Below are 144,179 nucleotides of genomic sequence, written 5' to 3' on the forward strand. Positions count from 1 at the left end.
ATTAACTTTGGTTACCTTTGTAATTCAGGTGCTTTCCTGTTACAACAGAGCTCTGCATTTTCTAAAATGATTATAGCAGCAAAAACTAGGGTCGCGGTGCACTGCACTTTGCAATTAAGCTGTAATTCACAGGCATAATTATATGATAAAACACAGGCCCAGCATAGTTGCTAAAGTTTCAATTTTTTTATTTGAACAGGGTAAACTAAAAATATATTTATTTCAAGTGCATTTGAATCAGTTATAAAATAAATATGGTAAAGGAACATGAACAATCAAATAAGTTACACATGGTTTTATCGATGTATGAAATAAGTTAATAAGGGTTCTAGCTATTACTGCCACAGTTCATGCTTTCTCTTAATTTAATGTCTTTGTGCATTTTGTTATTCATTGCTGTAGTATTATTATTTTTGCGCTCTGTTTTTTTCCCTGTGCCCTCATGAGCATGCATTACATTATAACATATCAGGATGTGAATATCCGTCACACTGTATTATGGTAATGCTTGCAGTTCTGGGCAGAAAAACTGGTTTATATGATAACCCTGAGGAATGTATCTTTGTATATATTACAGTTATGTTAAGTGCAATTGAGTATATGCAAAGCTTAATAATAGATAAGGTCATTCTTGGTAACATAAAAAATGAAATATAAAATGCTGACATTCCTGTATGAAAGTACTTGCTAGAAAACAATATATATATATATTTTTATTTGCAATTGTTTTATGCTAGACGCCGTGATCAAGCTTGCTTGCTTACCGGCTTGCTATAATTGAATGTTAACCCTTGTGCTTCTTTAGAGGTATAGTTTCATGATTCACCAGCAGCTAAAGGGTTAACTTGTGCATAAGCTGAACCTTTTTTTTTTCTAGAACCTTCCACTGTAAAATGATGATCTTCAAATAAAACAAAACAAAAAAGTATCACTTTGGAAATCTACATGCTGGGAAGCTCACTTCCATGCTCAAAAACTGCCTGTACAAACTGCTTGAAAATTCGATCCATGTAGGTCTGCTGCCTTGGCCAGATGCCCTCCAGAAAACCTATATGGCCTCCATAGGCTGTAAGCACAAGTGCAACATTTGGGTTTTGTTTGGCACTTTCCACTGGGATTGCTGAAAAAAAAGAGAAACTCAATCATAAATTCAAAAGAAATCTGGATTTTAGCTTATTGTTAAAAGTCATGTTGCCATGTGACTTAGGAAAGCAATATTAATATAATTTATCAATGTGAAGGGTTATTCCTAAAATCATCCTTAGAGTGGGGGATAACTTAGTCATTGCCGGGGTTCTGATTGCTGGGACCCCCTGTGATCCCGAGAATGGGCCTCTAGATCCCAGGAATGGGGCTCTGCAGCTTCCCATCTTAAATCTTGCAGGTGCTCATGTTTAAACCTCCACTCCATTCACTCTCTATGGGTCTGCCGGAAATAGCTGAGCTCTGTACTCAACTTTTTGTGGCAATCCCATAAACAATGAATGGAGCAGAGGTTCAGCATTGGCACCTTTCAAGATAAGAATCTCTAGATACTGGTTTTCAGGATACCTGGGGTCTGAACGTTGGGAAACAGGATGATTTACAATTTAGGGAATAACCCTTTAATAAAAATATGAATGGTTAAATTCAGCTATAACATCTCATTTCAATAGTAAATGCAAAATCCACAAAGAGCTAGTAGTAAGATCACATGGGTTGCCATTATAATACTATACCATTCGGCTTACCCCAATAGTTTATGGGAATATACAGTCTGACACCCTCCACGCAGGCATTGCTGCTGCCTAATCCTACACATTGAATGGTGTGAGAAGGTAGATGCACATCAGGTCATACACATACAGTGGGTACGGAAAGTATTCAGACCCCTTTAAATTTTTCACTCTTTGTTTTATTGCAGCCATTTGGCAAATTTTAAAATGTTCATTTTTTTCTCATTATAGTACACTCTGCACCCCATCTTGACTGAAAAAAAACAGAAATGTAGAAATTTTTGCAAATTTATTAAAAATGAAAAACTGAAATATCACATGGTCATAAGTATTCAGACCCTTTGCTCAGACACTCATATTTAAGTCACACGCTGTCCATTTCCTTGTGATCCTCCTTGAGATGGTTCTACTCCTTCATTGAAGTCCAGCTGTGTTTAATTAAACTGATAGGACTTGATTTGGAAAGGCACACACCTGTCTTTATAAGACCTCACAGCTCACAGTGCATGTCTGACCAAATGAGAATCATGAGCTCAAAGGAACTGCCCAGGGAGCTCAGAGACAGAATTGTGGCAAGGAACAGATCTGGCCAAGTTTACAAAAGAATTTCTGCATTACTCAAGGTTCCTAAGAGCACAGGGGCCTCCATAATCCTTAAATGGAAGAAGTTTGGGACCACCAGAAGTCTTCCTAGACCTGGCCGTCCAGCCAAACTGAGCAATCATGGGAGAAGAGCCTTGGTGAAAGAAAGGTAAAGAAGAACCCCAAGATCACTGTGGCTGAGCTCCAGAGATGCAGTAGGGAGATGGGAGAAAGTTCCACAAAGTCAACTATCTCTGCAGCCCTCCACCAGTCGGGCCTTTATGGCAGAGTGGCACGACGGAAGCCTCTCCTCAGTGCAAGAAATATGAAATCCCACATAGAGTTTGCTCAAAAACACATCACATGAAGGACTCCCAGACTATGAGAAATAAGATTCTCTGGTCTGATGAGATGAAGGTAGAACTTTTTGGTGATAATTCTAAGCGGTATGTGTGGAGGAAACCAGGCACTGCTCATCACCTGCCCAATACAATCCCAACATTGAAACATGTAGGTGGCAGCATCATGCTGAGGGGGTGTCTTCAGCTGCAGGGACCGGACGACTGGTTGCAATTGAAGGAAACATAAATGCGGCCAAGTACAGAGATATCCTGGATGTAAAACCTCTTTCAGAGTGCTCTGGACCTCAGACTTGGCCAAAGGTTCACCTTCCAACAAGACAATGACCCTAAGCACACAGCTAAAATAACAAAGGAGTGGCTTCAGAACAACTCTGTGACCATTCTTGACTGGCCCAGCCAGAGCCCTGACCTAAACCCTATTGGGCATCTCTAGAGAGACCTGAAAATGGCTGTCCACCAACGTTCATCATCCAACCTGACGGAAATGGAGAGGATCTACAAGGAAGAATGGCAGAGGATCCCCAAATCCAGGTGTGAAAAACTTGTTGCATCATTCCCAAGAAGACTCATGGCTGTACTAGCTCAAAAGGGTGCTTCTACTCCATACTGAGCAAAGGGCCTGAATACTTATGACCATGTGATATTTCAGTTTTTCTTTTTTAATAAATTTGCAAACATTTCTACATTTCTGATTTTTTTTCAGTCAAGATGGGGTGCAGAGTGTACTTTAATGAGAAAAAAAATGAACTTTTTAGAATTTACCAAATGGCTACAATGAAACAAAGAGTGAAAAATGTAAAGGGGTCTGAATACTTTCCGTATCCACTATACATCTGCTTGTTCACTTTGCTCCACTACTGTGCTTTTTGTATTGTCATGTGTGCATGGCAAAGTACAACATAGCAGATCTAAAGTCATGAAGACTGGACGTCTGCTCTATTGTAGAGTCAGCATACAGTTTTCTGAAGAACTTGATACAGTTCTAAACCATGTTCCAATATTTTCAGTCCAGGTAGGTGACCTGAATATTCCATTTATTACCTTCTATGACAAAATGTTCACATTTAAAAGGTTCAAACTTTAGACAGCGGTCACATTCCATTATGCTGCCCGTTCATGTATTTGATGGGGGTTTGCATTTGAATTCCTAAAAAAATGGGATTCATATGTGACCCTGACAAATCCATTGCAAAAATGTGAAACTTTGGACTTATTTTTACTTTCTAATGCCTTGTCTTTAGTTTAGATTTCTTTTTTACAATGCAGTTAAAGTAAACTACTGACTACTGAAATATTTTGACGCATGAAGCACTGTACATAAAGAATGTCAGCTACAAAAACGATATTTAACTGCAGATATAGTAGTAGACGTTTAAGTCATGTTAGGTCAGCTTGCTGGAAGCCCTTCAGGGAGAAAAATGTTTTATTCTCCCAGCAGCTGCTTTCTTCCAGTCATTGGCGCAGTGCAGGGAGAAGTTACAGACACTTATACAATGAGCACACTGTGATCACCCCCCGGACACTGACTGACAGCGAATATGTGCAGCATGTGTGCAGGACTAGCTGTCGATAAGTGATTATAGTGCACTCTCTGTACAATGTGCGGTGACTCTTACAGCCCCTGCACCGCCTGATGACTGAAAGCGAGTGGTTGAAGGGAGGATAGAGCTTCATTAACATGATTTAGTGGCCATTTACCTATAGGCTACCTCTATACTTGCAGGTAAATAGTATTTTTATAGTTGACAAGTTCCCTGCAATATTACTGCTACAAGTTAATAAGATATATTCAAGTTCCAACGTATTGAGGAAATACAGATATGAAATGTCTGATGACCAGATGTATTTCTGGAGCATGAAATGCTAACACACAGATGAGCTGCATGGAGCACTTCACCTTTTGATAATTTACCATTAATGTGAGCGAATGTGTATGGATATAAACTCACCGTGTCCAGGGGAGAAGACATCATCTACAGCATTCAGACATAACACAGGTATCTCAATAGACTTCACCCTGTGACACGGGCTAGCATCTTTATAGTAGTGATCATTTGTTGGATAACCAAACATGACTGAGGTAAATCTTGTATCAAACTCTCTTATAGACTTAGCCTACAATGTAAAGATCAAAGAAGAGAGAGATCAGATATAGCCAAGTCCAAGAAGAATAAATGTAAGGTAAAAATGAGGAATTCTCTGCTGATATTGTGTCTAACATCTAGCAGAGAGATACTGTTATCAGTGTGAATCCGGAAGCTAAATTTAATATGTGGCTGTGCATGGAAATGAATGAATATATGGAAACCTCTACTCTTAATGTACATTAACACTGCACGATTATCGCGACCAAGCGATATTAGGAAGTTTTATTTCACGATAATCGTGCAGTCTAAAAAAGCTGCCAATGACTCGACAAATGAGCAAAACAATCATTTGTCAGGTGAAATGATTTTTTGGTATGGCCAAAATATAATCATTCTCGTCACTACATCATCCAGTGTAAACAGAAACTGTGCTGCCGAGGACAATGGTAGCCTATGAGCACTGACTGCTCTATAAAATGTTGCTGGTTGTTTCATGCTGTGCGTTGTGTGGTGTAAAATCTTCCTTAGGCCACGGCCCCGCTATCAGTATTTGATCAGTATTCGGACTGTATTTTTTCTCAGGAGTGGGAGCCAAAACCAGGTGAGGAACAATCAGAAAAAGGTAGAAACAAGTCACCAATTCTGCATTTATCACCCACTCATGGTTTTGGCTCCCACTCCTGAGAAAAAATACTGACCGAATACTGACCAAATACTGAAAGTGGGGCTGTGGCCTTTGTGTTGGACTAGTGCACCAGAGTACTGGTGGATTCATGCTCTTTCATGATAACAAGGCCGAAAGTTCAGAATAGAAGTCTATTTTAAGCTGACATTAGAGACAATCACTTAGCGCTAGTCTGATCATAGATACTTTCTCTGTCTATTTACATTTTGGCAGATAAAATCTATATTTTGCAGATAACTTATTTTGCAAGTGGGGTAGAACAACCAACTAAGTCACTATTAACATAATGTGAAGATACAAATACCCTACAGATCGAGGTTTTCATGCCTACAGCACTTAATAAATATTTCACAGTTATACAGTACAGACCAAAAGTTTGGACACACCTTCTCATTTAAATATTTTTCTGTATTTTTATGACTTTGAAAATTGTACATTCTCACTGAAGGCATCAAAACTATGAATTAGCACATGTGGAATTATATACTTAACAAAAAAGTGTGAAACAACTGAAAATATGTCTTATATTCTAGGTTCTTCAAAGTAGCCACCTTTTGCTTTGATGACTGCTTTGCACACTCTTGGCATTCTCTTGATGAGCTTCAAGAGGTAGTCACGGGAAATGGTTTTCACTTCACAGGTGTGCCCTGTCAGGTTTAATAAATGGGATTTCTTGCATAAATGGGGTTGGGACCATCATTTGTGTTGTGCAGAAGTCAGGTGGATACACAGCTGATAGTCCTACTGAATAGACTGTTAGAATTTGTATTATGGCAAGAAAAAAGCTGCTAAGTAAAGAAAAACGAGTGGCCATCATTACTTTAAGAAATGAAGGTCAGTCAGTCCAAAAAATTGGGCAAAGTTTGAAAGTGTCCCCAAGTGCAGTTGCAAAAACCATCAAGCGCTACAAAGAAACTGGCTCACATGAGGACCGCCCCAGGAAAGGAAGACCAAGAGTCACCTCTGCTTCTGAGGGTAAGTTTATCCGAGTCACCAGCCTCAGAAATCGCAGGTTAACAGCAGCTCAGATTAGAGACCAGGTCAATGTCACACAGAGTTCTAGCAGCAGACACATCTCTACAACAACTGTTAAGAGGAGACTTTGTGCAGCAGGCCTTCATGGTAAAATAGCTGCTAGGAAACCACTGCTAAGGACAGGCAACAAGCAGAAGAGACTTGTTTGGGCTAAAGAACACAAGGAATGGACATTAGACCAGTGGAAATCTGTGCTTTGGTCTGATGAGTCCAAATTTGAGATCTTTGGTTCCAACCACCGTGTCTTTGTGCGATGCAGAAAAGGTGAATGGATGGACTCTTCATGCCTGGTTCCCACCATGAAGCATGGATAAGGAGGTGTGATGGTGTGGGGGTGCTTTGCTGGTGACACTGTTGGGGATTTATTCAAAATTGAAGGCATACTGAACCAGCATGGCTACCACAGCATCTTGCAGCGGCATGCTATTCCATACGGTTTGCGTTTAGTTGGACCATCATTTATTTTTCAACAGGACAATGACCCCAAACACACCTCCAGGCTGTGTAAGGGCTATTTGACCAAGACGGAGAGTGATGGGGTGCTACGCCAGATGACCTGACCTCCACAGTCACTAGACCTGAACCCAATCGAGATGGTTTGGGGTGAGCTGGACCGCAGAGTGAAGGCAAAAGGGCCAACAAGTGCTAAGAATCTCTGGGAACTCCTTCAAGATTGTTGGAAGACCATTTCCGGTGACTACCTCTTGAAGCTTATCAAGAGAATGCCAAGAGTGTGCAAAGCAGTCATCAAAGCAAAAGGTGGCTACTTTGAAGAACCTAGAATATAAGACATATTTTCAGTTGTTTCACACTTTTATGTTAAGTATATAATTCCACATGTGTTAATTCATAGTTTTGATGCCTTCAGTGTGAATGTACAAATTTCATAGTCATGAAAATACAGAAAAATCTTAAAAATGAGGAGGTGTGTCCAAACTTTTGGTCTGTACTGTATGTCTAGGTATCCCCAATAAATAATTGACTAAATTCACTGTCTGATCCAATTGGATCAGACAGTGAATTTAGCACTTAATAAATGACAAGAATGGTACTGATGTGTAACCATATAGTCAGGTGTCTAGTGACGCTTGGTGCAAATGCCATTAAAAATTGATGTAATATGTAACCTTTTTTATGATAGTTTATTTTTTTGCGGAAGAGTTAGTAGGTTAATTTTATACAATTTTCGGATTCATTGACTCATTGATTAACTTTATTTCTTTTTTTCTTTGCAATTATTTTTATGTTTCTTTTCACGGAGTTCACTGTGCAGGATATTGCATTAATTTCATAGTACACGTTATTACTGTTGATGCAATAAGATAGTGTAGTTTTAAAAAATGTACAATTTTTTTCCGGGAAGAAAAAGTATTTTTTCCCCCTCACAAAATGTAAAAAAAAATTGGGACATCAAAAATGGCAATAAAATGCTTTATTTCTGTTTCTGGGCATTAAAAACGGCTGACACCCCTACATTGTCATACTCAACGTGCCATACATTTACGGTGGATGTGCCTGCTGTGTACATCCATCATAATTTTTCTTGTACATTGAAGTTGATATCCTCTAACATGTCTTGGTGTGGTCACATATGTTTATACACTATTTTCATTATTTCTTGCCACACGCTACAATTTTTTTTGAAGTTGTGAAATTCTATCTCCTTTTTTAGCGATAAAAATCCATGTCTAATGAGATAGCTGAAGGATGGCTTACATATAGAAATTATTTTTTAACCCTTTCGCAACCCTGGGATTTTCCGTTTTTGCATTTTCGTTTTTTGCTCCCCTTGTTCCCAGAGCCATAGCGTTTTTATTTTTTGGTCAATATGGCCATGTGAGGCCTTTTTTTTTGCGGGACGAGTTGTACTTTTCAACGCCATTACTAGTTTTACCATATCGTGTACGGGAAAAAAATTCCAAGTGCGGTGAAATTGCAAAAAAAAGTGCAATACCACAGATGTTTTTTTTTTTATTTTTTTTACCACGTTCACTGAATGCTAAAACTGATCTTCCATTATTATTCTCCAGGTCATTATGAGTTCGTAGACACCAAACATGTATAGGTTCTTTTTTATTTAAGTGGTGAAAAAATGTTCCAAAGTTTGCTTTAAAAAAAAAATAAAAAATGGTGCCATTTTCCAAGACCCGTAGCGTCTCCATTTTTCGGGATCTGGGGCTGGGTGAGGGCTTATTTTTTGCGCGCCGAGCTGAAGTTTTTAATGATACCATTTTGGGGTAGATCCAAAGTTTTGATCGCCCGTTATTGCATTTTATTGCAATGTTGCGGCGACCAAAAAACTTAATTCTGGCGTTTAGAATTTTTTTCTCGTTACGCCGTTTACCGATCGGATTAATTCTTTTTTATATTGATAGATCAGGCGATTCTGAACACGGCGATACCAAATATGTGTATGTGTTTTTTTTTTATTATTATTTTATTTTGAATGGGGCGAAAGGGGGGTGATTTAAACTTTTTATATTTTTTTTATATTTTTTTAATATTTTTTTTTCACTTTTTGCTTGCTTCTATAGTCTCCATAGGAGACTAGAAGCAGCACTTGTCTGATCGCCTCTGCTACATAGAGGTGATCATCAGATCACCTCTATGCAGCAGAAATGGTCCTGTGCTACGAGCGCCGACCACTAGGTGGCGCTCATAGTGACCAGCTCATGACAACCACTGGAGTCTGCTGCAGACCCAGGGTCGTCATGCCAACCCATCGGTGACCCGCGATCATGTGACGGGGTCGCCGATGGGCGGGGTAAGTGACGCGCATCCGGTTTGCGCAAGTTAAATGCCGCTGTCAGAGATTGACAGCGGCATTTAACATGTTAACAGCCGCGGGTGGATCGCTATTCCACCCGCGGCTGTTGCGGGCACATGTCAGCTGTAATATTCAGCTGACAGGTGCCCGGTTCAGTGCGGGCTCAGCGCCGGAGCCCTCACTGAACCGGGGGTTACAGCCTTGTGCGTACAAATACAGCACAGGCTGTAAAGTGGTTAAAGGTTACACGGATCTCATAAGCATACGGTTTTTTTCTATGTTCACATGAAAAAAAATGGATTAGAGGGGTTTTCCCATCTCCAAGATCCTATCCCAATATGTAGTAGATGTAGTAATAATAATATTAGCAAATACCTCCAATTAGAAATGTTGTATAGTTTTTCTGATTCGCTATGTCTCTTTCCTCGTGTGCAGGGTAATATTGCAGGACCTTTAGGTATCCATGATTATGACCACTAACAACCAGCTAATTAACTGTCACTATATCAGTGGTCGTAACCATGGATACCTAAAGTCCTGCAATGCCTGCACATGAGGAAAGAGACATAGCGAATCAGAAAAACTATACTACATTTATAATTGGAGATATTTGCTAATATTATTACACCTATTACATATTGGGACATGATCTTGGAGATGGGAAAACCCCTTTAACCTTCTTCATACTTACGACATTCACGGTCCAAGTGTGGGCTGCTGGGTCCAGACCGGCCAATGGTCCCCTGACCTAAACTTAGCAGCCTCATATATGCCTATAAGGATGTTGAGTCGGAGATAGAAAACCATTGGCCGGTACAGACATTGTGATTTGTGTGTGGGCCTTGAATGTGGCAGCTGTCTATGCAACCAGTGTAAGATTTTGTTTAGACGCATTGATTTTCCGGTGCTGCAGTTTAGTACGATGGCTAGATTCACAAGTCGTAGTGCTGTAATATAGTGAATGTTTGAGGAGTTAGTTTGATAGGGTTGTTACTTGCTTGTCTGCTCAGACATGATAAAGTCACAACTATTATAAATGAGATCGGATTGTATGACAGTACCGAGTTCACAAATAAGAAACATACCTACCTTCATGACATAATCAATGTCAAATTGTTTTTCCAGTACACTGCGGTGCCTATAAAATAACAAATAAATGGATTTCAATAAAACAATATCTATTAAACTACCTGCCGAATTATTAAAAGAATAGCTAAACTTTTTTTTTTGTATTGAAAAGTTATAACATTTTGGAATATACTTCATTACCTTGTTTTGCCTCCCAAACCCTATGATGCAATGGTGTTTTTATCGCAGATTCATTCTCCTTTGGAAACTTCTTTGCTCAGCAAAGATTCTGCACTATATTCAGAGTACAGGAATTCCCCTGTCTGAGTACATGGGTGGGGAGCAGACAGGCTTAGACAGGGAAAGTCCTGTACACAGACTGAAGATGGTGAATGGATTAGTGCCTCGAAGAAGAGATGAAATCAGCTTTTAAAGGGACCTGTCATGTGAAAAAACGCTATTAACCCGCAGATATGGGGTTAATCTGCAGGTTGATAGTGTTCTAAAGCCATGTGGCATGGCTGCTAGGAGGAATTTAACTTTAATCCACACAGCAGCCTCATGCTTTCAGTCACAGAAGTGTGGCCAACTCTGCTTCAATCACCGCTCAGTACATAGTGAGTGGCGGCTGTAACCACACTCCAGCACTGACTGAACTGACAGTCGGTTCTCACTGCTGAGCCGGCTGTCAGTCAATGCCAGGGTGTGGTTACAGCTGTCGCTCACTATGTACTGAGAGGTGACTGATGCCGTGTTGGCCACATCTCTATGACTGAAAGCTGGAGGCTGCAGGGAGGATTAACGTTCATTTTCTCCTGGCAGCGGAGCTCTCAGTGCAGCGGCCACATGGCTTCAGAATGCTAATAACCTGCAGATTAACCCCACATCTGCAGGTTAATAGCATTTTTTCACGAAACAGGTCCCTTTTAAAGAAGCTTTAACTGGGTATTGAAACAGAACTGTAACATAGTGTTTGGGAGAGAAGGAGGAAAAAATAAATAATGAAGCATATTACAAAAAAATCATACCTTTGAATTACCTGGAGGATAATTAAAAAAAAAAAAGTTTAGTTACTCTTTTAAGTGGTTAATAAACAGGGATCAGCATATGCCTCATGTGTTGTGCACCCTGTACTGTACAGACCATCTACAATATTAGCTCTGTGCAAACAAATGCTGCATATATTACAATTTCATTCACATGTTAACACCTGTTAGCTATCAGCACAAATGATGTGTATGTACAATGTTCCACCATGTGTTAAATTATACAGGTTTATATTCTTATTCTACCAATAAGCATCAAAACATAACATGGAAGTTAATTAACAACATGCATTTAAGATTCATTGCAGGGATAGGAAGAAGTATGTGATATTACATGATATATAAACACCTTAAAGGGGTCGTCTAGCAGAGAAAATCTTTTGTTTCAAAGAGCTTGCAAAAAAAAAAAACAATACTCAACCTCACCTAGGCTATACTAGTCCCATTATAGCCTCAGGGATCCACTGCAGTACGTAACTGACTAGGCATACTGGCATTATCTGTGTCAAGGTGGTACTGGGAAGTAGAGACCAGCAGGGGCCCCGTAAGCATCGTAATCGGTGAGGGTAAGTAACTTTTCTTTTTAATTCCAAGCTCTTTGCCCAAAAAAAGTTTCCTCGCTGGATAGCTCAATTTGGATGTTGAGTTGAATTAGAAAAAAAACAATATGGCATTTTTTGTCCATGAACTGTATCTAGTATTGCACACAGACTGTTCAAACTAAACACAGTAAATTGTAGGGGACAAATCCTAATTATAATAGTACCATTATTGTCCAGATTTGTTGCTGTGTTTGACAGATGTACTTAATTATTCAAATATGCTAATGAGGTGCTGTGTGTATCCGTAGTATGGCCATGCAGTTCAGTTCACCTGTTCATCTACTTGTTTTCCATCTATATTCGCTCTACTATTTCTTAAAGGGAATCTGTCACCAGGTTTTTGCTACCCCATCGGAAAGCAGCATGATGTAGGGGCAGAGACCCAGATTCCAGTCATGTTTGCTTGACACAAACTGTAAGGACAGACATAAACTGTACATGGGCCTCCAATATCCAATCATAAGGCACCTAATTATTTCTCTCTAATAATCCACCAGTAATTGTGAGCTATGACACTTATTGCTTCAAGTCCCTACATGCAATTTACATAACACGTTTTCCAAGTGAAATACATTAACGAAATGTATTAGTGGCGCACCCTACACACTGTGTGCCAGTCACTACCTTAGGGCAACGTGTATATCATCAACATGGCGCACACCGCTCAACAATCTGTCATCTTACTAAATCCGTGCAGATTACTCTGCAGAAAATAAAACACTTCCCATCATCCAAATACCAAGTGAAGTGTCTGTACAGACATTAACCATAGTGACATTTCTGATGTTGAAACCTAAAGAGTTGTGAATTCAGCCCTGGACCATAATAGCAGCAGATACTAAACAGATAACTAATATAACAAATGTAATGTATTTACTGAGTTACACAGTGTAGATTATATGTATCCACAAGCAGTAAAATGGTGTTAGGAAGTGAGATAAGGAAAAGTCCAACTAGGAAAGTGAAAGTCAATTCTAATCGAAGCAGTGGAGGCTGACCTCGTAATTGATGATTGAAGGCAAGTGGTTAAATAGTAATTAAAGAGAATCCAATTGAGAGTTTTCTCTAGGACCGTTGCAGATTCAAATACTTCCCAACCAGCAGAGAACACGGCCGCTCCCAGCAGCGGGGTCTGACGCCCAGTTTTTCCCAAGTAGTTCAGCAGCAACATTCTAGAAATAAATTCAAACAGGGCCAATTATTTACAGTATAATGAGGATCGAGAGACAATAATAAAATGATTTAGTCATTGTTATTACTCATCCACCGCAATTACATCGTTTGAGAAAGAACACGAGCAACATTTCCTCCTAAACCTGGAGATCATCATCATCATCTTTACCCCCAGCCTCTCCAGAGCTGCCTCTTAGCTGCTCCCTGCCGGTCGTGGCTGATATGGCTGCAGAGATGAAGTGACATCGGTAGCTTGTGACCGTCTAGCGAATCCCTGTGCCGAAATAGATGGCGCTAGACTGCTAAGCCAAGTGACTGGCAACAGAATTCACGTGCGCGATGTCACCGCTGTCGCCATGTCGGCAAAGACCGTCACGGAGCAGTGGAGAGAGTAGTAGACGTGTAATTATTTTTGTGTTGATTCTCCCATCTTTTTGCATCTACTGTTGGACAGATAACTGATGTGTGTATACACCATACAGTAGCCACACACGCTGCGTGCACTTAGATTTACTTGTATTTTGATCACTCTAATTGTAGAAGTAATTTCCAGTACTTATCCACAGCAAAAAATCGTATTGGTCCGGGATCAATATTCACCATCAGACAAGAGGTAACGGATTGGAACAAAAAATGAATAGATAGATGAGCTTATGTATCTCCAGTCTGTTCCCAATAATACCCCAGTATTGCTAACTCCGCTGAGGGGGGGGATGTGGTGGGAGCATGGTTACAAAGATATTGGGTCAAGCCCAAACATCTCGGAGAACCCTAGCAACATGATGATTCTTTGCTGCCAAATCAAATTTTTAATTATAAGGAATTAAAAATATATTTTATTCCAATTACTGCAAAAATAGAGACATTGTAATTTTCTTCTGCATTGCAATTCTTCATTCTGCTACAAAGGCCGTCCTCCTGTGGCATCTGTCAATTACATGACATCATAGTGAGATAACAGGACAGCAAAGCTAGACTGTATATAATGCGGTTTCACAGCGCTTTATAAAGAGATAAGCCTCTGTTCAGACTTTTATTTTACAATTTCACATCTCCGGTACCATTCTAGGAACAGATAAACTGAGTTAATGCAGGGAATGGGCTTGAAAAAATGTAAAAATACCTAACATTGCTCACCCTTTTATTCTTTGGTCACATCAGTCCGCTGCTCTGGGAGATCTTTGTGCACTTCCCTACAACTGATCATGAGAGGTGTACCAGCGAGACAACTGCAACCAAGCAGTTTACAAAAAAGGTGCAGACCCTGGGGAACGCTTTTAAATATCAAAAATAATGGTTTCACAATTACCGAGCTAAGTACTTAAAGAACAGGAGGCGATGGCATCATGATAAGGTGCCCGAACATGCTTTTACGATGCAGTTTTTGAGCCCAGGCGGTAAATGCAGGGGAAGCACATAAAAAGCCAGTGCTGCATGTGTACTCACCACACGTCCCAAACTGCATTGCGAAACCTCATTGTGTGCAGGTATCCTATTATGATGCCACTTATGCACAAACTGCTAAGTATGCAGGCACCCTCAGGGCTGTGCACATGGTATTTTATAGACGCCGGCGTACCCGCACAGTGTTTAAAGCAGAAGACGCTTCTGGAAAATGGTGGCGGCATTTTAACTGAAGCGTTGTCACCTTTTTTGTCATAGTTGCGGAGACTTTGCCCCCATCGTCTTTTCTTTTACATATAGAACATATGCACAGCAAATTGTTTTGACATTGCTGTGCATACGTTCATTCTTTTTTACGTTTATTACACATTTTTTTCAGGTGTTTTCCAAGCGGAATCTACATAAAAAAGAAGCGGTGTGCACATACCCTTAAGGCTACGTTCCCATGATCAGTGTTTGTTGTATTTTTGACACTGCAGAATTTCTGCACCTTCGTTTACTTGCATTTTTTCATTGCGTTTGTGTGCGTTTTTTGACGCTGCGTTTTTTGTCTCTGTTTGGTGTGTCATGCTTTAAATAAAGCTACTTTGTTTTTGAAACTTCCTGGGATTTGACATTCTCAGATACGGATTACATGCATTTTTGATGTGTTCATGCTGTGTAAATGCTCTAAAAACACATGTGCGTTATTTACCTGCAGATTTCAACATCTAATGCAATAATGCAAGTCTATGGGGAAATCCGCACAGAAAACTCAGTGCACCCCTAAAAGAAATTGACATGTTGTGGATTGGAAAACGCACCCGAGGCAAGTTTTTCACAGTGTAAAAAAAAGCACAGTGGGTATGAGATTTCTATAAATCCCATCCACTTTGCTGGTACTGTACTGTACATCAAAAATACGATAAAAGCTTATTATGGGCACGAAGCCTTAGTGGTTTTTCACATCAAAATCTGGGTATGTGCTGAGCAAGTATTCATGCAAGGTATAACACCTGGCAGAGCATAGGCTCTCATGGCCAAACAAGATTAACTATGAATAGGTTTGACCAGCTTTACGCCAGGTTTATTTCTTTTCTGAAGTATAGAAATCAAAGCATGGTAGCTGCTCTTTTCTATAGTTCTAAAAAAAACAGAATAAAGATGGTCAAACATAAGCATAGTTGAACTACATGTGACCATTAGTCTGTGGCTCCGCTGAGCGTTACCTTTGAATACCTTTTTGTGGATTTCCAATGCAGGCGCTCAGCAGATGCTGAGATTGTGATGTGAACAGCCCCTTGGTTTTGTTCATTCATTAATTTTCTTACAATTTTGGAGATACTGATGCAGAGTTAACCACCGCTGTGATCAGACCATAACTTTCACAGTATGATAGAGATAAAATAAAGTGTTATTAATTAACTACATTCATAAATTGCTTTTTAAATCAATAGCTTTTTTTTCCATTTTTGGAAGTATTATTTTATATTTTAAACTTTTGCAATAATTTCTGTTATTAATTCTTCCATGACATGTTTCACCCTCTGCACACGATGACCTTCTCAAAGCTTTGGACAGAAAAGACTGTAATATCTGTGCCATGCTGCCCAGAATAATCAGTGGGGGTGGAGGGGGGATTTAAAGCGGTTTGTGCTCCAAAATCAGCTTTATAGGACAAGAAGAAACATGTCCCATTGCTGATGCTATAGGATAGTAGGAGGATAGCTGACTGCATACACAAGTGACTGTCCATAGAGGTGGGCTGACATTTACTTAATGTGTTGTAGACCCCAAACAGGAGGAGACTTTTAATCAAAGTACATGCTCTATAGCTAGAATTATTCTTATTGTTTCCCTAATAAGAATACCAGTGTGCCAGAGCAATAATTAATACTTGTTGGATTTCTCTGCTGAACTGCTGATCGTATCCATGCATGGTGACAACAAACATATGACATCGCATATTTTACAGCAAGCCGATTTAGAAGAGATTGTAATGGATCTTACCCGCCCATGGAAACCCCAGCTGCCATAAGTGGAGCTTCTGGGCACAGTGCATGCACATGCTGGATGACTGTCTCTAAATCTTCTGTGTTAGCAGCACAATATGTCCTTGGTGTCTAAGAACAGATAGAAGACACTTCAATAAGTCCCGCTGTGATAAAGTTCACATAACGGACACACAGCCAACAGTAATGACATTTTCAGCCATAAGATAAAATACATATAAAACATTTCCATTGCACAGTTTAGAATAGATGTACCCATGTTACATGGACAAAAGTCAGAGTCCGATAGTCACAGAAGTCATTTACCTTATAGACGACTCTACCTTAAAGAAGCACTCTCCTTACATTTTTTTATGGGCTCAACCTGTGTGAATGTAGTATGTAGTGTGAGTGTAGTGTCGGTGTATTAATGTACTCACAGATCACGTCGTCTCCAGTTTCCAGCGCTGCTCCAGTCCTCTTCTGAGTTACTAGACGGAAGTTCCAACTCTCTGGCTCACACTGGGGTTTATGTATGAGCCGGTAGTGGCTTTTACAATGAAAGTCTATGGAGCGTCAGAACAAACCTCCATATACTCACATTGTAAAAGCTACTTCTCGTTCACACATAAAACCAAATCGGAATAGTCGTCACATGATAAGGAAGAGGACTGGAGCGGCGCTGGAAACCAGGGAAGATTTTAATTTATTTTACTCATTTATATAGTGCCATTAATTCCACAGCGCTTCACAGACAATATTGAAACTTTCCTCATTGGGGCTCACAATCTACATTCCCTATCAGTATGTCTGTGGAGTGTGGGAGGAAAAAGGAGAACCCAGAGGAAACCCACGCAAACACGGGGAGAATATAGAAACTCCTTGCAGATGTTGTCCTTGGTGGGATTTGAACCCAGGACCCCAGGGCTGCAATGCTAACCACTGAGCCACCGTGCTGCCCAGATGGTGATCAGTAAGTATATTAACCCTACATATACATTCACACAGGTTTAAGCCATACAAATTTTAATGGAAATGCTTCTTTAAGGACCCCAGTAAGTAAATAACTATACTTCACATTCCTGCTCGGCACCAGAGACCAGTGAGAGATCCAAATGGGACATCATTTATGTGATGGGAAAATCAGCCATGTCAGATATAGGGGTACAACCACTTCAGCTTTCATACAGCATCATAATTTAAGTTGGTTCAGTGTTTTTTACATGTGCATTCAAGTAATGAGCATCCCTAGGATTTCAGAAATACAGTGTTGAAGTCATATGCAAAACGAGCTGCAACTGCAAGTGCTTCGGGGTGGGACATTGCTCTTGCAGCTTTACTGCCATCCTTCCCTATTCCCTGAACACCTCCTGTGTATGACTGACAGGTCACTCTTGTCTCATTGACCGGCCTTCCCTGACTTGTCACTCAAATAAAGGATGCAGGCGGTGGGAGGAGATTAGGGAATGAGGGCGAGAGAGCAGCAAGTGCAGTGTCCCACCCCAAAGCACTTGCAGCCAATTTGTATATGATTTCAACCCAGGTTTTCTCAGCAACTGATTTCTACAACCTAGGTATAAATTTATAAAAGCATAAAAGCCCCTGTACATACATGCCAATAGTTTGAGGTAAAAAATCCTCATGGTTGGTTCCCTTTAAAGGGGTTTTCTTGTGTGACGCTATGTGACTGCAGACTTGTGAATCCTCACACTGGGCACAATGCATGCTGTAAGGATTTTCTGGTGTCGGCACCAAGAAACGTGGTCATGCGACCGCAAGTATGTAAAATGCATATTCCCAGTCACAATCTGACTAGACTGTTTCCAGCCACACTTAGTACACTTGCATTTTACAAGGTTATCTAGTCTGAATGTGGCCAGGAGTATTTATCTAGTCTGAATGTGGCCAGGAGTATGCATATTGCATACATGGCGGTCACATGACCGCCGTTCCCGGCACTGACACCAGGAAATACAGTGCACAATGCGCATGATGTGAGGATTCACAAGTCTTCAGTCACATAGAGTGACTGCAGACTTGTGTTTTAAGGCCAGACAACCCCTTTAAGGTAGCAAGAAAATTCATTTCTAAATGTAGCTAAATATCATGTGTGACAGCGGTATAAGAACGCCATATTATTACCCCATGTGAAGTATGTTTTAATTTTTTTTTAAGTAAATATACAGACAATAACAGGTTAAACATAGCCTAGTTTTCCTGTCATATCTAGGTGTTGTAATATTTATTACACTGAGGATGCTGGACACTGGACTTGCCGCATGCAGATCTCTAGAGACCTCCTTGTACTGTCAGGAAGCATTCGATTAGGAAAAAAAAAGAAGCGTTCTCCAAACAGAATCTGTACGACGCATGAAATATTTCCTTGTGATCCAACATATATTTCACCTTTATATATATTTTATCACTGTAATTCACAGCTCCAGTAACTTCAGAGAGAACATCTAAATTTATTAGGGGATTAACACCTTGGGTAACAGAACCTTAAACACAGAGCAGGCGCTTAACATACCAAGATATTTAAAGCTGATTACCATATCTGCCCACACTGTGCGGATATTCAGTGAATGGACTTGAGCTGTAATAAGGCTTTCTTACATCTTGTCACAAATGCGCATTGTTGTCCCTTCTAATGCGGACAATTTCTTTTATAAGTAGAACAAAGCTTTATGTTGCTTTGTCAGGGAAAACTTGATGCTTTAATTTATGGACTAGATGACTCAGACCTCCTGATCTGTAAACTAGGTATGAGCATTCGTTGTATAGATGCATTTACCACGGATTCCTACGTAGTAAGTATAGTGATGTTTCCGAATATATAAAAAATTCTGCAGAGTGAAGCTTTTAAAAGGGTATTCTCATATTATTATATTGCTTTAGTAAGCTAGACAGCATAAAAATAAGCAAGTTTGCAATTGCTTTTTTTTATCTGCTGTCTTTCTGAGGCAATGAGAGTCTTTTTCTTACACAGTGTACAGCTGGTTTCAAAGGAGCTCAACCACCAAAGCCTGGCTGAGTGTGCATAGTAGTTACATTTAGAAGAGTTAACTCCTTACATTCCTTAAGACTTAACTCCTTAAGAGTTAAGAGTTCAGTAGAAGAGTTAACTGCCAGTTCTCTCCAGCCCATTGAATGCTATATAGCAGTTAACTGTTAGTAGGTCCTATAAAATCACAGCCTCCACTAGAAAGTGTTTAGAAGGTGACGCCATATTCTATTATACTGAACACAATAATCAAATAGTAATCAGTAGGCTCATATGGCCCAACAGAAAGAATTTTATCATTTACCTTTAAGTTTATGTATCAGAAAAACATGAAAAGGCACACTTTAAAATCGGCACATAGGACCCGCACAACGTTTCATATAACTTTTGGAGAGAAAAAAAATGATGGAGGTGCCCACTCCTATTGTACCAGACCTAGGATTTAATTGATATAGGGTGGTAGACAGTCTATTACGTTAGTATTTTTAGAAGCTACTTTAAAAGATTATTCAGTTCTCATTTCTGAGTTGAATGCACTTTTTCTGCCACTCTAAAAGATGGTACTAAAGTATTAATTAAAAGAAGATCGTATTTTCAAGCAATGAACACATATCTGATCTTGAAAAATTATGAACCAAAGAGCAGTATTTCCACAACCTCAACATACAAGCAAATCAGAGATCCCTGCTCATTTCCTTCAGTCTGCGTTTAGTGAAAAGACTGAAGCAAATGCCTGGTACTGTCTGCATACTAAGCTGCTCTGAATACACTACAGGGAAAAGACAAAAGAGAGAAGAAGGGGTCTGCAGAACAATAAGAGCGGGAGTATCTTGATCATTATATTTTGTCTCAAACTCTACAGTGGTGAGGACATTGTCTATTTATTCCCTTATTCTAAAAAAACAAAAATACAAGAACTTATATAGCTCCTTTTGATGGAAAAATAAAAAGGTAAAGGCTGTCAGAATAAGGCAACACAAAAACAAATAATTTTTTTCAAGAGGACCTGTCACAGGGTCAAAAGTGGCCATTTTTTTCTCTTATTTTATCCCCGCTGCTCCTCTGTGTATTCGTTTTTCTTTTTCCTTTTGGGATCCGCTGTACATTTCTGGAGATATGAGCCTATTTAGTACACATTTTTTTGGTCTTTACCAAGGGGATGTGGCTCATAGGTTAATTATGCAGAGCAGTCTAAAGACACACCTCTTGAGAATCCTGTGCGCAATGCCCATTTGGTAATGACCATAAAAATGAGCACTAAATAAAATGGACGATTTCTTTGGAACCATATGACGAAGCACCGTGTCTGCAAATTGAGATTCTGATTTGGCCAAATCAGACCTCATACTTTGCACTGACGAGGGCCAACAGCCCGAAACACCGTGTCTGCAAATTGAGATTCTGATTTGGCTTTTATCCTAAGTCATATTGCACGACTCGTTAAAGGATTGATTGTGACTTGTAAGATTGCTACTTCCAATAGGTGGCGCTATAGAGCACAAGTCCTCTTTTTCTCTGAAGAGGCAATTTGCATAAAAAAAATTGAATACTTTGGTGCACTGAGAATAAAAGAAGAGCAAAAAGTGCTCACTTTTGCCCTAGTTACAAGTCTAAGTATTTTTGTTGTGCAGAAATTATGGCTCTCAAGAGGACCTTATGAAATTATCTAACTTCCTTTTCTTGGCTCTGAGACAAGGGTTATAGTCATTCTGACACAACATTTTATGCACTATGCTCAATTGTTCATAAATAAGCCATAATGGGTTTTGAACTCTTTTGGAATTTTGTGGTAGTTTGCAATAACTTCAGAAAAGATATACAATTGAAACCAGAAGTTTAAATACACTATATAAAAATATTAAAAATTATGGTAATCCTAATTGACCTAAAACGGGAAAGGTTTATCTTGATTTCATGTCAGATATTGAGAAAAACATGCACATGTGTCTTGTCTTTTTATATAGTGTATGTAAACTTCTGGTTTCAACTGTAACATATCTTATTTATTTTTTTTAAAAAAAGCTAAAAATGTTTTATATAATTATATCTGTACTAGCAACTTTTCTTTTTGTTTGCAGAACTATATATTGTTTTCTTTTTCAAAACTGTACAAAGCTAATGGTTTGGCCATCTTTCAATCTATGGAAGAGTCAGAGGTAAATCAGTGTTGATTCAGGCATGTAAGAACAAAACTCCTATCTTGGTACCAGGTAATAATTAGTTTCTAAATTGTCTTAAATCATGTTAATACTGTGAGTGTTGGTGCGGCCCAAAGCAGCGCCACAACAACTGCCGCATGAAAGCCACATAAAAATGTTGTAAACCATTAATTAGTACATGCAGTATTGCCAAGATTGTGGTTTCTGCTAAACAGTTGTATTTTTTTTTAGAACTACATACTGTATTGATTGCCTCTGTTCACAATTAGTTTTTGCCTTCTCTAGAATGTGCACTCCTAGATTATAATGTGCAACACGAAAACAATAATAACTATACAGTAAAATACACAAAAATCTGAGGAAAAGGCACAGGCCTATGAACATATTCACACAGACACGCAGGAAAGATGGAAGAAAATAAGAAGAACCACACAACAAACAGAAAAAAGTTAAAAAAAGGGTATTGGGGACGAAGACGCACAAACAACCTGTAGGAAAAGGAACAGTAATTAACCAGGTAAAATAATAACTAGCTGAGGTGCTGGATCTCCAAATACCATCTGTCTTGGAATATAGACAGCAAAGACTGCATGTGTCAGGAGAGTATAAATAGCCCCTCCCAAGATGTGATAGGACAAACCAAACCAGGAACTGAAAACACCTGCACAGAAGCAAAACAGCAAAGCAAAGACAAGATTATCAGCAGTTGGACAGAGACAACACAGGCTGTGGTCCAGCAAAGAGGGAAACCGACCACATAGCCAGAGGTGAAGTCACCGGATCGAGCCCCAGAGTCAAGTCATGCCATAGATATGTACAGTGTATAGGTTAGATTACTTAGCAAACATATTAAATGTAAAGCTATATAAACAGACCCAAAAAAAAAAGACATGATAAGAAAATACTTACCAAAAGATCTTCCCCCGCAACACCTCGATTATTGAAAACAACACACCTAAAAACAACAGAATGTTAATATACACTGGAAGTGGTAGGTAAAGTACAATTGTATGATCACTATCATAAAATAGTACCTGACGGATCTTACAGCACCTTATACCTGCAGTACAGTGGCACCTGCAGTCTTTGAAACCTCAATTTACTTCCCTTTTGGTTACGTGCAAAAAGATACCATATGTACAGTCATGGCCAAAAGCTTTGAGACTGACATTTTGTTTTTCACAAACTTTACTGCTTCAGTTTTTATAGTGGCAATTTGCATTAACTCTAGATCGTTGTGAAGAGTGATCAGATGAATTACAACAAAATTGCATTCATTCCTTGCCATGAAAATAAACTTAATCCCAAAAATCAAATTTCCACTGATTTTCAGCCCTGTCACAAAGTGACCTGCTTACATGATTTCAGTGGTCTTCCCGTTATCTCAGGAGAAAGTGTTGACAAGGACAATGCCGCTGATATCACTCTGTTATGCTGACTAAATTGTAAGAGCAGACTGGTTGCTTTAAAAGGGGACTGGTGCTTGAAATCATTGCCTTATTCTGTCAACTATGGTTACCTCCAAGGAAACACATACAGTTATCATTGCATTGCATGAAAAGGGCTTTACAGGCAAGGACATTGCTACTTTTAAAATTTAAACTAAATTAACCATTTATGGGATTGTAAAGAACTTCAAAGAGAGATGATCAATTGCTCTATGGGCAGAAACAGACTGCCGCATAACTTGTGCGATGATCGCAGCGCACTGAACGGACTGACCTGCACCTCTCCTGACCTGAACATGACAGTGTGATGTATTTCTATGCAGCTGTCAAGCTGAGGTCAGGAGAGCACACAGCCAGTATGAGGTTTATGATGCGATCCTCGCACAAAGAATACGGCAGTCTGTCTCTGCCCTAAAGAAGGCTTCAGGGCAGCGAAGAAAGTCTAACAAGTGCCTGGACCGCCTCCTAAAGAAGATTTAGTTATGGGATTTGTTCAACACCAGTGCAGAGCTTGCTTAGGAATGGCAGCAGGCAGAAGTCAGTGCATCTACACTCACAGTGAAGCAAAGGCTCCTGGTGGCTAGGCTGGTGTCAAAAAGAAATGCAACAAAGAAGCCAATTTTCTCAAAAAGAAACCGATTAAGGACAGACTACCATTCTACAAGAAGTACTGGAATTGGAATGCGGAGGAGTAGAGTAAAGCTATTTTCTTTGATGAAGCCCCCTTCAGACTGTATAAAATATCTGAAAGTATGATTGTTTTGAGAACAACAGTAAAGCATCCTAAGAAAATTTTTGTGCGGGGTTGCTTTTCATCCAAGGCAGTCGGCTCCCTCACAATTTTGCCCAAGAACACTGCCATGAATAAAGATTGGTATCTAAACATCCTCCAAAAGCAACTTCTCCCAATGATCTGGGAGCAATTTGATGAGGAACAATGCTTTTTCCAGCATGATGGAGCACCATGCCACAAGGCAAAAGTGATAATTAAGTGACTCGGTTAACAAAACATTGACATTTTTGGTTCCATGGCCAGAAAACTCCCCAGATCTCAATCTTATTGAGAACCTGTGGTCAATATTCAAAAAGTGGGTGGACAAACAAAAACACAGAAACTACTAAACACCAAGTAATGATTAGACAAGAATGGGTCATCAGTCAGGATTTGGCCCAGAAGCTGATCTCCAGATGCCAGGACAAATCGCAGAAGTCTTTAAAAAAAAGGATCACACAGTAAATATTGAGTCTTTACATAAACTTGATGTATTTGTCAATAAAAAACATATGAAATACCTCTAATTGTACTTCAGTAACCATAGAAACATCTAACTTAGGCCACGACCCCACTATCAGTATTTGGTCAGTAGTTTTTCTCAGGAGTGGGAGCCAAAACCAGGAGTGGGTGATAAATGCAGAATTGGTGACTTGCTTCTATTATACCTTTTCTCTGATTGTTCCTCACCTGGTTTTGGCTTCCACTCCTGAGAAAAAATACTGACTGAATACTGATAGTGGGGCCGTGGCCTTATAGATCTAAAAACACTGAAGCAGCAAACATTTTGAAAACCAAAATTTGTGTCACTCTCAAAACTTTTGGCCGTAACTGCACAATACAATCAAGCTTCTTTAACATTGTAAACTTACTTATTTTTCATGTATGTAATTCCTATAATTACCCTTTCCAGTTGTATGTACTATGCTACTAAGGCTTGTTACATTTAATCTCGTTCTGACACTCGGCTAATTAATATTTATAAATAATGATCATCCTTGGAGCTTAGACGTATTTGAGGAGTCAATTTGAAATTGGACCTAAAAACAAACAAAAATGGTGCTGAGAGGTGGGCATCCATTTACATCAGACAAACTCATACATCTGAGTGGAAGAGGAACCTGAAATACCGAGTAATGAAGCTAAAGGAATACTAAACCTAGAACTGAGTGACAAAAGTACATAGTAGATAATCTTGTTCCCACACTTGTCAGTCTGTGGGACTCGCTACATGTACCTGAAACTGTCTTAAATAAATCCTGCAGAGAACACAGTGGCAGATCTACTGCTGATCTGTTCCATTTTCCTCTGAAGAATAGCTGAGTTGACTGTGCTTAGTCAAGAGAGTGCTAATAATATTTTTGGCAGGGCATGTGGGGGAGGCTCCTGCTGCAGCAAGTTCTCCTACAGACAGTCTTAGGACAGTGACTAACTGGAGAAAGGACATAAGGGATCTCCTAAGAGCGTAGATAAAATGCTCTGTTTACTTGTCCGTATTAATTGCAATTTGAGACAAAAGAGGATCAAAAGAAAAGGAGGAAGAGCTGGAATATTTTTTGTTAATTTTCTATGTTTTATTATCCTTTAAAGGGAACCAGACATGTAAAAAAACACTTAAGCTGCAGATATGGGGTTAATATACAGGTTAATAGTGTTGTAAAGCTATGCAGCAGCCGTACTGAAAGCCAGGCTACTGGGAGGAAATTAACTTTATTCCTCCTGGCAGCCTCCGGCTTTCAGTCATAGAAGCGCGGCTCCAGTCACCGCTCAGTATACAGTGAGCGGAGGCTGTTAACGTCGGCTCAGTACTGATGCATTGCTGAGCCGGCTGTCTGTCAGTGCCGTGAAGCGGTTACATCGGACGCTCACTATGTACTGAGCGGTGACTGAAGCTGCACCTCTATGACTAATAACCAGCAGGCTGCCTTGAGGAATAAAGTTAATTTCTACCCAGTAGCCGAGCTGTCAGCACGGTGGCCGCACAGCTTTAAAACGCTATTAACCTGCAGGTTAACCCCATAACTGAAGGTTAATAGCATTTTTTGACATGAGAGGTTCCCTTTAAATACTCTATCTGATATTCAATATAACGCACTAATTTTAGTGAATATATTTTGACATTTAATTGAATTACACTTTATAGTTTTAATCCTTAACGATAGAGCTCTGACAGCAGAAGATAAACTCAGGCTTTATTCAAATGCATTTTTCTGATCACTTAACAGAAGCATCCAAATGTTCTAGACGTTTTTTATAAACTCTGTTACTCGTATTTAAAGAAATCGCAGAATATATCATCAAATAACAGAATAACCGTGTATTGTGAAAAACTTTCTGCTGAGTGGATTTTAGAAGCATATCTTCCACTTAGAAAGTAACTGGGATGACTGGACATTATTTTACTGCCATGATTCAGTGCTTGATCTTGTGATGGTGGCCAGGAGAAATGCAAAGTTGAAAGCATCACTGCACCATCTGCTGTGTGCGTGAAATGTTCATTACGCCAAATTGTATTCCCTGTTTTACTTAATTAAGGAACCTCTTTTAATATACTCCATACACATTAAATGTGACCAGAAACAAAACTTTGGTGAGCTTCGGTCATGGGAACAAATTCAGACATAAACAGAAATAGAAAGGTTTATTTTTGTAATAATGTTGAACTAAACAAAGCAGAAAATGCTGAAGACACAATATTATAATATGAATGCTTACACTATGTGGACAAAACAGTGATGAAAAGCGATATGGTCCATTCTGGTGAAGAGACCGGCAGCCGGTCTGGACTTGTACCATGAATGTCAGTCTCATAAAACTAAGCCTAAGGCTGGGTCTAGATGCCATGTGTCATCAGTACAGCACCAATTTTTTTAATATCAACAATTAAAAAATTATAAGGCCAAATATTGTATCCTATCTTAATAATTACAGTAACTGGGTGCTTTATAGATGATGTCCATATGGCATCCATTTTCTGTATGTACCCAATGAGTTTAATTGCCGTTTCTGATCCGAAAAAACAGATCGGAGTGGTGAGCACTGCGATTTCTGGTCCATGTGTAAAAACATTCATATACACCTGTCTCATTAGCCCTAAGTCTCTAGATTTATGATTTTAAGGCTAATGAGCATGTTTTTGTAGATAACCACTTGAAACAAATTGATGCGCATTGTCCAGACACAGTTTCAGCGTTCACGCAGCCTCCATAGTGCCAAAATAAGATGCTGACACAAGATGGTTTGTGCAATTTCTTTATTGATGCACCAGTTAAAAGGTGTAGAGAAGCAGTGCCTGGTTTCAAAACTCTTTAGGATAGTTATTTAGCTAGGAATTGAGGTGGATTAATATAGTTCATTGAGATCTTCTATATGTCAACCTCTCCTCTGTTCTTTCTCAGGTTAGTTAGACCTCTGAATGTTGAAGGATTTAGGAAGAGATAGTGGAGAATATTTTAATTGGCTTCTTGGAAAGTAGCAAACATAATGGCTGCCATGTGTAAGGTAAGAGCCCCAGCCTCATCATATCGACAATGGCCATCTAGTTCATCTACCAGGTTATTAGGTTGCAAGTAAGAATAGCTCCTAAAACAGTCTGCATTTACATTCTGCATTATTGAGCATTACCTGTATCCAAGCGATTCGCTGTGCTTAATCATATGAAGAATATAGGATTCCCGACTTGTTCCTGTGAGACCCGGCAATAAAAGGATTGTAGGTCTTGTGCCGGCATCAGGGTAAAGTGTATTATCATCATTACTAAACCAGTCCAGTGAAATCTGCCCTCCATCTGCTGTTCTAATAAGCTCGCTGTAAGGCACAATAGAAAATGTACACTTATAATTAGATTTCTGCTAAGAAGCTGTAATGATAACAACATAGATTTTAGCCCACAAAAGGCTGTTTATGAGTAATCTCAGAAGGAAACGACAGCGCATGTCCAATAGGGCAGACAAATAAGAAAAGTGACCAGAGAAACTGAACAGATTTGTTTCGACCTTGTGACATAAGTATAAAAAATGTCTCCCAATGGGGGAAATTTATCAATACAATTCTGCAAGTTTTCTCCAGTTGCATTGAAACAGGTAATGTTTTGTCTAAGAAAATACCTTTAATAAATATCATCTGTATCATACAAGTATCTTGTGAAACAAATTAATGCTGTATATTAACAGCATCCAATTAAAGGGAATCTGTCAGCAGGTTTTTTCTAATTAATCTGAGAACTGCATGAACTAGGGGCTGAGACCCTGATTTCAGCGATGTGTCACTTATTAGGCTGTGTGCTGTTTCAATACAATAAATGTTTTATCAGCAGGAGTGTAACACTATAAGGCCACGGCCTACTATCAGTATTTGATCAGTATTTGGTCAGTATTTTTTCTCAGGAGTGGGAGCCAAAATCAGGAGTGGGTGATAAATGCAGAATTGGTGACTTGTTTCTATTATAACTTTTCTCTGATTGTTCCTCACCTGGTTTTGGCTCCCACTCCTGAGAAAAATACTGACTGAATACTGATAGTGGGGCTGTGGCCTTAGTGCAAAAATCACTGTTCATTTCTTCCTGGGCAATTTACAGATTTCCTGTTTATAGTCTCTTTGCTCCATTTTTGATGGTAAGTCACAACAACACGACTCCCTTTCTCTATGTATTATTACAAGGCAGCACTTATACTGGCATGATCTGTACTAGTTTATACAGAAAACCAACTAGTGGCTACTCCATGCTTCCTGCAGATAGTTACCACCCAAATCACATCAGTAATAACCTCCCTAAAGGTGAATTTATAAGGGGGACGTTGTACTTCTGATGAGTCCTTCTCTGTAGGATGTTCTAAACTTACCCAAAAAAAAGAATTCACCTAACATTCAAAGAGAAAAATCTATATAGAGTCCAAATGAAAGTATTAGCAAAACCACACGATTACTATCCTTCAAGAAAAAGGAAATGTGTTTCCGGCACCGATAGTTTTCTCTGCACCCCATAGCACAGATTACTCCTGCATTGTTCATATCTTTTATATATTTCTTATATTTATTCCTATGCTTCATCAGGAGAAAGTTTTGGTCAATATGTTATCGAATGGGGTTAAATGTGTAGCCAAAAAATCTACTACCATCGACAGCTTCATTCACCCTATTGAATATTTTGAAAACATCACGTTGTCTAAGACCTAAGAGGGTCTTATAGATGTAGTGGCTCTAAATGTTACCTTTGCCACTGTATGGTTAAAGTCTATAACATTTTCTACCAAACCTGATGTTACTTATTCTATCAGAAATTACATTAAGGCTATTTTCACACACAGCTTTTTTTGATGCGTTTTTTTTCTGCAGCAAAACTTGCTCTCTTGGCAATAAAGAAGCTGCGTCAAAAAAGCAGGTTTTCCTGAGTTTTTGGTGTGTTTTTTACAGTGTTTTTGTCCGTGTACATTTGTCTCTTGTGCACGCTGATAAAATTTAGTGCAAAAAAAAAAAAAAAACCTGATTCAACTTTCTCAGCTTTTGGCACCAAAAACGCAGCAAAACCTGATACCTGCGTTTTTGCTGCATTTTTTTGTTCAATCCATTGCTTTCTATGGGTGAAAAAACGCTGAAACAAGTGACATGCTGCATTTTGCAAAAACCAAGGTATTTGACAAAATACTGAGGACATAAAAAACAAGCTGTGTGCATGAGATTTCTGAAAGCTCATAGACTTTGCTAGTATTGTAAAATGCAGGTAAAAATTTGCATAAAAAAAACACAAAAATACACTGAAAAAAACGCAACGTGTCAACAAAGCTTGTGACGCACATTGTCTATATAGCTATGTGTAAACACTGTTATGACATTATAAAGGTTGTAAAAGCCGCCCCTTAAAAAAGAATTGTGGAACATATATCTGATTCTGTTACTTATATTACACATCTTAAACGTTTAATATCAGACCCTCCCAAAGATTTTTTTAGAAAAACATAAAGGTAAAGTCTCCTCTTTAAAGAAGCATTCCCATCAAAGTTTTTATCCTCTCAATATACTGCAGTCATCATATTATATGGCACGGTGTACTTACAATTGCTCATTTTGCCCTTCTACCCAGATAATTCTTCTCTTTTCTCTGCTCTATGTAGAAACAGGAAGTCTTTTTTCCCTGCATGACTCATCCTCCTTTTCATCGCCTGACCTGAGCTGCTCCCTCCTCCCCCCAATCAGGGGAAGAGAGATAAAATTGTAGTCCTAATATTGACTCATACAGGGAAAATTGACCTCCTATTTCTACATAGAGTTTAGAAGGATTCAGCTAGTCAGTTTTTAATCACGTGATCTCATAGACCTAAAGGGAAAGAGAAGAATTATCTAGATAGAAAGGCAAAATGAGGAATTGTAAGTACACAGTGCTATATAATACGTTGATTGCAATATATTAAGAGGATAAAAAATATGATGAGAGGAGAAGTGCTTCTTTAAAAGTGATTGGTATGACGAATACTAAAAAACGCATTAGTGGGGGTGATTGGAAAAAGCAGTTCTGTAACATACCTGGCGGCGTCCTTGCATAGTGGTCCATCTCCCACTGTGCAAGAGCGCGCACTTGATCTCCAGTCCAGTCTGCTAGCCTGGCTTCCCTCCATGCTGTCTGCTTGCCTCTGTGTCTGCTGCTTAAGGGCGGCGCCCGATCACTTCCTGCTTTTTGTACCTGCTGCAGACACACCCCTTGTGCGTCCTCAGCCTATTGCTGTCTGTCACCTGGTATTTAACCCAGCTGCTCCAATGAATCCCTGCCTGAGCATTGTGTTTCATTCAGTGTGGTCTTTCACTCTGAATGTGCCAGGTCCCCTTCTGTGTTCTCTTGTCTGCCTATCCTGGAGGCTGTATTTCCAGGCCTGTCTGAACACGCTCCTTGCCTGTTCGTCTCGCCTTCTAGGGGCCGCATACCTAGACCCGCTCCTGTATCTTGTCTGTCCTGTCTGAACACGCTCCTAGCCTGTTCCTCCCGCCTTCTAGGGCCTGCATTCCTAGACCCGCTCCTGTATCTAGTCTGTCCTGTCTGAACACGCTCCTGGCCTGTTCCTCCCGCCTTCTAGGGGCTGCATTCCTAGACCCGCTCCTGTATCTTGCTACTGTGTCTGTTCTTGTCTGCATACTCTTCTAGACTGTTTTCCCGTGATTCTCTATGTCCGTACCTTTCCTTTTTCTGCAGAGTCTGAACTCGTACCTTACTCCTGCTCATTGTCACTGTACTCCCGTTTGTGAGTTTGTGGTCCACTCGCTACTTCACTGCAAGTACCCTGTGGGTATCTGGTTCTGCCTTTCCCTTCCTGTCTGTTCCGTGTGAACAGAGCCCTGTCCCCCCTGCTCTGCCTTGCTCACCGCTCCGGCGGTTCTAGCCTGCTCTGCCTTTGCTCACCGCTCCGGCGGTTCTAGCCTGCTCTGCCTTTGCTCACCGCTCCAGGCAGCCTCGTCCTGCTCTACTCTTGCTCACCGCTCCAGGCGGCCTCGTCCTGCTCTACTCTTGCTCACCGCTCCAGGCGGCCTCCTCCTGCTCTACTCTTGCTCACCACTCCAGGCGGCCTCGTCCTGCTCTACTCTCGCTCACCGCTCCAGGCGGCCTCGTCCTGCTCTACTCTCGCTCACCGCTCCAGGCGGCCTCGTCCTGCTCTACTCTCACTCACCGCTCTAGGCGGTCTCGTCCTGCCCTGCTCTCGCTCACCTCTCTGGGCGGCCTCACTCTACTGTGTTTGTCCGCCACATCTGTGGTTCTGTTCCTGAGTCCCAGTGTGTACTGGGTCCTATCCCGCCTGTGTTCCTACCTGCTAGCGCCTCCCTGTCTGCACTCTAGCCGTGCTTGCCTGTACCCACCTTCCTGCATACCCGCCTGCCTGCATACCAGTCGTGCCTGCCTATACCCACCAGTCTGTGTGCCAGCCTAACCAGTCTGTTCCTGTATTCCCCTGTGTGGGTCAACAGCCATGTCCAGGGTCTGTCCTGGAGTAGCACCTGGTCCCTCTGCTCGGTTCCTCCTTGGTGCACTGGCGTCGTATGCCGTCGTGCGACCCTGGTCGGATCGGGTGAATACCTAGTTACGCCCCTCCAGGCATTCGCTCTCCGGCACGGTCCAGTGGAATCACACGCACACGCTGCTCAGCCCGGGCGTGTGCATTACAAGTTCTATATTGGATCCTTATACTGAACACACATATCCCTACAGGGCTAAATTACAAAGACCTTATGTGTTTTCATTAGTTATATAATATCCTTTTTTCTTTTTATACTTCTCGGCATTTTTTCTATCTACTTAACAGCATTTACTTGCATTTGTGACATTATTCCTTTCTGTGCGGGGCCTACATATACACAATTACATTGCTGTTATTAAGAACCCATAATGGGTCTGAAACGCGTAGGAAAATGCGCTTCACTTTTATTGTTCTGTGTATCTTTTTTAAGACAAAGAAATTAGCTGTGATTTTTACTCTTATATCAGTGCTGAATTACAACACTTTCAGCTTCATCTCCAAATTTATTGTATTCACCTGGGATCCGGCCCTGCAATCTGTGTGCCGTCGGGAACACAGTCCACAGTCATAAATCTTTCATTAAGTGCTGAGATGACCATTCTCTTCTATTTGGTGATATCCAGTAAAATGAATGCAACTGCCTATGCACTGTGCAATTATTGCTGCTATCGACCCCCCAAAATGTCATGATACCATCTATGTGCAGTACAATTATTGGTGCCACTCATTCTCGGAGCAATTAATGGCATCGCTCACCCCAGCTATAATTCTTTCTGAACACGGTACCACCAATACATTTCATGCCACTCATCCCTGGTACAATTAATGGCAATTAGCACACTCAGTAAAGTTTACGCAGACACACACAATACAGTTAATCAACAAAAGTTGTCATAAACACTTGATCAGTGAAAGTCTAACACTGGGGTGCCTGGTATAGCATTGCAATCTCCACGTATCACCTGCGTATATGGGAATGCACAGAAATGCTGCTGTCTCATAAAAAATAAGTGTTAAAGCCTATTCACGCACTCTAAGTTTTTCATGATTTTTATTCTGTTTTTTTCAAAAACTGTGACAGAGAAGAAGAGATGTTAATCTTAATAATGTGTGAATAAGTCCTAATAATGATTTTTATTAGGTAGAACTGAGACGACACATATATACACACCCATACAAACATGCAAATACATGTAGTCATATGGACATAGTTAAAAAGCAGCTACTTCCGCAGTTCTTCCTTTACGTACCAGAGAGTCATTCTCTTTACCTGACTGTCTAGTCACATTTTGGGAGGAAATGATGGAGCTTTGCAGTATAATCCGGTTGTGGCACCCTCACTATCCTATCGCGATAAAGCTTCTTACACTGGAGACTGCCCTGTAACCAATGAACTGTTGCTCATAACTCCTATGTTACATGTACTGTGGAATGAAAATCGCTGCACCACACTGGTGCCGATCCACCACAGCATGTATCAAGCATTGGTGTCAGCTAGTTATATTTAACTCTGAAACACTGTGGCATTTCAGAGAAAAATATACTTTAAAAACTGAGCCACACAGTAGGCTGGTTGGACAGACGGGTCCCCTGCGGCTTTTCCCATCTCGCTGTCCTGGACTGACAGTTCTCTCCCTATACAGGCACACATAGAGGGAACTGTCACTCAAGGGTAGCAGGCAGGGAGAAGCAGGCTGGGAACCCGCCTGTCCCACTGAATTGTCAAATCAATAGGTTGTAAAGAACCTAAAAAAAAAAAAAAAAACCTTATCCAAAAGTCTGCAAAACCATTTTTGAGAAAAACTCCTCTGATTGATAATTCTCCCAAAAAGGAATGTTTCTTGAAACTGTTTCCCCTTGAAAAAGTGAGTTTTTGCACCCCACAAAAATTCTGTGTGCACATGGCCTTATTTATACTATAGCCTATATATCCTTTAATACTATACTTAGATCATTGCTTAGTAATAATAACAGTAGTAATATATAAAGGGAATCTGTCACTAGGTTTCTGATTTTTAATCTGAGAGCAGCATGATGAGGGGTAGAGAGCCTGATCCCAGTGATGTATCTATTAGTGGACAGCTTGATGTAGTTTTGCCAAAATCCTTTTTTTCTCTGCTGTAGATGTAGCAGTGCTATGAATGCGGAGCTGTGTATAACTTCTGACTGGCAGCTTTCTGTGCAAACTGTGCATTGTCAGCAAGCTGCCAATCACTGATGTGGGCAGGGATACTTAGATTAGCTGGACTGCCTGGCATGAGACACCTAGTCCTGCAGTGATAATCTCCTGCTGATAAAACACTGATTGAATTGAAAACACCAGAACGCTGCTGAGCAAGTGACACATCCCTGAAATCAGGGTCTCTGCCTCATAATCATGCTGCGCTCAGATTACACAGCAAAAAAACCTGCTGCCAGATTCCCTTTAAACTATGGCATCTCATTTAGCATTTCCTGACAATTATATGCATTTGGAATACCCAGAACTCTTATATAAAAGTTTCCCGAGATCATATTAAACTAGGGCACATCAGCATGCATAAGTAAGAGTGTGCCCATGTAACTCCAAAAACATGAAAAAAAAACAGAGAAACTAGGAGTTTCTTGTACAAAAATATAACAAAATCTTTATTAAATACACATGTATACATATTAGCAAGAAGACAATATGGATAAAAGCAGTGTGCATAAAGAGCAGTGTCAGGAACCCCCCCCCCCCAGAACAAACAAACTGGTCATAGGTTATCTGTGATTGTATACTAGGTATGGGCCGGGAAAAGCAGAATATTTAAGGCTAATCATAACAGGTTAATCTAGGTAGTGTGTATAAAGCAAGTAATAGGAATATAAGCACACAGTGTGCCTGCTAAAATCCAAACTCCCAGGGCCACCATCAACACATATATAAGTGCCAGAGTATTGTACCACAAAGCCTAAGGCTGGGTGCCCACGTAGCGTTTTTCAAGCGTTTATGCTGCGGAATTTCCGCAGCGGAAACGCTTGTAAAACGCTAGGTAATCCGCACCCCATGGTCCCCAAGGGGATTCCGCATGTTCTATGCACATGCTGCGGATTTTTCCGCAGCGTTTATGCTGCGTACAAAAATCCGCAGCATGTCATTTAATTTTGCGGAAGCGCAGCGGAACTCCCGCCATTGACTTGCATTGAAACGCATAGAAAAAGCGACTGTACATTTGTACAAGCGGCTTCTATGCGTCTCTATGTGCGGATGGTACCCAGTTCTGGAGGAGAGGAGACTCTCATCCAGACCTGGGTACCATTGTACCTGTAAAAAAAGAATAAAATAACAAATAAAGTTTATACTCACCTGTCCGAAGGCTTTTCTCTGAATGCCGGCATCGCTTGAGGACCTGCGGTGATGTCACAGTCATGTGACCGCAGGCCCTTCACCGCTCTGTCTCGCGATATGCCGGCAGCCGGGAACCAGACAGGAACGAGCGCTGCAGCCACGCCGGGCCTCGGGGGTGAGTATAGCTTTATTTGTTTTAATTTTTACGGTTCACACTGTATAAATCCATGCCGTTTGCATGGATTTATACAGTGTGACCTAGTTGTCAAGCACTTTCCAAGTGATGCTATCGCCTGGAAAGCGCTTGTCAATCTGCATGCGGAAACACATGTGGATACGCATGTGAATCTGCATGTATTCTGCAGGAAAAACGCATGCACAATCTGCATGCGTTTTTTCTGCCAAGGAGATGCAGAAATGCTGCAGAAATTTTCTGCTTCATTTCTGCATCGTGGGCACATAGCCTAAGACCGCTTACCCTAATTGTAGTGTCCCAAAGACCCTCAGACCGGTAGCTGGGGTGGATCGTCGTCTTCCCAACGCACGTTTCACGTTGCCTGTGCTTTGCTTTCTCAAGGGAGAAAGGGTTTTCCTGACACTGCTCTTTATGCACACTGCTTTTATCCATATTGTCTTCTTGCTAATATGTATACATGTGTATTTAATAAAGATTTTGTTATAGTTTTGTACAAGAAACTCCTAGTTTCTCTGTTTTTTTTTCATACCCAGAACTCTGTTGCATGCTGCACTAATAATGGGGGCACTTTTTGTAATTACGTAAGAAACTGCATTTATATATATTAGAAGCTGATATTATTCCCTATACAGTAGTACATGTCATCTTCTGCTGCATCACACAACTAATAAATGATTCATGTGAACATTTCCCAAGCTTAGTCCTCAGCATGAGGTATCCATGGAGAGCACGTCCCCGTGAAAACCCTCATTCCTAGCTATTATTTATTCATTATCAGTTATGGATATGCAGCTGCCATCTTCTGCATCATTTTACAGAAAATGTGTTTGGTCATAACTCCCCAACCCCTAAGTGGAATATACAAATTAAACTGCGTAAAGGGGTCTTCCCATAATCAAATAGTGATGCTATGAATCCGATTGGTTGGCCCCCCTATCATAAGAAGAGAGGTCCCATGTCCCCCATTTGTATGAAGCGGCGGATGCACGCTGCAGCATCATTCAGAGTCTGTAGGACTGATTTAGATAGTACAGGACTTGGCTACACAAAGAATTTATCACCAATCAATGAGCGCTTCAAATATCACTGCACCATGTATGCAAAGAAATGGTACTAGTGTCATCAATGTTTTGGATCTGATTTTCATCAGTGCTTGATCCGTGTGTCAATTTTTACCATCAGTGATTTTCACGTATGGATAAATAAATGACAAAGCTTCTCCTATACATTCCAATGTTAATCATGGACAGCACACGGGTGGCACACAGATGTCATCTGTGTGTTGTATGTGATTTTCATGGACCTATAGATTTGTATGGGTGATAAAAAAAAATCGGACTTGTCTCTGATTTTTTTGTGGTCACATGGTCCGCAAAAATACCAGACCTGTGAACAGCCCCATAGGCTTTAATGGGTACTTGTTCTATTTCTTAAAACTACGGCTAGAGCGCGTATGTGAAAAATGGACATCTGAAAAAGATCTTATACAGTCATGGCCGAAAGTGTTGGCACCCTTGAAATTGTTTCAGAAAATGAAGTATTTCTCCCAGAAAATTATTGCAATTACACATGTTTAGTTATACCCATGTTTATTTTCTTTGTGTGTTTTGGAACAAAACAAGAATAAAAAACTGAGAAATAAAGGCAAATTTGACACAATTTCACACAAAACCTCAAAAATGGGCAGGACAAAATTGTTGGCATGTTTCCAAAAAATATGGGCAAACAACTTTGTTTCAAGCATGTGATGCTCGTTCAAACTCATCTGTGGCAAGTAACAGGTGTGGGCAATATGAAAATCACACCTGAAACCAGATAAAAAGGGGAGAATTTGAGTACATTTTTGCATTGTGTGTCTGTGTGTGCTACATTGAGCTTGGGTAACAGAAAGAGGAGAAGGGATCACTTTTGTCCATGACTATGTATGACCACCTTTAGTTGATGAACTTACAGAAAGTCTAGAATATCTAGAATTTCTGATGGTTTTGTTTAACAAAAAAGCAAACAAAAAAACAACCAACCAAACATAATGCCTATGGAACGCTAGATCTAAAAATTGCACAAGTTTTATATTGTAAATGCCATTTCTGTAATCACATCCTGTGCTTAGTTATGGAATATTCTCTATGGAGGTTTCAGACATTATTTAGGGATTTTAGTCGCTAAATATAATCATAAAGCTGTAGAAAAATAAAAAATGCATAGCTAAAATAACACCTCGGACATGATAAATATTGGAGACAGGAAAAACAGATTGTGGATTAAACAGGGAGAGGGTAAAACCAAGGTCAGCAAGTGATTAAATCTTCATTTAACAGGGTAAAAAAAGGAGACAGTTAGCCTGGATGTGGTCACAGAAGTCACAACCTATAGGGCAATGTCTGTAGGTTATTTGTAGAGGACCTGTCTTCAGGCCAAAAGTGGCCGTTTTTGCTCTTATTTTATTCCCACTGCTCCCCAGACTACTCAATTTGTTGTTTTATTTTATATCCTCCACATGGCTCCAGAGATATGGGCCTTTTTATTGAGTGATAATTTTTATGAACTTTATAAACGGGCGGTGCTCACAGGATTCTCTGCGGGCGTGTTTTTAGGCTGCTCTGCATTATTACCTTCTGGACAAGGCCTTCTTGGTAAAGACCATAAAAATTAGCACTAAATAAAATCTAAGGAACTCTAATTGTACCTGCAATCTCATCAGAGGCTTTAGCAGGACATTAGTATTAGGATCGTAATATAATCAGACGATAAATCGTGTGTCCAGTTATTCATACAAACGTTCTGATGTCACGGGTTTACCGCTACAGAGAGGAGCCAGAAGACTGTGCCGTCTGATTTCTCCTACTCCTGCACTTCTCCTTCATATTAAATGGTGCAGGTTTCTTCTAGCAGTGCAGGGGTTAATCTGCTCAGTTGTGAGCTCCTGGAAGCTTACCTGCATTAAGGTTCTCAGCTGTTCACTGTTGGCCACTTCCTTCTCCTATATATACTGGACTATGGCAAGCAGGCATTGCCAGAGTTAGCTCCATTGCAGTACGGTTCAGGAGTTGGTGGAGTGTTGTTGTTTGAGGAGGTGTTTGGTGTATTTATCTAAGACTGTTGCTTGGTTTTGGTTTTGTGCAAATCTTCACCTTCTCAGGTTTTCCCCCATTCTACACTCCCTGGTGTTTTCCTCTGTTGTTTGTGTGTGCATATTTGTATGATTGGTATTCTCCTATATCCCTTTTCGTATTACCTTGTTAGTCTGGTTGGTGTATTGCCATACACTACTACTCCCCTCATCCCTGGTTGGGTGGAGGGAACAGACTGAGAGCGGATTCAGGAACTCAGCAAGGTACGTGGCCCCGGCAGCTTCACCATTAGAAGTAATCCGGGGAACAGAGCGTCAAAAGGAGACGCGCCGCGGCTACAGTGTGCGCGCTATTAGGGAGAATGAATGATCACTGCTCCCCACGCACGACTATTCTGGCACAACAGATCACTGTTATTCCAGCACAGCCGATCACTGTGTGAGGGCGCATGGCAGTAACGCCATGCTCGGCTCACACAGGGTGAACCATGTCGCAGCAGAGGGACACAGCGCTGGAGGAGAGAGGAGGTGAGTATGATTGTTTATTTTTTTTTGTGTGCAGAGTGACGGGGATCCAAGCATACCAAGATGAAGAGGGCCATACATACAGGGATGAAGGGTGCCAAGCATACCAGGATGAGGGGGGGGCCATACATACATGGATGATGGGTGCCATACATACCAGGAATAGGTATGAGGGGGGCCATACATACAGAGATAAAGGGTGCCATACTTACCAGGAGCCGCGCTGCAGGCACAGTGTGCCGGCTATTAATGAAAATTAATATTCACTGGTCCCCGGGGACCAGTGAATATTCATTTTCTTTAGTAGCGGGCACAGTATAGGCTTCAGAAGGCGGCTGCTGCCTCCTGTGCCCTGCTACTCCGCTTCTGTCTCTCCCCCCTCTTACTCCACCACCCACAGCCACAGTATTTATGTATATCGGACTATAAGACGCACCCCCCCTTTCCTCCAAAATTTTGGAGGAATAAAGTGTGTCTTATAGTCCGAAAAATACAGTATACATACAGTACAGACCAAAAGTTTGGACACACCTTCTCATTTAAAGATTTTTCTGTATTTTCATGACTATGAAAATTGTACATTCACACTGAAGGCATCAAAACTATGAATTAACACATGTGGAATTATATACTTAACAAAAAAGTGTGAAACAACTGAAAATATGTCTTCTATTCTAGGTTCTTCAAAGTAGCCACCTTTTGCTTCGATGACTGCTTTGCACACTCTTGGCATTCTCTTGATGAGCTTCAAGAGGTAGTCACCGGAAATGGTTTTCACTTCACAGGTGTGCCCTGTCAGGTTTAATAAGTGGGATTTCTTGCCTTATAAATAGGGTTGGGACCATCAGTTGTGTTGAGCAGAAGTCTGGTGGATACACAGCTGATAGTCCTACTGAATAGACTGTTAGAATTTGTATTATGGCATTATGTTTTATGGTATTATGTTCCCCATTGAAGAAACAAGTGTTATTGTAATGTGAACTGTGATGTACAATGTGAATTGTAACTTGTGTTAATGACATTAGTATTGTGAATTGCTGACAGTAGGGATAGCAAGAGTTAATGGTTGAGACTATCCCAGAGTGGGAGAGGCTAAGCCAAAGGGATGAGAGACAGTTCCGGGCCAGGGAGGCAGAAAGGGTCCAGAGTGCATAGAGAAAGGACGTAAGGTTCAACGTTAACAGTGCCGCATTCTTGGGTGTTCCTAAAGTGAGAGGAGACCAAGAGAAAGATGATCCGGAGCACTAAAGAGGAAAGGTGATTGAGAGACAGTGATTTTCTGGAGACGGGTCCTGGGAGAAGCAGTAAGGCCTAGAGTTTATAACTCCTGAAAGTAACGGGCCTAGACAGGACAAAGTACGCAAGACGAAAAGAGTGTCCCGGGCAGAAGTTCCAGATCGTCAGCATTAGACAAACTAAGTATCGGCCATACTGGCACCATAGCTCCCCTAAGGGGAAAGAAGACGCGGAACCGTGGGTTGAGTAAAGGACCCTTGCTAAGCTGAACTGTAGTGTCAAGCTGGGTTGTGGTGAAGTAGTGGGAAACAGTGAATGCTGAAGACAGGTAAAGAGGGTATAGAAGAAAGAATAAAAACTGTGTGGAAAATGCTCCATGTTGTGAAGAAAACGTTTGTAATGTTGTGTGCCTGATCTCCTGTACATATTCCCTACCAAGTTCCCATTCAGTAAAAATTTTATTCTTGAATGGTGATCTCCCTCATTAAACTGTGAAACATCTGGTCCTGGCAAACCAGCATCAATGGTTACATGTGGCCTGCACGGGCATAGTGCCCTAACAGCACAAGTCCACACACCCAGCCAGCACCCCCAACTTCATGTGGCGTGCCGGTGCGTAACAGATGAGTACCTTGCCCGCGGCTATCGCTCCAAGCCACGTTACAATCATATGTACAAAAGTGCTGGTCAGTGTATTCGGAAAGCTGCACTAAGGCTGTGTGCCCGCGATGCGTTTTTTAAGCGTTTCCGCAGTGGCAAAAACGCTGCAGAAACGCTTAAAAAACGCATGGTAGAAGGCCTGCCATGTTCCCCAATGATAATCCGCATGTGCTGTGCGCATGCTGCGGAAATTTCCGCTGCGGATTATCATTGCGGAAAAAAACGCAGCACTACCAATTATTTTGCGGAAGTGCTGCGTTTTCTCCGCCATTGACTTGCATTGGAACGCATGGATTCCGCATCACTATATATATAGATGCGCATTCCATGCGTTCCAATGTGCGGATGGTACCCAGGTCTAGAGGAGAGGAGACTCTCCTCCGGACCCGGGTACAATAGAAACTGTGAAAAAAATAAAAAATAAATATTATACTTACCTTCTGGCGGCCTCCGGTGTGCTTGTCTTCGCTTGCCGGCAGCTCGCGATGGACTGGAGGACCTGCGCTGACGTCATAGTCATGTGACGGGTCACGCGATGCTGACGTCGGCAGGTCCTTCAGTGTACCGCGATCTGCCGACAAGGGAGAACGGAGGGAAGCAAGACTCTGGGGGCCATCGGAAGGTAAGTATAGATTTTTTATTTTTAAACATTCTTTACGGTCACACTATATATATCCATGCCGGTTGCATGGATTTATATAGTGTGACCAAGTTGACAAGCACTTTCCAAGTGATGCTAAAATTGCTTGGAAAGCGATTATCAACCCGCATGCGGAAATGCATGTGAAGAACGCTTCACATCCGCATGTCCCTGGCAGGAAAATCGCATGTACAATCCGCATGTACAATCCGCATGTACAATCCGCATGCGTTTTTTCTGCCAGGGGAGATGCAGAAATGCTCAGGAAAAATCCGGAGCATTTCTGCATCGTGGGCACATAGCCTAACAGGAGAAAGTGGACGACCTCTTTAAGTATCAGTTCTGCTCTTCCTACTATAAATGCATGTTAACGCTGATTTGTAAACCACCAGATATTGGGCCAAGCTTTGAAGAATAAAATCTGCATTATATCCTCTAACTTGCATTTTTTCCTGCAGGATGGTCACAGATTTCACATGTAAAATCTAACCTAGGTAGCTAAACTTCTGTAAAGGTGGCCATATGTAATGAATAATACATAATGAGTGAATGATCATTTCACAGATGCAATTAAACACTTTTAGTCCATATTGGCTGTTTCAATTAGCTGCTATCAGCTCCAGCGAAACAATGCACGAGGTGGAACACAGCAGCCCTGTACATCGTTTAGTGGCCGCTGCTGGACACTGCGTCTTTTATCCCATTCACTAGAATGAGATAAGCTGCAGTACCTGGTAGCAGCCGAGCAATCAGCGCTGGCGTCACTGTCCCCGCCTCCTGTCGAATTGAACATGAAGAGGAAGTCCGGGCTGCAGCTGATCTCTGACTTCCTCTTCATATTCAATTTTTATGAAGGAGGGGACAGTGACGTCAGCGCTGATTCTACGCCGGGGTCACATGTCACAACAACCGCCCGAGAGCCCCAGTGCTTGTCTTAAAAGTGGACAACCGCTTTAAAATCTGGCTTTTTTATGGCTGTCTGAAACTGGCCTCCACACTACAGCTGTTGGGTAAACAAATGAAAAAAAAAACTGTGATCCATTGTCTTTTTTCACAGAAAACCTTTTTTTTCTTAATATATAAATGATCTGTTCAGGGCTACGGGCCGGAAACTGATCTTCGTGGGAATTAGCCCCGAAGCTTATTTTACATGAGCAGGGGAGTTACCAGTGTGAGACATGTAAATCAGGAGAGTAGACTGTCAGTCATTACGTGTCTCACACTGGTTACATTCCCTGTCATTTATAATAAGCTCTGGAGGCAGATTCTCAGGGAGATCTGTGTCCGGCCCATAGATCTTAACAGCTCATTTACATATTAAGAAAAACACGGATTTCTTGGGAAAAAGACATTGTATCATACGGTAGGTCTCAAGGTATCATTATATTCAGCTTCCTATGACCTACATGCCCATATAGACGGCTTAGGAGGGATGATCCTACTGATAGATTCCCTTTAATAGACATGGCTCATGCAACTGAAACTCTTAGAGCAGCTGCAATGTAATGGGATGTGCAGCCTAATTACATAACATTCATATAGAATGCAAAAAGTCATTAACCAATAGTAATAATTGCAAAACAAAGTTTGTCTTTTTCCTACAATGAGACATCAATCTTTACGTACCTCAACTACACCAACAGCAGTGATCATAAAATACACTTTTTATTAGCTCAGATTACATTACACATGCTCCATAGAAAGGAATTTTCAGCTGTATTATAGGGACGAGTCATTTTAATAAAACTACCAAGTATGATCAGTTGTATTATAGGGAAACAAACAAGTCATTTTAATTGCGTAAAATAAAACTACCACGTATGACAGCCTCATTGGTCACTGCATGAATAGAGACATTAGTAAAGCAATGTTTCATGAGAGGTTCATATGTCACTAAACAGTGTGTTCACACAGTAATTAATGCCACTGTTCACACAGCTATAAAGGCAGTAGCTGGGTAATTGCTTACATGATATAGAAATGGAGATAACTGAAATAACCTTCATGGGAAATAACACATACGATGCCTCTAAAGGTGATCTTATTGCTGTAAAATGTGATGTTCTTTAAACACAGAGAACAGGTTAACATAATAATAATGTTTATTTTTATATATATTATTACATATTCTGCAGCACTTTACAATTCTAGGGGACTTGTACAAACAAGATAAGACATCACAGAATAACACATACTTCAATGCATACCAAGAGGAGTGAGAGCCCTGCTCCTAAGATTACAATCTATGAGGAAATAGGGGAGACACAAAAGGTAAAAAGTGCTTGTATTGTAAGGTCTGGCCATCAGTATAATAAATAGGGGCATTCAAATAATGCTGCAAGAGCCAGTCACCAGCCACTATCAGTACAAATAAAGATATAAAGGGCTACTGAGTGCGTGGAAGATAGGACAGGTGATAGTTAGATTAGTGAGGGGAGGTAATAGGCTAGTCTAAAGAAATGTGTTTTTAGGACATGCTTGAAACTGGATACTGGGAATTAACCAGATTGCCTGAGGTAGTCTATTCCATAAAACTAGTGCAGCACGAGAGAAATCCTGGAGACGGGTAGTGGTAGGGTTGGATTATAGAGGATGTTAGTCTTAGGTCATTAGCGGAATGGAGAAAACAGGTAGGATGGTAGACAGATTAGGGAGATGTAGGGTGGTGCAGAGCTGTGGAGAGCTTTGTGGGTGAGAGTGATAAGTTTAAATTAGATTCTGTAGCGGATGGGTAACCAGTGCAATGGCTAGCACATGGTGGTGGCATCAGTGTAGCGGCTGGAGAGGAATATGATTCTGGCTGCTGCATTAATGATAGATTGGAGAAGGGAGAATTTAGTAAGAGACCATTGACATGGAATGTTATTAGGATTTCAACATAACGGAAACACATTGCATCCAAGATGGTTGTTAATATTTGCATTGTCTTTTGCTTATGTATATTTCATGCTATTTTGAATTTTATACTTAAAAAAAAAAAAGAGGGAGACCGATTAGTAGAAAGTTGAACTAGTCCAGACAACAACGAATAGGAGCAACAATAAGAGTTTTTGCAGACACAAAGGTAAGGAAAGGTCAAATACCAATAATCCGTCACCAGGAGGTTTGTCAGACCACTATATTGTGTCAAAATCCAACCTAATGGGTAATTTATAATTCTGCAATTCTCAGTGCACATAACCATAGTAAATCTAATATCCACAGGTGGAGGATTAAAGAATCTAGGACTGATTCAAGAATTCAATGTCTAAAAGTTTCAGACCTTGATGAAGCGCCCACTGGTACATGAAACATGAACTTCTACTTTCCGGTCTGCGGCTGATGTACATGACTGCTGAAGCTTCTTGTTATCAAACATGTGAATCAGCTCTGTACATAAGTGTATGATTACAAAAGGACTAGTTCAAATGAGCGCATTAAATGTCTGTCTGCTGTCAGTATGCAAAACGGACAGCACTGGACAGCACACTGACCAGCACAAGTCAGTGTCATAGTTCACACGAGCAATTTAACTCGCGAGCTGATACAATTATTAACATAGACAATTGTATTTGGCCTTTTATTATCAAATTATTGATGTAAAAACTGGATGTCATATGCATGTCATGCAGATATAACATTTTTGGAGCGTAAATTTGTCTGGAATAGTAATTGCCTTGACGCATTTGGAGACATGAATAAATAGCAGAAACCCACCACAAGTGACTCCATTTTGGAAACTAGACCCCTCAAGGAATTCATCTAGGGGTGTACTGAGCATTTATAACCTACAGGTAATTCTCAAAATTTACATTAGATGTGAAAACGAAAAAATATATATTTTTCACTAAAATACTGTTTTAGCACCAAATTTATAATTTCCTCAAGGAGTAACAGTAGAAAAAGGACCCCATAATTTGTTATGCAATTTTAACTGAATGTGGCAGTACCCCATATGTGGTTTTACACTACTATTTGAGCACACGGCAGGGATCGGATGGGAAGGAGCGCTACTTGGCTTTTAAAACACAGATTAATAATAATCTTTATTTTTATATAGCGCTAACATATTCTGCAGTGCTTTACATACATTATCATTGCTGTCCCCATCGGGGCTCACAATCTAGATTCCCTATCAGTATGTCTTTTGAGTGTGGGAGGAAACCAGAGAACCTGGAGGAAACCCACGCAAACACAGGGAGAACATACAAACTCCTTGCAGATGTTGTCCTTGGTGGGATTTGAACCCAGGACCCCAGCACTGCAAGGCTGCAGTGCTAACCACTGCGCCACCGTGCCACCTGTTTTAATAGGTTGTGGGCTCTGTTAACCAAGCTCCTGAGGTGCCAGAGCAGCAGAAACCCCAAGTGACCCCGTATTGGAAACTTCACTGCCTAAGGAATTCATATAGGGGTTTAGTGAGTATTTTGAACCCACAGATGCATCACAGATTTTTATAACATTGGAATGTAGAAATATAACATTTTAGTGGTTAAAATGTAGTTTTTGTATTTGCTGCAAATTTGTCAGGTACACAAGAGTAAATAGGTGAAACTGGACCCCATAATTTCTTGCACAATTTCTACCAAACGCGGTGATGCCCCATATGTTGTCAGAAACTATTGTTAGGCCACACGTCAGTGGTGAGGAGGAAAGAGCACTATTTGGCTTTTGGATACAGATTTTGCTAGAATAGTTTGTGGGTGTCATTTGTGGAGCCCTTTAGGTGCCAGAACAGCAGAAAACCCCCAAAAGTGATCCCATTGTAGAAATTGCACCTCTCAATGAATTAATCTATAGCTGCAGTGACTATTTTATAACATCCATGCCATGCTTTATTTTGGAGAATTGAAAATATACCAGTTTAGTGCCCATACATTGTGCCCCCATTTATTGTAGCACCCCCATATATTGTAGCGCCCCCATACATTGCGCCCAGCCTGTGTTTCTGGCGACACGCACCCTGTAAATTGTCAAGTGTGCTCTCCCTGCTACAGTAATGCCAAACATGTGACCGCTTACTGCGGTTTAGGTACAGTAGGGCTCAGGAGGGTGGGATTTGGGAGCGCAGATTTCACTGGATTTTATTTGAGGGGATAAGAGCCGTGTCTCTTTTCCAGAGTCTTTGTTCTACCAGTAGTGTGGGGACTCCCTATATTTCCAGTGACAGATGACAGACCTGAGTGGGGGCTGATTTTGTGCGGGATAAGTTAGGGTTTTTATTGGTAACATTTTGGGGTACATAACATTTTTTGATCGCTTCCAGTATAAAGCTGGGATCACATTTTTGTGTTCTACGCTGAGTGCTTACATCGGGGGTTTCCGAGTAAATTTCACAAAAATGCAATTCAGACGAAACTCCCAACCATAATGAGGCAGATGGAAACACTTTGGATTCCATTTGGCATCTGTTCCGGTGGTATCCATCTTCTTAGGTGTGACAACACAGCATTTAATGCCAGACGTATAGGTCAAGAGACATAGACTATTGTTCATATGAGCCTGAATGTGGACTCTTGAATTCATGAATGTCTGCTGTTTACCTCTTATATCAGCATCTACAGTTTGTTGTACTGCTATTCTTGGACGACAGGGGTGCAGGGTCATTAAACAATCGATGTTTGCTAATATGTTGATTACCCATTGTATAAGTCCATGTAGCTTGTTGACTTGCAAACAGTGGACAAACTATGCAGATTGATTAAAACTTGAACAATGAGAGGTGACCTTCTCCCACCTTCCCTCTGACCTGTGGATGATGGCCTGAACCACAGATGTGGGCATAAAAGCGATCCCTATCCTTCTGCAAGAGGAGACTCTACAGAACAGCAGCCAGGACACCATGGTTCCATCAAGAGGGACACCTAGTTTACATTCTACAGGATGCCAGCCTAAGGGACCATGGCTAGAGCTGGAAGAATACAGATCTGCTCCATTGACCATCACTGAACCCATGGAAACGTTCAGGGAAGCCAGATGTCACGGGTGTGTCAGACAGTCGTTCTGGATCCAACTGTAGAAGGTTGTTCTGCTTGGCTCTGCAGGCACCTTCTTGATCTTTTCATCTCTGTAGTGTAGTGATATCCTTCTACCTCTAGGACCTAGCAGTGACCTCCACCTTCAGCTGCTAATTGATACACCCTAGCTGGATGTTTAAATATCTTCAGTTTCTCCAGAGAGTCACCGGTGATAGCTCTATTTTCCTCTGTCCAGGCTTGAAGTACTAGTAGTTGGCTAGTGTCTTCTTGGAGTTCCCTTGGAGGATAGTTGGCGTGATCTCTCTGGTGTCTTCTCAAGCTAAGTGTTTCCCTTGTCTGTTTACCTGTTTGACCTTAGTTGCAGTGGGGGCTGACTAGTGCTCACCCTGCCCCCTCCCTAACTAGGGCCTATCGCTAGGGGGAGTCAGTGATTAGGTTTCCTGCTCAGCGATAGGTGCGGATACTATTTAGGGATGTTAGGGGAGCCAGGGAGTTGTCAGATCTGCCTACGGGTCTCCACTCCCCCTTTCCCTAGTGTTTGGGCTTTCTCCCCCTCTTCTCGTTGTTGTGCACTTAGTCTTTCCCTCACCTTGCGTGACACCAGGTTGGGACCCTCCGGTCACCTGGCTCCATGCAGAAGTTTGGGGAAGCCAGATTGGGACCCTCCGGTCACCTGGCCCCATGGAGATGTTCAGAGAAGCCAGGGTGAGACCCTTGGGTCACCTGACTCCATGGAGATGTTCAGAGAAGCAAGGTTGGGACCCTCTGGTCACGTACCTCAATGGACTGTCAGCTTAACCCTAGAACGCATGACCATAAAAATCTACACTTTCACATACCTGGGGCCTTTTAGGCCCGTGTGCAAATAATAAATAAATGACCAACTGGAAATGACAAACAACTATATACTGTACCTGAGGAATACCTAGAGTTTCAAAATTCTAACTAAAGAAATCTTGCAGAAAATAGAAAACAATTAACAGGGCGGGCCTGCGAGGCCCCAGGTATGCGTTCTAGGGTTAATAAGCTTGTTGTAACCTCCTCTCTGTGGGTGCTCGCCAAAAGCGGTGTACCATTGGTGGGGGTAGTTGGCCCTGGGAGCCCTGAAGTCGCAGCTGCTCTAATCCCGGCGAGTCAGCGGAAGGGTGAGACTCCGTAATTTGCACTATCTTGGGTATTTGCTGGGACTATTCTATATGTTATTGTCTGTTGGTGGTTAAATAAAGTATTGCCACACTGTTTTACCCTCACCCTGTGTTGTCTGAGTAGTATTATGCCCATAGTAGAGAGTGGGCGTTCAGTGGGATGAGCCATGGTACATGTAGTCTCGGGTCAGCAGATGAGAGCACCAACTGACCCCCGTGTCTCCACATTAGGCTCTCACAGTGTGTCAACCACACAATAAAAAGATGCCTAAAATGATGGGACACCGCCGGAACAGAGACCTGTTGGGAGTCAAAAATGACTCCATCTGCCTCATTATAGTGAGTGGTTCCTTCGGGGTTTTGTCTGAATCGTGGTTTTGGGGATTTAGACAGAACCCCCAATGAAAGTGCTCAACGGAGAGCACAGGATAAATGGACCCGAGACTTGTTTTATTTTTTGTGTGGTGGAACACATAGCCAGCAAAGCAAGAATATTTCTTATTTTTATTTTTACACCATTCCTCATGCCATATAAGTGATTAGACGGCCTTATTCTTCGGGTCGGTGCAATTCCAGCTTACCAGATTTATATACAGTGGTATGAAAAAGTGTTTGCCCCTTCCTGATTTCTTATTCTTTTGCATGTTTGTCAAACTTAAATGTGTCAGATCACAAAACAAATTTAAATATTTTAGACAAAGATAACACAAGTAAATACATAAATGCAGTTTTTAACTGAAGGTCTTTATTAATAAGGGACAAAGAAATCCAAACCTTCAGGGCCCTGTGTGAAAAGGTGATTGCCCTCCCTTAAAACATAAATTAACTGGTTTATCACATCTTTGGGAAGCTGAGTTCAATCTCCCTAGCCACACACAGGTCTGATTACTGGCACACCTGTTCACCTGCCACACTTAAATAGGACCTGCCTGACAAAGTGAAGTAGACCAAAAGAATCTCAAAAGATAGACATCATGCTGTGATCCTTAGAAATTCAGGAACAAATGAGAAACAAAGTAATTGAGATCTATCAGTCTGGAAAAGGTTATAAAGTAATTTCTAAAGCTTTGGGACTCCAGCGAACCACAGTGAGAGCCATTATCCACAAATGGTGAAAACATGGAACAGTGGTGAACCTTCCCAGGAGTGGCCGGCTGACCAAAATTACCCCAAGAGTGAAGCGACGATTCATCCAAGAGGTCACAAAAGACCCCACAACAACATCCAAAGAACTGCAGGCCTCACTTGCCTCAGTTAAGGTCAGGGTTCATGACTCCACCATAAAAAAGAGACTGGGCAAAAATGGCATGCAGGGGAGAGTTCCAAGACGAAAACCACTGATGAGCAAAAAGAACATAAAGGCTATGTGCCCACGATGCAGAAATGCTCCGGATTTTTTCCTGAGCGTTTCTGCATCTCCCTGGCAGAAAAAAACACATGGGGATTGTACATGCGTTTTTCCTGCCAGGGACAAGCGGAAGTGAAGCGTTCTTCACATGTATTTCCGCATGCGGGTTGTCAAGCGCTTTCTAAGCGATTTTAGCATCACTTGGAAAGTGCTTGACAACTTGGTCACACTATATAAATCCATGCAAACGGCATGGATTTATATAGTGTGACAGAAAGAATGGTAAAAAAGAAAAAATAAATATTATACTTACCTTCTGAAGGCCCCAGTGTCCTTGCCTTGGCTTGCTGGCAGCTCGCGGTAGACTAAAGGACCGGCCGACGTCAGCGGTCGTGTGACCCGTCACATGACTAAATGACGTCACTGCAGGTCCTTTAGTCTACCGCGAGCTGCCGGCAAGCCGAGACAAGCACACCGGGGGCCATCAGAAAGTAAATATAATATTTATTTTTATTTTATTCTTTTTTTTTACAGGTACTATGGTACCCGGGTCCGGAGGAGAGTCTCCTCTTCTCCAAACCCGGGTACCATCCGCACATTGAAATGCATGGAATCCGCATGTACAGATACAGTGATGCGGATTCCATGAGTTCCAATGCAAGTCAATGGAGGCGAAAACGCCGCGCTCCCGCAAAATAATTGGTAGTGCTGCGGATTTTTGATAATCCATAGCGGAAATTTCCGCAGCATGTGCACAGCACATGTGGATTATCATTGGGGAACATGGCAGGCCTTCTACCAGGCGTTTTTAAGCATTTCTGCAGCGACATTGCCGCTGCGGAAACGCTTAAAAAACGCATAGTGGGCACACAGCCAAAGGCTCCTCTCAGTTTTGCCAGAAAACATCTTGATGATGGCCAAGACTTTTGGGAGAATACTCCAGTTCTCACAAACGTGTGATTGCTGTTGTTGCTGCTAAGGGTGGCTCAACCAGTTATTAGGTTTTGGGGGCAATCACTTTTTCACACAGGGCCCTGTAGGTTTGGATTTCTTTTTTCCTTAATTTAAAGACCTTCATTTAAAAACTACATTTTGTGTTTACTTGTGTTATTTTGATCTTATATTTAAACTTGTTTTGTGATCTGAAACATTTAAGTGTGACAAACATGCAAAAGAATAAGAAATCAGGAAGGGTGAAAACACTTTTTCACACCACTGTAGGTTTTTTTTTTTGCTGCTATCACACAGTAAAAATGCTTTTTTATAAAAAAAAAAATAGTTATTTTGTCGTTCGTCGCCATATTCTGAGAGCTGTAACTTTTTTATTCTTTGGCGAACAGAGCAGTATGAGGGCTTATTTTTTGTGTGACGAGTTGGACATTTTGTGGTACTGTTTCTGTTTATACCATTTTTCTTTACATATGACTTTTTGATCTCTTTTTATTCAATTTTTTGTGTATCAGTATGATGAAAAAGTGACATCTTTGGCGTGTTTTTTATTATTTTTTTATGGTATTCGCTGTTCGGAATAAATAACATGCCAGTTTTATACAGTGGCATGTAAAAGTTTGGGCACCCCTGGTCAAAATCACTGTTATTGTGAACAGTTAAGCAAGTTGAAGATGAAATGATCTCTAAAAGGCATATTGTTAAAGATGACATATTTCAGTTGTATTTTAGGCAAATAAATATATATATTGTCTTTTTTTTTTCATTTTAAAAAAATACAATAAGGGAAATGGGCCTATGCAAAAGTTTGGGCACCCTTGGAGATTTGTGTGCTTTGATAATTTTGACCAAGGTTTCTGACCTTAATTAGCCTGTTAGGGTTATGGCTTGTTCACTACCATCGTTAGGAAATGCCAGGTGATGAAAATTTCCCAGCTTTATAAAAACTAAGCCTCCTCTAACTTTATGCCAAAAAAACAGCAGCCATGGGTTATTCTAAGCAGCTGCCTAGCACTCTGAAAATGAAAATGGTGGAGGCCCATAAAGCAGCAGAAGGCTAAAAGAAGATAGCAAAGTGTTTTCAAGTTGCCCTTTCCTCAGTTTGAAATGTAATTAAGAAATGGCAGTTAACAGGAACAGTGAAGGTCAAGATAAGGTCTGGAAGACCAAGCAAAATTTCAGTGAGAGCTGTTCGTACGATTGCTAGAGAGGCAAATCAGAACCCCCGCTTAACCTCAAAAGACCTACAGAAAGATTTAGCAGACTGTAGCTTTGTGGTTCATTGTTCTACTGTTCAGAGACACCTGCACAAATATGACCTTCATGGAAGAGTCATCAGAAGAAAACCTCTCCTGCAGCCTCACCATAAAATTCAGCATCAGAAGTATGCAAAAGAACATCTAAACAAGCCTGATACATTTTGGAAACAAGTTCTGTCGACCGAAAAGGTTAAAATAGAAGTCCTTGGCCACAATGATCAAAGGTATGTGTGGAGAAAAAAGGCCACCAAATTTCAGGAAAATAACATCTCGCCAACTATTAAGCATGGGGGTGGATCAATAATGCTTTGGGGTTGTGTTGCAGCCGATGGTACAGGGGACATTTCACGGGTAGAGGGAACAATGGATTCAATGAAATTTCAACAAATTCTTGATGCAAACATAACACCATCTGTAAAAAAGCTGAAGTTGAAAAGAGGATGGCTTCTACAAATGGTTAATGATCCTAAACAAACATCAAAATCCACAATAGGCTACCTCAAAAGGTGCAAGCTGAAGGTTTTACAATGGCCCTCACAGTCCCCTCTTCTGAACATCAATGAAAATCTGTGGCTAGACCTCAAAATAGCAGTGCATGCAAGATGACCAAGGAATCTCACAGAACTGGAAGGATTTTCCAAGGAAGAATGGATGAAAATCCCTCAAACAAGAATTGAAAGACTCTTGTCTTGCTACAAAAAGCTTTTACAAGCTGTGATACTTTCAAAAGGGGGTGCTACTAGGTACTAACCATGCAGGATGCCCAAACTTTTGCATTGGTCCATTTTCCTTTTTCATCATTTTTAAAATGTAAAAGATTAAAAAAAAATTTTTTTTGCCTAAAATACAAAGGAAATCTGTTATCTTTAACTTCAGGCCTTTTAGAGATCATTTCATCTTCAACTTGCTTAACTGTTCACAATAACTCTAACTTTAACCAGGGGTGCCCAAACTTTTACATGCCACTGTAGATCAGGTCATCAAAAATGATCAGAAATGAATACTACTTCAAAAAAAAAAAGTGGATTTTTGATTTCTTTTGGAAACCATGGCAGATTTGTCCACCTCAGAAAAAAACTCTATTTAAACACACCCTAAGGCTACATTCACACATCTGTGTGACGCGTCCGGATACGGACAGCACAAGGACCCATAGTTTCATTGATCCTTACACATCCGTTTTAAAAGCAGATCGATGTGACCTAAAACATGTCCTATTGTCATCTGTTTTGTGGCTCAAACTCGGCCATTAAAGTCTATGAGGATCCCTATTAAAGAGATGACTTCTAGATGACATACTTTGTTCTTCCATGTTAAATCTGTGTTTCATCCATTTTTCACTGATCCGTCGTTAAGAGTCAATGGATAAATAAAAGTTCTTACAGTGCATTTACTTCAGTTTTTAAAAATAGATGAGAAAAAAAGATGAAATATGGATGCAAAAGGAAGGCAAAACGGATAAATAGAAAAATCATAGAAATTTCTGCAACAAATCTTTCGCCTGTGTATCTACCGTTCAGTATTTTTCCAAGATGTGAATGAATATTACTCAACTAAGACCTTGTAATGTGCAAAGATGCTCAATGTTTTCTCACAACAGCTCTATTCGCACATGTAGTGCTCTCTTTTTCTTTCACAAGTGGCTCCTTTCCTAAGTATGGTGCAGGCTCAGCTCCGGAGCTCACACCACACATGGGAACCCGAAGAAGAAAGTATTATTACATTCTACCTCGAGTCCTCCAAGTGTGGAGCGGTTGACCGGAGCTTGCTCTGATTGCTGCTATTTAACCAGTTAAGTACTACTATCAATCACTCTTGGTGGCATTAACATGACGCAACTGCTGGTGCGCACACGCATAAGCTCCTATCGGCACCTTCATGACGAGATTGCAAGGTGCCAATGGGTTGTCATGGGGGGGCCATGGCTACCACGTTCATTCTCCTGTCATAAGCTGGGTTTCTCAGGGAACCGTCTTTTTTACTGTATTGTAGTATATAGTATAAGAAATCAAACTATCGCAGTTTCAAGTCCCTTGAGGGGACTAAAAAAAAAAAAATAAATAAAAAGTATAAAAATAAAGTAAGACTACATTCCCACGGTGAGTTTTTGGTCAGTTTTTTAACGCTACGTATTTTCCAAAAAATGCAAGTAACCTATTTTACTTAATGGGTGCAGAAAATCTGCAACATCAAAAACTCACCAAAACGCTCATCGTGGGAATGTGGCCATTTACCCAATTTGAAAAAAAAGAACTAAAATAATAAAAGAAAAAAAATACTAAATATTGCCACATCAGCAAAAGTACCATATGTAATAATATAAAACTTATTAACACATACGGTAAAAGTCATAAAGAGAAAATAAAGAAAAATGCCAGAATTGCAGTTTTTGGTCACTACATCTCTCTAATAAAGTGCAATAAAAAGCAATAAAATGTTATATGTTCCCTACAATGGTATCAATAAAAACTTCAGCTAGCCATGCAAAAAAAAGAGCCCACAGCTCCATTGTAAAAATAAAAATGTAATTCGAAAATGGCAACACAAACCTATTTTTTTTTTTACAAATTTCTAATTCTTTTTCACCATTCACTTAAAACTAAAATCATACAAGTTTGGTATCGGCATGACTATACTGACCTGCAGAATCATGTTGCCAGGTCATTTTGTTGAGGAGAGCCATAGGATCAAATACTTAATTAACCTCAGACATAGGAGATTGAGAGAAAAGACCCATAAAGTGTATTATTTCACCTTACATAAGCTTGTTTAGATCAAAAGATGACTGCCATTTCCTGTTTCATCACACCATGCACTATTATGCAAGATGGCAGCTGGATCTATGACTACATCCTGTTGTACATGTGGCAAAGGTGGAGACTTTATTTATGACTACATCCTGTCATACAAGGAAGTTCTGGGAGGAAGCTGAATTCTATAGAAGGACTAACCAATCACAGAGCGACACCGCTTGGAGACACTCACCCTGATGACCTCATGGATCACGCCCCCTGATGACCTCATGGACCAACCCACCCTGATGACCTCATGGATCACGCCCCCTGATGACCTCCTGGATCACGCCCCCTGATGACCTCATGGATCACACCCCCTGATGACCTCATGGACCAACCCACCCTGATGACTGTAACATCCCTGGCGGCGTGCTGGCATGGCTTACCAACTCCCACCATGCAAGACCGCCATCTTACCTATCTATCCAGGCTGCACACTTTGCTCCAGTACCTGCTGTGTCTCTTGTCTGATTGCTTAGGGCGGCGGCGCGGCTGCTGCCTGATTCTTATAGTTACTGTGCGCGCACTCCTAATGCCTCCCCAGCCTATTGCTGTGAGTCACTGGATACTTAAACCCCCTCCACCCAGTAAGGGGTGCCTGAGCAACACTTTTCTTCAGTGTGTTCCTGCAACCCTGGGGGCTGTATATCCAGGTCTGTTACCTGTATCTGTGACTTCTAGTCTGTCTCCGCCACCCTGGGGGCTGAGTTTCCAGGCTCGTTCCTGTATCTTGTTCCTGGTTCAGTTCCTGTCTGAACTGTGTCCAAGTCCGTTACCTGTTTGTCTCTATGTCCGAACCTTCCCTTTTCCTGCAGTGTCTGAACCTGCACCTAACTCCAACTCGTTGTCTCTGAACTTCTGTTTGTGAGTTTTGTGTACACTCGCTACTTCATTGTAAGTACCTTGTGTGTATCTGGTTCTGCTTTTTCACCGCACCTGCGGTTTCGCTCTGCTCTGCTTGTTCACCGCACCTGCGGTTTTGCTCTGCTCTGCTTGTTCACCGCATCTGCGGGTTTCGCTCTGCTCTGCTTGTTCACCGCACCTGCGGTTTTGCTCTGCTTGTTCACCGCATCTGCGGGTTTTTCTCTGCTCTGCTTGTTCACCGCACCTGCGGTTTTGCTCTGCTCGTTCACCGCACCTGCGGTTTCGCTCTGCTCTGCTTGTTCACTGCACCTGCGGGTTTTTCTCTGCTCTGCTTGTTCACCGCACGTGCGGGTTTTGCTCTGCTCTGCTTGTTCACCGCACCTGCTGGTTTTGCTCTGCTCTGCTTGTCTACCGCACCTGCGGGTTTTGCTCTGCTCTGCTTGTTTACCGCACCTGCGGGTTTTGCTCTGCTCTGCTTGTCTACCGCATCTGCGGGTTTTGCTCTGCTCTGCTTGTCTACCGCATCTGCAGGTTTGCTCTGCCCTGCTCATTTACCGAATCTGCGGGTTTCACTCTGCTCTGCTTGTCTACCGCACCTGCAGGTTTTGCTCTGCTCTGCTTGTCTACCGCACCTGTGGGTTTTGCTCTGCTCGTCTACCGCACCTGCGGGTTTTGCTCTGCTCTGCTTGTTTACCGCACCTGCGGCTCCGTTCTTGTATCCCAGTCTGTACTGGTCCCTATCCTGCCTGCGTTCCTACCTGCCAGTACCCGCCTGTCTGCATGTCAGCTGTGCCTGCCAGTGCCCACCTGTCTGCATGCCAGCCGTGCCTGCCAGTGCCCACCTGTCTGCATACCAGCCGTGGCTGACAATACCCACCTGTCTGCATACCAACCGTGCCTGCCAGTACCCACCTGTCTATATGCCATTCTAACCTGCCTGTTCCTGCATTCCCCGGTGTGGGTCAACAGCTGTGACCGGGGTCTGACCTGGAGTAGCACCTGGTCCCTCTGCTCCGTTCGTCCCTGGTTCACGGAGTCAACTGAGCGGCCGTGCGACCTTGGTCGGACCGGGTTGACACTTAGTTACGCCCCTCCAGGCACTCCTCGGTTCATGGTCCAGTGGGATCACTAATCATGCTCACGCCAGTCTGTCCGGGCGTGTGAGTAACAGTTTGCTCAGGCCATGGTCCCAGTTGAGCCCCACGGCCCTTCACTCTCGGAGACATTTGAACTTTTGTCTTGCGAATACGTGCACCAAGGAAAAAAATTTTCTCAAGCTGAGGTCCAGGCAATTTACGCACCAGCCCAAATGGAGCTATCAGCACTCGTTCCTGCGGATCCACCACGGTACTATGGGGATCCAAAACAAAGCCCTGCGTTTGTGGAGCAATGTATGCTGCATTTCAAATTCTATGCTATTTTCCCACTGATCGGGTTAAAATAGCATTCATGATATCCTACTTAGCGGGTGATGCCTAGAATTGGATCACCCCCCTATGGGAAGCATGGGATTCTATCGTCTCTGACCTGCAGGCCTTCCTAGTGGCCTTTCTAATGGTCTTAGATGACCCTAACCCTGAGGCTTCTGCTGAAGCTTCCCTTCCCAATATCCTGGAGCAGTCCCGATGGGTGATGCGTGTAGGTAGCCCACCAGCTCTCCAGCCTGAAGAGATTGCTGCCAACACAGAATTTACACAGGATGACAATGCTCCACAGAATACTTCTCTTCCCAACCTCAAGAGGCAATACAGACGTGCAAGGCGTAGAGGTAAACCGTCATGCCAGGTTCTGTCCTCCCAAAGACCTCCTGTTCCCCAGCCTGTTGAGGCAGCTACCCACACAGAATCCATGAAGGATGACCATGTTCGTCAGGCAAAGCAGAGGAATGAACTCCGTCACAAAATCGGATTGCGGTCCCGCTGCGGTTGTTTGGGACACCCTGACAGTCTCTGTCCAGCGAGGGTTGGAGAATCCCAAGACATTAGGCCTGTAGGAGAGGCTGCCCTTGGCGTTAGTGTTTCCTCTCCACAGATGACCGTGACTGTCTCCGTGGTAAGTGAAGGCCTCGGATTAACCGGAAGTTTCGGGCGTAAAGCCTTGAAGAGTCGGTGTCCGATTCCCGTCCGATAACTCCAGAATCCGGTTTGGGCATTGTCAGCGGAAGGACGACCCCTACTTAGAAACAGTCAAAATATGTCTGTACAAATTAAGCTCCAGATTGGAGCATTACACATGAAGAAGTTCACATTCCAGGTGCTGTCTGGTTTACCCACAGGTCGTCCAGAGCCGAGAGATCTAGTGCTCGCTCAGGTCTGGAGATCCTGCATGGTGTTTCCCGGGGGACTGCTGAGGTACAAGGGTTGTCCAGTCCCCATATCTTCAGGACAGTCAGCAGTGCCTTCTTCTTCTTCACCAGATCTGCTAGTCGCTGACTCGCTGTGCGCTGAAGTCTCCGAAGGAAGGGAAGCAGAAGCATTGTCCCCACACAGTCTCGACGATTGTACCAATGATCTGGCTTTAGGCACCGCCCCACCTCTCAGACGTGTCATCTCAGAAACCAGACTGAAGTTGGTTCCTAAGCAAAGATCCTACATCCCTAACAAATCTGGCAATAAGTCCATCAAGGCGGTGGCTACCTCCAAGTCTCTGCACTCCTCCAACCAGGCGGAGGACCTCCAGTTGCCTCCTGAATCCTCCGGGGTGCTACCTGATAACAAATGGAAAGAGACTTTTCTGCACCCTGAACCTGGTACTTCGCCCACTTCATCCAGTAAGCTTGGCAAAGTGTATATCAAGGCGGTGGTTGCCCCCGAGTCTCTGCACCCCTCCAACCCAGTGGAGGATCTCCAGTTGTCCCGTGAATCCTTTTGGGGTGCTACCCGATATTAACAAATGGAGAGAGACTTTCCTGTGTCTTGTTCCTGGTACTTCACTCACTTCATCTGTTGCTGAGGATGGCTCGATGGGAGGAAGCATCCTAGTCACCAAGATGGTGAGACCAGTTTCGTTCCCTCTAGTGGACAGAAGAGGTAACCTTCTTGAAGAGAACGATTGGCCTCCAAATTCTCTGCAGAAAATCCTTGCAGGCTTGAAGAAGAGGGGGCGTAAAGGGGGGGGGGTACTGTAACATCCCTGGCGGCGTGATGGCATGGCTTACCACCTCCCACCATGCAAGACCGCCATCTTACCTATCTATCCAGGCTGCACACTTTGCTCCAGTACCTGCTGTGTCTCTTGTCTAATTCCTTAGGGCGGCCCCCCAGGCACTCCTCGGTTCGTGGTCCAGTGGGATCACTAATCATGCTCATGCCAGTCTGTCCGGGCGTGTGCATAACAATGACCTCATGGATCTGCCCATGGACTAACCAATCAATACATCTGGTTACTCACAATCTGGGGCTAACCAAGCCCATATACAGAGTTTATATAAATCTATGTTGGAGTTGAATAAAGGACACTTGGAGCTGTGCCATAGCTGATCAAGGAGAGCTTACATCCGACTGTGTGTGTGTGTGATGTTATTCTTTCTTGCATGCACTTGATCATATCCATTAGGCAAGGAGCAGGCAACTAGTGAACATATCAAAATATTCGCCCTAACATTTTTGGCTGCCCAACGTGGGGCCAGCAGAGGGAGAAGCCCTACACCTTTAGGACCGGCGAGTGGAACGGCAGGACGCACTGAATACCCCGAGCCAGGAGACTGATCACCTCCTTAACCAAACACGGTAAGTCTGCTGATTTTTATAATCTGTAGTCTTTTCCTGTGTTCCTCGGGGTATCCCGTGCAGATTGCCTGACTGTGTCCGGTTTTCGAGGTATCTGTAAGACGGCAGAAGGGTCTCTCCGCTGCTGGTCATTTAATTGCGGAAGAACCGTCACGTGCTCAGTTGCCTGCTGCCTGTTATGTGTCGTGTTGAGGGGAGATTGACTGGTATTAAAGGGAGCAAGTGGGTTTTTGAGCGGTGTCTGGAGAAGTAAAGGATATTGTCTGTGGTACAATTCACGTTTGTCGCCTGTGATACGATTTTCAGTTCTGGTGGAGAAAGTAGGGGTACTTAGCCTAGAGTGAGTGACTCGGAGTGGCCTAGAGTGAGTGACTCGGCCTGCTAACGGCACGGAGCCTGGAGTGAGTGACTCGGCCCGGAGCCTAGTAAATTGAGTTTCGGCACGTAACCTAGAGTGAGTGACTCGGTACGGGGCCTGGCAGTTGGATTAGTAAATTGAGTTTCGGCACGTAGCCTAGAGTGAGTGACTCGGTACGGGGACTGGTAATTGGATTAATTTCAGGTGTTTTACTTATGTTTTATATATACAGTACAGACCAAATGTTTGGACACACCTTCTCATTTAAAGATTTTTCTATATTTTCTTAACTATGAAAATTGTACATTCACACTAAAGGCATCAAAACTATGAATTAACACATGTGGAATTATATACTTAACAAAAAAGTGTGAAACAACTGAAAATATGTCTTATATTCTAGGTTCTTCAAATTAGCCACCTTTTGCTTTGATGACTGCTTTGCACACTCTTGGCATTTTCTTGATGAGCTTCAAGAGGTAGTCACCGGAAATGGTCTTCGAACAATCTTGAAGGAGTTCCCAGAGATGCTTAGCACTTGTTGGACCTTTTGCCTTCACTCTGCGGTCCAGCTCACCCCAAACCATCTCGATTGGGTTCAGGTCTGGTGACGGTGGAGCACCCCATCACTCTCTTTCTTGGTCAAATAGCCCTTACACAGCCGGGAGGTGTGTTTGGGGTAATTGTCCTGTTGAAAAATAAATGATGGTCCAACTAAACGCAAACCGGATGGAATAGCATGCCACTGCAAGATGCTGTGGTAGCCATGCTGGTTCAGTATGCCTTCAATTTTGAATAAATCCACAACAGTGTCACCAGTAAAGCACCCCACACCATCACACCTCCTCCTCCATGCTTCACGGTGGGAACCAGGCATGTAGAGTCCATCCGTTCGCCTTTTCTGCGTCGCACAAAGACACGGTGGTTGGAACCAAAGATCTCAAATTTGGACTCATCAGACCAAAGCACAGATTTCCACTGGTCTAATGTCCATTCCTTGTGTTCTTTAGCCCAAACAAGTCTCTTCTGCTTGTTGCTTGTCCTTAGCAGTGGTTTCCTAGCAGCTATTTTACCGTGAAGGCCGGCTGCACAAAGTCTCCTCTTAACAGTTGTTGTAGAGATGTGTCTGCTGCTAGAACTCTGTGTGGCATTGACCTGGTCTCTAATCTGAGCTGCTGTTAACCTGCGATTTCTGAGGCTGGTGACTCGGATAAACTTATCCTCAGAAGCAGAGGTGACTCTTGGTCTTCCTTTCCTGGGGCGGTCCTCATGTGAGCCAGTTTCTTTGTAGCGCTTGATGGTTTTTGCAACTGCACTTGGGGACACTTTCAAAGTTTTCCCAATTTTTCACACTGACTGACCTTCATTTCTTAAAGTAATGATGGCCACTCGTTTTTCTTTACTTAGCTGCTTTTTTCTTGCCATAATATAAATTCTAACAGTCTGTTCAGTAGGACTATCAGCTGTGTATCCACCAGACTTCTGCACATCACAACTGATGGTCCCAACTCCATTTATAAGGCAAGAAATCCCACTTATTAAACCTGACAGGGCACACCTGTGAAGTGAAAACCATTTCCGGTGACTACCTCTTGAAGCTCATCAAGAGAATGCCAAGAGTGTGCAAAGCAGTCATCAAAGCAAAAGGTGGCTACTTTGAAGAACCTAGAATAGAAGACATATTTTCAGTTGTTTCACACTTTTTTGTTAAGTATATAATTCCACATGTGTTAATTCATAGTTTTGATGCCTTCAGTGTGAATGTACAATTTTCATAGTCATGAAAATACAGAAAAATCTTTAAATGAGAATGTGTGTCCAAACTTTTGGTCTGTACTGTACGTGTCTCAAGACACTGAAGAAGGGCATCAAAGCTCTCTTATGAAGTTTTATCCATTTACAACAAGACAAGACACCGGATGATGAAAAGAAGTCGTGGCAAGAAGCAGGAGCTAAAAAGGATGAAGATGGAGTCTGGAGGAAGAACAAAAAGATCTGTCTACCTCGTAATCTGTACCCCTCGGTGACAGAATGGGCACACGGTATCACCCATAGAGGCAAGAATCAGATGAATGACTTGATTTGGAAGACTTATATGGCACATGGGATTTCTACTGTCACCCAAAAATATTGCAAGTCCGGCTTTGTGTGTGCAACATGCAATCCAGCACCGCCTCAGAAAGTTACTCAGAAACATTTGGCTAAACCACTCTATCCCTTTCAAAGAATTCAAATCGATCATATTCAAATGCCAAAGTAGGGAAGTACGAGTATGTACTGGTAGTGACTGACATGTTCTTGGGATGTCCAGAAGCCTATCCAGTAACCAACATGACTGCCAGAGTGACTGTTAAGAGACTGATGACTGAGGTAGTGTGCCAATGGAATCCCAGAGGTAATTGAGAGTGACCAAGGACCCGCATTCATTGCAGCACTGACTAAGGAACTATGGACATTGGTAGGGGCCGATTTGGGTTTACATACTCCGTATCACCCCCAGAGCAGTGGTAAAGTAGAAAGGCTAAATGGCACCTTGAAAAACAAAATACTGAAAGCCAGTCAGGAGGTCAACCTTCCTTGGACAGACATTTTGCCCATTGCCTTATATTCAGTCAGAAACACTCCGAGGGGTCCCGCTAAACTCACAACATATGAGATTCTTTTTGGGGGGTCTCCAAGGTTGGGTCAATATTTTCCACAATAGCTAGCCTTAGGAAGTGATACTCTTGTAAATTATGTCATTGCTCTTACTAAAGAATTGTCAGTAACACATGCATGAGTTTTGTCATCCATAACAGATCCAGATTTCAGAGAAGGTACTCACACTTTCCAACCTGGTGACTATGTGCTGGTAAAGAAGTTCACCAGAAATACATCCCTAGAGTTGAGATTTGAGGGTCCATACCAAATGCTCCTGACCACTCCTACTTCAGTCAAACTTGAAGGAAGACCGACGTGGATACACGCCTCCCACTGCAAGAAGTTTATGCCTCCATCAGAACCTTCTACATAATGTTACATATCCTCTACTTTGTGTGTTGTGCCATTCTATACTCATTTGTAGGAGCACAACAGGTCGCAATCACCCAAGCAAGAGGGGTAATCAAGCACTGATGGGTGAGGGAACCACAGTAGGGACAATAGGTTAATAAAGTATTTAGGGGGGACTGTTGAGGAGAGCCATAGGATCAAATATTTAATTAACCTAAAGACATAGGAGATTGAGAGAAAAGACCCATAAAGTGTATTATTTCACCTTACATAAGCTTGTTTAGATCAAAAGATGGCTGCTATTTCCTGTTTCATCACACCTGCTCTGTTATGCAAGATCGCAACTGGACCTATGACTACAACCTGTTGTACATGTGGCAAAGGTGGAGACTTTATTTATGACTACATCCTGTCGTACAAGGAAGTTCTGGGAGGAAGCTGAATTCTATAGAAGGACTAACCAATCACAGAGCGACACATCGCTTGGAGACACCCACCCTGATGACCTCATGGATCACACCCCTTGATGACATCATGGACCAACCCACCCTGATGACCTCATGGACCAACCCACCCTGATGACCTCATGGATCACGCCCCCTGATGACCTCATGGATCACGCCCCCTGATGACCTCATGGATCACGCCCCCTGATGACCCCATGGACCAACCCACCCTGATGACCTCATGGATCTGCACACGGACTAACCAATCAATACATCTGGTTACTCACATTCTGGGGCTAACCGAGCCCATACACAGAGTTTATATAAATCTATGTTGGAGTTGAATAAAGGACACTTGGAGCTGTGCCATAGCTGATCAAGGAGAGCTTACATCCGACTGTGTGTGTCTGTTGTTATTCTTTCTTGCATGCACTTGATCATATCCATTAGGCCAGGAGCAGGCAACTAGTGAACATATCAAAATGTTCGCCCTAACAATTTTTTCTAATCCGCTGCATTTGGAATTTTTTTCCCATTTTTCAGTACATTATATGGCAAAGTGAATGGTATGATTGAAATCTACAACTTGTCCCACAAAAAACAAGTTCTATACAGTAGTTCTGAGTTTAATTTACTGCAAAACACTTCAAGGGCGTGTTCATACTTGGTTTTTTTATGAGTTTTTAGAGCAGAAACTCCCAATAAAAACTTGTGGTTTTTGACCTCCTTGTGAGTTTTGGAGAGCTTCAGCTCCGAAAACTCAGCAAAAAAACTCAGTGCGAATATATCCAGATACTCACTTAAGGCCACGGCCCCACTATCAGTATTCGATCAGTATTTTTTCTTAGGAGTGGATGATAAATACAGAATTGGTGACTTGTTTCTATTATACCTTTTCTCTGATTGTTCCTCACCTGGTTTTGGCTCCCACTCCTGAGATAAAATACTGACTGAATACTAACCAAATACTGAAAGTGGGGCCGTGGCCTAATAAGGCGTATTCTCAAGTTTGGAAGCTACCCTCTATCCATGGGATAGGGGATAACTTCCCGATAAATGGAGGTCCAACCACTTGAGTCCCCTCCAATCCCGAGAACCCGGCTCTTGTGTGAATGGAGCAGTGGTCAATTATGCGCCCTACTGCGCCATTCATTCTAATGGGAGTGCTGAAGACCAGCAGAGCGCTGCACTTTGTGATCTCTGGCGGCCCCCTGTAAGAAGGAATAGAGTGGTAGTGCACATAATTGACCACTGCTCCATTCACAAGATGCTTTAGAGTCCCAGATTCTGGGATTGATTGAGGCCCAGGAAGCTGGACTCCTTCTGATTGTGGGGTCATGGCCTTTGGTCAGTATTCGGTCAGTATTTTTTCTCAGGAGTGGGAGCCAAAACCAGGTGAGGAACAATCAGAGAAAAGGTATAATAGAAATAAGTCACCAATTCTGCCTTTATCACCCACTCCTGGTTTTGGCTCCCACTCCTGAGAAAAAATACTGACCGAATACTGATAGTGGGGCCGTGGCCTAACAGTGGGATCTCTCATCTAAACAGAGCAAGAGTCAAGAAGTTGTTGCAGGATTCAAGGTCAGAGTCTGGCCTCCGTTGCCACACAAAAACAAATGAAGAGAAAAAAATATTACCAGCAATGAAAATAAGAATAAAATTCAAAAATTACTGATTAGGCTCATCAGGCGACCAGGCATTGGCCGCACGGGGGCCTTTTAGTGTCACCCATAGACTAATAAGGGATCTGTTTAATGTGAGCTTTTTCATGGCGCATCAGTTAAAGGTACCATTATGGCCTATAGGTGATGGAGGCCACTGACAGGCGTCAGTCACAGGTCACCCATACACTATGATGGCATCTGTATACTGAATAAATCAGCACTATGACGAATGTCATACAGCAGGGGCGGACACAGACAGCGGAGGCCCGGTGCAAGAACAGTGTATGGGCCCTCGCAGTCCAATAGCTCATCGTAATGCACAGTTCCTCCTGTATTAAAGGTGGTAATGGGCCCCTTACCTGCGGGGCCCCTGAGCGGCTGCACGGTTGCACCAGTGATATGTCCGCCCCTGACACACAGGCTAATTTGGTTTTCATTCATTTTCATCCATGATTTTTACACATTACATATGGATATAGCGAAGTCACCGGGCAAGGAATGTGCTGCCATTCCTGTGCTGAGGCTGTGCAGGTGGCTGATGACATCACTCAGGTACTGATGACGTCATGTAGTGTCAGAGCATGTATAGGATAATGGGGGTGTAGACCCCAGCTTGTGGGTGCAGCACTCTACACCCTGGGCAGTGCTGGCAGGACGCTGTGCCCGGCTGGCGGGAAGCGCTGGCAGGACGCTGTGCCCGGCTGGCGGGCAGTGCTGGCAGGACGCTGTGCCCGGCTGGTGGATAGTGCTGGTAGGACGCTGTTCTCGGCTGGCGGGCAGTGCTGGTAGGATGCTGTGCCCGGCTGGTGGGCATTGCTGGCAGGACGCTGTGCCCGGCTGGCGGGCAGTGCTGGCAGGACGCTGTGCCCGGCTGGCGGATAGTGCTGGCAGGACGCTGTTCCCGGCTGGCGGGCAGTGCTGGTAGGACGCTGTGCCCGGCTGGCGGGCAGTGCTGGTAGGACGCTGTGCCCGGCTGGTGGGCAGTGCTGGCAGGACGCTGTGCCCGGCTGGCGGGCAGTGCTGGCAGGACGCTGTGCCCGGCTGGCGGATAGTGCTGGCAGGACGCTGTTCCCGGCTGGCGGGCAGTGCTGGTAGGACGCTGTGCCCGGCTGGCGGGCAGTGCTGGCAGGACGCTGTGCCCGGCTGGCGGGCAGTGCTGGCAGGATGCTGTGCCCGGCTGGCGGGCAGTGCTGGCAGGACGCTGTGCCCGGCTGGCGGATAGTGCTGGCAGGACGCTGTGCCCGGCTGGCGGATAGTGCTGGCAGGACGCTGTTCCCGGCTGGTGGGCAGTGCTGGTAGGACGATGTGCCCGGCTGGCGGGCAGTGTTGGTAGGACGCTGTGCCCGGCTGGCGGGCAGTGCTGGCAGGACGCTGTGCCCGGCTGGCGGGCAGTGCTGGCAGGACGCTATGTCCGGCTGGCGGGCAGTGCTGGCGGGACGCTGTGCCCGGCTGGCGGGCAGTGATGGCGGGACGCTGAGCCCGGCTGGCGGACAGTGCTGGCGGGACGCTGAGCCCTGCTGGCGGACAGTGCTGGCGGGACGCTGTGCCCGGCTGGCGGGCAGTGCTGGCGGGATGCTGTGCCCGGCTGGCGGACAGTGCTGGCGGGACGCTGAGCCCGGCTGGCGGACAGTGCTGGCGGGACGCTGTGCCCGGCTGGCGGGCAGTGCTGGCGGGATGCTGTGCCCGGCTGGCGGACAGTGCTGGCGGGACGCTGTGCCCGGCTGGCGGGCAGTGCTGGCGGGACGCTGTGCCCGGCTGGCGGACAGTGCTGGCGGGACGCTGTGCCCGGCTGGCGGGCAGTGCTGGCGGGACGCTGAGCCCGGCCGGCGGGCAGTGCTGGTGGGACGCTGTGCCCGGCTGGCGGGCAGTGCTGGAAGGACGCTGTGCCCGGCTGGCGGGCAGTGCTGGTAGGACGCTGTGCCCGGCTGGCGGGCAGTGCTGGCAGGACGCTGTGCCCGGCTGGCGGGCAGTGCTGGCAGGACGCTGTACCCGGCTGGCGGGCAGTGCTGGTAGGACGCTGTGCCCGGCTCGCGGGCAGTGCCACTCACTTGTTGTAATGCACTCGCGGCTTGACAGTGATGAATGGTCGCAGCAATGTCTGGGCTCTGCCCTCCCAGCACCACAGCGTCGGGTAGTAAGTTTCGGTCACCGCCGGGCAGCGCTTCTTCAGGAAGCGACAGAAGGCTTCTCCCCCGATCACCAGCTGCGGCTTCTGCAGACAAGGAGCGACAATGACACGATGCTGCAGCCGGGCAGCACAGGTGGCGGCAGGACAGCCAGAGAGATGGGCGACATTCTCTTACCTTGGCGATGACACTAAGGTAGTAACAGGCATAGGCTGCGCCGAAGCCCAGCACCAAGGACAAGCCCACCCCGGAGCCGAACAGACCCACCCGCACTTGGCTCTCCAGGTAGAGTGACAGCTCCCGGGTCAGTCCCTGCAGGCTGATGCTGCCCAGCATTGTTCGTCCTCCCGCTGTCACCCTTCAGCCACATGCAAAGGACACCGGCGCGGATCAGCACAAGCCGGCGCTGCACTGGCATGGGGAGATTGTGCGGGGTTCCACCCCCAGCCAATCAGCTGCTGGGAAGCCTGAAATCTCCGCCCACTCTCCCGCCGCCTCCAATCAGCTTGGAGTAACGCTCCCAGTGTGGGCACTCAGTACCCGGCCGGAGCGGAGGAGCCTCGGACAAAGCAGCATCACCTCGTCCTGTCACATCCTGCTGACGGCAGCTCCCTCACAAGTGTCTGCTCGCCTGGTGCCAGGCCTATTAAGGTAGCAGCCTGGTCACACGCAGCGTCTTCCTGCCAGCAGTTTTACCTCAGTCTCTTCTGTATTCAGCCGTCATTAGCGTCTTCTCAGCATTGTTATTACTGAGGCAGTGGGCACGGGGCAGCGCTTCTGCCTCAGCTACAGTCAGTTACCTGGCAGCGTCCTCTGTTGGTCAGGGCCGCCAGTCCTGTGTGTAAGTGATGGTCACTGCTGCCAACATGCGGCTCTATAGGGCTATGTGCACACCACGTCTGGATCACACGGACTCCGCCTGGGACCTGCCTGACAAAGCGCAGCAAATAATCACACAGTGCACAGAAATGCTACAGAGACCTCAGCCAGGTGTGAATGACGCTGAAACGCTGCGGCATTTCAGAGAAAAGCTTACATTACTAAGGAGAGAGCTGCACAGGGACTAGTCAGACAGGCGGCACTGGGAATTGTCCCTGCGCTCTCCCTGCATGTGTGTATAGGGAGAGCTGTCACTCCAGGGCAGGGGGAGGGGACGCTGTCTGGGACCTCCCTGTCTGACCAGTCTCCGGGAGGCTCCTCCCCGGTGGATTTTACACTATGTTTTTTCCTGGAACGTTGCAGTATTTCAGGGTTAAACATACCTGGCTGCGATCATACAGCCGGTGCCTGATACATGATACCTGTGGATTGGGCAGCCTGTGTCAGCTGTCAGGTTTCCTGACATTACCGTGTACATGTTTAGTCTTTTGTCACTTTTAAGGCTTTAGGTTTCGGACACTGTGAAGTGGTTATAAGAAGTAACATGATCAGTCTTTGGGTGGCTTTCAACAAGGTGCTGTTCGCTAGTTGTAGTATAAATTATAGAGAAAAAGATGGCACCAACAAAACCACCAGCAAAGCCACATCAGGAAAAGGAGCACTCGCTTTTTCTTGAAACGGCTTTGTAGAAAAGTCCCGGCGGATCTGTGGCACCCCAGGGGTCTGGTTTTCCACAGTAATGTAATGTTATGTCTGAGAGCAGGTGGGAGGTCCTTTGGTCAGGGATCCTGTGCATGCCACACCTCCTGCCCAGTCTTGGGAGGGGAAGAACTTCCCCTGTATAAACCCGGGGCTGAGGCAGGGAGAGTGAGACAAGGAGAGTGGAGACAAGAAGCAGCATAGGAAACAGCAGAGTTCCAAGGAGTCAGGGGCTGGCAGCTGCAGCGCTCGCCCTGACTAAGAAGATTCTTTACCGGACCCGGAGTCCGAGGCTGTGGGGACTAACTTCTACCCAGCAGCAGAATCCGTCAGGCAGGGGATTTCAGGTCCTCTGGCCCAGAAGCCCGAAGGCACGGTCACACGCGTGGGACCAGCACCGCCATCGTGGAGCGGAAGCCATTAGAAGGCCCCGAGTCACCGGCCATACGGGTGAGCACCACACGGTACACTCAGGGACGTGGGCTACTTACATCAGCTTCTAGCAAGGTAGCCAGAAGAGTACAGTCAGTTTGTGAGGCCTACAACTACGCCTGGCCAGGGGAGATCCCATCTGCTCAAAGACTGACCAGGCCCCGTTTGCTAGCAAGTACTCCGGGAGGGTCTATCGTTGTTACCAGTAAAGACCCTGAACTACACCGTACCGTCTCTGAGTGGTTCCTGCTACCCCCATCATCCACGTTGGCTGCCCTGAGGCCATACCCCTCCCGTTGGGGGTTATACTATCACGCTGCACAATCCTACCACCGGCCTCAGCGGTCTGCCCTGCAGCAGCAGCTCCCTGGCTGCACTCAACGGGTGGCGTAGTCATCAACTATTTACTACTAATAGACTGCCGTCTAGTTTGACTCCCTGGGCACGGACCGGGTCACCGCCACGAGACTACAACCCTCTACTGATCCGGCTCCGGGTAGGCTCCCGCATGCGCAACGCAGCGCGACACAGGCCCAGGGGCGCGTCAACTTTGGCGTAGTCGGCAGGATCTCGTGCCCGCAACCACCGGGTACTGCGTGCCTGAAAAGCAAAGACTGTTCAAACTTACCAGTGGTGAAGATTCCCGCTATCCGTGGAGGTTTCCCGCCATCCGGCGCCATCTTCTACCTTCTTCCCGCCATCGGTGAAGTTTCCCGCCATCCGGCGCCATCTTCGGCCTTCTTCCCGCCATCCGTGGAGTTTTCCCGCCGTTGGACGCCATCTTGGGGACGCCGCGCGGGAAGAAGAGGGGCGTGGACTCTGAAAGCGCGCGAGAACTGAAGCCCCGCCTCACGTCCGGGCGTTGCGTAAGGTCCTGGAAGGAGCCCAGCAGACGCCGACGTCACAGGAGCGCGACGGAAGGTCCTCAACCCTGACGATCCACTGCGGAGCCGCGGCCTACGGAAGAGGATCATCGCAAGGTAGGCCACGGTCCACTAGGGGGGAGGAAGATGTCGGATACGGAGGAGAGCTTCACTGCCCCAACCCCCGCCAGCGCTACCGCTGCTGCAGTTATGCCCTTCACCATGCCCTATATCCCGGGAGCAGCCTGGCTACCCCAGTACTCAGGGGAGTCACATACCCTGCATGACTTTAGAGAAAAGCTGGATAGCCTCTTCCAGGTGTACCCCCTCACAGAAGAGCAAAAAGTGAGCATCCTGGTGGCCCAACTAACCGGGGCAGCCAAAAGGGAAGTAAAATCCTGGCCACCTGGGAGGAAGACTGTCGCAGGGATACTAACCCGGCTGAAGGACACCTTTGATACCCGCACCTCAGCCGAGATTAAGCTTAGATTCTACGGGTGCAAGCAGCGAGCGCATGAGAGTATAAGGGACTATGCACTAAACCTACAAGAGGCCCTGAGGGCCATAAAGCAGACCGACCCTGATGGGGTGGGAAACGAGGACAGGCTGTTGACTGAACAATTTATAGAGGGTTTATATTGCAATGCCCACCGAACCCAGTTGTGGGCAATGGCCTTACAGGATCCCCATCTGGACTTTGCACAGTTCAAGGACAGAGCCATCCGGGTGCTCCGAGAACCGGCACCAGGTGGCGTTGTGACCCACAGACGCCCCACTACCACTTACTACCAGGAGGCGGCGCCCTTGTCAGCAGGGCCTGTGGGAGCTGATGCGCAGGCTTTGGACAATGACCCGGCTCCAGACCTACACCATCAGGTCCAAGAGCTAGCTAAGAGCGTTGCTGCGCTAACCCGAACTGTGCAGTCTTTACAGGTTTCCACCCCAGGGAAGATCCAGCTGGCATCCGGACCGGAGGACATCCCGTGGCGTCGACCAAGGAGGACCCCACCGGCCAGAGGAAGACCCAGTGACCGATACAGCGAGGACGGACGACCCATCTGCCGCCGCTGCAATCAACCCGGACATATGGAAAGGTACTGTTCTTTAAACGGGCACAACCTGGGGTAGAGGGCCAACCCCCAGGAAAAAGATCACCAGGCCCATCGAACTGGCGCGACAGATATGTGGGAGGACGTCCAGTCTTGCCTGTGGTACTGGATGGCATTCCCATGAGTGCCCTACTGGATACCGGGTCACAGGTCACCACCATCCCGTACGTGCTCTTCAAGCAGTACTGGAATGACTCGGATATTACCCACTACCCTGACGACGACTTGAGTATCATCGCCAGCAATGGCCAGCCCGTGCCACAGATCGGATTTAAGGAGGTGGCCCTCAAAATCGGTAGAGTCGAACTGGCCGCACAGGGACTGATCATTGTAGATATTGATAAACATGAGAGTCACCCAAAAATAACTCTAGGAACTAACGTAATTGAAAATTGTCTTGCAGAGGTGATTTTCCTTTTACAGCAGGTTGCCAAGAACGCCAGCTCCGGCGAGCAGCGGGTGCTCCAGAAAGAGATCCGGGCACTGATGCAACGGCAACAAGTGGAACTCTCCGGCGGTGAGATTGGTAGCGTAAGAATGTGTGACCCTTTTCCTATTGCCATGCCCCCAAAAAGTGAAATGATGATTTGGTGCCGGGCAGCTATTGGTCTGAGAGGAAGAGATTACCAGGCAATGGTAGAACCAGTTTACTCAGACAGTAGGCCCACCATTTTGACAGCACGGGGGGTGGTCAATGTACGCCATGGGAGGGTGCCCATTCGCATAATAAATATCGGGGAGAGGGAAGTGTACCTGCCCCGGTATGCCACGCTAGCCAAATTATATACCACTAATCAAAATTCTATACAATCGGTGGAACCCTTGCCTCCATCTCACCCGGAGGAAGGTAACGGCTCTAAGAAAGACATGGAGGACTGGTGTCAGCAACTACATTTGGGTACTGATTCCACTCCCTCACATCAGAAACAAGGAGTCTATCGGGTGGTTCAAGAGTATGAGAGAGTGTTTAGTAAACACCCGTTAGACTTCGGGCGAGTCAAGGGGGTAGAACACCGCATCCCCACGGGAGATCATCCTCCCATAAAAGAGAGGTATCGACCCGTACCCCCTGCACATTACCAACACGCCAAGGGGATGCTTAGAGACATGAAGGAGGCTGGGGTAATCCGGGATAGCTGTAGCCCCTGGGCAGCCCCACTAGTTTTAGTCAAAAAGAAAGACAACACCATGAGGATGTGTGTAGATTACCGGAAAATCAACCGTATCACACACAAGGATGCGTACCCCTTACCAAGGATAGAGGAGTCATTGGCTGCTTTAAGATCTGCTAACTTCTTCTCTACCTTGGATCTCACTAGCGGGTACTGGCAGGTTCCTGTAGCAGAGGCGGACCGGGAGAAGACCGCATTCACCACCCCGATGGGACTTAGCGAGTTCACCTGCATGCCGTTCGGACTCTGCAACGCCCCAGGAACCTTCCAACGATTAATGGAGTGCTGTCTGGGCCACAGAAACTTCGAGACGGTCCTGTTGTACCTGGACGATGTCATCGTATACTCCAAAACTTATGAGGACCACCTGAAACACCTGGCGGAGGTGTTCGAAGCTCTGGCGAGTTACGGCCTAAAGGTGAAACCCTCCAAGTGTCACCTCCTGAAACCAAAGGTGCAATACCTGGGACACGTGGTGAGCGCTGACGGAGTGGCTCCCGACCCCGATAAGATCACCGCAATTAAGGGATGGCCAAGCCCCTCCAGCGTAAAAGAAGTGCGGCAGTTCCTAGGGTTGGTAGGCTACTACCGAAGGTTTATTCCCGGTTTCACCAAAAAGGCAGCGCCTATGCAGGACCTCCTGATAGGCCAGTCCCGGAAGGCCAAGAACCAGAAGCCGCCCTTCAAATGGGAAGAGCTAGAAGAAGAGTCCTTCCGCCAGCTGAAGATGGCCCTCACGGGGGATGAAATCTTGGCGTACCCAGACTATAGCCAGCCCTTCATCCTCTACACCGACGCCAGTAACATCGGGCTAGGAGCCGCACTATCCCAGATTCAGCAGGGGAGAGAACGAGTGATCTCCTATGCCAGCCGAAAACTGCGACCCACCGAAAGGAACCCCGAGAATTACAGCTCATTTAAGCTAGAGTTCCTGGCCGTGGTATGGGCAGTCACCGAGCGCTTTAGGCATTACCTCGCTTCTTCCCGGTTCACCGTATACACGGATAACAACCCGTTGATACACCTGGACACGGCAAGACTCGGTGCCCTGGAGCAGAGGTGGATGGCCCGTCTGTCCAACTACGAGTTCACAATCAAATACCGGGCAGGACGCTCCAATACTAACGCGGATGCCCTGTCCAGGATGCCCAACCTGCCGGACGAAGGAGAAGATCCGGAGGGACTGGAAGAAGTTGAACTCCCTGCGTTCCACCGTCATGGGACTATCCAGTATTCCCACCGGGTAAGGGGTAAACAGGCTGCTACGTTGAACCCCTTACCCCACTACAACTGGGCGGAAACGCAAGACAGCGACCCTGCCGTCCGACTGGTGAAGGAGATGCTGACTCGGCCGGAGGCTCGACTTGAACCAGACGCTCCGGAGGAAGCCAAACAACTATGGGCGGAGAAGAGTCGACTATTCCTTTACAAGGGGAAGTTGTGCCGCAGAATGGTCAACTCCCGGACGCATGAACTACTCTGGCAAGTAGTGGTGCCACGAAGAGACGCAGCCATGGTGATGGAGGCATACCACGACGGAGCTGGACACTTCGGGTGGAAAAAGCTGGAGTTCCTGCTGCGCGAGCGGTTCCACTGGGTAGGCATGAGGGGAACCATCGAGAAGTGGTGCAGAGACTGTGGCCCGTGCAATCTGAGAAGGAAGGACCGGACCAGCCAGAAGACTCCCCTGCAGTCCATCGTCACCCGGCAACCGTTGGAACTGGTAGCCTTGGATCATGTAAAACTGACCCCAAGCAGAAGTGGCTACGTCTACGCGTTAACCATCGTGGATCATTACTCCCGGTTCTTGGTTGTCGTCCCCGTCAAGGACTTAACGGCTCAAACAGCAGCTAGAGCCTTCCAGCAGCACTTCTGCCGTCCACACGGGTACCCGGACCAAGTGCTGACGGACCAGGGACCTGCCTTTGAAGCGGAGGTCTTCCAGGAATTCTGCAATCTGTATGGCTGCCGGAAGATAAGGACGACACCATACCATCCGCAAACTAATGGACTTTGTGAAAAAATGAACCAGGTGGTAATGGATCTGCTAAAAACATTGCCCCTGGAAGAACGCAGTCTGTGGCCTGAGAAGTTGCCCGATCTGGTGGACCTATACAACCACATCCCGGTAGGTTCCACCAACTGTACCCCGGCTTACCTAATGAGGGCGAGACCTGGTAAGTTACCTGTTGACCTGGAAATGGGAGTCCTGACACCTGAGGACACTTCACCAGAAACAGACTGGGACACAGAGAGGCAGCAGCAGTACCGGAGAGTACAAGAGAGCGTGGAGCGAAGTCTCTGTCAGGCTAGGGAAAGACAAGAGAAGACTTACAACCAGTATGCTCCCGCTGTTCCCCTGGTACCCGGAGAGCAGGTCTTGAAGAGGAAAAGACGGCTCCACAAGTTGGATGACCAGTGGGAGGAGGACCCGTACACCGTACTGCCCTCAAGCCACGAGAACCCGAAGGTCTGTACCATCAGTAAAGACGGAGGGGAAACCACAGCCATTGTATCCCGGGACCACCTGAAGAAGTGTCCCGAACAACTGAGGAACCCTGAAGAGGAACAAGAAGACCATCGACCCGTGGAAGAAAGGGAAGATATGGTTAGTACCGTGCTCGGGGACTTCCCTCAGTCTTGGACTCAAGTCAATGGTGCAGTTGTGGTACCCGTACTCACCTTCCTCCAACCATCATCCCAAGAACCTACGGAGCAACGGGTAGAGCTGGAAGAACAGCCGGTCCAGGAGGCAGAAGACTCCACACAAGCAGAACAGGAGAATCAACCCTCTGCTTATAGTGAGCCTGCCGTACCCCTAGTGAGACAAAGAGCCGGTAGACAGCTGCCCAGTTTACCCTTGACAGCTCCTACACCCTGTAGTTCAGGGCCAGACAGTCAGCTCCGTAGGTCCACTCGGGCCACTAGAGGCCAGTTACCCGCACGCTGGAGAATTTAAAGTGTATAAATTGTTTTATTTATGTTTTTCTGTGTATTGTTGCTTGTGAATAATTTTGTGTTTCCAGTTGTTTTTAGGAAACCTTGGTGGATTTACCGGGAATCCTTGTATATAGTTGGAGCGTAACCCAGGATGGACTAGAGACTGTTAAGGACTCGGGGTAGGACAGACCCCTACCTGGTTAAGTCTCCCTGTGTTGGTGAAATGGACACCTTGCTTCTTTCAGAGACTGCACCCGGTTGCGGACACGCCGTAACCATCTTTATATGTTTTCTTATTGTATTATTAATGTTTTTTTTTTTGCCTTGTTATGTTTTTCTAAATGTGTTTAGTCCCGGAGTACTAAATTTCACTAGGGGGGAATGTGGCACCCCAGGGGTCTGGTTTTCCACAGTAATGTAATGTTATGTCTGAGAGCAGGTGGGAGGTCCTTTGGTCAGGGATCCTGTGCATGCCACACCTCCTGCCCAGTCTTGGGAGGGGAAGAACTTCCCCTGTATAAACCCGGGGCTGAGGCAGGGAGAGTGAGACAAGGAGAGTGGAGACAAGAAGCAGCATAGGAAACAGCAGAGTTCCAAGGAGTCAGGGGCTGGCAGCTGCAGCGCTCGCCCTGACTAAGAAGATTCTTTACCGGACTCGGAGTCCGAGGCTGTGGGGACTAACTTCTACCCAGCAGCAGAATCCGTCAGGCAGGGGATTTCAGGTCCTCTGGCCCAGAAGCCCGAAGGCACGGTCACACGCGTGGGACCAGCACCGCCATCATGGAGCGGAAGCCATTAGAAGGCCCCGAGTCACCGGCCATACGGGTGAGCACCACACGGTACACTCAGGGACGTGGGCTACTTACATCAGCTTCTAGCAAGGTAGCCAGAAGAGTACAGTCAGTTTGTGAGGCCTACAACTACGCCTGGCCAGGGGAGATCCCATCTGCTCAAAGACTGACCAGGCCCCGTTTGCTAGCAAGTACTCCGGGAGGGTCTATCGTTGTTACCAGTAAAGACCCTGAACTACACCGTACCGTCTCTGAGTGGTTCCTGCTACCCCCATCATCCACGTCGGCTGCCCTGAGGCCATACCCCTCCCGTTGGGGGTTATACTATCACGCTGCACAATCCTACCACCGGCCTCAGCGGTCTGCCCTGCAGCAGCAGCTCCCTGGCTGCACTCAACGGGTGGCGTAGTCATCAACTATTTACTACTAATAGACTGCCGTCTAGTTTGACTCCCTGGGCACGGACCGGGTCACCGCCACGAGACTACAACCCTCTACTGATCCGGCTCCGGGTAGGCTCCCGCATGCGCAACGCAGCGCGACACAGGCCCAGGGGCGCGTCAGATCCACCAGTGTCGTATAGATGTCATGTGCACATACCTTAAGGGCCTAAGGTATTCGTTGCATTGGAACGGTTTGTATCAGCCCCTTATTCTGGGGTCTGCTATAAATTGGAGCTATAGCTCAGCTATCCAGAAAATTCAGTTTTTATGTGGACTGACCACATACAAGTGAAGTCAAAACGTGCAACTTTTGCTTTACTGACTTTTAATTCAAACAGGTCAGCCAAGGTAACACCTTCCACCAAACTGGACAGATTCAGTCAGTTATGAGTGCACCAGTTGCTGCTAATTATGATGGAGCCAGGGGAGGGCTGGGCATGGGGGCAGGGCCGCCTGTGTCTTCAATGGCTGCGTCCCAGTTAGCAGACACGGCCGCTGCTGCAACCGTGTCTGCTAAAAGTGATATCACGCAGTGTGCTATGCACCGCCACTTTCCACTGGAGAGGAGCTTCAATGAAGCATGCGGGCAGGACAGGGGACAAGCCAGTGGAGGGTGAGTGCTGTGTAAAAATACTTCTAATAAATGTGTATATTTATAAGTTTGTTTATACATATTTTTGTATGTATGTCTTTAAATATGCCTGTATTTGTATATATCTGTGTTTATGTATGTTTGTATGTGTATGTCTACATGTGTGCGTTTCTGCGTGTGCATTTTTGTGTGTGTGCATGTCTACGTGTGTCTGTATGTGCATGTCTGTTTGTGTGTGCATGTCTGTCTGTGTGTGCACATCTGCGTGTGTCTATGTCTGCATGTGTGTGCATGTCTGCGTGTGTCTACGTGTGGATGTCTGCATCTGTACGTGTCTGCGTATGTGTGTGTGCCTGCGTGTGTATGTGTGTGTGTCTGCATGTGTGCGTGTATATGTCTGTCTGCGTGTGTGTCTTTGGGCATATCTGCACGCTTCTGTGTGTCTATGTATATGTGTCTGCGTGTGTGTGTTTGTCCATATCTGCGTGCTTGCATATCTCCCTGCTCATCCAAGGATTTACTATAATTGGGGAGAGATGGGGGGAGAAATTTGAGGAGACAGTATGGAAAGAAACAGTATGGTGAGCGAGGGGAGGGGTGGAATGGGAGCAGGAACTGAATGGGGAGGGGTGGGTTCATGAGGAGACAGTATGTAGAACGAGGGGGGTGATGTTTCAGGAGACAGTATGGAGAGTGATGGGGATGTGAGGAGCCTGGTGAGGAGTGGAGGATTCGGTGTTTAATAGAGGCGTTTAAGAAGAGTTGTTCTGTGACTGTTGTTTGGTGTTTTGGCTGTGTGCATAGTCCCTTTCTCTTCTATTTTTGTTTACCTTCCTAATCATTTCAGTGTTCCCCTCTGTTATCTGTGAGTGCCTATTTTGTGTGTTTGGTATTTTATTTTATCTCTGTAGGTCGTTCCTTGTTTGTCTGGTTGGTGTGTTTACATACATAATTCCTCCCCACTTCCCTGGGTGGGGGAGGGGACAGATAAGAGCTGATTCAAGAGAACAGCAAGGTACGTGGCCCCAGCATCTTCGCCATCTGAAGTAACCTGGGGATCGGGGATAGATAGGGCGCCCTAGTGTTAGGGACAGGGTAGTAGCACCTGGTCCCGGGTTGTCAGATAACAGCATCGTGATAATTGGATTACCAGTGAGGTAATTTCACTATATTTGTGTATTCCTTACGACTTGGCTCTTAGCCTTGTCATTTCATTTTCATTGAAATAAACTTTGTTCATGGGACAACCTCTTTAAAGCCTGTTACATCTGCTGCCTTAATGAAGCGGCCAGAGATAAGGAGGCTAAAGATGGGCTGCCGCAACTCGAGGGCCACTGCTTTGTGATTGCCCCCCAGGCCAAAATTTGCCGGCCAGGGTGGAGCACCTTCATCTGCCTATCTCTGATGGCTCTAGAGACTTTTCCACTTTCCACTTCATTTGTGCGATCTGTGATTTGGGACAGTTCTAAGGCTATGTGCCCACGATGCAGAAATGCTCCGGATTTTTTCCTGAGCGTTTCTGCAGCTTCCTGGCAGAAAAAACGCATGCGGATTGTACATGCTTTTTTCTGCCAGGGACATGCGGATGTGAAGCTTTCTTCACATGCATTTCCGCATGCGGGTTGACAAGCGCTTTCCAAGCGATTTTAGCATCACTTGGAAAGTGCTTGTCAACTTGGTCACACTATATAAATCCATGCAAAAGGAGGAAACACAGCGTCTGGTGATGTCCATGAGTTCAAGACTTCAGGCAGTCATTGCCAACAAAGGGTTTTCAACCAAGTACTAAAACATTTTATTTACAATTATTTAATGTGTCCAATTACTTTTGGTCCCTTTAAAAACTGGGTGGCACATGTTAAGGAGCTGAAACTCCTAAACCCTTCATCCAATTTTAATGTGGATACCCTCAAATGAAAGCTGAAAGTCTGAACTTCAACTGCATTTGAATAGTTTTGTTTAAAATTTATTGTGGTAATGTCTAGAACCAAAATTAGAAAAATGTTGTCTCTGTCCAAATATATATGGACCTAACTGTACATTGGGGGGGGTAATCTAAAGTAGTGGACAACCCCTTTAATCTGTTTCCCCGGGAATTGGCTGCCAGCTTGATTTTAGCTTTTTTTTCTAAAAATCATAGACAACTAACATTTTTTTTCAGACACATTGGATAACCATGCAGATTATAAGTGGTACAGTTGTAGATAACATTACTGGCACTCTTGATTGTTAATTATAAAACAACAAACAATAACTTCAGAAAAAAAGTGGCTATAAATTCAGTTAACAAAAACAATGACTGTCAACATACAAGCAATCATATCAAACATGCAATAAAAGAAAACATGGTAAATGATATAAACAGGACCAGAGGCGTAGCTAGGGGTGCAGCACGGGGGGGTGAAACATCTGAGTGGGCCCCTAACCAGGTAACCATGTGTACAACTACAGTGGTGCAGGTATAGGGGATCCTCAGCAGATGACTATGCTGTTACTGAAAATCTATATACAAAATTTAACACTGATATTACCGTCATATAGTGACCATGTAGTGGTAGATACCAGGGCTGCAGAACAAATAAGATATTACAGTGCAGTTATTTATGGTGACTTACAGGTGACGTTCTTTCTGATAGTCGTTCACTTTTCCTGTCTTTTCCATCTGATCCAGGCCGATATCACAACTTCTCCAGAATTTATGTTTAAAGGAGTTTTTCCATGAACAAAGTTCACTTTAATCAACAGATCTTGGAATAAAAATAAATTCCACAATTGGATGTGTTTACATAAATGTTCCTGTGCTGAGATAATTTTATAAATGTGCCCCTGATGGTGAGTCATGGCCCCACTGTGCTACCGGCATCCCCCCCCCTCCCTTCCCAGTAGCTACGCCGCTACTGGACAGGATTAAAAGGTACCCTTACATAATCATTGAAAAAAGGCAGACAGCACCAGCAAGTTACCACTGTAAATTTCAGGAGAATAGTAAAACCTTTTTTCAGCAAATGAAAAAAAAGTTTGAGTTTTATTGGTGTATTTTATCAGAATTCCAATAAAACGCTTACTTTTTTGAAGGTTCTGGAAAACTTTTCTCTATCTTCCCTAATAGTTGGTTGCAGAACGTTTGGTAACAATGACAGCCTGCCAATTTTTTTGCAGCAAAGCAGCCACTTTTAATTATTCAAGTAAAGGGTATACTAGCCTCAGAGTAGATGAAGTCAAAAGATATACTCCATATGAATTATGTATCAACTTGGGTGTATCTGTCTGACGAAAAGCGGATCCAATTGTATCTTTTCCCTATTATATACAGTACAGACCAAAAGTTTGGACACACCTTCTCATTTAAAGATTTTTCTGTATTTTCATAACTTTGAAAATTGTACATTCACACTGAAGGCATCAAAACTATGAATTAACACATGTGGAATTATATACTTAACAAAAAAGTGTGAAACAACTGAAAATGTGTCTTATATTCTAGGTTCTTCAAAGTAGCCACCTTTTGCTTTCATGACTGCTTTGCACACTCTTGGCATTCTCTTGATGAGCTTCAAGAGGTAGTCACCGGAAATGGTTTTCACTTCACAGGTGTGCCCTGTCAGGTTTAATAAGTGGGATTTCTTGCCTTATAAATGGAGTTGGGACCATCAGTTGTGTTGTGCAGAAGTCAGGTGGATACACAGCTGATAGTCCTACTGAATAGACTGTTAGAATTTGTATTATGGCAAGAAAAAAACAGCTAAGTAAAGAAAAACGAGTGGCCATCATTACTTTAAGAAATGAAGGTCAGTCAGTCCGAAAAATTGGGCATACTTTGAAAGTGTCCCCAAGTGCAGTTGCAAAAACCATCAAGCGCTACAAAGAAACTGGCTCACATGAGGACCGCCCCAGGAAAGGAAGACCAAGAGTCACCTCTGCTTCTGAGGATAAGTTTATTCGAGTCACCAGCCTCAGAAATCGCAGGTTAACAGCAGCTCAGATTAGAGACCAGGTCAATGCCACACAGAGTTCTAGCAGCAGACACATCTCTACAACAACTGTTAAGAGGAGACTTTGTGCAGCAGGCCTTCATGGTAAAATAGCAGCTAGGAAACCACTGCTAAGGACAGGCAACAAGCAGAAGAGACTTGTTTGGGCTAAAGAACACAAGGAATGGACATTAGACCAGTGGAAATCTGTGCTTTGGTCTGATGAGTCCAAATTTCAGATCTTTGGTTCCAACCACCGTGTCCTTGTGCGACTCAGAAAAGGTGAACGGATGTACTCTACATGCCTGGTTCCCACCGTGAAGCATGGAGGAGGAGGTGTGATGGTGTGGGGGTGCTTTGCTGGTGACACTGTTGGGGATTTATTCAAAATTGAAGGCATACTGAACCAGCATGGCTACTGTTACGCTCACGCCCGGACTGACTGGCGTGAGCGTGGTTAATGGTCCCACTGGGCCACGAACCGAGGAGTGCCTGGAGGGGCGTGAGTAGGGGCCTCGCCACATCCGACCACGAACACACGGCAGCTCAATCGACTCCGTGGTCTGTGGAGGGACGTGGGAGGTGGCCCAGGTGCTACTCCAGGTCAGACCCCGGTCACAACTGATGACCCACACCGGGGAATGCAGGAACGGTATGCAGACAGGCGGGTACTGGCAGGCACGGCTGGTATGCAGACTGGCAGATACTGGCAGGTAGGAACGCAGGCTCGATATGGACCAGTACAGACTGGGATACAGAAACAGAACCGCAGGCGCGGAGGACAAGCAGAGAAAAGCAGAGCGAAACCGCAGGTGCGGTGGACAAGCAGAGCAGAGCGAAACCGCAGGTGCGGTGGATTAGCAGAGCGAAACTGCAGGTGCGGCGGACAAGCAGAGCAGAGCGAAACCGCAGGTGCGGTGAACAAGAGCAGAGCGAAACCGCAGGTGCGGTGGACAAGCAGAGCAGAACGAAACCACAGGTGCGGTGGACAAGCAGAGCGAAACCGCAGGTGCGGTGGACGAGCAGAGCGAAACCGCAGGTGTTGTGGGACGAGCAGAGCGAAACCGCAGGTGCGGTGGACAAGCAGAGCAGAGCGAAACCGCAGGTGCGGTGGACAAGCAGAGCAGAGCGAAACCGCAGGTGCGGTGGACAAGCAGAGCAGAGCGAAACCGCAGGTGCGGTGGACAAGCGAGGCAGAACAGAGCAGAAGGTGCAGTCAGACAGGACAGGGCTCTGTTCACATGGAAAAGACTGGGAAACACAGGAAGATAGTTAGAACACAGGAGGTAGATACGGAGGCAGGGAAACGGGACAAGCAGAACCAGATACACACAAGGTACTTACAATGAAGTAGCGAGTGGACACAAAACTCACAAACAGAAGTACAGAGACAACGAGTTGGAGTTAGGTGCAGGTTCAGACACTGCAGGAAAAGGGCAGGTACGGACATAGAGACAAACAGGTAACGGGCTAGGACACAGTTCAGATAGGAACTGAACCCGGAACAAGATACAGGAACAAGCCTGGGAACTCAGCCCCCAGGGTGGCGGAAACAGACTAGAAGTCACCGATACAGGAAATGGGCCTGGGTATACAGCCCCAGGGTGTCGGAACAGACTGGAAGTCACAGATACAGGTAACAGGCCTGGGTACTCAGCCCCCAGGGTGGCGGAAACAGACAAGATACAGGACAGGACCTGGCAACTCAGTTGCACAGAACACACTGAAAGAAAGTGTTGCTCGGGCACCTCCTACTGGATGGAGGGGGTTTAAGTATCCAGTGACTCACAGCAATAGGCTGGGGAGGCATTAGGACTGCGCACACTGTAAGTTTAACAATCAGGCAGTAACAGCGCCGCTGCCCTAAGCAATCAGACAAGAGACATGCACACAGCACATACTGGAGCAAAGAGTGCAGCCTGGACTGATAGGTAAGTTGGCGGTCTTGCATGCTGGGAGATGGTAAGCCATGCCAGCATGCCGCCAGGGATGTTACAGCTACCACAGCATCTCTCTGCGGCATGCTATTCCATCCGGTTTGCGTTTAGTTGGACCATCATTTATTTTTCAACAGGACAATGACCCCAAACACAAAAGCAAAAACCACTCACATTACATAAATATGGCATCAACAGAACCATTATCAGTAAAATAATGCATCACCAGAACCACCATCAGTAAATGAATATATAAGCAGAACCATGATCAGTACAGTAATACATTACCAGAACCACAACCAGTACAGGAAAACAGCATCAGAATCACAATCAATTTATGAATACCTCACCAGAGCCACCACCCCCCCCATACAGGAATACATCACCAGAACCATCATTAATTAAGGAATAGATCACGAGAACCATCATTAGTACATGAATATATCACCAGAAACATCATTAATACATGAATGCATAACCAGAACCACCAATAGAACAGAAATACAACATCACCAGGACCATCAGTACAGGAATGCATCACTAGATCCACTATCAGTGTATGAATACATCATCATGACCATCATCAGTACAGGAATACATCACAAGATCCACCATCAGTACATGAATGCATCATCATGATCATCATCTGTACAGTAATACTTCACCAGAACCATCATCAGTACAGGAATGCATCTTCAAAACCATCAACAGTACATGAATGCATCACCAGAACCCCCATCGGTACATGAATACATCACCAGAACCATCATCAGTACAGGAATGCAGGGCTGTGGACTCGGTAAGGCAAACCTTCGACTCTGACTCCTCAATTTCCATGACACCGACTCCAACTCCGACTTCCTCATACATGGCTCATGTTTAAGTGATAAATTTATGGTAGGACACATTTTTCTCAGCTAAAAGTCTAGACCCTTAGATCAGGAATAGGACTGACATTTATAGGACATTTCATAACTTTCCCAAATTCTTATGAAAAAATATTCACCACAAACTGCATAGAACTACTGTACCCAATTATTTTAGGAGTCGGAGTCGGTCCATTTTATTCCAACTCCGACTCCACCAAAATGGGCACCGACTCCAACTCCACAGCCCTGCAGGAATGAATCACCAGAACCATCAACAGTGCATGAATACATCACCAGAACCACCAACAGTACAGAAATACAGCATCACCAGAACCAACATCAGTAAAATAATGCATCATCAGAACCACCATCAGTAAATGAATACATAAGCAGAACCATGATCAGTACAGGAATACATCACCAGAATCACAATTAGTACAGGAATACTGCATCAGAATCACAATCGGTATATGATTAGCTCACCAGAGTTACCCCGAGTACATGAATACCTCACCATAACCATCATCAGTGAAGGAATAAATCACCAAAAACCATCATTAGTTCATGAATATATCACCATAACCTCCAATAGAACAAAAATACAGCATCACCAGAACCATTAGTGAAGGAATACATCACTAGATCCAGCATCATTACATGAATGCATCATCTTGACCATAGTCAATACAGGAATACATCATTAAATCTAAATCCACCATCAGTACATGAATGCATCATCATGACCATCATCAGCACAGGATTACATCACCAGAACCATCAACAGTGCATGAATACATCATCAGAACCACCAACTGTACAGAAATACATCACCAGAACCAACATCAGTACATGAATATATCACCAAAACCACCATCAGTATATGAATACAGCACCAGAGCCACCCTCAGTACATGAATATCTCACCAGAACCACCATAAGTACATGAATACAGCTCCAGAACCACCATCAGTACATTAATACATGCCAGAGCCACCATCAATACAGGAATGCATTGCCAGAACCATCACCAGTACAGGAATACATCACCAGAACCAGCATCTGCACATGAATACATCAGAATCTCCATCAGTACATGAATACCTCACCAGAGCTATAATCAGTACAGGAATACATCACTTTAACCACCATCAGTTCATGAAGACCTCACCAGAACCATCATCAGTACTTTAATACAGCACTAGAACCACCATTAGAACATGAATACATCACCAGAACCACCATCAGTACATGAATGCCTCACCAGAGCCACCATCAGTATAGGAATACATCACCAGAACCACCATTAGTAAATGAATACATAACCAAAACCACCTTCAGTATATTAATACATCACCAGAACCACCATCAGTATATGAATACAGAACCAGCATCAGTACATGAATACATACCAGAACCACCATCAGTACATTAATACATCACCAGAACCACCATTAGTACATTAATATTGCACCAGAACCTCCATTTGTAGATGAATACGTACCAGAACCACCATCCGTACAGGAATACATCACCAGAACCAACATCTCTACATGAATACATCTCCAGAACCGCCATCAGTACATGAATACCTGACCAGAACCACCATCAGTAGAGGAATTCATCACCAGTGCCACCATCAGTGCATGAATACCTGACCAGAACCACTATCAGTACAGGAATACATAATCGGAACCATCATCAGTACATGAATACATCACCAGAACCACCATCTGTACATGTCATTAAAATGGCACGGATATACTCGGAGTTCTCTTGTTACCAGCCATCATCAGACTGTGAACTATACAGGAACCACAGTAGTAATGAGATGTAGTCCGTATGACAAATGAATGTTTATATCCAGGTACCTTATAGGTGACATCTTCTCTGATTGGAGTCAATCTCTTTCTTTTGTTGTCCATCTTTCTAGATGCCATGATGACTTTTCACAGCTTATGTCTTCAGACTTCCATCTTCTCTGTTCTTCTGCCGCGCATCCTGACACAGTGCCCTTAAAAATATCAGTGTGATAATAATGCTCATGAATAAAAATATCTGCCCTACACTGTGTACATTAATAATTGTCCCTCACTGTGATACTTGTAAAAAAAATATGGCTCCGCTCGATCCTAATTATGGTACATGGCCTCCACACTGTCCTCTCCTTTATAGACTGAGCCTCGTCCTAAAACTCCCCCCCTCTTTGCATAATGTCTCCTTCATACTGTCCCCTCACACTGCCCTCTGCATGCTGTCCCCTCTTAATACTGCCCCTCCACACTACCCAGCCTTTATACTGTCCCCTCACACTTTTCTCCCCTCTTACTGTCCTCTCACACATCCCCCTCACACATTTTCTCCCACATACTATCCCCTCAAATTCCCTCTTCCTGACACCTCACACATCCCCAACTCCTCATATTGTCTCCTCACATATTTCCCCCCACTCCCCATGCTGTCTCCTCACATACTCTCCCCTCCACATACTGTCTCTTCAGACATTTCCCCCTCCTCTCCATACTGTCTCTTCACACATCCTCCCCACTCATACTGTCTCCTCACACATTCCATCCTTTATTAATATTGTCTGCTCACTCATTCCCCCATATTGTCTACTCATACATCCCCTCTTTCCCATACTGACTCCTCACACACTTACCCCTCCCCCCTATACTGTTGAATGCCTTGGCATCCAAAATAAGGTTTTTTATTTGTAACTGTTAGGTGATGAGGACTATGCCGCTGACCATTTGCATGTAATTTTCAGAAGCTGTTCTATTCTATTAGTAATGCACATGGACATTGAGAATATTATTGCCTGCAGTACTAATCACCGGCCACAGGAGGCCACTGTTTCCCATGTAACTGCTCAATGACTCTAGCTTAAACTGGTTTGTGCAGGCTGTTTAGTCAGAGACAGTTACCCAATTCTGTGAGGAGACATAGAAACAGCTATTCTGATAACAGAAACTTTTGCTATGTTAAATGGACTCTGTTCTACTAGTTTGAACTGCAATTTGGACAGAATATGACGGAGCCCCAAGCCAGGGGACAGTGCCAGCAATTGGGAGGAAGTGCTTGACAGGAAGGGGTTGGTTCAGTGGCCAACTTGAGGGAGCGAGGTGAGAGCTGAAAGGAGGAGGATGTGTGACATCTCTGTTGAGCACCATTCGCGGAGTCGGGTGTTGCAGGGGGTCAAAGACCGCATCGGGTAGCAGAGGATACCGTTCTGTTCCATTTCACCGGCAGGGTAGAAGTTTGGAGTGACGACGTCCATAGGAAGTCATGGAGCCGAAATCCCCAGTATCCAACATCCATGACCCACCCTGAGGGCCCTTTAGACAATGTACTAAAATTGCTGAGGCACTTTCCAACAGGTAAAGGTGTCTTAAGTACTAAGTGCCTCCCAGCTATTGGCTGGTGACACATTAGATGTCCGCGCGCTCTAAGCGTGCTGCCGGGAAACTTGCATGGCATGTGTAGGTCCTGGGATGGGGGCCCAGAGCAGAGGGCATGCCTAAGCAGCCGGGGAAGTGAGCATAATGGCGTCCCTGGAGGGACATTATGCAGGGATGCCGGCATTACAATAATCTCGGTTCTGGCACCATATTTATGCAGCTGGCATGGTTCTGTTTTATCTGTGCTGTAGTTTTTTTCTGTTCCTGTGTCTATGTAGTAAGCTCCATTCTGTTCACATATCTATGTACCAGCCACCATTAAGGTTAAAGCCTGCTACATCTGCTGCTTGCTACAGCAGACTGAGATAAGCAGGCTAAAAATGAGCCGCCGCAACTCGAGGACCAATGCTTTGTACTTGCCGTCCAGGTCAAAATTTGCCAGCCCCTTTAAGCCCCTGTAACACAGTGTTTTCCAAACTCCAGTCCCCACGGCCCCCAACCCATCATATTTTCAGGATTTCCTTGGTATTCCACAGGTGATGGAATTATTATTAAGGCATCAGAAATTGGCACTAGTGTTGAGCCACCCCCGTAGTGTTCGAGTTCGGTTCGGTTCGTCGAACACCCGTGTGTTCGCCGAACTGTTCGTCGAACTGTTCGTCGAACACCTTCGAACACCGTTAAAACCAATGGCAGGCAAACAAAAACACATAGAAACACATAGAAAACACCTTCAAAGGTGTCCAAAAGCTGACAAACTGCTCAGAAGACACAACTAACACATGGAAAAGTGACAAGTACATATAGTCATGCGAAAAGAAAAGAGGTGGAGGAGTAAAAGGAGGGGGAGACACAGATATAGGCATGTCATGCCCTTCTAAAATCCAAAAAGTGAGAAGCCGAGACGGCCAGTCCGCTCCTGCCCGTGCCACCTCCGTGTCGCCGGGTTTGTGCCAGAGCCGCGGTGAACCCTGACGGCCAGCCCCCCTCTCCCAATACTGGTGCCTGTCCGCTGGTGGGTCGAGAGAGCCCCCCTGTGGTGGAGGCAGCTCTAAGCTTTTTAATTTAAATTGTCCCTCTAATTTGAATGAATACACTTTAAATCCATTTACAAGGATCTATTGGAGGGCAAGTCTCATGCCAGCAGCCGCGTAATTCCAGCTCCAGTAGCGTCCACTAAAGCTGCTGCAGTTAAAAAGCTTTTATAAGGATCGAGCTCGGCTGTCCACCGCAAGGCATCCTAGTGCCAGTCCCAGCCCCTATGCCTTGGGGTGCCTCCTGATGCTCTTCACTAAGTATCCCGTGGTCCCGAAGCATTTCCTTTGAAAAAATTAAGTGTCCAAACTACAGGTGGTGTAGCTTGCTTAACAGCCGGGATAATCCGCTGACTAGCAGACACTGCTACTAGGCACAAAGTATTTCCTGGGCTAGATGCAGTTAAAAATTTGTAAGTAGATACTCTCGTTGGATGCTGAGAAAGCATTCCATAGAGTCTCCTGGCACGCCATATATGATTCTCTTAAAAAGCTTGGGGTAGGGGTCTAGGGGACCCTTTTATAGCCAAAATCACGGCCCTGTATCACAATACGTCACCTAGGCTGAAGATAAATGGAACTGTAGCACCGAGGGCTCGGTTGCTACAGACGTATTGCACCTCACCCAGAGGTGTGATATCTCACTCTCAGATAAGGATGGAGTGTGGATCAGGACCCGACACCTGCATGCATTACACCACATTGCCGTGGGGCAGGGCGACCAATATGCCCCTGAGATGGGCACGACAGTCCCTGTCCCTGGCTGGAGTGGGGGGAGGGAACACTGAGGAAGGGGAACCCTGCAGTGCAGGAGCAGGGAGGAAGCAGTTCCTGGGTGCATTGAGAAGGGAGTATAAAAGGTGGGCACCATCTTAGTTCAGTGCAGAGAAGTCTGAGCAGAAGTGGCAGGGAGCAGGGGCTCTGCATGAGCTCTGCTCCGGAGGCGGGCCTAGTAACAGAGGCCCAGGCCTGCAAGAGGGAGAAGGAAGGAAGAGGAGCGGAGAAGGCTCCAGGAACGAGGAATGAAGGGATCCCAGGGGTGCGGACGGGCGAGTCGCCACCGCACGCCCGAATCCACCTGCGTGGAGGGGTCAGGCCAAAGGGGGAGACCGGTCCCCGAACTAGTGGAGGCAGGAAACGACCCTCAGCTAGAAACCGGAGGCTCTGACATTTTATGTGGCGCAGCCCCTTGCTCCACCCGCTAGGAAGGCACCACATAGGGTCAGGGAAACTGGCGCCAAGTTTACCAAGAGGCGGCCCGAGGCAGCCGGACAGAAGTGTTGGTAAGAAAGGCCAGACAAAGGACACACAAAGGGGGTCCTGTGAAGCGCTCCAAAGTTATCTGGGAGTTGTCTGAGCCCCTCACCTGGTGAGCACAGTACGACGTGGGCAGCCGTTACCTGCAGACGTGGTCTGGATAATAAGAACTGTGAGTAAAGGCCCTGAACTGCATCACTGACTCCGTGTCGTTACTGCTGCTGCCCTGCACCATCACCCCCATCCTCCGCATACACTGCCCTGAGGCTATACTCCTCCCGTGGGGAGTTATGCTACGCTCTGCTGCACCCACAACACCAGCCTTAGCGGTCTGCCCTGTAGCGGCGGTTCACTCTGACCGCAATCCACGGGTGGCGTAGTCGGACATTTAAACATCAAAACCACATAAATAGTTCCGCCACTGGTTTGACCGCCCTGAGCCACGGAACCGGATCGCCGCCACGAAGACTACAACCACCAGCATCCACCAAAAAGGGTCCGGCTCCGGGTGTCCCAAGGCCCAGGGGGTGCGTCAGAACATTTTCATCACCTTTCACAATCACCAATGGGACAAGGCAGGGATGTCCTCTGTCCCCTCTCTTATACATCCTAGTGACGGAGCACCTGCTCTCATCAATTCGCCATAACCCCAATATTAGGTGGATTGAGGTGGGAGGCACCGAGTACAAGTGCTCTCTATTTGCTGATGATGTCCTAGTATATATCACTCAATCACATATATCCATCCCTGCTGTTATGGCTGAAATAGATCACTTTGTTACATGGTAAAATTTTAAAATCAATGCAGCGAAGTCTGAGGCCCTCGATGTCTCCCTCCCTAAATCCATATAGGATTCCATCCAGTCCAACTTTCCCTTTGCCTGGCCCTCACAGGGTATCAAATACTTAGGAATTCCTATTCATAGAGACCTCTCCCATCTATGTTATCTTAATTTTGGGCCCTTTATTGAACAATTCCATACAGACCACGGTTGGCAAGTTAGAACTGTAAGATTCACTACGTGAACCACTGGTGTTTTGTGGAAAAGCACATGTACACCGCGTTCCAAATTATTATGCAAAAAGTGTTTAGGAGTGATAAGGGAAGAATTTGTTTGTTTGTCAGTTAAACTCATTGATGGTGATGTGTGTCAGGGCTCTTTATATCACTGTAAGCAATTGCAGACACCTGTGCTAATTAGTTTGGCAGGTGTGTCCAATGAAAGGCAAGACTACTTAAGAAGGCTCTCTCACATTATTAAGCAGCCTACATTTTCTGCCAAAATGGGAAAGAAAAAGGATGTGTCGGCTGCTGAGAAGCAACTAATTGTGGAGTGTTTAGGTCAAGGCATGACTACAATCAACATTGTGCGATGATCAGGATGAAGTGTCTTGGCAATCAAGAAGTATGTAGCTGATTCACAGTACACACGTGTGCGTGCTGATAAGGGCAAATTGAGGACTCTTTCCTACAGGCAATTACGTCAGGTTGAAAGAGCAGCGGCAAAAAAGCCTTGTCATAGCAGCAGACAAGTTTTTGAAGCTGCTTGTGCCTCCAACGTCCCCCGAACAACAAGATGCAGGGTCCTTCAGAGGTTTGCAGCTGTGCATATGCCATCCTGTCGACCTCCTCTATCCACTTCACACAAGCAGAAACGGCTCCAGTGGGCCAAACATTACATGAAGACTGATTTCAAAACTGTTTTGTTCACGGATGAGTGCCGTGCAGCGCTCGATGGTCCAGATGAATGGAGTGGAGGATGGCTGGTTGATGGACACCCCACGCAAACATGGCTACAGCGCCAACAAGGAGGAGGTGGAGTAATGTTTTGGGCTGGAATCATGGGGAGAGAGATTGTCGGCCCCTTTAGGATCCCTGAAGGCGCTAAAGATGAACTCCATAATGTATGTGGATTTTCTCAAACAGCACTTCCTGCCATGGTTCAAGAAGAAGAACCGTGTATTTCACAGCAAGATCATTTTTCTGCATGATAATGCACCATCTCATGCTGCACATAAAACATCTGCATCTCTGGCTGATATGGGCATAAAAGGGGACAAACTTATGGTGTGACCCCCATGCTCCCCTGACCTCTACCCCATTCAGAACCTTTGGAGCATCATTAAAAGGAGTGTCTATGATGGCGGGAGGCAGTTCACATCTAAGCAACAGCTCTGGGAGGGTATTCTGTCCTCATGCAAAACAATTGAAGCAGAAACCATCCAAAACCTGACAAATTCAATGGACGAGAGAGTTCAGAAGCTCCTTTCGAACAAGGGGTCCTATGTGAAAATGTAACATCACCTAGAATAAAGTTTTGAGTTGAAAACTGTTTGATTTCAGTTTCTAACAACCTGCTAAAGCTTATAATTTCAAAAATGACCATTTTTTTGGTCTTTATTAAAATGAAAAGGTTGATCGAAAAGTTTGGGGGATCTAAGAGTGTGGCAACCCAGTAGTCATGATTACTTCGAATTCTGACAATATGAGGGTCATGCTGCAGGTAGTGCAGCAAGAAGGCACTTATGTGTCTTGCGCATCTCGGAGCCCCAAAATTATTTTCCGGGCTAGATGCAGCTAAAAATTATTTTTAATTTTAAATCTGGTGAAGCTTATTATAGATGGCCTAATAGGATCAGTGCTGCACACTGCTACAAAGCCCAAATTATTTTCCAGTCAAGATACAGATAAACATGATTAGTAATTTGAAAGCTTAAAACGGTTGGTAGGGTGATTTTAACCAATCATCAAGCTTTTACTCTCCCCAGGATGACACAGGGGTAGAAAGTCGTTTCGGATCCATGATTTGTTCATCTTTATGAACGTGAGTCTGTCTACATTATCAGTGGAGAGCCGCGTGCGCTTATCTGTCAGCACACCACCAGCAGCGCTGAACACACGTTCAGACAGAACGCTGGCTGCGGGGCATGACAAGATCTCCAAGGCGTAAGTGGCTAGCTCCGGCCATTTATCCAGATTGGAAGCCCAAAAAGAGCAAGGGTCCAGTGACACAGTCGTGGCTTCAATGTTTACTTGGAGATACTCCTGTACCATCGTCTCTAGGCGTTGACTATGTGTCAGACTTCTTGTCTCCTGTGGCCTTGCAAAGGATGGGCTAAAAAAGTGGTGAAATGATTCCGCAAAATTGATGTTACCAGCAGATACTGTGGTTCTGTTACGGTTTGAGTGCTGAACACTTGACGGTCCCACGGTTGGCAAGTTGGAACTGTGAGATTCACTACGTGCACCACTGGTATTTTGTGGAAAAGCACATGTAAGATTCTGCAACAGTCTCTGCTGATACTCCTGCATGCGTGCATCCCTTTCTATGGCAGGAATAATTTCTGCAAATTTACTTTTGTACCGGGGATCTAACAGTGTGGCAACCCAGTAGTCAGGATTATTTCTAATTCTCACAATTCGAGGGTCATGTTGCAGGTAGTGCAGCAAGAAGGCACTCATGTGTGTTGCGCATCCAGGAGCACCAAGTCCCTGTTGTGTTGGTGGCGAGGTAACAATCATGCTTCCTTCCTCTGTCCTCTCCCCCCAACCTCGCACAACATAAATGTGATCAAGGTCTCCCTCATCTGATGAGTCTTCCATCAGTTCGTCCTCCACTTCTTCCTGGGCTCCTGCACCTTCCTCACTAGTTTGGCTGCTACCATGCGCCCTGGTAAAACCATCTCCCCCACCCTCACATGCCTGCCGCCTTGGTGCTGCCGACCGTCTGGACCTTGCAGATGTTAGCCCTTCCGCATACAACTCCTCCTCCTCTACTTCCTCCACCTCCTCTTGTGCCACCACCTGACTCCGAATTCTGTTTAACATGTGCTCCAGCATGTAAATCACCGGAATAGTCATGCTGATAATGGCATCGTCAGCACTAAACATCTTCGTCGCCATTTCAAAACTGTGCAGAAGGGTGCATAGGTCCCTGATCTGAGACCACTCCTCCAGCGTGATTTGCCCCACCTCTGAATCTCGTTGGCCCAGGCTATACGTCAGAACGTATTGCACCAGGGCTTGTCGGTGCTGCCACAGTCGCTGCAACATGTGCAGAGTTGAATTCCACCGGGTAGGCACATCGCATTTTAGCCGGTGAAGTGGCAGGCCCAACGACTTCTGTAGAGATGTAAGTCGCTGAGCTGCGGGATGCGAACGGCGGAAGTGAGCACACAGCGACCGTGCCCTCTGCAGAAGGCCATCTAGTCTGGGATAGTGGGCTAAAAATTGCTGGACAACCAGGTTCAACACGTGAGCCATACAAGGCACGTGTGTGACATTGCCCCGGCGAAGGGCCGCACCCAGGTTTGCAGCATTGTCGCACACGGCCTTCCCTGGTTTCAGGTCCAGTGGAGACAACCATTCATGAAATTGGTTCTCCAGAGCTGACCACAACTCCTCAGCTGTGTGACTCACATTTCCCAGACATTTCAATGTAAAAACCGCCTGATGACGTTGAGCCCTACTGCCAGCATAGTAAGGAGGTGTGCAGGATCCCTTCTGCGCAGTTAGAAAGCTTGTGGCATGACCAGACAGGCTTTGGGTGCAGGTGGAAGACCGAGAGGAGGTTGAGGAGGCAGAAGCAGTGGAGGAAAAATGACATAAAGAGGATTGACGCACAACTCGTGGGGACGGCAAGACTTGGACAGCAGCCCCTTGTCCTGCTGTCACCATAGTTACCCAGTGCCCAGTCAGCGACATGTAACGCCCCTGTCCATGCCTACTCGTCCAAGTGTCTGTGGTGAAATGCACCCTGTCACACACAGAGTTTCTCAAAGAAGCGGTGATGTTGTGTGCGACATGCTGGTGGAGCGCAGGCACACCTTTCTTTGAGAAGTAGTGCCGACTGGGCATCTGGTACTGGGGCACTGCGACGGACATAAGGTCTCGAAAATCCTCTGTGTCCACCAGGCGGAAAGGCAGCATTTCTGTAGCCAAGAGCTTGCAGATGGTGAAATTCAACCTCTTAGCTTTCTCATGGCTAGGAGGAAATGGTCTTTTACTTGTCCACATCTGAGGGACCGAGGGCTGGCTATTGTGCTTAGACGGGGTTGATAAGGGTGTCCCCGGCAAACTGCCGGTCTGTGAGGAAGATGCAGGCGGACATGTTAGGTTGCCTTGATCCAAAGGTGGTGCTATCGATGTCGGACAGCGCTCAAGACCAGCTGGTGTTACCACCTCCAAAGAAAATGATGACCTGCCAATCACGCTGGCTGTTGCGGGTAAAGAGGTGGCAGGTCTGCGCCCCAAAACAGGTGTGACTGCTGTCCCCCCAGTCACAGAGGATGAAGAGGCCGCGGATGCACAAGATATGGCAGACGGTGGTTGGCCCGGCCGGCTAGACCGCATTGTAGCACACTGAGCTTCCCACTGCAACTTATGCTTCATGTCCATGTGCCGGTTCATGCATGAAGTACTCAAACTATGTATTTTTTGGCCTCTACTTAGCTTTTGCTGACAAATGTTACAGATAACACGAGTTGGGTCATCTTTATCGATCTGAAAAAATGCCCAGGCTATGCAAGGCTTAGCACCCATGCGACCTGAAGAGCCACCACGACTTGTGGTGAGAGGCAGAGTTGTGTTTGAGGATGCAGTTGTTGACGTGCTTCCAGTACTACGTCTCTGTCCAGGAAGGCGCAACCTGACCTCGTCGTCACTAGCATCTTCCTCCACCTCCTCTGCTGACCTCATCTCTTGGCTGACTGTGGGTTGACAGTAAGTGGGATCTCCGACCTCATCATCATCACCCTGTGCGTTATCACACCCGTCGTCCTCAGAGCCAACCTGTTCCTGCCCTGACAAAAAACTAAAGTTGTCGCTCCAATCAGGTATTTGAGTCTTATCATCGTCTTCCTCATTGTCTCCACCAACAGGAGTTACAGTTTGGGAATGAGGGTCTACATTATGGTCAGAACCTTCTGCGTCTGGTCCTGGATCCGACTCATAAAGATTCTGGGCATCAGTGCAGATCATTTCCTCGTCTGGATTCACAGAAGCGCTGGAGTCGACCTCTGATTCCCAGGCTATAGTATGAGTAAACAGCTCTGCAGACTCAACCATCTGTTCTACCTCATACTCAGACGGGCAGCTGGAGATTTGGGAGCTGTGAGGAAGCAAGTGCGATTTGGGTGACACCTTTGAGGACTGGAGTATTTGTGATGTTGAAGTTGATGTGGAGGAGAGCCCACTTAAAGGAGCACTTGATATCCGTTGAAGCACCTGCTGTTTTTGTGCCTCATCTGGAATTTGTAGCGATTGGCGTGGCCGTAAGAAAGGGATCTTATCACATTGTCCGCTAAAAGAAGTAGACATTTTAGTTTGGCTGGAAGATGGTCTTTCTTCTGCACCTACCCCACGGACACAACCTTTTTTCCCCTTCCCAACACGCCTATTCCCCTTTCCACCAGCAGCAGGCCTTTTTCCACTCATTTTGGTGGTTAACTAATTCACAACTCTGGAGTTGTTTGCACAAAAAAACAATGGATGGTAACCGAGCAGAGCTGAGTGGCCAAACTGTGGTATTAGGCCAAAACTATTGGCTGGGTTAGATGCAGAAAAAAATTATTTTTAATTTGCAACCTGATGGAGGTCAGTATAGATGGACTAATAGACCAAGTCCCACACACCGCTAGAAGCCCAAATATTTTTTCAGAGCTAGATGCAGAAATTTTTTTTATTCAATTTGCAACCTGATGGAGGTCAGTATAGATGGACTAATAGACCAAGTCCCACACACTGCTAGAAGCCCAAATATTTTTTCAGAGCTAGATGCAGAAAAAAATTATTTTTAATTTGCAACCTGATGGAGGTCAGTATAGATGGACTAATAGACCAAGTCCCACACACCGCTAGAAGCCCAAATATTTTTTCAGAGCTAGATGCAGAAAAAAATTATTTTTAATTTGCAACCTGATGGAGGTCAGTATAGATGGACTAATAGACCAAGTCCCACACACCGCTAGAAGCCCAAATATTTTTTCAGAGCTAGATGCAGAAAAAAATTATATTCAATTTGCAACCTGCTGGAGGTCAGTATAGAAGGACTAATAGAACAAGTCCCACACACTGCTAGAAGCCCAAATATTTTTTCAGAGCTAAATGAAGAAAAAAATTATTTTTAATTTGCAACCTGATGGAGGTCAGTATAGATGGACTAATAGACCAAGTCCCACACACTGCTAGAAGCCCAAATATTTTTTCAGAGCTAGATGCAGAAAAAAATTATTTTTAATTTGCAACCTGATGGAGGTCAGTATAGATGGACTAATAGACCAAGTCCCACACACTGCTAGAAGCCCAAATATTTTTTCAGAGCTAGATGCAGAAAAAAATTATTTTTAATTTGCAACCTGATGGAGGTCAGTATAGATGGACTAATAGACCAAGTCCCACACACCGCTAGAAGCCCAAATATTTTTTCAGAGCTAGATGCAGAAAAAAATTATATTCAATTTGCAACCTGCTGGACGTCAGTATAGAAGGACTAATAGAACAAGTCCCACACACTGCTAGAAGCCCAAATATTTTTTCAGAGCTAAATGAAGAAAAAAATTATTTTTAATTTGCAACCTGATGGAGGTCAGTATAGATGGACTAATAGACCAAGTCCCACACACTGCTAGAAGCCCAAATATTTTTTCAGAGCTAGATGCAGAAAAAAATTATTTTTAATTTGCAACCTGATGGAGGTCAGTATAGATGGACTAATAGACCAAGTCCCACACACCGCTAGAAGCCCAAATATTTTTTCAGAGCTAGATGCAGAAAAAAATTATATTCAATTTGCAACCTGCTGGAGGTCAGTATAGAAGGACTAATAGATCAAGTCCCACACACTGCTAGAAGCCCAAATATTTTTCAGAGCTAAATGAAGAAAAAAATTATTTTTAATTTGCAACCTGATGGAGGTCAGTATAGATGGACTAATAGACCAAGTCCCACGCACTGCTAGAAGCCCAAATATTTTTTCAGAGCTAGATGCAGAAAAAAATTATATTCAGTTTGCAACCTGATGGAGGTCAGTATAGATGGACTAATAGAATGATGCTATGCCCAAAAGATTTTACTTCACTAGGTGCAGTAAAAAAATTGGTATTCTATACACAGGTGGTATATCTTGCAACACAGATAGGCTACTCCACTGACTAACACACTCTGCAATAGGCCAAAAAGGATTAGCTTTGCTAGATTCAGCCAAATGCTGTGAAAAAAACTTTCTCAGCACTGGCACAGACCTGCCTGGCAAAAACTGATAGGAACTGATGTAACCTAGTCCTGAAAAGGACTCCAATTACAATTAGTCTTTACTCCCACAATCTATCTATTTAAGAGCACAGACCTGCCTGATAAAAGTCGTAGGAAATGCTGTAACCTAGTCCTTAAAAGGACTGCAATCACAACTATTCCCTACTCCCAAGCTATCTGTATATTTGTGCGAAAATTGGCTTGAAATTAACAAGGTATAGCGCACACAGCAACAGCGGTGCCGTCTAACACGCAGCTGCAGCAGTGAGAAAATGGTGGCGACGGGGAAAATGGCTTGGTCTTATAGGGCAAGGACATGTGACATACACTGCCAATCACACATGCCCTTGCTTGTGTGAAAAAAAGCACTTCGCTCCGTGTGTGCGCTGCTGATAGGCTGACAGATTGCACCTCCCCACTGCAAATGCGGGAAAGAGAAAAAAAAATGGAGATCTTCATTGTTCCTGCAGAGATCCATCCCCTGCCCCTCCCCCCGCCCCGCTGTACACTCAAACTGCGTATTAACATTAATTTTCATCATTACTGAGAAAAAATCCAGTTATGATTTTGGTGCACGAACAGTTATCGAACATAACCTCGAACAGCCGAATTTTTCTCAAATTGTTCGTGTTCGCCGACCGGCTCGAACACCGCCCAAAACAGCTCGAATTTGAGATTGGCGAACAGTTCGAGTAGAACAACGCTCATCTCTAATTGGCACAAGTTCTTTCACCTGTGCAATACTAAGTAAATCCTGAAAACCTGATGTGTTGAGAGCTGTGAGGATGGTGTTTGGGAAACATTGATAAAACATGTATTCTGTAATATGGACGTATTACTACATCCGTCCATGTAAAATGCATTCAGATCACAGGAAATGACCACAAAACATAGATGTGGGAAACCGACTTGATTCAGTCTTTGTAAAACACTTCTTAGCTCTGTTTAGAGTTAGTGCGCATCCTGGGTAAAGTGCACTGCAGCGAGCAGCCTACTAATATCTACAGTAGATACTGGAGTAATGCAAGGTGACATTCCAGATTGGGTTTGAGAGTAATAAGAGAGAGATGTGGGGGTGCTGTAACATGGAGGGCCACATATACTTACTGCCTGGAATATTATTCCTTTGCTGTTAATAGATTATTACTATATTGATTATAACAATGTGTTTTCCTATATTGGATTTTTTGTAATTTATGAAAATTTATTTATTCAATGTATATACTGTATAGCAATGTTTCATATTTTTCCCCTCGTTTTTGTTCCTTTTTCCCCAGCAACTTTATGATAAAGACTAGAGACAGGTCAAAACGTTGGCACAGTGACTTTATGATAAAGTCCTGGGATGGGTCAAAATGTCTCCTAAACCTGTCGCATATATCCCAATACCTGACAATGCTACAAAAAAATGTAAACTTTTGAAAAATTCTGAAACCTTTGAGAGTGCGGTTGTTTTCTATTCTCATGTTATTACTTTTGATTCCACCGAACACAGCTCGATCAACAACTCCCGACAATGCCGAGTGCGCACCAAAACATCCTTTGTTAACACAAGTAGTCAGCACCTAGGGCAGTCCTGCTGTACCTTGATTATAATGTATGGTAGCGTCTAGTAGTATGCTTTGTAACGCACAGCAAGAATATGTTGCACATTCATTAATATGCAGAGCCTACTTCTTTTTTGATACTGTAACACATTGCCATTGTTATTATTATGCAGTAGTTCCTATTTTTGCCACCACAGGAAACTGCACAGGATGTAAGATATTTACTGTGTGTCTCCATGGCATCTAATATTTCCACGCTGTATTTAAATGCATATGACAAGAGGACGGTTCTGGGCAATTTAGTGAGGACACCAGATAAAGAAAATGTCACTAATATCTTTTTTACAGGAATTCACACCAGTAAGTGAAGGCAAGTACTTTACAGATTGTTTATAAATATTAGAAAAAATACATTGGTACGTTGTTGTCCATGACTAGATGTCAACTGCTGATTTTTTTTTCTAGAGCAACTTGGAAAATGAACCATTTTCTTGTTATACGCACTTCTTCCAACTTTTGATGGAAAAGAAAGATAAAAAAAAATGATATGTTGAAGGAAATGTTATAGACCTGATCTGCTCCCACTTAAAGGAAAGCTATCATCAGAGAATGACCCATTATTTAACCGCTTCAGGACCACCCATTGACTTTTAATGTCTGAGCGGTCCCGCTGCTACTCAGAAATGACATTCTAAAACATCACTGCATAGGAGCCCAGCTGCCCATGCAGAAGCGGTCACCATAGAGAAGGCAGAGGCAGTTTATTACTGTCTGTGTCCTCTCGATTGCTGTATACTAGTGATGAGCGAGCATACTTCCAAGTACTCGGTACTCGCCCGAGCATCTCAGTACTCGAGATGCTCAGAGCTCGCCGAGTACTTGTGAGATGCTCGGGCTTATGATCGGGTCCCCTCCCTGCATGTTTGGCGCTCTTTAGAGCGCCAATCAACATGCAGGGATTGCCTGCCACTCACTGTAATGCCATGTTGGTTGTGGCATTACAGTGATTGGCTGGCCGCACAGCGTCATCAGGTCTATGTCAGACCTGGTGCCGCTGTGCTCGTAAGTCTACTCCACAATAAGGCAGTGTAGGGAGAGGTACTGCTGAGCTTTGGAGAGATTTGGTTGTGTATTAGGTAGCGTAGGGAGAAGACAAGTACCGTATTTTTCGGACTATAAGACGCACTTTTTTCCTCCAAAATTTTGGAGGAAAATGGGGGGTGCGTCTTATAGTCCGAATGTTGCTGGGGAGGGGGGTATATATATATATAAATATATATATTGTAAGGCAGTGCTAGTCATCATACAGGGGGATACTCGCTGCACCGGGTTAATTAAAGCACACATGCCATGTCCTTCCGGTATTGCACAATGCAGCAGTTTATTATTTTATCATAAACCGCATATCACACATATAATGTCCACGAGCCTTTCCAGTGGCAGCTACGCCCACTTGGCTCCAGATACAGCCTTCAGCAAGGTACTAACATAAATGTCCACAATAAGCAGTGTCTTTACCTTTGACGGGTTACAGCTGCTTCAGTCCATTTGGTTTGCCACCACTGTGGCTTTGCGGCTTCCCAGATGGGGGTCTCTAGCCGTCGTCCCGTCCAAGGCTACTGGTATGTTTTCTCACCTACAACATCCAGCCTTCGCCTTCCAGGACTCTTACATTCCAAGCCGGTTTTCCCTCCAAGGCCACTGGCATCTACACACAGGATCCAGCCTTGACCTTTCAGGCTACGCCAGGCATCACCAGGACTCACTAGGCCTCACTATATAACGGTGTCCCACACGGGAACAGGCCTCATGCCTTACACACACTGTCTCAAGACTACCAGGGTTTATATATCCTGTAGTACACACCCGCAGGACCTGTGCTGATGTCACAGTCATGTGATCAGACATTCTGTGTGCACAGGACCTGCACTATGTCACAGTCATGTGACCAGTCACCTGAGGGGGAAGGTACATGGTCAGGCAAAACACATCCTGGACCATTACCGTAATGCCAAGCAAGCCGCTGCATTACATATCCCCCCCCTCTGTTCAAACTTGTGGGGTTGAACACATAGTATACACAATTACCTCATAACCCACAGTTCACACCGAGACCATGTACTTGACAATTGCGCTGTTCAGCGCCTGGAACATTAATCAACGACATTAGCCCATTCCTTAGGGATCTACCATCTGTCATTGTCACTGACTTTGTCAAGTCACATTTCCGGGTCGTAACTTTGCCAGACCTCCCCCGCTCCCAGCGGTCAGTCGTCACCTTGTCAGACCTCCCCCGCTCCCAGCGGTCAGTCTTAGTCTTGTCAGACCTCCCCCGCTCCCAGCGGTCAGTCTTAGTCTTGTCAGACCTCCCCCGCTCCCAGCGGTCAATACAGCAGTGTGACTCACATGCCCTGGTATCTAAGGTCCGGTTCGACTCCATACTGTCCCGTCCTCTATTGGGTCGTTTGTATGGGCCACTCAAACCTGAGTTACTGGAGGTCTCACTACCTCTAAACCCACGCCCACTACTCTCAGGACATCTTGAAAGGTCCCTAACTTCAGCTGTAGCTGTTCTGTTCCTTAGGGGGTCCTTTAGCTCTGTATGGTCTCACAATTTCTAGATGGCTGCCATCTTCTGCTGCTCATATGATGCTGTCTATCCACTCGCAGTCTAGCAAGATTCAACTGTTCTACCTCTCGCAGGTAGGTCACTCGGTACTCCATCAGCATGCGCATATATTCCAGGCTTTCTTCCGTTCCTACAGCAGAGAAGGACACCATGCCGTCTTCATCTGGTATCCATTCCTGACGATCACGTGGACTGCTTACTTTCACCACACCAGACTTCTTTACCATCATCTGCATGGCTCGGCCATTCCTCCCAATGAGCTTTCTCACCAGAACATGAGGCACCCGGATGACCTCTTCCCGCAGACTGTGAGCTTTTCTCATAAGCTCCAGTTGTCTAACGGCTTGTTCCGTCTTCAACCGGAGAAACCGCTTTGTGCGAATACATCGCCAGTGCATGTCACTTAGGATCGCCACCCTTTTCACTGTGACTTCGGTCGTGGACAGGACCACCAGCTGTTTAGCTTCTGAGGTCGAGTACACCTTACAGGCTCCCACGGCCTTCTTAAACTCTTCATGCACGGACTCACTGGTGCATTCTTCTCTCAAATCCTCGGGTACATCTATGAGGCATTTGTGCTGAGACGTTTCTGTCTTACCAGTGGTTTCCAGACGATCAACCAGCTCAGGTTTCAGGGACAACTGACTTTCAGCTTCTTCACCCTGTATGCTTCCCCTGAGCTGACTCACAGCTACAACTTCAAGAATTTTCATCTTGACCACTTCCATCTCATTTTTATCTTGTGTTGACACACTCTTAGCCCTCCTCAGGTCCACCTTCTCATGTTATAAAGGAGTAAGTGCAACTTGTTTGCCCTTTTCCTTCTCCAAGGAGGCCTCGTTCACTGAGTGATACTTTACTAGGCGACCTTTGAGCTCGAAAACTTCTTCCTCTAGCTCAGCTACTCGCCTCTCAGCAGCCCATCTCTGAAGCTCTTCCTGCTTCAACTGCTCCTTTAACAGTAGAGTTCTCTCAGACCTCTCTGTCTCCATTGCGCCCACTCGGCTCTCAACAGCCAGTCTCTCAAGCTTCTCTTGCTTCAAATGGGCTTGTAGCAACTCCTTGAGCTCCTTGATCTCGGCTCCTACATGCACCGAATCATCCGAGCTCGCATTATTCGAGTAGGTATTTGTTTCATACCTCCTATCTCCAGTGGCCAACTCCTGGCCCTGGTCTGTGGCTTCTCCGATAGACTCCTCCATCTTTTTCCACTCAGCTTCCATCTTGCTGATTCTTTCCTTAAGGCACGGCTCTGCCCTCTGGAGATTATCACAGAACGTCTGCAGCTCCTTCACCTGAGCCTCCAGACCTAGGGTCTTTCTGCGGAGATAACCATTTTCATCACGGGGGTCCTGCAGAGTGGTCTCAACCACTTGGTGCATGTGTTCTTGCCTTATCATCCTCTAGTTTTTCTTTAAACCTGAGGAGATCCTCATAGTCTTTCTTAATTTGTTGCAGTTCCCCACTGCGTTCACTATATTCCTTCTTGGATTCACACAGCTCCCGGTTGAACTGTTCACGCAGTCGTTCTAGGTTTTGTTCACGCCCAGAAACTGCATCCTGCAGCGCCTCCTTGAGGGCAGACAGCTCTAACTGTACCAGAGAGAAGCGACCTTTCACTTCGCACAACTCGTCTTCACATTCTGCTTTGTCAATCTCCAATTGAAAAACCTCCTCCTTGATTTTGCGGCGGTCCTCCTCTATTTCGTAGAACTCTTCCTTCCATTGGTTAACCTCCTCGTCGCTTCCCTCCAGGTCTCGCTGCCAGTTCCTCACAACCTGGTATATTTTCTGCTGTTCAGACTCCAGGTTCAGCTGGCCTGAGGACACGTTCCCAAGGTTTTCCCTTAGTTGCTGCACGTCACTCTGATACTGCTGCCTGATAGGCTCCAGCTCTTGGTCAGGACTGGCCGCCTCCTCTTTCAGGGCTGTCAGATCCTTCTGACTCAGTACTGTACCGGAGGTTGCTACTGGCAACGTCACCTCCTCTTCTTCTAAAAGAGGATCCAAACTCGGAATAAAGGCACACAGCCTTGCATTTTCTTTATTTGCCCTTTCAGCAAAATCTACAGGAGCAACTTTTTTGTGGCCCTTATGCTGTCGACGACGAGAGGGGGACTCTCTCCCCTCGTCTACACCCCTCCTGACTGACCTCTCTTTCTACTTTTGTAGTGTCACCGTCAGTTGTGGGGTCTGCGTCACTCCCTATGGTGTCGTGGACCAACAAGTGACCTCCCACCTTGACGTCACCCCCTTCTACTGGAGCTACTCCATTATCAACGGTCACATTGTCATTTTTAGGCGGTACCAACCTACCACCAGTAAATTTTTTTGATTTTCTATACTCCACGCTGTTTTGAACAACTGCCCCTTTTTAGACTCCGCCCCATTTTGAACAACCACACCGGTAGGGGAATTTTTACAAGAAAAATCAATAATAGTCTTAGGACTCAGTTCACAACAGCTCTTACCACCTCCCCGGGCACTCTGGGACAACAATGGCGCCCCCAGAGAGTTCACGGAATGGTCTACTGCCGCCATTCCATACGGTGCCCACAGCTCCTGCCGTTCCTGCACCATGTTCCACAGACGTTGCTCAAATACCTGCTGTGAGTCCTGTTGCTGTTTCTCAAATGCCTGTTGCTGTTTCTCAAATGCCTGCTGCTGCGACTCCATCAGGCATTTCAATCGCTCAACAGCTTCAGACTCATCTGCTGCTCCCTTCACAGCCATCTTTATCAGCTCCTGCATTTCTTCAGGACAGTCCATTTTCCTGTAGACCGTTTGCAGCCGCTTATCTAACCCCTTCTCCATCCCGTCTGGAGATACTGCACCAGTCATGGCCATCGCGGTACACTATTCACACACACCGCTCTCCTCGGAAAAATTTTCGTGGCCCTGCCGAGCCACAGCAAACCAGGTTTGAGTGTGACGACAATTTTCGTAACCCCTGCCGATTCACCGCAAGATGCTTTAATCTTCGTGACCCCGCCGAGCCACAGAAAAACAGGGTTTGAGTGCGACGACGATCTTCGCAAGCCCACCGAGTTGCAGCCAGATGCTTTAATCTTCGTGACCCCGCCGAGCCACAGCAAGATGCTTGCATCCACACTCGTCGTTCAATGCCGTTATCTCTAGCAACAAGGCTGCCGTTGCCCCTAGCAACCGGGCTGCGGTTGCCCCTAGCAACCGGCCTGCAGTTTGCCGCATTCTCCAACCACATGTAAGGCAGCGCTAGTCATCATAGAGGGGGATTCTCGCTGCACCGGGTTAATTAAGGCACACATGCCATGTCCTTCCGGTATTGCACAATGCAGCAGTTTATTATTTTATCATAAACCGCATATCACACATATAATGTCCATGAGTCTTTCCAGTGGCAGCTACGCCCACTTGGCTCCAGGTACAGCCTTCAGCAAGGTACTAACATAAATGTCCACAATAAGCAGTGTCTTTACCTTTGACGGGTTACAGCTGCTTCAGTCCATTTGGTTTGCCACCACTGTGGCTTTGCGGCTTCCCAGATGGGGGTCTCTAGCTGTCGTCCCGTCCAAGGCTACTGGTATGTTTTCTCACCTACAACATCCAGCCTTCGCCTTCCAGGACTCTTACATTCCAAGCCGTTTTTCCCTCCAAGGCCACTGGCATCTACACACAGGATCCAGCCTTGACCTTTCAGGCTACGCCAGGCATCACCAGGCCTCACTAGGCCTCACTCTATAACGGTGTCCCACACGGGAACAGGCCTCACGCCTTACACACACTGTCTCAAGACTACCAGGGTTTATATATCCTGTAGTACACACCCGCAGGACCTGTGCTGATGCCACAGTCATGTGATCAGACATTCTGTGTGCCCAGGACCTGCACTATGTCACAGTCATGTGGCCAGTCACCTGAGGGGGAAGGTACATAGTCAGGCTAAACACATCCTGGACCATTACCGTAATACCAAGCAAGCCGCTGCATTACAATATATATATATATATATATATATATATATATATATATATATATATATATATATATACTGTGTGGGGGGAGCGTTTGCGGCGGAGGAGCGGGGCACAGGAGGCAGCAGCCGCCTGCTGCAGCCTACACTGCTCCCGCTGCTAAAGAAAATTAATATTCACTGCCATTGGCGTGGGGAGGGGGTGAATATTCATGCCCTTTAATAGTGGGCACACACAATTGCCCGGCAGGAGCCGCACTGCGACTACGCTGTGTGCCGGAATATTAAGGAGCATGAAGTCACTGCTCCCCGCGCACACAGTCCCGGCGTGGGTAGCAGTGACTTCCGGCAGCTGATCTCTCCTTGTGAGCCGCACATGGCAGTAACGCCATGCGCGGCTCACATGGACAGATCAGTGCGGGCAGACAGGACGCAGCGCTCTCAAGAGATAAGAGAGGTGAGTAGGAGTGTTTATTTTTTTATGTGCAGCGTGATGGGGATTAGGAGGATCATACATACCAGGATAAGGATGAGGGGGCCATACATACCAGGATGAGGGGGCCATACATACCAGGATAAGGATGAGCTGGATCATACATACCAGTATAAGGATGAGGGGGCCATGCATATCAGAATAAGGATGAGGGCTGCCATGCATACCAGAATAAGGATGAGGGGGTCATGCATACCAGGATAAGGATGAGGGGTGCCATGCATACCAGGATAGGGATGAGGGGTGACATGCATACCAGGATAAGGATGCGGGGTGCCATGCATACCAGGATAGGGATGAGGGGATGATGGGGATTAGGGGGTTCTTACATACCAGGATAAGGATGAGGGGGCCATACATACCAGGATGAGGGGGCCATACATACCAGGATAAGGATGAGGGGATCATACATACCAGTATAAGGATGAGGGGGCCATGCATATCAGAATAAGGATGAGGGGTGCCATGCATACCAGGATAGGGATGAAGGGTGCCATGCATACCAGGATAAGGATGCGGGGTGCCATGCATACCAGGATGGGGATGAGGGGTGCCATGCATACCAGGATAAGGATGCGGGGTGCCATGCATATCAGGATGGAGGGGTGCCATGCATATCAGGATGGAGGGGTTCCATGCATACCAGGATGGGGATAGGGGCCACGTATAGTAGGAAGGGGGGCATATTTACCAGGATGGGGGATATTAGAATTGGGGGACATTACCCTTATACCAGTGTCAGCAGCAGACCCGCTCCCCCTTAACAGTGCATCATGACCACATTTTTTGCCTACATTTTTTTTCTATTTTCCTCCTCTAAAACCTAGGTGCGTCTTATGGTCCGGTGCGTCTTTTAGTCCGAAAAATACGGTACATTACACACATCCATCTCAACAAACAGTCCTTCTGAATACTAATCCATCTGCAGAGATATCAGGCAGGCAGTGTATATAGGCAGGCAGTGTATATTGCAGACTGCAGTGCATATAGCACAAGAGGCTCCATTCCAGTTCTGCCTTCTGCTGCTGTTAGACATTTCTAGACAAACGCTGAGGTCTCAGGGGCCAGGAATATATATATTTTTTGGATCTTAATCCTCATTATTTGCTTAAAAAGCAATCCAGAGAACACCGTTTTTCTGCGCTATTTGCTTGTTGGCACTGCAGAAAACAGCCAGGTTCTTTCCATATTACAGCGCTAAAAATCCAGCTATTTAAAACTGTGGTTTGTCCGTCACACCGACCACATATAATTGCGTTGAAAATACTGCCATTTCTGGCCTCCATTCTAATTTTTTTTCAGTGTGTCAGCAAAGTTTTTGACAGCGGTTTGCTGTTCAAAATAGTTACCTACAGGCCAGGTATTTAAAACTGTGGTTTGTCTGTCACACGGATCACATATTATTGCTCTGAAAATAGTGCCATTTTTGGCCCCCGTTCAATTTTTTTTTCAGTGTGTCAGCAAAGTTTGTGACACTGGTTTGCTGTTCAACATAGTTACCTACAGGCCAGGTATTTAAAACTGGTTAGTCCGTCACACGGATCACATATACGTTTTCTGAAAATTCTGCCATTTCTGGCCTCCATTCTAATTTTTTTTCAGTGTGTCGGCAAAGTTTTTGACACCAGTTTGCTGTTCAAAATAGTTACCTACAGGCCAGGTATTTAAAACTGTGGTTTGTCTGTCACACAGATCACATATACGTTTTCTGAAAATTCTGCCATTTCTTGGCTCCATTCTAATTTTTTTCAGTGTGTCAGCAAAGTTTTGACACCGGTTTGCTGTTCAAAATAGTTACCTACAGGCCAGGTATTTAAAACTGTGGTTTATCAGTCACACGGATCACATATACGTTTTCTGAAAATTCTGCCATTTCTTGGCTCCATTCTAATTTTTTTTCAGTGTGTCAGCAAAGTTTTTGACACCGGTTTGCTGTTCAAAATAGTAACCTACAGGACAGGTATTTAAAACTGTGGTTTGTCCGTCACACGGATCACATATACGTTATATGTTTTCTGAAAATTCTGCCATTTCTGGCCTCCATTCAAATTTTTGGCAACCCTTGCATTCACTGCATATGCATACACAATGGGAGACCCACTTCCTAATAATGGGAACATTGTTTTCAGGAGGCCTTCTGACCTCCACGTCTCTTCCAAGGGGCATTGGAGTGCCTCCAAATTTTTGGCAACCCTTGCATTCACTGCATAGGCAAACACAGTGGGAGACCTACTTCTTAATAATGGGAATATTGTTTTCAGGAGGCCCTCCGCTAAGTCTCTTCAAAGGGATATTGGGGTGCGTCCAAATTTTCAAAGTGGTATTGGGGTGCATCCAAATTTTGCATAGCCGGCTGATGGCTCTCTAAGAATAGTGAGGGCCGACTGCTGGCCCTTTAAGAATAGTAAAGGCCGCCTGATGGCCCTATAAAAATAGGCTTTGTGACTTTCAGAGTCCCTCCTTCATAAATGAAACATGAGGTGTCTGATGATATCTCACACACCACATGGCCATATAAGGTTGTAAAATGTTAAAATGAAAATTTCCTGGTGAATGCATTTGTCACGGTTGCAATGCAAAAGTGCAAAAACGCTGAGTGTGAACATAGCCCAAGGTGTGGAGGAGTATTTTTGTTTTTAATTATTTATTTTGCTTTATATACAAATCATTACCCTGGAAAGGATGTTCCTTAACATATTTCCCAGGAAAATCCATTTTGGTTTCATTTTTGTATGTTTTATTGTGAGTCCGTAAAAGTGGCGTAGTACCTCTGACAACGTTGTTGACAGCTGTGACCTGGGAGTCAGAAATGCTTCCAGGGGTCTTCCCCATTCTGGTCCCATGCCATTTGAGCACTGTTCCCATCGAATTGGGCAATTTTTAGGCCCTCTGCAGACCACCGGGGGCAGCCGCCTGAAAATGCTCAACTTTCCCCTAGACTTACATTGGGCTCGTTGCTCGGGTCGAGCACCCGAGTATTCCAATGTGCTCGATCCGAGCATCGAGCACCCGAGCATTTTAGTGCTCGCCCATCACTACTGCATACACAATAGGGTGACAATGCGTTCTGTAGAAAAAATAAAAATTAGTTTTATACAAAGTTTCACCCCCTATAATTGTTACACATAATGATCTGTAAAATCCTTAAAAAAATCTTTTCTTTTGGTTGTGTTTAAAAGGTAGCTCAATGGCCTCATTGTCAGTCCTTGAACACTTAATAGCTGTTAAATTAGGATTTATGTAGTTTTAATATAGAGCAGCAATAAGGGCCCCACTGCTCCTTAAAACGCTCTCCAATTTACTTATTTGTAATTTGTAAAGAATATTTAATATTATCAATATTAGTCTATATTTCCTGTTTCAAAGTAAACTTGCCAGATTACAGACAATGTTCAATAGTATTCACCGTTTTGGGCAAGTCTAATCTCTAAATATTTATGCAGCAGCCTACACCACTCCCATTGTGTCTTTTACTGTGTAATTAAATGTTTGCCTCAAATTCACTTACTTTAATTTATAATAGTAATTTGCAAGTGTTGATGAGTGATATTAGAGTGATTTGCAGCAACTAGGGTAAAGTGAAGTTTATGTCATTCGACGCAACCATTAGTAAAGGCCCCGTCACACTTAGCGACGCTACAGCGAACCCGACAACGATACGACCTGTCAGGGATCGTCGCTATGGGGTCGCTGGTGAGATGTCAAACAGTCAGATCTTCCCAATGACGCAGCAACTATGCAGCGACCCGTAACGATCTGTATAACGATGCACGCCTATGTGTTTCTGTGTCTGAGTCGTCAACGAGGTCGTTGATAAGGTGTCAAACACACCGATGCATGCTACCCAGCGGGGCCTCAACGATCAAAGAAATGTCCAGACCATTCCGACACGACCAGCGATCTCACAGCAGGGGCCTGGTCGCTGCTAAGTGTCAAACGTAGCGAGATCGCTGCTGAGGTCGCTGTTGCGTCACAAAACTTGTGACTCAGCAGCGATCTCGCTAGCGATCTCGCTTAGTGTGACGGGGCCTTAACACTGGTACGAAGGCTGGTGTATCTGTCTTCCTGCAACAGAAACTGCAATAAGAACTGCTGAGTTTGCCATATAGGCACCACATTCATAAACTAATTATTGCAAGCGTGTTTGATAAATTGTGGCCGGCATCAACAGGTCCAAATATAAAGTTGTTAGAGAGATTTTCAGTTACCTGCAATCAATTGGATAAAACAAAGTTTTCGGCTGGAATGAAAGATGACATAATTTCAACTGAGCTAGGTTCATTTAAGGAGTGTCTAGTTGAATGTTGCACCAACCAGCTTGCACAATGCCACCCAAGAGATGATTACAAGGAATTGTTAACACTGGCAAACCCAGACGTACACATCAACACTCCTGGCGCCTAGCATTGGGCCCGATGGATGGCCAAAGTGATATACACTCTGAAGATCTTCATGTGTCATCACCAATTTTGTTTAACTTTCACAGAGGTAAAAAATCTCCTTCAATTTTGCACCTTTACTGTCCGCTTATACTTTAAAGGCTTGGTACCTCTGTCAGATCCCAGCCACATCGCCGCGAAATGACTTGACATTACTGCAAGAACTTGTAGCATACAAAGGAATCAACGCACTTGTTGCTGAGGCAGCAATAAAAACTTTCAACAAACACCTATGGTACCTCAGTGAGATCATGGTGGGTCTGGCTTTTTTTGACAGTAAGGTTCCAACCGCAGAAAAGGTTGAGATGGTACTGGCTTTGCAGACGGAAGGCAATTGAAAATCGTGAATGATGCCGCCGAATGCTCCATTGCACTCATGAGTACATTCAATTCATCACTGAGCACTCAAGAAGACCAGAATCAGTTTATTCTCCAGTATGTGGAGAAGCATTGCCATGACTATCCTGTATTTTGTTAAAAAAAAGTGAAACCGTGAAACTACTGTAAAATTGCACATTTACTTTGCTGCAAGACATTTATTACAAATAATTGTTGGTTTAGGGATGATTGACCCACCAGTAAACAATGTTGCAATGTTACGAAACTGTGTATACATTTAGACAACAAAAGAAATTTTTTTTAAAAGCATTTAAAACAGACAAAAACATGTGCAATCTTCATATGGGGGAATTCATGATAATATGCATAAAAATAGCAATAAACCCCACTATGTTATGTGCCACAGGTATATTTTGCATCACTTATATAACATTCGATTAATGTAGACCTACTAAGCAACCCTGGCTATAAATAGCACAGCACAACCAGTCAAAATATGTGTTTATGACAAACCAAACCCCCCTAAATAATATAAGTGAATCAAGGAATGAGTAGGAGAGATGGTCTATTGGCAATGGGGGCCCATATTTTAGAGGTATTGGCCAGATTGTGTCACCAAAGTCATATATGACGTGGCACAGTTGATCCAAATATAAATAACAAGCCAGGCATTCCTGAGTGGTCAAGTCAAGAAAATAAGTAAATAAAAAATATATGGAAGAATAATTACCTGCTGGCACCAGAGACCTTACGCGTTACGCTGCTCAGATGCAGCTTCGTCAGGGGTATGTTGTCTAAGAGCACATGTGTGTGTTATATAGTTGATCCCAAATGGTGTGACTAGTTTCAGGTGAGTGTTTGTCTCCCTATGGTGTGTAGACAGGCCTGTTCTCATCAGAATGTGTTCTACCCAGTCCACGTGGAACGCAAACGGAAATGGGTTAAACGTCATATCCGGTCCAAAGCAGAGGGCGCAAAATATAGCCCTGAAGCTATTATTGTCAAAGGTGCTTTCCACCTGTACCATACGGTGGAACGGGGGTGGAAGTAAAGTAAACGTCATATCCAGTCAGAAGGGTAAACACGCAGAGCAGTGAACTATGCACGTAGTCATAATAAAGAAGAGGCTTGCGTTCCACGATGGAACACAGTTTGGCTGCTTTTCCTCCCCCCACATTAGTGGAGGATAATGATTTTAACCGTCTTGCACAGGATTTGACGGATCTGCACAAGGCGGTTACACGTGTCTGGTGGAATATATCTAGTCTTGAAGAGTACCAAAGACTCTCCATTTTTCCTCGTGGACTGAGAGTCCAGATTTTTCCGGCCTGGGAACCTTCCCCGGAATTGAAGTCCACATGGGAGTCGGGTCTATCACAGTGCTCTAATATCCTCATCAACATGTTAATTCAGCATGACAGGGAATTATTTCAGACACTGAAAATCCGAATAAAATCATTGGAAACACAGATGTCTAAATTTGATCTTAATAAATTAGTAATGCCTTTCCAAATTAATTTGAGGGACACTATTGATCGTCTTGATAAGGACACCATGGAGAGAAAAAGAGCCAAACTTAATCGTGATAAGGCTGATTATGACAGGGGTCAAGCTTATAAATGGAAGCACAGGGGTAACCTGCGCAGATTTTCCTCTACAAAGTTTATAGAAGGGGGATCCTCATCAAGTGTAGGGCGTAGCGATCATTTTTTAAGCTCAGAAACGAGCGACACCGACGGCGGACGAGACGGGGAAAACGCAAGCAACGGCAGCAAAAAAACAAGTCTGAACTCTGCAAGGACCATGGCTACCAGGACGTACAGGAAGAGAAACAGGTTTTGAGCCAGAGCTCTGATCAATTGCAGATCATCAATCTCTCTACATATACTCTAAGTGACACTGAAAGGTCTGTATTACAAAAGGGTCTAACATTTTCTCCTATGGTGCCGGCGGACAAATTCACCTTGATAAAAGATTTGTATCTATTTTGTAGGAAAATCATTTTTAGGGTCATTTACAGCAAGTCTGATGTGCCATCAGATCTTTCTTCTCCTACGGATAGACAGGTCTTCTCTGATCTACTTGAACTCCTACGGGACAACCAGGCATACCAAGGTAGGCAAAAATTTCCACACCGATTACCTTCTAAAATCTTACCGTCCCTGTCCATGGTTCCAGCAGTGTTTACCTTCTTTGAAGTCATGAAGGATGAGATCAGGAGATTACCCGCTAATAATTTATCCCATCAAAATCTAACAAACATGGAAAGACGTGCCCTCCTTTGTCTGCAAAAAAATCAGGAATTCCTTATTAAGGAAGCTGACAAGGGGGGTAACGTTGTCCTTTGGCCCCGGGACATGTATACCACTGAAGTACATAGGCAGTTGAATAATAGCAGATTTTATCTGAGGCTTCCCTCGGATCCGACTCAGATTTTCTCGGCTAAATTTGAACGATTGATCCTTAAGGCCTTTTCCATGAGGATTATCAATAAACAGGAGAAGGACTTCATGATGGCGAGGAAACCAACTATTCCTACTTTCTACATATTGCCTAAAGTGCATAAAGACCTGGTTTGTCCGCCCGGACGACCCATTGTGTCAGGCATAGGAAGTATCTGTGAAAAAGCATGCATTTATGTAGATTTTTTCTTGCAGCCACTTGCCACCAGCCTTCCTTCTTATCTCAGAGACTCTTACCATCTAATACAGTCTCTCAACTCCCTAAGTTTACCTGACCAGTTCCTGCTCATTACTGTTGATGTTGAATCGCTGTATTCCAATATAGCTCACCAGGATGGCATAGCAGCGGTCCTGCACTTTCTGAATAACACGAGTGGAGGTAATCGTCTGCATGACTCCTTTATTGTGGATCTTTTGAAATTTATCCTCACGCACAACTATTTTGTATTCGATCATGTGTTTTATCGGCAGGCCTCTGGGACCGCCATGGGCGCACGGTGTGCGCCCGCCTTCGCCAATCTATTCCTGGGTTGGTGGGAGGATATACACGTCTATCCCTTACGGGAATACAATTATGGGGTTTTCAAGTGGTTCCGCTTCATTGATGATATTTTAATTATTTGGACGGGCACGGAGGCGGAGGCAATTGATTTTGTTGATAGACTTAATGTTAATGACTTTAACATCCATCTTACCCATTGTATATCTTCTTCCGCAGTCTATTTTCTGGATTTGGAAATCAGGATAGTGGGCGGATCACTTGTTACTAAATTATACAGAAAATCGACTGCTACAAACAGTCTTCTACATTACCAAAGCTTTCATCCCAGAAATTTGAGAGACAGTATACCAGTGGGACAGTTTTCAAGGGCCAAGATGAATTGTACAACACAGGATGACTTCAAAACTGAGGCCAGTAACCTAACTACACGCTTTCGTGAACGTGGCTATCCGAAATCCATAATCTCTAAAGCACATCAGAGGATCATCGCCAAACCACGGGAGGTTCTGTTGCAACCACGAGCTGACATGGAAGACACACAGATCAGATTTATTACTAGGTTTAACAATCAATGGAATGAAGTAGGTGGTCTATTCCGCAAACATTGGAATATACTGAAGACGGATCACCGTCTATCCAGTATATTATCAAACAAACCTTTGCTGACGGCTAGACGAGCCCCAAATTTAAGGGACAAACTCGTTCATAGCCATTACTTACGTCCGTTGTACAATACCTCTGGTGGTAATAGGCTCAAAGGCTCTTTTCCCTGCGGCAATTGTTCTGCATGTCCATTTTTTTCATCTGAAAAAATCTTTACTAACCCGACTGACAATCGTCAATTTCCTTTGAGGGACTACATTAACTGCAGGTCCACTAATGTTATTTATGCTTTGACCTGTCCCTGTCCCAAGGTCTATGTTGGTCAAACATCGCAGGAACTTCGGAGGCGGGTACAGCAACACGCTTCGAATATCCATCTTGCTGAACAGGATTTGAGAAAGGGCAGGACCATCTCCACGGTGGCCCTGCACTTTCTTCAATTCCATTCCAGCAGCACTAATAAATTGCGAGTTACAGGCCTCCAAAAAATGAAGCCTAACCCACGCAATTCAGATCATACTAGGGACCTTTTGAGGACAGAATCCAGGTGGATCTTTACACTTGACACAGTGGCCCCAAAGGGCATAAATGAGGATCTCTCATTTACTGGTTGCTTGGCTTAAATTTCCATGGTGTCCTTATAAGCAGTACTCTGTTTATTTTGGGGGTGCATGTGCACCTCCTTTAAATTCCATTCCAGCAGCTTTAATATCAATATTTTTTAGATTCTACCCAGTTCCCCGGGGTTAGTTTCTTATTGGACCCTAATGTTTGATGTAATGGCTATGAGGGGCACGAATGAGTATTTTCCACTTCTGACTTTTCCAGACTCCCATGGTGTTCTTATATGTGGAATCTTGCCCACTATTGGGGTTTTGATTCACCTTTTTTTTTATTTTTATTTTTTTTTCCTTCCCATGGGGCCAACTTGTGCAGTTCCATTAGTTTATTGCTTATTTCTTGTATTTGTGATTGTTTAGCTGTGTGCATCTTTTCACATACTTGCACACAGTCTCATATGCATTTATATGTCTTGTCTTTTATCTTAGTAAAGGAAGGGGAGGGAAGGAGAGGGGAGGATGGAAAGGGGAAGGAAAAGAAGGGGAAGGGAAAGGAGAAGGAAGGGAAGGGAGAAAGAAAGGAAGAGAAAAAAGGAAAAAGAGGGAAAGGAGAGAGTTTTATTTTAAATGGGATTTTTTTTTTTTTTTTGTTGTTTTATGTCTGTCTGGTCAGTGAGTCTTATATGTCCAGGCCTGTATTCTGTTATGTGATGCATCTTTGTATCTATCTTTGTATCTATGCATGTTTGGTGATTGTCCTCAGATCATATACTGACTTCTTAGTATTCCTGGTTTGGACTGCAATTCTTTCTTTCTTTCTTTTTTTTTTTTATTTTTTTTTTTAATGCTAGCACTTTCTTGTGTGATCACTATTATTCTCTGCAGCGGACGCGCTGCTCCTGGGGTTTTTGCGTTCCATCGTGGAACGCAAGCCTCTTCTTTATTATGACTACGTGCATAGTTCATTGCTCTGCGTGTTTACCCTTCTGACTGGATATGACGTTTACTTTACTTCCACCCCCGTTCCACCGTATGGTACGGGTGGAACGCACCTTTGACAATAATAGCTTCAGGGCTATATTTGGCGCCCTCTGCTTTGGACCGGATATGACGTTTAACCCATTTCCGTTTGCGTTCCACGTGGACTGGGTGGAACACATTCTGATGAGAACAGGCCTGTCTACACACCATAGGGAGACAAACACTCACCTGAAACTAGTCACACCATTTGGGATCAACTATATAACACACACATGTGCTCTTAGACAACATACCCCTGACGAAGCTGCGTCTGATCAGCGTAACGCGTAGGGTCTCTGGTGCCAGCAGGTAATTATTCTTCCATATATTTTTTATTTACTTATTTTCTTGACTTGACCACTCAGGAATGCCTGGCTTGTTATTTATATTTGGATCAACTGTGCCACGTCATATATGACTTTGGTGACACAATCTGGCCAATATCTCTAAAATATGGGCCCCCATTGCCAATAGACCATCTCTCCTACTCATTCCTTGATTCACTTATATTATTTAGGGGGGTTTGGTTTGTCATAAACTCATATTTTGACTGGTTGTGCTATGCTATTTATAGCCAGGGTTGCTTAGTAGGTCTACATTAATCGAATGTTATATAAGTGATGTAAAATATACCTGTGGCACAAAACATAGTGGGGTTTATTGCTATTTTTATGCATATTATCATGAATTCCCCCATATGAAGATTGCACATGTTTTTGTCTGTTTTAAATGCTTTTAAAAAAATTTTCTTTTGTTGTCTAAATGTAATCATGTAATAAAGATTTTTTTCACTTTTCCAACATTGGGTGTGCATGGTTATATATCCTGAGTCTTTTTCTTCCGAATAATTTTGTGTATTTACATCAGGTTACTGTAGCACCCTTTTCTATTTGTGATTATTATTCCCCAGCAGTGCCCACTTTTTCTTTTTGGAAACTTTGTGTATGTTACAATCACACCAAAGGGAATTATTCACAGGGATGAGAACTAAAAATTTACACAAAATTTACTTGACTGTCACCCTAATACACAGTCCTAAAAAAAGCACTGTGTATGCAGTAATAAGAAGCGCTGACGGCTGCTTTACTCAGCAGAACATTGAGAGAAGATGATGAGAATCTATTTATTCCAAATCCGTGGTTAGCTGTGTAGAATTTGTGCTGGGTCTGTAGGAAATAGTCCAGTAGGTGAAACAGTTTTGAGTTTTGGGTTTAGGTGGTGCACTGACCCTAGGAAGACTGTTGTTGGGTTCTGTAGAGGAGTAAGTTGCATTCTTGTGGGATGGTAGAGACTATAGTAAGATCTTGTTGCCTTGTAGTCCTGAGGTGTGGCCTGGGAGTAGAATACTAAACTGAACTTATGGAGTAGACCTTGGGATGACAGAGACCCTTAGGGGTAAAGGCACTGACTAAGTGAGGGGACCTGGTATGTGGATGTGCAGGAGACAGAAATCAGAGAGTGGAGTGTGACTGATAGACAAATCCTTTGATATCACGTCTAAAGAGGCCTAACGGTGAAGGGAACATAGCCCTGAGTAAAAATTAAAGTGACAGCAACTAAAATGTATAGTTTGTTACTGTGTCCTGCCATTCTGTTCAGTTAAGTTAATTGAATTTTATTGGTCTGCAGTTGTCTCCTTTTATTAAAGGAAAGCTATATGTTACACGCACGCCGCTATGTTCAGATAGGGGTGAGACAGGTTACATGAAATCTTTGGAATCCCAGGGGGAACCATTACTCAGGGCGACCATAGACCATGTGCTGCAGTTTCTCTCAGGCTCACAGGGGTATTGACCCTCAGGCACAGACACGTAGGTTGTTTCACTTGCTGACCAGACACACTTGACAAGATTCCTCATAAATGGTAGAACAGTAGCATTTAATAAGAAGCCGCACTGCCAGTACAAGTTAAGTCTTATGAGCAACAGGCTCCAGTGACAAACAGTACAGTTTCCTTAGCAGCACAGCAGTTCACAGTCTTCCCAGTAGTACAGGACAGCACCGTTCTAATGCAAAGGCACATTAATGAGCACAGCATTCTTTACAGCACAGTGAGATGGAGGAGGGGGAGGATTTGCTGAGGGAGATGATCCCTGTGACACCATTTCTTCCAGTCCTTATCTTTCTGCCTGACAATACTCTGCACTGTTAGTTCAAGAACTCTACCTGACCTGTGCTTAGCTTCACTACTGATTTGAATCCTTTTCACTTGCAGGGGCGCTTCTGTGAGATACAGAACACACACACCACCTTTCTCTTCGGCTCCAGCCAGACAGTAAACAACTTCTCCACAATCTCCCTGGGGCTCTGCTAAAATACTCCCCTTCTCCTGTGACTGTGTTAACCCATCTAGTTTCTTGATGCTTCTGGAGCACAACACTTCCTGTCTCATGTGCTTGTGTTACTTCTAATAGTTGCTGAATGCTTTTAAAGCAACAGCACTACTTGTGCATGTCACACTCTTCTCTCCTTTTTGAATGTCGTCCTCAACATTCGTCTTATTTGGTCAATCTGACCAATTCTGAGACAGTGGTGAAAGTTGGATAACTTGATATACAAATTGGCATTGTGAAATTGGTATAACGTTCATAAACATTGATAACAACCTAATCTTACGACCTTTTACTTGTAGGATGCCTGTAAGAAATAAACAGTCAACACAATTAAAACAATCAGCATCTCTTCAGCTGGAGCTTTTCGCACATCTTCAGCCAGCTCTCTCTCTATGCTTTAACAGTTCTTTGTTTCTACAAAGACTTTTAAGGAAAATCAAAGCATGAAAACAAGTCTTTCCACCAGGTAACATATTCCATACTGCTTCTCGGTGGTGAATACGACTCAAGTGCGCTTACCTGGTCCACAGGCAGAGATACCTGTTTCCAGTCGACAGTCCTTGGCACTTGACTCGGTTCACCAAGTATCTCATACGTCAACATCACGGGCCTCCTCACTTCTCGAGACGACATCCTCCTGGTGGGTTGTTCCTCAGAGACCACGGATTCTTCGGTCACAGAAGTTTCTTCCGCCGCACTCATTTCCCGTGCTTCCTCAGATGCTCTTGGAGCTGCCTCTGAAAGTTCCTGTACTTCTCCTGAGTCGCTTGTTTCCACACGGTCTGGTAATTCCCTTACTCCTGAGTGTCGATTGGTCTCTTCAGGGGCCGGTGTTCGATCATCAGATCTGAATTGGACTTCATCTGTACTCCTTGGTACGGACACTGGAGCCTCAGGATTTAGTTCATTCTCCTGAGTATGGTACATCTCTCTCCTTGCCGGTCCAAGAAATACTGCGGTGTGTTCTCCTCCATAGGAACTTTCAAGGTCACTATCCACCTCCGGAGCTGCAGTCTGTGGTGGTCCCTTAGTCGATCTCGGACGATGTCGGTCTACTTCTGGAAAGTCTTGTTGTGGTGGGAGATAATCACAGGGTAGCAATAAATTCCAATGGACTATTCTGGTTTTCTTGTCTCCCGTTTCCAATCGGATTTCATACACTGGGCTGTCATCAGCTTTCCTCCTTACGACCACATACACCTTATCTTCCCAGTATGAACAAAGTTTTCCTGGACCGCCTTTCTCATGTACGTTCTTGACCAGCACCCAGCTTCCCAGTGCCAATTCTGCTCCATAACATTTTCGATCATAGTACTCCTTACTCTTGCTCTGTCCTTGCGTAACCACTTTGGACGCTATGTTGTATGCTTCTGCCATCTGTTCCTTCCATTTCCGAACGTACTCTGGATACGTTCTGTAAGTCTCTGACACCAGAGTATCGAACATGATGTCGATTGGCAGTCTTGGTGATCGTCCATACAATAGGAAAAAGGGTGAGTAACCCGTTGCATCGCTCTTTGTACAGTTATAGACATGTACCACTTTTTGACAGAGAACGCTTCCAATCTTTCATCTCATCAGCTGTTAAAGTGCTCAACATTGACAATAATGTCCGGTTAAAACGTTCCACTTGTCCATTGCCCTCTGGTTGATAGGGCGTTGTGTGGGATCTCTGAATTCTACAGTACTTTCCTAGCTGGTTCTCAAATTCTCTTCCTTGGTCGTGGTGTAACCTTGTAGGAAACCCAAACCTCAAAGCAAAATCATTGAAGATCTTCTCTGCTGCTGTTCGACCCAATTTATTGGTGGTGGCATATGCTTGAGAAAATCGAGTGAAATGGTCCATCACCACCAAGATATATTCGTAACCACCCTTGCACGTCTCGAGATGTAGAAAGTCTATTGAGACAATCTCAAACGAATACGTAGTTTGGATGTTGCCCATAGGTGCACGGGTTAATGTGTTGGGATGTTTATCTTTCAGACACCCACACTCCCTGGTCACGTACTTTTCAATATCTCTCTGCATGTACGGCCAGAAGAAACGTTCACAGATCAAATTTGTTGTCCTTTCCACTCCCAGGTGTCCCATGCTTTCATGGAGTTCTTTGAAGACCAACCTACAGAATACTCTGGGTAGTACCAACTGCCAGTTTTGTCCTCCTTTCCGATACAGGATACCGTCTTCACTGAGGTAGAGCTTCGTCCATTCTTTAATTAAAACAGATACTGCTGGTGACTCATTGTCTCTCTCCCATTTACTTGGAAACCGATTTTGGTCCACAAAGAGTAGTATTCTACCAATTATCTAATCTTCCCGTTGTGCTCTATGGATTTTCCCTTTTGGTAGTTGTTGAATAGACCGGGGGTGATCTTGCTCTCTCGCTTTTATGGTGGTTTCCACCGTCAAAGGACACCACAATGGTGTGTCTTCCTCCTGCTTGTAGTGCTTGGATAGTGCTCTCAATTGCTTCCAGACTGACTTCCTCCCAGCATTTTTGCATGAACTCCCAGTCCAACTTGAGAAGCATCACAATGAAGAACAAATGGTAAATTGAAATCAGGATATCCCAAGATGGGTGGTTTTACCAGGAAGTCTACTAGTTCTTTCAATACCTCCTGGTTGTCTGCTGTCCAGAGAATGGGCTGTTGGGACGAAACAGCGTTGTTTCTTTTAAGCCCGGTCCTACCCGCGTTCTTCTTTTCCTCCATGGGTGTTGCTGTCTCTGTCATCGTCCCCAAGAGGAGGTATAGTGGGGCAGCAATCCTGGAGAAGTTTCAAACATAAGTACGATAGTAGGTGAGGAATCCTAATATCTGCCTCAACTCCCCGACGGTAGAGTGCCGCTTGTCTTTTAAGGCCAGTACTGGAGCGATTTCTGCTGGGTCCATGATATATCCTTCTCCGGACACAATTTTCCCTAGAAATAGGATTTGTCTTTTGAACAGTTCACACTTCTTTGGAGTCAACTTAACTCTGTGTTGTTAATACCGTTGTAATACGGTCCTCACGTGTTCAACATGATCCCGGAAGGTTTTGCTGTGTACCACATTGTCATCCAAGTACGGCTGGCAGATATCGTCCCTCAATCCTTCTAAAAATGTCTCTATTCTCCTCTGGAATTCTGCTGGAGCTGAACTGAGCCCACACGGTATGCGGATCCACTCATATAATCCCCACGGTGTGATGAATGCTGTCAAGGGTCAACTGGACTCTTTTGACAAACCATTGGTGGTATGCCTTACCCTGATCGAGGACAGAGAACCAGGTGCTTCCTGATAGGCTATCCAGCATATCTTGGATCTTTGGTATCGGGTGTCGATCAGGTACTGACTTTCAGTTTAGTTTCCAGTAATCACTACAGAGTTTCAACGTACCGTCCTTCTTCCTAACACAGACAATAGGAGAGGAATAAGACGACTTTGACTTTTGGACCCAACCTCTGTTGATGAGATCTTGTAAATATTCTTTCACTTCACGATGTAATGGTTTTGGCACAGACATGTAACTTCTGGTTACTGGGGTCGTGTCTTTCAAAGTGATTTTCAAATGTAAAGACGGAATACAGCCTATATCAGAGTCATCTTTGGAGAACGCATGACACTCTTCTCTCAGCATCTGTTTTGCTACCGCTAGATCTTCAGCACACAAGTGTTCCAGGGGTACTGGGGAATCCCAGGACCCCGAGGTGGGTCGTGCTATTTCCTCCCCTGGGCAACTCCTGTTCCTTGGTGGGGAGACTGGATTCATGGTAGACCCCTGGGCTGGTCTCACACTGGATGGATATACCATTTTAACGGTTTCAATGTGACCTAACAGCCTTTGGATCCAGTCTAATTTTGTGTTTCGTAGTATTCATCACCAGTACTGTCACTCGAGCAAACCCACCAGTAGGAATTGTAAGCACAGTCTCACCTTGAACTAGGCCTTCCAAAAGTTCTGAGTAGTCTTTTGGCACGAAAAGTCTTTTCTGGACTTTTCTTCCCGGTTCTACCCGGACTCCACACCTGACCCCCACCATTTGGTTTGCAGGGATGATGGTTGGGCACCAGCCTACCTTGACTTCTTTTAGGTCCATTGTATTCTGTGCTTTCTTTACTCTATGAATCACATTTTCTGCCACGGCGTTGGGTATGACAAGCGATGTGCGATGTGGCGATTGCACACTTGGGGATGACATAGCCATTTTACCTCATGCTCTGTTCTGAGGTTTGGTGAGATTTGGATTTGCTTCTGGGGCCTCCTCTGTGTCGCGGTTACCAGTCGCTCCGCACTGGCAACCTCCTGTCTTTTAACCCAAATGACCGTGACCATTGGCATTCCTTGGCATAATGTCCTTCCTCATCACATCTTAGACAGTGGACACACACCGTACTCTGATTTGATGACTGGCACGCTTCACAAGCCGGGTATCTTCTGTTCTGGAACCCACTCCTGGGTCTGAGGGAGACAGGTTCTGGCCTGGAATCAATCAACTTTTTCACCTCAATCAACTCAGCTCGCAGTTCTCCTATTACTTCCTCCTAGTCAGTGCTGGCAGTCCTCTGGGTTGTTGGTGATTTAAGGTTTCCTCTCGGAGGTGGCACTGGACGGTCTCCATGATGATCTTCGGACTGGCCACCAGTGGTCTTCAACTTCAGCTGACTCATTTTGGTGATTTTAGGAGCAGAGCCTTTCTTTAACTTCTGTTCGCTCTCTGACTCCAAACTAGCAGCCTCATTCATTTTTTCAATTAGGACTTCGTCCAAAATGCCAGGATCTTCTAGGTACTGTTTCAGCTGCAACTTGATATCTTTGCTGATTAATCCCGTTCCCAATGATCTCAAGAACTTCTTCTGGACTAGTCCAGCATCAAACTTCTCTTCCTTTTCTACATCTCTGGCATGTATCTCATGGCATGTATCAGAAGAGGAATAGGGGCATATGATGAGAACATTGTTCTTCCTCTGTGTAGCGTCGGCGTCCCTGCCTCCTGCTAGGCAGGGACGCTGTTCCCCTCACCTCTCTGCTCCGTGCCCGGCGGCTTCCTCCCGCTCTGCTTGCAGCGCCCGCTCTCCCCCGGTCAATGTGCTTAGGGCGCGCGCGCGCTCCCCCTCTCTTAAAGGGGCCGCGCGCGTCGCCCTAAGGAGTCCCCGGCCAATGGCCGGAGGATCCCTCCATATATAAGGCACCTCCTCCAAAATGGAGGTGCCCGAGCAATGTTGTTGCACTGTTCACTACTCTGCTTAAGCCCTCAGGTCCCGTTGCCAGTTACCTGCCAGTTACCTGCCAGTCTCCTGCCAGTTTGCTGCCTGATTCCTGCCTGTCATCCGCTTTCCTGCTTGCTAGCCTGAGGTCCGACGGTCTGCCTTCCGACACCTGCCAGTCTGTCTATGGACCAGCTTGCCCGCTCACCTGGGAGCGCTCACCTGCTACCTGCCTGATAGCCTACCTGGAGGCTCCGCCGTCACGTGCTGTGACCACCTGCCAGTCCAGAGACTCTTGCCCGCTCACCTGGGAGCGCTCATCTGCTACCTGCCTGTTAGCCTACCTGGAGGCTCCGCCGTCACATGCTGTGACCACCTGCTTATCCTGAGACTCTCGCCTGCTCACCTGGGAGCACTCATCTGCCATCTGCCTGCTAGCCTACCTGGAGGCTCAGCCGTCACAGGTCGTACCTGCCCGTTTACCCAGAGACTGCCCCGGTCACTTGCCGTGACCTCCTGCCCGTTTACCCAGAGACTGCCCCGGTCACTTGCCGTGACCTCCTGTCCGTTTACCCAGAGACTGTCCCGGTCACTTGCCGTGACCTCCTGCCCGTTTACCCAGAGACTGTCCCGGTCACTTGCTGTGACCTCCTGCCCATTTACCCAGAGATTGTCCCGGTCACCTGCTGTGACCGCCTGCCTGTCTTCCCTGGTCGCCACCCGCTTCCTTGCAAGTACTGCCCCCTTGTATAAGTTGCTCAGAGGTTCCGCCTCCCAGACCCGTTACAATTTGCTCGGGCCATGGAACCCGGTGGCACCCAAGCTCCCTCGCTCTCGGACCTTTGTCATGAACTGTCCCGACAGAGGTCCCAACAGGAGTCCATCCTGGGTCACCTGCGGAAAGTCAATACTCGCCTGGACACTTTGACTGCCCCACCAGCAACCACCAATACCATAGTATCCTGCTCTGGAATCTGGCTTTCTGCACCTCCTCGTTTCGGAGGCGACTCCGCTCAAGCTCGGGGCTTCATTAACCAGTGCACCCTGCACTTTGAACACCAGTCCCACCAGTTTAATTCCGACCGGGCCAAAGTAGCCTTCATCATGTCCCATCTCACGGGAGAGGCACTGGCTTGGCTAAATCCTCTATGGGAGAGAGGAGACCCTCTGGTGTCCGACCTGCCAGCCTTTCTCACGGCTTTCCGGAAGGTCTTCGACGAACCCGGACGGAGGACCTCATCTGCCTCATCTCTGCTACGCCTCCGTCAAGGGAGTCTCACCGTGGGGCAATATGCCATACGGTTCCGTACCCTTGCTTCGGAGCTGGCCTGGGATAACGACGCCCTGGTGTCCGTCTTCTGGGAGGGTCTGTCCGGCCGTATTAAAGATGAACTCGCTGGTCGGGACATTCCTACCACTCTCGACGACTTGATTACACTTGCCACCCGGATTGACATCCGGTTCCAGGAGCGCGCTAGGGAGGTCACCCGTGAGAGGAGGATTCCACGTCTAGTCCCTACCTCTCAGAGACCCGTCACTCTCCAGGCACACTCACCTGAGCCTATACAGGTCGACCAGACCAAGATGGTCAAGACCCGTCAAGACTTACGTCGTGCCGAGGGGAGCTGTTTCTACTGTGGCAGTAAGGAGCACCGGATCCGTTCCTGTCCTGAGAGGTCGGGATACGCCTGTGTCTAGGATCGCTCGGAGAGGTCGCCCTAGACAAAAGTAAACCCTCTCCATCCCTGATGCTGTCTGTTTCTATCTTCTGCGGAGAGAACCGCTATTTTGAACTGGCTCAACTTGACTCTGGAGCTGCTGGAAATCTCATCTCTCAATCCCTGGTAGAAAAATACCACATTCCCACCAAACCTCTGGCCGTACCTTTATCTGTCGCCGCCGTGGATGGGGGCCTCTTACCACATCCCATCCAACTCATCACCGAATCTCTGACTCTACAGGTGGGAATGCTGCATTCTGAGAGCATCTCCTTTCATGTTCTGCCTGGACTCTCTCACGCACTATTGCTTGGCCTGCCTTGGCTCCAGAAACATGCACCCGTGCTTGATTGGCAGACCGGAGAGGTCCTTCGCTGGGGACAGGACTGCCATAAGACTTGTCTAGTTCCCGTTCGTCCTGCCCGTCCTTCTCCTACCCCAGCCAATCTGCCCGGTCTTCCGGTTCCCTATTGGTCTTATGCGGATGTCTTCAATAAAAAAGAGGCAGAAACTTTACCTCCTCATAGACCATACGACTGCCCAATCGACCTGATGCCCGGCTCTACTCCCCTCCGTGGGCGAATCTACCCTTTGTCCGCTGCTGAAACCCGGTCCATGTCTGAATATATTGAGGAGAACCTGGCCCGGGGATTTATCCGGAAATCTACCTCCCCGGCGGGAGCAGGTTTCTTCTTTGTCAAAAAGAAGGACGGCTCACTCCGTCCATGTATAGACTATAGAGGCCTAAACCAGATTACTGTGAAGAATAAATACCCCCTTCCGCTTATTCCTGAATTATTTGACCGTCTGAGGGGGGCTAGAATCTTCACCAAACTGGATCTCCGTGGGGCGTATAACCTGGTCCGTATCCGTCAGGGGGATGAGTGGAAGACGGCATTCAATACCCGGGACGGCCACTATGAGTACCTTGTGATGCCCTTCGGTCTCTGTAACGCTCCTGCCATCTTTCAAGAGTTGGTCAATGACATTTTCCGTGATCTTCTCTACTCCTGCGTGGTGGTGTACCTGGACGATATCTTGGTCTTCTCTCCGGATCTTCCTACTCACCGGAGGGACGTTCGTCAGGTCCTGCTCAGGCTCAGGCAGAACCACCTCTACGCTAAATATGAGAAGTGCATCTTTGAGCAGACCTCTTTTCCATTTCTGGGCTACATAATCTCTCAGACAGGTCTACAAATGGATCCTGAGAAACTGTCTGCCATCCAGAAGTGGCCCCGACCAGAGGGGTTGAAGGCTATTCAGCGGTTCCTGGGCTTCGCCAACTATTACCGCCTGTTCATACCGCACTTCTCTTCCCGGACCGCCCCTATCTCTGCTCTCACCCGTAAAGGTACGAACCCCAGAGAATGGCCGCCCGAAGCAGAGGAGGCATTTCTTCCTTAAAACAGGCCTTCCTCTCCGCCTCGGTGCTGCATCGTCCGGACGGCAACAAACAATTCTTCCTAGAAGTTGACGCTTCCTCCTCCGGAGCTGGGGCGGTACTTACCCAAAAATCTTCTTCCGGAAGAAAGGTAACCTGCGGCTTTTTCTCCAAACTTTTCTCCTCTTCTGAGCGCAATTATTCTATAGGAGACCGAGAATTGTTGGCCATTAAGATGGCACTGGAGGAGTGGCGTTACCTGCTCGAGGGGGCTCTCCACCCGGTAATAATTTACACTGACCACAAGAACTTGGCATATCTCCAGAGCGCCCAGAGACTTAACCCGCGCCAAGCCCGGTGGTCTTTGTTTTTTGCCCGCTTTGATTTCATTCTTCATTTTCGTCCGGCTGACAAGAACATCAAAGCTGACGCCCTGTCCCGATCCTTTCTGGTGTCTGATCTTGAGGAGGAGCCTAAACACATCATCGATCCCGCCAGAGTAATGCAGGTAGCCCCCGTGGGCCTAAATCGTCTCCCTCCCGGTAAGACGTTCGTAACGGAGTCCGATCGGGAGAAGATTCTACATTGGGGTCACTCGTCTAAGCTAGCTGGGCACGCCGGTCAGAAAAAGACCCTCCAGCTTATTACCCGGCACTACTGGTGGCCTACCCTGCACAAGGATGTAATTGACTTTGTTTCTGCCTGTGTGTCCTGCGCCCGCAACAAAGTTCCGAGACACCTGCCTACCGGCCGCCTTCTTCCTCTGCCTGTGCCTGCTGCCCCGTGGCAACATATAGCTATGGACTTCATAACAGATCTCCCCGTCTCTGCCGGTTGTACGGTCATTTGGGTGGTCGCTGACCGCTTTTCTAAAATGGCTCATTTTATTCCCCTGCCAGGCCTCCCGTCTGCTCCCGAGCTAGCTAAAAACTTTATCCGCCACATCTTCCGTCTCCATGGTCTGCCTCTCCACATCGTGTCGGATCGTGGGGTTCAGTTCACCTCACGCTTCTGGAGAGCCACATGTAAACTGCTCGACGTCACCCTGGACTTCTCCTTCGCTTACCACCCACAGTCCAGTGGTCAAGTGGAGCGGATCAATCAGAATTTGACCAGTTACCTCCGGCACTTCGTTAATGCCCACCATTCAGACTGGGTGGATCTCCTACCATGGGCCGAGTTCTCTTACAACAATCACGAGAGCGAATCTTCTTCTAAATCCCCGTTTTTTGTAGTCTTCGGTCAGCATCCTCGGATCCCTTTTCCTGTCTCCACCTCTGTGGACAACCCGGCTGCGGAATCTCTCGTTAGCAAATTTTCCTCCATTTGGGAGAGTACCCGATCCGCACTCCTTCAGTCGTCCGAGCGGATGAAGAGACACGCCGACAAAAAACGCCTGGATTCCCCACAATTTCGTCCCGGAGATAAAGTCTGGCTCTCATCCAAATTTGTCCGGCTCGAGATTCCTTCCTATAAGTTAGGGCCTCGGTTCATCGGCCCACTGGAGGTTATCAAACAGATCAACCCGGTGGCCTATAAATTGAAACTCCTGGCCAACTTACGGATCCCTAACTCCTTCCATGTATCTCTTCTCAAACCCGTGGTACTTAACTCCTTTTCCAAGTCTACAGGTACGCCTCCTGCTCCGGTTTCTGCTGAAGACGAGTTTGAGGTAGAGAACATTCTGGCCACCAAAAGGGTAAGAGGAAAGACCATTTTTCTAGTGGATTGGAAGGGGTTTGGTCCTGAGGAGAGAACATGGGAGCCCCGGGAGAACATCCATGCCCCTCTCATCCTTGCTAAATTTTTGTCTGGCCTAAAATAGGGGGGGCCTAAAGGGGGGGGTACTGTAGCGTCGGCGTCCCTGCCTCCTGCTAGGCAGGGACGCTGTTCCCCTCACCTCTCTGCTCCGTGCCCGGCGGCTTCCTCCCGCTCTGCTTGCAGCACCCGCTCTCCCCCGGTCACTGTGCTTAGGGCGCGCGCGCGCGCTCCCCCTCTCTTAAAGGGGCCGCGCGCGTCGTCCTAAGGAGTCCCCGGCCAATGGCCGGAGGATCCCTCCATATATAAGGCACCTCCTCCAAAATGGAGGTGCCCGAGCAATGTTGTTGCACTGTTCACTACTCTGCTTCAGCCCTCAGGTCCCGTTGCCAGTTACCTGCCAGTTACCTGCCAGTTTGCTGCCTGATTCCTGCCTGTCATCCGCTTTCCTGCTTGCTAGCCTGAGGTCCGACAGTCTGCCTTCCGACACCTGCCAGTCTGTCTATGGACCAGCTTGCCCGCTCACCTGAGAGCGCTCACCTGCTACCTGCCTGATAGCCTACCTGGAGGCTCCGCCGTCACGTGCTGTGACCACCTGCCAGTCCAGAGACTTTTGCCCGCTCACCTGGGAGCGCTCATCTGCTACCTGCCTGTTAGCCTACCTAGAGGCTCCGCCGTCACGTGCTGTGACCACCTGCCAGTCCAGAGACTCTTGCCCGCTCACCTGGGAGCGCTCACCTGCTACCTGCCTGTTAGCCTACCTAGAGGCTCCGCCGTCACGTGCTGTGACCACCTGCCAGTCCAGAGACTCTTGCCCGCTCACCTGGGAGCGCTCATCTGCTACCTGCCTGTTAGCCTACCTGGAGGCTCCGCCGTCACATGCTGTGACCACCTGCTTATCCTGAGACTCTCGCCTGCTCACCTGGGAGCACTCATCTGCCATCTGCCTGCTAGCCTACCTGGAGGCTCAGCCGTCACAGGTCGTACCTGCCCGTTTACCCAGAGACTGCCCCGGTCACTTGCCGTGACCTCCTGCCCGTTTACCCAGAGACTGCCCCGGTCACTTGCCGTGACCTCCTGCCCGTTTACCCAGAGACTGTCCCGATCACTTGCCGTGACCTCCTGCCCGTTTACCCAGAGACTGTCCCGGTCACTTGCTGTGACCGCCTGCCTGTCTTCCCTGGTCGCCACCCGCTTCCTTACAAGGACTGCCCCCTTGTATAAGTTGCTCAGAGGTTCCGCCTCCCAGACCCGTTACACTCTGTATAAAGCACTGGTAAGGCCGCACTTAGAATATTGTGCACAGTTCTGGGCTCCGGTGCTCAGGAAAGACATATTGGAGCTAGAGAGGGTACAAAGGAGGGCTACTAACGTAATAAAGGGAATGGAGGGACTAGAATACCCAGAGAGGTTGTCAAAATTAGGCCTGTTTACGTTGGAAAAGAGAAGGCTTAGGGGAGACCTCATAAACATGTATAAATACATCAGGGGGCAGTACAGAGATCTCTCCCATGACCTGTTTATACCAAGGATGGTGACAAAGACGAGGGGGCACACTATGCGTCTGGAGGAAAGGAGGTTCCTGCACCAGCATAGAAGGGGATTCTTTACGGTCAGAGCCGTGAGACTCTGGAACTCTGGGAGAGGAAGTGGTGATGTCCAACTCACTTAATGAGTTCAAGAGAGGCCTGGACGCCTTTCTTGAGAACAATAAATTTACATCTTATGCTTAGTGATAGATTAAATCCCTGGATTAATTAACTAACTGCCAGATTGGAGTCGGGAAGTGAATTTTTCCTCAATGATGTAAATTGGCCTATACCGCATGGGGTTTTTTGCCTTCCCCTGGATCAACGCTGCGGAATAGCTGCAGTGCACAAGAAATAGGCTGAACTGGATGGACGCTTGTCTTTTTTCGGCCTTATAAACTATGTAACTATGATGCAAACAACAGTCTATCCTTCAGTTCAATTGCTTTGAACAAGAAATTTTGGGGTGATTCATTATCTTTCTGTGAGAGGTTAATGAATCGTAACAATTCTGAAGTACCCTTTTAAAATCATCTTCAGCTGTTGCAAGGTCAATTGACTTTTCATTTCTAGCATACTACGGAGGTTCAGTCCTGGGCTGATCACTTTCACCACCCCTTCAACGATCTCATCTGGCTGGTAGCCTTTCTGCAAGCCTGCATCGATATGGTGCAACAAGTTCCTATAAGACAGTCTCTCTTTCTGTTCACACTCTTCAATCTGTCCCAAGATCTTGAATTCTTTCCTTATAGTGATTTGTGGTGTTAGAGAGGACTGTCTCCCTGATTTATCTAACCTGAGCAGGTTAAAGGTCCTGTCTCAGTCTATCACCCGTTCAGAGGTTTTGGTCGATTCCTGCAGGGCTGTTGTTAGGGCTTTGAATTGTTCTTTCAATTCCTGTAGTTCAGTCTGTGGACGGAGATTCCTGCTTTTGGTAATTGGTGCCGCCCCTCCATCCTCCAACTTCAACCTGGTTAGAAACTGTGTTAGTTCCTGGAGGAATGTCCCCATAACGTCTTCAGCTTCTTTCTCCCCCAGCTCCTCCATTTTTGCATTAATGGCAGCTAACAGTTGCCTGCGGTTGTGTGCTTTGGAAATCTGTTCTACTGACATTTTTATATGTTCTGCTACTGTTCTCAATTCTTCACAGGTTAGCTGAAGAAGCAGCTCACTAATTCTGTCCATTTGTATTTCCACATCCAGTGAATTTTTCTTTAGGACTGGTCCCCTTTAACTGGGGTAGCAGAGTTGAGTTGAGGTGCTGTGCTGCTGTGTTTTTCCAGACACTTTTCCTCTTCTCCCTCTACACTCTAATTCCCACTCAGGATTCCCCGTACGGGCCACCAATGTTACACGCACGCCGCTATGTTCAGATAGGGGCGAGACAGGTTACATGAATTATTTGGAATCCTGAGGGAACCGTTACTCAGGGCGACCATAGACCATGTGCTGCAGTTTCTCTCAGGCACAGACACGTAGGTTGTTTCACTTGCTGACCAGACACACTTGACAAGAGTCCTCATAAATGGTAGAACAGTAGCATTTAATAAGAAGCCGCACAGCCAGTGCAAGTTAAGTTTTATGAGCAACAGGCTCCAGTGATAAACAGTACAGTTTCCTTAGCAGCACAGCAGTTCACAGTCTTCCCAGTAGTACGGGACAGCACCGTTCTAATGCAAAGGCACATTAATGAACACAGCATTATTTACAGCACAGTGAGATGGAGGAAGGGGGGAGGATTTGCTGAGGGAGATGATCCCTGTGACACCATTTCTTTCTTCCAGTCCTTATCTTTCTGCCTGACAATACTTTGCACTGTTAGTTCAAGAACTCTACCTGACCTGTGCTTAGCTTCACTCCTGACTTGAATCCTTTTCACTTGCAGGGGCGTTTCTGTGAAATACAGAACACACACACCACCTTTCTCTTCGGCTCCAGCTACACAGTAAACAACTTCCCCACAATCCCCCTGGGGCTCTGCTAAAACACTCCCCTTCTCCTGTGACTGTGTTAACCCTTGTAGTTGCTGGATGTTTCTGGAGCACAACACTTCCTGTCTCATGTGCTTGTGTTACTTCTAAGGCTATGTGCCCACGATGCAGAAATGGTCTGGATTTTTTCCTAAGCGTTTCTGCATCTCCCTGGCAGAAAAAATGCATGCAGATTGTACATGCGTTTTTCCTACCAGGGACAAGCGGATGTGAAGCGTTCTTCACATGCATTTCCGCATGCGGGTTGACAAGCTCTTTCCAAGCGATTTTAGCATCACTTGGAAAGTGCTTGACAACTTGGTCACACTATATAAATCCATGCAACCGGCATGGATTTACATAGTGTGACCGAAAGAATGGTAAAAAATAAATATATACTTACCTTCTGATGGCCCCCGGAGTCCTTGTCTCTGCTTGCCGGCAGCTCACGGTAGATTTAAGGACCTGTCGACGTCAGCGGTCGCGTGACCCGTCACATGACGTCAGTGCAAGTCCTTTAGTCTACCGCGAGCTGCCGGCAAGACAAGACAAGGACTCCGGGGGCCATCAGAAGGTAAGTATAATATTTATTTTTTATTTTATTCTTTTTTTTACAGGTACTATGGTACCCGGGTCTGGAGGAGAGTCTCTTCTTCAAACCCGGGTACCATCCGCACATTGAAACGCATGGATTCCGCATGTACAGATGCAGTGATGCGGATTCCATGCGTTCCAATGCAAGTCAAAGGTGGCGAAAACGCAGCGCTTCCGCAAAATAATTGGTAGTGCTGCGTATTTTTCCGCAATGATAATCCACAGCGGAAATTTCCGCAGCATATGCACTGCACATGCGGATTATCATTGGGGAACATGGCAGACCTTCTACCAAGCGTTTTTTAAGCGTTTCTGCTGCGGAATTGACGCTGTGGAAACGCTTAAAAAACGCATAGTGGGCACACAGCCTAATAGTTGCTGAATGCTTTTAAAGCAACAGCACTACTTCTGCATGTCACATATAAACAAAATCTCATAAAAATCGCAACAATATGGATTCTCCTGCCAAGAGACACGATTTTGGTGCAGTAATGTCTGCAGCAAATACTTATCGTGTGCACATACCCGCACCATTTCATTACCAGTGAACATTGCAGACTATGGGCTGTTATCTTTACTAAATACTGACTTTAATAATTATCTTGAACAGGAAAAAGGTGCATTTACACCGGCCGACTGCGGCCAAAATAACAGTTTTCCACTGCTATGTCATGTAACTGTAAGTATGTGATGTCCACAGTTGCAGTTACGTGCTGAATAGATTCTCATCATCTTCTCTCAATGTTCTGCTGAGTAAAGCAGATGACAATCTAGTCAGAACACGACCACAATTTAGAGCAAATCCCATTCCTTCAGAGACGTGACAACCACTTCAGCAAACAAGCAGAGCTGAATCCTAACATTGTATATATTGCACACTCAGTGATTCCAGAAGCTGTACTGCTTGCTGAAAGTTTCCTTCGGGGCGAAAAACTCCTTTAACGGCTATTGTCAGCCAGGGTGAATGCACCTTAAAGAGACCTGTCATAACTGTAATGGTGCTGTAATACACTGATATTTTTGGTGAAGAAATCTGCTTTGTTGTTTCCCTTTTATCCGACAAAATGTTACACCTATAGTAGTACATTTGATCCAGGGTTATTGTACTGATTGCCTTTTCTCGGGGTCAAGAAGGAATTGTTTCCCATGATGCAAATTGGCTGAATGTGTCCTGGGGTTTTTGCCTTCTTCTGGATGAACAGATTTAGGTATAGGGATTTTAGTAATACTATTATTAGAATCATAAGAGTAATACAAAAAATAAAACTAATTAAAAAAATTATAAACTGGTTCATTTGTAATAGTAATAGTGCAGTAATAATAAAAATGGTTATAATACATTTGTGAGGCCTAGTCCTAGTAAGTTAGTATTTTTAGTGTAGGGAGTACAATTGGGGGAGAAAGGTTGAACTTGATGGACCTTGGTCTTTATTCAACCTACGTTACCATGTTACTATGTTACCATATGAATGTTTCTGCTAAGTAATGAGATTTCGGTGCACAGGGGCTGGACTGTTTAACTGATCAGTTTTCCATAGATGTCAATGTTAAAAAAAAACAAAACCCAGATGAAAACAATTTTTTTTAGCTGGACAACAGTTGTGTCTGCACAACTTTTAGTCAGTGGATTGCTGCTGGATCCGTTCTAACTGATGATTACTGGACATGTGAACACAGCCTTACTTTAGGGAGTCTTGCTTTTTCTGTGCTTGGGCCATCTATGGTCTTATCTGCTCACTGTTTGGACTCGCTGAGCTCATTCTAGAGGTCATTAGACTCAATATTTTTTAAAAGAATGGTTACAATACGTCTAAGAATAGATGTGCAGCTATTCTTCCCTTTCTTTTTTGATTATATTTTATCAGTTTTATACAGTTCCTCAGTATATTTATATGTTATGCCTCATTACTGTTTTCCAAAATGTTCTGTTTTTATTCAACTCTACTAAAAAAAAATGTAACATTCTTTTTATCCAAAAAATAGCTGGATATCCCCACATTTTCCAATGGATCAAGGCACCCTCCAAACTGCATATGTTAATTATTAACCTCTGACATTATAATATTACAAAATGATCTGGAAGAGATACCTGCAAGGGCAAACACATGGCAGATGAAGTCTAATGTTAATAAATGTAGCGTAATGCACCGTGACCAGAGTAATCGTACTGCTGCATATAGATTAAATGTAAATATATTAGAGATTACAGAACAGGAGAAGGACTTAGGTAAGTAAGCTGAGCAGCAGTACTCAATGACAGGCAGCAGCCGCAAAAGCAAACAAGATTTTAGGATGTATAAAAAGAGAGATAAAATCCTGTGATCCAAATGTATTATTACCCCTCTATATTTCCCTCGTAAGGCCACATCTTGGATATGGGATCCAATTTGGGCTTCACATTTTAAAAATATATTTGTAATTTAGAGTCAATTCAAAGGCTGAAACTAGATTATTAGATTATTACAAGATCTCATTTATATTTTTAAATACATATGTTGTCAAGGCATAGTACTGGCAAATGACTTATTACTTCCAAGGACCTTACAAAGGGTAATGGAATATTTGAAACAGTTCATTATAGTGGCATTGGAATATATATTATCTCATAACTATTTTTTATTTGCAGATAATTGTTATTTATAGTTGATTGGTGCACCCATTGGTGCTAAACATTCTCCATCTTTCGCAAATTTGTAAGTGGCTATTTGGGAGGAAAATATATTTTTTCAGCAGCAAATCCCTTTTTTCAATATGTGGTGTGGTATGGTCGCTATGTTTATGACTATATTTTAATTAGGTCAGGTGACCAAGCGACCATACCACACTTCATGCAGTATTTGAATGACAATCAATACAATCTTAAATTTACCCATAATTGGCATAAGATCTCTCTTTTCTGGATCTAATTTTGACTTCCAAAGATAATAGAGTGGATACTCGTTCTTATTGTAAGGAAAAATCGGGTAATACTATCATAAACGCCAATTCATGCCACTCTAGAAATACCATCAAGGGTGTACCCATAGGAGAGCTGACCCGTGCACGTACGAATTGCTCTGATGATGGGGTTTACCACCAGGAGGAAATATCCATATGTTCAAGGTTAAAGAAAAGAAATTATCCAGATTGGACTTTGAATAATGCCAAGAACAAAATTAGTGACATCAAAAAACAAGATCTTCTAAAATATAATATCAAATCTCTTCCCAGTGGCAATAAACCAATTTTTGTCATCACTTATAGTAAAGAATTCTCTGAGATAAAATGTATTATTAGCAGATATCTTCCGGTATTATTCCAGGATGATAAGCTTAGGACCATAGTTCACAATGGTTGCGGGTTTTCAGTAAAAAAAGCCCCTACATTAGGTAATGCTATATCACCCAGTATGATTAATGTAAATAGCAAATCGTGGCGCGTCTTGGTTAAATTACAAGGGTTTCTATAAATGTGGAATGCAGAGGTGCACATATTGTGAGTATGCAAACAAAACCACAGTTATTTTTGACACCATTAACAATAGTGAGTATAAATTAAAACAATTCATGAATTACAACTCTAGGTATGTTGTGTATCGTTCACACTGTGATTTATGTAAACTTTCCTATATAGGGTGTACTAATCGCAAGTTAAAGCAAAGAATCAGAGAGCATTTCAGAGACTCTTCTGACCCCAATACATCAAATCCATCCTTCTGTGCCATTGAGAGGGTTAACAAAAGGTCTGATTTAATCTTGCATTACTAATTGTATGATCGTTTGTTTTGAATTTGTTTTCTCATGTTTTTTGTATGTATATTGTATTGTGTTATATTTGCATATTCACTTCCTTGTGTCTCTTTCCATTGGTTTTACTATTTGTACACATGTGTAGGCTAATCAATCAGCCAGACTGGGATTACATAAAGTCGTGTGATCTTGGGTGAATTTAGGCAGTGATTAAGTTGTAAAGGTCAGAAATGCGCTGCCTTATCTGTTCATGGTTTCCCTCTTTGCCTTATGGAGTACTGCTGTGTGAATTGTTGCTGATTTTATCTTTATTGAAATAAATCTCTTTTTCATGGATGAAGCGGGTGCTTGTATCTTCCTGGACATAATGGAATATTTGTTATACGTGGATGAAAGTCAATTCTGGCAGCTAAATAAGAAAGGGTTCTTTACAGTTAGAGCGGTCAGACTGTGTAATGACGACCACAAGTGGTAGTAATGGCAGACACTATAGCAGCATTTAAAAAAGGGCTGGATACTTTTTTAAAAAACATAACATTGTGAGTTATAAATAATCTAGCAATAGAAAATGTAGAACTTTGAAGATAGTTTGAACTTTATGGTCCTAGGACTTTTTTCAACCTATATAACTAACCTAGTCGCTGGTGGGACTTCTTGTATACTTTTTTTGATCAAAAATAGTTCACGAAGTACCCTATATTTAATATGCAACTTTGCTTTACATTTATATATAATGATGGTAGGGTATGAGATATATTTTTTGTCTTTTGTAGGTTTTGTTAACCTATATAACTATGTAGAATGTACATTAGGAAAATGCTTGAAATGCAATTCCCCATAATATTATTTTACCAGTAATTTCCTCTTAATTTTTTTCTTTGTAAAGTGCTAGCTATAAGCCCAATCTAAAAAGTGCAAAACACTCCTGAAACACTTGCACATTTAATCTGTAATCTGTATTTCTTATGGGGCCTAAGGGAAGCCATAATGATAAGGCGCCTGCTTGGTAACAAGTGCAATTATTTGCCTCTCTAATGAAAGCGAATTACCAATGATAAAAGTGTTAATACTTGGGCCCTGCATCAGTAATAGCCCTTGTAGTAACCATGAAAACTGTTATGAGGTCATAAAGAAGTGTCATAAAGAACATTCCATAAAAGAAGGGCGCGCTGCCACGATCAGCGCCATTACTGATGCGCCTGAGGACCTTGAGCTTGACCACCCCACGTAATGTGCCAACCTTGGTGTAATTTGGAGGTTCTAGCAGGGAAAGGGGTTGTCTGCTTTAGACACCCCCAGGACATGGGAAGGTAACACAGGGGGTGTCCCCAGCATAGGATCCCCTTCTGTTACCCTCTACAAAGAGCTGCTCTCTTTTGGGAGTTCATGAACGAATCTATGACTTTAATGGATGATAAATTGGGAGGGGGAGGAGGAAGGGGATATTTATCCTATTACGGGTTATCCGTAACAAACAATCCTTATAACCAAGTGTCCAACTTCTTGAGACTTGGACCTGGATCTGTAAAGGAGAAATGGTAGATCCACCTGGGCAATCAGATCAACCAAATTCATTCTAGCAATCAATGTGGTGACAGATGTCGCAGCCAGATCTCTCCCACATCCAGTTTATCACATTTATAGTCTATATTTGTAATGTCATTCTCTGTAAATCTGGTAAAATGTTCAAATTGTAAAACTGCAGTTATATCGGCACTAACTCTCTAAGCCCAAGAGAAGGGCAGCCGACCAGCCATGGTTCCCTAGAGGTTTCCTCCACAGGGGGTTTTCCTCTCCTGAGTGCTGGAGGGTGACTCTTCGTGAGTTGAGGGTTGTTCTATTTTCAGTGTCATGTGAATTTAAATAAAGTTGAGAACGTTTGACACCTAATTGCAATGCTTTGTGTATTTATTTTGTATGCTTCTGTCTTATACATTTTATTTGGGAGTCAGGGTACATCACATATCACTGAGTCATACGTGTGGACATCTGTCGGCCGCAATTTTGCCCCAGGGGTTGCCCCGGCTCTGGAGAGTATGATGGAGCAGAGAAGACAAGCATTAGAGCACAGCACCTGCAAGTGTGCACTCATACTCGGAATAAGGACTTATATTAAATTATTACAAGCAGTTTCCTCACCTCATTCACACAGTGAGTATTTTGGGCAGTAATTTACATCAGTATTTGTAAGCTAAGAACTAGTGGGGAACAATCACAGAGAAAAATAATAACTGAATCACTTTCACCTCTTCTGTGTTTGGATCCACTCCTGGCGTCTAATCAAATCCTGATGCAAAATATCTCCATGTAAAAGTGCCTGTCTTAATCACTGCATGTTTTTACTTCTGACATGTATGTAAAACTCACACCCCTGTGCCTTTTTTAACACTAAAGAATTTTAAATGCATTGAGTTTTTGAAATCTTCAGAATGTCACTGTCTCTATTCTGAACCTGTGCTGCCTGCGCCGACTCCTGACCGTCTGACCTCCTCCTTGCCTTCACCCTCCTGTACCTGGTACCCGAGACTCTGACCCTCCGGTCTGCTGCTGCAGTCCCGGGGACTGCCCTGGGGTGCTACCTGGAGTCTATCAGCAGCCCAGCCTATTCTCATAACCAGATGTTCTAGTGAAGACCCAGTAGACACCTAGTCACGCCCCTCCAGGGTAAGCCCGGCCTCTAGCGCAGTGGATCCACATCCACCAGCGTTATATTCACCCACCAGTGTGACAGCCGCATAGCAAAACACCTCTTCTGTGTTTTGGATCCCCTCCTTGCATCTATTAACAAATACTGATGCAAAATATCTCCATGTAAAAGTGCCCTAAATCCTTACTGACTGAGTTGACAGTTTGAGTTGCAGTGAAGCAGCAGAGGTTGCAAGCGTTAAAGCAGTTTTCCGGTTTCCAAAACCCCGGTCCCTCGGTTGTTCTTTTAAGAACAAACAAACTGTACTTTCCTCATCCTCCCCAGGAAAGACTGTGCAGCATATGATCACTTCTATGATAACTGCCTCCCTGTCCTCACCTCACAACCAGCTACTGAGTTTGAGACGCACTCATTTAGGCCACGGCCTCACTATCAGTATTTGGTCAGTATTCAGTCAGTATTTTTTCTCAGGAGTGGGAGCCAAAACCAGGAGTGGGTGATAAATGCAGAATTGGTGACTTGTTTCTATTATACCTTTTCTCTGATTGTTCCTCACCTGGTTTTTGCTCCCACTCCTGAGAAAAAATACTGACCAAATACTGATAGTGGGGCCGTGGCCTTAGGCTAAGTTCTGCTGCACATTTTCATGCAAAAAAAAAACATATTACAGTGTATTACAGTTCCAGCAAAGTGGATGACATGTATATAATAAAAAAAAGGCAAAAAAAAGTCAGCTTACCCATAAAAAAAAGCATGTATGGAGACTTGTAATGCGGCGAGAGGTAGGCAGTAGCAAAAACCAGTGATCCATTATCAGAATCTTCTATTAAAAACCATACTTTATTGTGCAAAAATAGAGAAAGGAAGTCGCAACTTCATCTCTAAAAAAACATAAAAAATTATGCAAACGCGTTTCAGACGACTCTCCTAATCACTGCATGTTTTTACTTCTGACATGTATGTAAATCTCACACCCGTGCCTTTTTTAACACTAAAGAATTTGAAATACATTGAGTTTTTGAAATCTGCAGCATGTCACTTTCTCTATCCTGAACCTGTGCTGCCTGCCCCGACCTCGGACTGTCTGACCTCGTCCTTGCCTTCACCCTCCTGTACCTGGTACCCATGTCTCTGACCCTCTGGTCTCCTGCAGCAGTCCCGGGGACTCCCCTGGAGTGCTACCTGGTATCTACCAACAGCCCAGCCTATCCTCACCACCAGAGGCTCTAATGAAGCCTCAGTAAACACCTAGTCAGGTCCCTTCAGGGTAAGCCCGGCCTGTAACACAGCGGGTCCACATCCACCAGCGTTACAGCCGCAATACAAATGTGATACCAATATTTAAGAAGGGAACAAGATCTGAGCCTGGAATTTATAGGCCGGTAAGTTTAACCTCTACTGTGGGCAACATCTTTGAGGATTTTCTAAGAGATGCTATCCTACAGTATCTCAATAAGAATAACATAATTTCCCAATATAAACATATGTTTATGATGGATCTGTCCTGCAAACTAACCTGATCAGATTCTATGAGGAGGTAAGTTCTAGATTGGACCAGGAAAACACAGTGGATGTTGTCTATCTGGACTTTTCAAAGGCATTTGATACGGTGTCACACAAAAGGTTGGTACATAAAATGAGAGCAATCGGACCAGGGAAAATATGTGTAACTGGGTTATTAATGGAACACACTCATATTGGGTCACAGTTAACAGTGGGGTACCACAGGGATCAGTAATGGCAGGGGCGGACATATCGGCGGTGCAGCTGCACCAGGGCCCAGAGTTGGAGGGGTCCCGTGACAAGGGCGCATATCCAGCTGAAATGTATTGCGATGCAGGGAACCCGTTGGCTCCATACGCTGCCATATACGCTGCTGGCCAATCAGAGGCTGGCAGCTGACGTCGGCGTGCCACTGACTAGTAGTGGAACATGGCAGTGACGTCATGCGGCATGGCTCACATGCCGAAGATCATGTGTAGCAAGATGGGAGCAGCAGATCAGAGGCAGGAACAGCTAGACAGAGCAGAGGACAAGCATTTCACCTAACATGTCCTCACGCACACCGGGAAAAAGCCCCTCTCACCAGCTGGACTGGGGGAGGGTTCCTGCACTAACGTGCTGCTGCTCTTCAGTGTGTAAAAGCTACGTACCTCAGCCTGCTCCTGTGAGGCTGGCTGGCCATAGGTAATGATCATGCTGACTGGCTGAGGCGTCATCTACTCTTTCATCCTTGACTTGCCAAGTATCCACTTCAGGGTTCCAAACAATCAAAAATTCCTGGGCAGTCAGAATAGGGAACATTTTCCCCTTGCCCGTAAGAAAAAATAACTTGATGCACCTGTGATTGTTTTGGAGCTGGAGAACCAATAAAGATTATTATGACTGTATTTATCATAATATATAGTGAATGCAGCTAATGTCTTTTTATATCTGAATTATCGCTGCAGTAAGAGAAAAAAAGAGACAAGAGCTTTCTTGCCAATGAACCCGATATGAGGTGGAGATACAGATGGATTGGTGGTGATGTGCTCAAATTCTGGGGTTGTGCATATGACGCGCCCCCTGGGCCATGTTGTTAGGGATACCCGGAGCCGGATCAGATGGGGGTTGTAGTCTCCGAGTGGCTGTGACCCGGTCCGTGCCCAGGGTGTCAAACTCAGTGTGCGGCAGTCCTTGTAGATGTTTTTAGTGTCGACTACGCCACCCGTTGATTTGCGGTCAAAAGGCTGCCGCTGCAGGATGGTCCGCTGAGGCTGGTGGTGTGTGTGCAGCTGTGGTAGTATAACCCCCAACGGGAGGGGTATAGCCTCAGGGGGTCAGACGTGGAGGATGGTGGTTGTGAAGGTGCAGCAAGGAGACTCAGAGGCATGAAATGCAGTTTCAGGGTTTTTACTCACTGGTGTTGCTCGGGTCACTCTGTACAGCAGTGACCACCCAAGCCGTGCTGCGTCCACCAGGTCCTGGACTCGGCCAACTCCCGGGCAATTCTTGAGTATGGTCCTGAGCTCCTTCCTGACTCTCCCTTCTTCTGGCCGTTCCCACCAGGGATCCACCTGTGTCCGACTCCCTCGGGTCTCTTGGTGGTTGAACCTTCTCTGGCTTCCCTGACCCTATGCTCGGTGTGCCATTCTGGTGGATTTGGTGAGGGTCGTGGCAGATCCTGCCCACGACCTCCGGTTCCTGGCTAAGGTGTGCTTTAGCCTCTGCCAGCTTGGGATCCGGTACCCTTTTGCCGACCCTTCACCCTTATCAGCTCTCATACAGGCTCTTGGGGTCCCCTCTCGTCCTGCGCCTCTGGGTCCCTCTTCCTTCTCCTCTCCTGGAGTACTGCTGACTCACAGACTCACTGACTGACTGACTGACCTGTCCTAAGATGGTGCCCACCTTATATACTCCCTCTATGTGTGAGCTCAGGTGACCAGCACCCAATGAGCTCCTACATTTACCCAGACTACTCCCCCTATCTGCCCCTACACTACTGGGATGTTCCACCCCCCTCCCACTCCAGCCAGGGACAGACGCTGTCGTACCTGCACATATACTGGTGGGAGTACCGTTGTTCTGTCCCCCGGAAATGGGATGTATGTAGTGCATGCAGCCTACTAGCTCAGTTCCATATTCCATCCTTACCCGGGAGTGGAATACCACACCTCTGGGTTGAGGTGCAATACCCCTGTAGCAGCCGAATCCTCAGGGTGCTACACATATGCAGGCACAGTCCTGGTAAAGGCTTGTAGACTTCTGGTCTGTCAGCTGTTTCTCCTTCCTGAGCGATTATGGACAAACAACAGCGCAGAATGCACTACAATAAAAAAGAAAATCATAAATAAAAAATCATGACATCAATTTTTATTTGTGATTCATGTGTTTTTGTTTTTTTTTTATTGTAATTGTTGTATATTTCTGTTACACTAATTAGATCACAGGGCACCACTTTTGGAGCCATTTTTACTATTTATACTACATGCATGTGCACTTTTGCTGCATTTGGCCTGATGAAGGTACCAATTCGATATTGAAAGTGTAGCCTGCATATCTTACCAATAAAGTATGACATGGGGGTCGTCATGCCCCCCGCTCCAGCTCCGCCCACTTTGTTGCTGAAAGTCGCATTTTTAGTGCAAACTCGCATTTGTGCAAAACATGTGACTTTTCAAAGCTTTTTTTGCCAGAATTCTGCCAAAAAAAGCTTTAATGAATCGCCCTCTTTGTTTTGGCTTACAAATGCTAATGTGAAACCCGCTAGAATGAATGTTGTCTCTCCTTGTCATCAATGCTTTGCATTTACGATCATATGAAAGATGGTTTATCTCTGTTTTTTCACAGGAATGTTAGGGTATGTTCACATGTACAGTCTTTAATGCGTTTTTTTTTTTCATGATAAACATAGACTTTGGCCGAAAAACAGCAATGAAAATATTTATACGTTTTTGTGTGCTTTTTGGTGCTTACACCATTTAATCTCAATGGGAAGAAACTGCTGTTAAAATGCTGAAAGAATTGACTTGCTGTGTTTTTTTTAAATGCACCTTTAGTCAAAAAATACAAGAAAAAAAAGCACCATGTGAATGAAATTTTAGAAATCTCATCAATTCTCAGTTACTGTAAGGCTATGTTCACACTAGGCATTTTTTCAGCCTTTTTTTTCTGCAGCAAAACCTTCCTCTTGGCAGGAAAGAAGCAGTGTCAAAAACACAAGTTTTGGTACGATTTTCAGGATTTCAAAGTTCAGCTTTTCTTCCACCGCAGAAGCATGAACACAGGTCACCAATGCAAGACATATATTCATGAAAAAATACACATTACAAATGTAAGCTGGTTGAAGGGGTGAATTGGTATGGAATAGTTTACATAAGACATTGGCAGAGTATTGAGTTTGTAGGACACTGTTTACTTTCACACTTTGGTCTGCCATTGAGTTGCTCAATTTGAGGCATTGTTCAATTTCACACCTTGGTTGGCCACAAGTATTATTCAATCTCACACCTTGGTCAGCCAATGTT

The 144,179-nt window shown here is 44.9% G+C and overlaps 1 protein-coding gene across 2 annotated transcripts; it reads right to left on the bottom strand.

Moving 5' to 3' along the window:
• Positions 1 to 228: 228 nt before the first annotated feature.
• ABHD3 (abhydrolase domain containing 3, phospholipase) lies at positions 229 to 67,604 on the bottom strand. Of its 2 annotated transcripts, XM_073679145.1 has the most exons (10): positions 67,323 to 67,604; positions 67,068 to 67,231; positions 27,504 to 27,686; positions 22,569 to 22,614; positions 16,516 to 16,628; positions 12,948 to 13,121; positions 10,323 to 10,371; positions 4,609 to 4,774; positions 948 to 1,120; positions 229 to 581 (listed from the first exon to the last, which is right to left on the bottom strand). In XM_073679145.1, the coding sequence occupies exons 1-10, from the start codon at positions 67,479 to 67,481 to the stop codon at positions 459 to 461; spliced, it is 1,350 nt and encodes a 449-aa protein (XP_073535246.1). In that variant the 5' UTR covers positions 67,482 to 67,604; the 3' UTR covers positions 229 to 458. The 2 variants fall into 2 exon arrangements, with proteins under 2 accessions (XP_073535246.1, XP_073535245.1); XM_073679144.1 differs by having other exon boundaries at positions 488 to 1,120; positions 67,323 to 67,603.
• Positions 67,605 to 144,179: the final 76,575 nt, after the last annotated feature.

This window comes from Phyllobates terribilis, unplaced genomic scaffold, assembly GCF_046119375.1.
Source record: "Phyllobates terribilis strain yellow unplaced genomic scaffold, ASM4611937v1 Scaffold_4__5_contigs__length_816908805, whole genome shotgun sequence".
NCBI lineage: Eukaryota > Metazoa > Chordata > Amphibia > Anura > Dendrobatidae > Phyllobates > Phyllobates terribilis.

Coding starts and splice junctions, on each gene's coding strand:
- ABHD3 (XM_073679145.1), bottom strand. CDS start 67,481: ATGCTGGGCAGCATCAGCCTGCAGGGACTGACCCGGGAGCTGTCACTC. Junction 67,232..67,322: donor ACCTTAGTGTCATCGCCAAG/GTAAGAGAATGT, acceptor CCTTGTCTGCAG/AAGCCGCAGCTGGTGATCGG. Junction 13,122..16,515: donor GCTGGGGTTTCCATGGGCGG/GTAAGATCCATT, acceptor ATTTATTTCTAG/AATGTTGCTGCTGAACTACT.